The sequence below is a fragment of the Anastrepha ludens genome, chromosome X, assembly GCF_028408465.1.
Source record: "Anastrepha ludens isolate Willacy chromosome X, idAnaLude1.1, whole genome shotgun sequence".
NCBI lineage: Eukaryota > Metazoa > Arthropoda > Insecta > Diptera > Tephritidae > Anastrepha > Anastrepha ludens.
The window spans coordinates 22,869,125-23,013,303 of NC_071503.1; the positions used below are offsets into that span (position 1 = coordinate 22,869,125).

Sequence of the window (144,179 nt, forward strand, 5' to 3'; positions counted from 1 at the left end):
GCAGAAGGAATAGTTAATTAATAGTTAATTAATAGAAGGAAATCTGTGAACGACGTTTACTGAGGTTTAAAAAAATTATGGCAGCAATACGCAAAACTAATACTGCTATGTAAGATGACGTTGGTCAACACCAGCAGCGCCGTCAGAATTGGGAAGGACCTCTCCGAGCCGTTTGATACCAAACGAGGTTTCAGACAGGGTGACTCGCTGTCGTGTGACTTCTTTTATAAGAGCGTTTATTTAGGAACCAGCATTAACACCGATAACAATATCAGCCTTGAAATCCAACGTAGAATCTCTCTTGCCAACATGTGCTACTTTGGACTAAGTAGGCAACTGAGCAGTAAAGTCCTCTCTCGACGAACAAAACTAACACTCTACAAGACTCTCATCATGCCCGTCCTAACGTATGACGCAGAAGCTTGGACAACATCCGATGAAGCGACGCTTGGAGTGTTCGAGAGAACGATTCTGCGTAAGATTTTTGGACCTTTGCACGTTGGCAACGGCGAATATCGCAGACGATGGAACGATGAGCTGTATGAGCTTTACGACGACATAGACATAGCGCAGGGAATAAAGATCCAGCGGCTTCGGATACAAACGCCTCCTCTGCGTTGTAAAGATCAGGGGGAGAAGGACTTGGCTTCACTTGGTGTGTCCAATTGGCGCCGGTTAGCACGAGAAAAAAACGACTGGCGCGCTTTGTTAAGCTCGGCCAAAATCGCGTAAGCGGTTATCGCGCCAATTAAGAAGTAGAGTAAGCGAACACACGTTTATGGACACACGCTTTTTTCTGTTAGATGAATGCATATCTATGCCTAACTAACATTTTATAAGAATTATGTCTACAAACTTATTTTTTCTCCGGCATCCATTTTATTTAGTTTTTACTTTGACGTTTTTCTTTACACTCGTAAAAATAATGGTCTATTACATAGAAAACACAGGGTTGTATGGCAAAAAGTATGGATATTAACTAGGATTATTTTACAACCTCTGATTTTGGGAGAGAAATTTTGTATGGAAAATCTCGCTTTTTAAGTACGGATAGGGAATTAGTCACGAAAAAGTACAGGGTGGGCCATATAGCGTTTGCTTTTTGAACCACCTATTTTTTTGAGAATGGTAACACAAATGACATGTCAAATTTGTTCATAATTTATTTAAAGGTTTGACATTTACGAAATGGACAAAATTGGGAAATATTGAAAACCTATTTCCAAAGTGGTGAGTCTTCTTCTTCTTTTCTGATTTTCACATCGGTGGCTACGTCAATAAGCAAAATTGTCGGATTTGGGGCTCAGAAAATCCACACGTTACTGTAGAGAAGCAAATGCATCCACAACGAGTCACTGTTTGGTACGGTTTTTGGTCTGGCGGCATCATCGGGCCATTTTTTTTCGAAAATGAGCGAGGAGCCGCGGTTACAGTAAATGGCGAACGTTACCGTGACATGCTCAACGAGTTGTTTCCAAAAATTGAAGAGGATGACATGGAGGACATTTGGTTTCAACAGGACGGTGCAACTTGTCACACTGCCAAAGTTACACTCGAACTTTTGGCTACCGTTTTTGAAAACCGAATAATCAGCGGAAATTCCGATATCAATTGGCCGCCTCGAAGCTGTGATTTAAGCCCGTTGGACTATTTTTTGTGGGTAGCCGTTAAGGACAAATGCTATGCGAACCATCCAGAGACGATTGATGCTTTAAAACACGAAATCGAAGTTGCCACTCATGAAATTGGAGCCCAAGCAATCGAAAATGTGCTTAAAAATTGGGGTGATCGAATGGCCTACTGTAAAGCCAGTCGTGGCAGTCATTTGAACGATATTATTTTTCATTCATAAGTGACAATGTTCAATCTTAAAAATAAAAAAAAAGTTTGAAAAAATATTGACTCGTTTTTTTTTATAGCCGATTCAAAAAGCAAATTTTACATGGCCCACCCTATAGCTCTCTCTCAGCTGATACAGCAAATCAAAATAAAAGAACAACCGATTGTGTTGAAATTCTTTGCTAACAACATTTTTAAAAGTTAAAAAAAGTATTTTTTGTGAAAATGAGTACAACGGAGTTGTGGTTCCACGATTCATCGGGCGATGAAAGATTAGTGGAACTATCTAGAAGTAGAAAACAGTTGAGGGGCGCATCCAACCCCCTAGAAATGGCTTCCACTGAGTAAGTTTAGAATTTTCAAAATGTGTTGACGTACTTAATATTACAGAAATTTCCTTACAGATTTTTAAAGAACTTTAGATTATCTAAAGAGGCGTTTATGAACCTACTGTCCAGTACAGAAAGCCAGTTGCAGCAGTGCACCCGAGCCAAATCCATTACAAATATTTTAAAGCTAGCCACAGTTCTGCGATTTTGTGCTCAGGGATCGTACCAATTGAGTACCTATTGGTAATGAAGGTATGCTAGGACTTGCTCAACCCACTATGTACGATGATGCTGAAGATATTGAAGTGGAGTCAAATAACGGAGAAGCAGAAAACATAAGAAATTAAATTCTTAGAATATTATAGAAAAATCGAAAAAGAATTAAATAGAAACCTTTACGACACAGTTTCTGTTTTATTTTTGTTATACATTTTCTTTATTCAATTATTCGTCATTCGAAAAAAATATGTATTTCAGTTCCTCTACGTATTTCAGCCCATGCCTGCCAAGGGAAAATAAAAATGTATTTCTATAAACATCACAAAAAAAAAAACATTATTAACCTTAATCCATTTTGCTGCCGTTTTAACTGGTGGTCCAAAGCAATTCAGCTCCGTTGTAAATTCCTTCCATTTTTTTGCTGCTTGAACTTTGGTGCACATCCCATTTGCGAATTGTGGATTCTCTTCCATTAATGCAACTAGCCTTTCTAATTGCTGTTTGGTACTCACGATTTTCGACCTGCATAAAATGAACAACATTAGTATATATTTATTATTTGGTTACTCTAAAACCATAAATAATCGCAAACAACTTACATTTTAACAAGTTTTCCATCAATGCGCTACACAATCGAAAGCAAAATTGCATTCGACTCTAAATTCGGTATACAACGAAAATTTCGACAGCATTGCACCGCTCATAATACCAAATTGACATTCGATTTTCGATCTTCGACAACCAACGAATATCGAAGATCGAATCTAACTCATAATAGGGGCCTATGTTATTATTAAGAATAGTAGTGATAAGTTCAAAAACTGTAAAATAACTTTTGGTTGTGTGTTTGATAAACAAATAAAATAAAGAAAATGTTTGAATGGCCTTTACGGACGCCGAATTCCACCCCTGTTGAAAATTGTTGGACAATAGTTAAGCAAAAACTCAAATTAAAACAAATATGGACGGTCAAAAAGATATCTTTAGCTGATTTGGAGTCGATTACCTCCACAACTTGAACAGAAATTAACACAAAGTATAACTCGAAGATGTGAAGCCCTTATATATATGGTGGTGACCATACTTATACATTTAATTGAACATGTTTTGTACGATAAATATTATAAAGCCATGCAATGCAGTTTGTAAGAATCAAATTGGTCAAATAGCTTCGGAGCTATGGCGGTCAGGCTTTTATTATACAGACTATAAATGTTATACAATCATATACTTACATATACATATATAATAACATATAATGGGCCTCTTATTTCAGAAGACTTAGCAAGTGGCGAATAGATGAAGCAACTGGTACAAATGAACATATGTCGGCAATGCGGGAATAGAGCTGCTTTAAATTACATGTTTTGGTAAGGCAGTGCGTTTAATGAGCAATAGCCATACTCGCTAGCGCCGAATCTTACTGGATAACTTTGTTGTTGTTTCCGCATGCATTTTTCGTTAAGTTATTCGAGCATTTAGCTAGCGAGCGGGGAAATGGCGAATAGAGGAGGCCTAATATCATTTACTTTTCGTGATCATGTTGCATTTATTGAGCCGCAGGGTTCTTTTCTCAGCATATTCATATATAGTAGAGATATACGAGTATAGGGTTGCGTATTCTCTTCTCAAAATGTTGCACATTTTCAGGCAAAAGTACAAAAGTTCTCTCCACTATACAAAACGTAACAGGAAGAGTGGACAACTCTGATTTTAATTTATCTATGTCCATACATATTTATGTATTGTATATAATATGCATACAAGTAAAACAAACTAGTCATGCGAAAATTTCGGTAATAAAGATTTTCTCATTGTATATTTAATATATATGTACGTATATTGTATATAAAATTACATTCAAAATATAATTTCTTATTCTTTTCTCATATGCAATATGCTTTGGACTAAGTAGGCAACTGACCAGTAAAGTCCTCTCTCGACGAACAAAACTAACACTCTACACGGCTCTCATCATGCCCGTCCTAACGTATGGCGCAGAAGCTTGGACGATAACATCATCCGATGAAGCGACGCTTGGAGTGTTCGAGAGAAAGATTCTGCGTAAGATTTTTGGACCTTTGCACGTTGGCAACGGCGAATATCGCAGACGATGGAACGATGAGCCGTATGAGCTTTACGACGACATAGACATAGCGCAGCGAATAAAGATCCACCGGCTACGTTGGCTTGGTCATGTCGTCCAAATGGATACAAACGCTCCGGCTTTGAAAGTATTCGATGCGTTACCAGCTGGTGGTAGCAGAGGAAGAGCAAGGCCTCCTTTGCGTTGGAAAGATCAGGTGGAGAAGGAATTGGCTTCACTTGGTGTGTTCAATTGGCGCCGGAAAAAATCGCGTAAGCGGTTATCGCGCCAATTAAGAAGAAGAAGAAACGCAAACGGCATATCGGTTGAGATCATTGGGATCCTCGGAATGAGAACTTCCTCACTTTCGAATTTTACATTGAGTATCGTCACGTAAATCTCATTGTTCATCAATAACTTACCATCAAACACATACCGAAGCACAGTTTTGGTTGGTTTATGTTTCGAAGCATGATTACTATGGAGACAACCTCTAGGCGTAAATTGTGCAGTGGTAAGCCAGACACACAAGGAGCTTAAAAATTTCATTGGATAGTTGGTGGATTCATCTTCATTTGTTAGACCGTCTATAGATTTGTATGAATACATTGTTCCAATGATCTCAATCTGATTTATGTAGTTTAGGTCATCTACATCCTTATTCCTATCCGCTATAATTGCTCACTCACTCAACCATTCATTATTTTTGTAGTTAGTAATGATGTGTGGGAATACTTTGTTAATAACTTCATCTTTCGATGAGACAAAGTTACACAAGTTCTCAAAGAATGAAATCAATCCGTTCGATTCGACCATTACCTATAATCAGGAATTGCTCAAAGAAATCTTCAGCAAATGTATCATTAAGCAATGCAGCTCTCATCGTTGTGGTCAGCGGAAGTTTCTTCACATAGTGCCATAGATTTGATGATTTGAGGCAAGCGTTTATTTCGTCAGCAGACGTTGATTTTGGAATTACTGGCAGTGTTTGGCGGAGATCGTCAGCCAGTAAAATTATTGCGCTTCCAAAATATCTCGAATCGTTGCGTAGATCTTTCAATGTTCGGTTAAGTGCATTCGTCCGTAAATAGAAGCGTTCATCATTTTTTGGATGAACTGTATACATACGACCAAGAGCGTCAGTAGAACATGCTTCCGGATAACCAGGAACCGCATCGCCTTGCTTGCGTCGATCAAAATTCTTCGATGAAGCATTCCAAGTGCAATGGCGTGGCATCTCCGAGTTACGCAAAGTTCGTGCAAACGGATCGCTTTGGCAGATCGCAGAGAAACTGGTCAGTGTTGTCGCTGGAGATGTTTCAACACGTTGAAAAGCATTCGAAGTCGTCAAATATATTTATGGTTATCAAATGTTCAACCCTACTCCACCATAGACAGAATTACGTTAGCTGTCATTTGCGTTTTGTTATTCTATGTTTAATAATTGCAAAATTTTCAACCTTACTTAACCATAGACAAAATTACGTTTAGCAGTCATTTGCGTTTTGTTATTCCATATTAGATGTGATTTTGTTATACCACGTATTATAGTTACTTGTCACTTCACACAGGAACGCGATGGAACGGGATAGAAGGTATCCTGTGTCCGCCTCCTGGTTCTAAGCTACACCCCCACCAATTCGGTCCAGCCGTTCTTGAGTTATAAATAGTGTAACTAACACGAGATTTTCTATTATAGATTGTTCAGTTTGACTTCATTGCAGTCGTCAAGTTTAAATGTCTTTTTGAAAATAACGATGAGCTCTGATTTGTTTGGATTTAAGAGCAACTCATATTGATGGATACAAAAGGGCAACTAACATACAATTGAATATCATCGGCATAAACAAGAATATTGCAATGTTTTAGTACGTTTGGAAGATCATTGACTTATAGTACAAACAAAAGTGGGCCAAAAATAGAACCTTGGGGAACATCCTTAGTTATAGGCAAATAGCTGTATAAGTTGTGACTTGCACATATAGCTTGCTTACGACCACTAAGGTATGATTTTATTAGACTCAATACTGGCGCTGAAAAAATTTTTAAGTTTCAAGTCAAATAGTCCGTGATCAAAAGTGACGAAAGTTTTCGAATGGTCCAGAAGCGTTAAAAAAGTTACGAGGTTGTTCTCAATGTTTAGTCTGATATCAGTTCTAGTGCACATCCTTTTTGATCGGAAACCAAAGCGTTGCGGCTCAGGAAAGAGTTCTCGCTCCAGCACTTTTGACGGAAAAGGTGAAATTGCGATAGGTCTATAATCTTCTTTGGATTTTTTAATTGGAATAACCTTAGCCAACTGCCAACATTTCAATCCCATTTTGCTGTTTCCACTCTGCACATCTTCGGTTCCGATGCTTAGGATCGTTGTCTTTTTGTAAAATCCATAGTTGGCTAATTGTTGGCTAATTCTTGCATACATTTTTGCAGTTAACGGTAGTAATCCTTTCAGGTAAATTTTATTAATCAAAACTGCATTCGAATTGGAAGTAAACACAAAACAATGGACAAATCCGCTTTTGCAGGACCATTTAGTGGTATTTAAATTTATTTTTGATTTTGCCGGTCTATTAAACAGACTGTATGAATTTTTTCAATATACAAAAAACATATACTATGTTTTTGCATTAATAAATTGAGACATTGTGAATTAAAACTTTCAACCAAATCTTTTCGGTAACACATTTTGTTTGCAGTGCTTGTACAGTAGAAACTCGATATTGCCTCCTGCGATGTAATTTTATTCGTATTTAGCATCATGTCGTTAGTTCCTTCTGTTAAAACGTTCTTCAAACAAAGCTAAAGCCATCCAACTTTTTGCCTTTGTAGACGACGCGGATTCACCGATTTCAAAATAACTTACAATTTCCAGCAGCATTTGTACAAGCAAGGAACGTTATTCTCTCCTTACTGATCTTGTGCCCCGGAGCAGAGGTTTCTTTTGACCGCACAAGAATTTTATCGGGTAAGAGCTTCCAAATGAACAACGCCCTTTTAATTTTTGGAAAGTCAGAAATTTTAAGAGTTCTCTTTTTACCGGACCCGCATGCAGATCGCGTAACAAACTTCTTTATAGACTGAACTTCTGTTTTTATTACGAGTTAATGTTGTTCTATGCCCGTGAAAGTTTTTAGGTAATGAATTAATGGAAACTCCCGCTTTTAATTTGTTCAGAATGTCAGCTTTTTCTTGTAAGCGGCGTTAATTTTCGCTTTGCTATTATGAGACCACATCATGCAAAAGTTAACGTGAAACTGTCATTTCGTCAGCAAAGGAATCAGACGGTATTTGCCCTAAACTCATTCAATTCAAAAAATGTCATTACCAGACTGACTTCGACGGTACTTCTCCGAGCTTTATTTTCAAAAATACAAAGTAAAAAGAGCAAAGAGAAAGACAAAAGGCAAGTATCGTAAAAGTTTTCTAATGTAGAGAGTACTGAGTACGCAATGAAAAAAAAAATAAAAATTGTGTCGCAAGTATCGAGTATCGCAAGAATCGAGTTTCTATTGTATTTAGTTATTTGAAGATTTTAACTTGACAAAATTGTTCTAGTAACACTGTACTTAGGTAAACATAAAGTTGTAAAGAGCTGAATGAAGAGTATAAAGAGATAGCAAAGTAGAAGAGAGTTTTAGCATGCTCTCAAAAACATAACTTCTCTTTAATGGGACTGATGTGTAGTTACAAGGAACTGTGTGTCAAGTAAATATTGAGAGTATGTTGGTATATATTTGAATTAGCATCTATTCGCGTGATTATGTATGCGATGAGGTGTAGGTGTGTTGCCATTGATGTTGCCTTTAGGAACGCACTGAATCGAAGAACAAATGATCTTGTGTGCTCAATCCCAACCTGCTTTTCACAGCCCAGCGTAACAGCACCGACGTTTGGATGGCTTATTAGTTGTCTGTAAGGTTGTGTGCCCGTCCATCCGCCTGTCTATGTATCTGCCAGTCATACCTCTACTTTTTATTGTAGTTGTGTTTCATTGAATTCACGTTGGTGTTGTTGGTTTTCTTTCTGTTGTATTTTTGCTACCGCTGTGCTTCATACGTGCGCCCATGCTTGAAATCGTCTCTGCTCTAGCTACAGTAAGCAAACATTTCAAACACAAGTTGTTTGCGCTTGCATCCATGCTCAACTTCCTGATATTCAGTACGACTGTAACACAAGAATGGGGCGCACGCACGCGCTTAATTCGTCCACTTTTGTCACACATATTTACACAAATGTACATACTTAACTACAAACACACTCATAAAATTAATATGTTGCGATTTAATTAAATTTCCACATACACATGTCTTGTTTTGCACTAAAGATTGTGACGAGTTTCTTTGTGTTGTTTATTCTGCCATGTTACATTTGAAAAAACTATAATAAATAAATACAAAAAAAACCTAAATAATCTATTACCTAATTATCTATCTGCATATCTTTTTTCGAGTAAAAAATATGTGTGTGAACTAAATGGAAGTACTAAAACAAGCATAAACGTAACCACAACTCTAAACACCGACGGCAAATCACTTAATATATATATGTGCATTCTCTAGATATTAAATAACTAATTGGCTAAATAGGAATAGTGAAAGTAAATTAATTTTATGACAATGGTTTTAATCAATAAAAATGGCTATTCGTGCTTGTGAAGAATAAATATACATAAATACATTGTGAGAGATTTCTATGGCTAACTGTCGATAATTGTAGCGACTTGAAAAGATCGGTTGGATTATAATGTGCAAAAATATTTGATGCCTCATATCAACGATTAGTGGCCGATACGTGCTTGCATATTTGTATAGCAATATTCAATAATAACAACGAAATCTACATATATAAAATGTATATACTTATGTATACATAAATAACTAGATTAGAAAAAAAGTAAAGACAGGCACATAAGTCGCATGATTACATTAAAAAAGGAATGGATGCCTACACAATACCAACATATTTTCCATTAGCGTAAGTAATTCCTGTTGTTTTTTACCAACAGTAACATACATAAATATTTTACAATCCACCGAAGCTAAATAATGTTATACTCGTATACTAATATATGGTTAAATTTCACGTAATTTATGGTATATCGTATGTTTGGTAAATGAATAAGACTGTGCTGGATGATTATAGTACTGGTTTACATAGATCAGAAAAATAGGCAACTGTAAAATCTGGTCGATGATTTATTTTTCTTATAACTCTGTAACCGTATGTCGATTTGGGTCAGGCACCAAAAAATTTTGTCAATTGACTCTCTCCTTCCCTGGACTGATTTCGCCTGATACATTCCCAATTTTTGGCCGATTAATCGGCCGACGGGCAAAGAATTAGCCGATGTCGATTTCTTAGAAGGACGGCCGCGGAAGAGAGAAGGGAAGTGGTCTCCTGTACTGGCGACACGCTTAGCGCTTCTGATTCGTATTTCCAATCTTAAATCAATTTTTGACAGTTGCTTCATTTGTTTTCTTCTTTTGTGGGAGAAAGTTCTAAGTTATGTGTTGGTTTTCAATCAAACGGAAGATAACAACGATGACAAACATCGGAACGCTGCTTAGGAAATGCACGATTATTTTTGCTAGTAAAGTATTTATAACTTAAAATAGTTATGGGACATGTTTATGGGGAAAAACTTTTCTAGATACTCAAGTTAATGATTTATATATGAAGTATTAATAACAATTTTTTTATTCAACTATTAAAATTTATATATATATATGTAAATAAAAAAACATCAAATTATATATTATTTAACCAGTTTGCATTCTTCATTGAAATATTTAAGAATCTGCTTACGAACGTTCTCCGCTTTATATGTTAGCGGGTTTTAGAATATATTCGAACCAAAAGATGCTAAAGTAGTAAACGTCAAAATGTTGCTGATAACATGAAAAGAGAATTTCCAGTGTCTCCCTTCCAGATGTCTCCGTGCGTAAATCGACACATGGCAAACAAAGATAAAAAGGCACTGGAAGGATTCAATACAACTATTATGAACATTATCTACGCCCATTTTCACGGTAGATGTAGAAGGCAATGGAATGATGATCATATATAAATAATTAACTTAAAATCAACTTGAGTATCTAGAAATAAGGGGAAAAATGAGAATTCAACATAAACATGCCTCATAAGGTTTTTAAATTATACCAACTTTACTAGCAAAAATAATCCTGCATTTCCCAATCAGCTCTGTGATGTTTGTCATCGGTGATTTCTTCCGTTTGATTGAAAACCAACACAGAACTCAGAACTTTCTCCCACAAAAGAAGAAAACAAATGAAGCTGCTGTCAAAAATTGCTTTAAGATTGGAAATACGAATCAGAAGAGAAAAGCGTGTCGCCAGTACGGGAGACAAATTCCCTTCTCTCTTCCGCGTCCGTCCTTCTCCGCCGAACAAAAGGTTTCCTTACCAAATGTTTCCCTGTGTAAATGGGCACCATCTACGCTATGTAAAAGTACGGACTTTATGAGAATTTGTCTAGTGTGTCTGCTTGCCCACTGACTGTCGAGGCTGCCATTTTTGATTTCTGGGCGAATCTATACAAGGTGATAGGGCTACCTTTGTTGTTTCCAAAGCGAATCTATACAAGATTTTTTTTGTTTTAACACTTTTGTAGTTTGAATATCAAAGTTTCAATCAGAATATAAGAAAATAATCAAAGCAACAAAAATCACTTTGACATTCAAACTAACAAAACGAAAAAAGAACAAACCTTGATTAGTTTCTAAGTAGAGAGGTTAGAAATTAGAAGTCCCAACAGTAATGGTTGTTCCAATACACAGATACTCTTTGTGTGTTGCGAAGATATACTTTCTTGGTTTTGTCTTGGTTCACTGCTAGACTGACCACTACTGTTTTCTTCTCTAAACTGAAGAAATTTCTGTTACTTCGATACTTTTTTGGAGAATGGTTCAATTGAAGAAATCGCACGAGAGTGAATTGCTTTGTCTAAAAGCTCGTTTTGTTTCAAAAAACATAGCTTTCGACTATCCTTCTTAATTTTCTGCGTGTTCAATGGGTCCTTATTGGCAGCTATTCTTCATACTATGAAAAAGCGTCTTAAAATCCGTGAAAAGGCATTTGATGATTTTGCGGAGAAGTACTTCTAACCAAAAATTTTTCGAACTTGCTGAAATTTATTAGTAAATTAACATGTTAATCTTGTCCTTAGTCAGCTGCCTCTTTTAACTAGCTTCCCATACAGGTGTCAGAGTGTGTGTACATCACACATTGCAAAATTTTTTACCAACACTCATACATTTTCTAACAAACCAAACAAATTTTATAAATTTATTTGTTTCGTGGCGTTAAAATACATATGTTATTGCGAGAACTTCAATGTCACTTAGCAGTCGCTTCAACATAACTTAATTGCTCTTTTCTTTCACTAATTATACTACACAACAGTATGCGGGAGTAACGAAAGTAAGCTCGCTATATATGCTAACTACACGAAATTTAGGGTTTTTTTCGCCCAAATTTCCAATAATTGTGGTTAAGATATCATTAGAGTGGTCTTAGAAAGTGCGTTCAGGAAATATATTGTATTATTCACCGAATTCGTAGAAATCAGCATTAAGAGTGTGCCAAAATTAAATTTTTTCAGTCTTTATCAACAGTATATTATACATATGAAGACAAACAATATATTTATTATCATTCTACAAAAAGATTATGCGTGGCTTGTTCAATAATCAGCTTTAAAAATATTTTAGTATTAACATATATACATATGTATTATTTAGTTACACCCGACTACGCCTTGCCGATCTATCTGATTAAATAAAAAAATTAAAGAAGAAATTAAGCGTTTCTTATACATTTGTTTGATTCCACAATTTTGGAGTATAGTATGCAATATTATTGGTTTTTCTACTGTTTGCGCAAATATACCAGGTGTGCTATTTATATAACTGACATAACATGGGGAAAATAAGCATTGGTAGTTGAAATTGGTCTTTTTATTCAAAATATTGGTCTTATTATTCAAAATATTATCCACGATGATCAATACAATTTTGCATTCGTTTGAACCAATTTTCGAAATTTATCGGGATTTCCCAATAAATACAAGGTAATCTCGGGATCTCCGCGATTGAAAAGCACTAGAGGCTATCTGGTTTACCGACAGTAGAACATGAAAAAAATTAAATAATTTTCTATGAGAGAAGCAATTCATGTGGAGGCCCAAACCTCAAAGGGTTGACAGAACTTTTTTGATGGTAATTGTAAACGTTAATAGAATTTGGTCTTTGTAAAGTCTTGCTATGATGGTTGCGTCTTTGTTATTAATTAATTTTTTTAATGCAAGATTTATATATATAAATACATATAATATGTATTGTATATAGTTCCTCTTGCTTATTTCGTAATCTTTTCGATAATCCGGATTTCGATACTCCATATCTTTATAAATACAGTCACACAGAAAGCTTCACATACTCCTCATCTTACATTAATAATGCGTTCAGAAGATAATTAGTTTTATATAAAAAAAAAAAGAAAAATATTTATTCCGATAATAAAATTTAGAACTAAATACAATATTATTTTTAAATTACATAAAAAATTTAAATAAATGCGTTTACAGTACAGAAAAGTATACGTACTCTGTAAAAAAAGTACCATAATTTAATTATTAGTATCAAGTTGGGCCTCCCTCTGCTCTGCTATTGTCCTTAACATGATTTTGCATGAAAAAATCTAGTGTTTTTGTTGTATCGGGTGTTATTTGGTTAAATTCGTTCTTCAGAGCATACCTTAGTTCCGGCTTTTTAGTATAAGTTCTTTTGCGTATCCGGCGGTATAATTTGCCCCATAATTGTTCCATAGGGTTTATTATCGGACATTGCAGAGATAAACGGAGTTGTTTTTGCACATTATAAGGCAACCATTCCTGTACTATATGGGAGGCGTGCTTCGTTGTTGGTAATACATCCTCCACTTAGATGTGACCTCGAGCCGTTTCTTTTGATTAACCTCGCTTATAATTAATTTTTTTCTTGACACTCAGGTATTATTACAACTGTTGTTTTCGGATTCTTTGAAATTTTGAGCGGACGACTATTTCTAGGTCCCGACCAGGTCTAGATTAATAACAACTTTGCGTGAAAAAAGTTTTTTAATATTGCTTACACTGTTGTTTTAGCACGACCAAAAGTTTTAACGATACAATTTAAGGAATTTTTCTCTTTTCTTAAACTCATTATTTGCTTTCGCACTTCAACGCGAATTTCCATTTTTATTTGCACCAATAATATATTTTAGATAACCTAGATAACTTCGTTAATCGAAACACAACTGAAGACTAATAGAATCTCCACCATATTAGAACAAAGTAGAGTTTGTTCAGGCTAAGTAAATTTCGTTTTTCAGTTGATCAAGTGTAGGGCGTATATCTATATCCATACTATAAATAAATTGTTGCACGACAAATAATCTCGTACATACTTAGTATATTAGATACTTAGTATCTCGCCATAGGTGCTTGGTAAGAGGTGAAGAGGTAAGCTTTTGTATGCAGAAAGTCAGTTATTTATTTCTTTCAAAAACTTCGAAAACTGTTCAATATAAAAAGAACTTTTTGTCCGTAATATTTTCTATAGAAATATACTGCACCATGAAAATCGACGCTCTGTGAAAAGTGTTCATCGCGCGCTCAGGTCAACTTATGGTGTACAGAACCGTCCTACGTTTATGGTTTAATGGCTACGTTAATAAGCAAATTGACGTATTTGAGCTGAAGAGCAACCCGAAGCCATTCAAGAACAATCATTACATCCATTGAAAACAACCGCTTGGTTCGGCCTATAGGCTGGAGAAGCCATCGGCCCTTATTTCTTCAAAGACGAGGTTGGCGCCAGTGTAACAGTGAATGGCGAACGCTATCGACTTATAAACGACTTTTTGGTGCCGGAAATTGATGCCCGTGATCTCCGCATCATCCAACAAGACGACGCTACTTGTCATACAGTCCGTGAAACAAGGTATTGACTGCATCGTCGTTTCGGTGATTAATTTATCTCTTGTCTCGAACCAGTGGATTTGTCACCAAAATCGGGTGATATCACACCTTTGGACTTTTATTTGTGGGGTTATGTGAATTTTTCAATAAGTGCTTTGTAGATAAACCAGGCATTGGAAGCTACCATTTCTAAAGTTATTCAAGAGATTCCGACCGAAGTCCTCCAGCGAGTCATTCAAAATTTACACACTGGTAGTTGGGGCGTTCCATGAAAGTAGTACCAGTTGGTCCTTCAATTTTCTTTATACTTTGGAATTTTGTTGTGTTTGTGACTCTTTGGAAGCATGCCAAAGGGTTTTGCAAAATTTCAATTATTTTGCAAGTTATTGTTTATTGAATTTTTATGCTAAATTTTTTTCGATAATTTTTATCTTGAAATATTATATTAGTGATACAAAAAAAAGTTGTTTATAAAAATTATAGGGAAAAAGTTGAATTTTCATAATATATTTTTTAAAAAATAAAAAAAATAATTTTTAGCTAATTTGTTTAAACAATAATTTTTTATTGTTGTTTTTTTACTCGAAGTACATTGTGGAATTTTATAAAAAAAATGTTTTATCAAAGTTTGAACCCTTCTTAAAAGATACTGCAAATTATAGAGATGGGTTTTTTTTTGTTCTCGAGAAATTAATTTTTGAATTTTACACTGCATGGCTCGGCCTAGTAGCCGCGCGCGGCAGCTCCCGCAGCATGCTTTATTCTTTACCAATACAGTATAAAGAACACAGTTTTACATCATATTTTTTTTAATATTATTCCAACTTACTAAATTAACATTTTTTATTAAATAAATACCGTTTTCCACACCACCCTGGAGGTACAGTACGTCAAGTGCGTTTTTAAAAAAAATGTAAAAAAAAGGTGGTATCCCCAGTAGGCCTAATCCACCATTCCCTTTCTCTATATTATAAAATAGAATAATACATAACATAAGTTGTAAACATTTTTTCAATATAATCAAAAAAATTTTTTGTGTTCTTTTTAGAATTTTAGAATTGATAAGAATTATTATGAAATATTAAATACGGAAGATAAACTATCATTGAAGTTAGACATTTTTTTACATTTAATTTTTTCATTTTCAACTGGAATAAAAGAATGAAAACCACGTGTGCCACTGATTGTTTTGCATGTTAAAAATCGTTTACTTAAGAACTTTTTTATATCTTCAAGAGCTTCATTGGAACAAAAGTCAAATGTAATTGAATCAAATTTGTTTTTAACTATGTTAAAAAATGCTCCAGGAGTTGCTATTGGTACAGTATCAGGTCTTCGTAGACTTTCTCCCCTAACGTACCTTTTTATTGTACCACCAATTCCATCACAAGCATTTTTTCCATGAGACGTTGCAAAAAAGTGCCATTCTGCTTCTATATTAAAATCTTGAAAATGATAGACTAAATTGATAAAATTTTTTCTGTTTTTATACTGTGATGCTGCACCATCGGAGAAATAATAAATTTTTTTTATTTTGTCTGATCCATAATTCTCTTTAATAAAAGAAATTAATCTTGATTGAAAAAGATAAACGGCTTCCGTACTATGCTCAGTACTTTCTGAAATTAAAACAAAACTTTCAAATTTCAAACTATTATTATGATCTCGCTCAGGTCGATAAATCACAAAAGGATGAATAGTTGTTTGGCTGTTATTCCAATGATGACTCTGTATTGCATTTTGTATTAAAAATGTAAAATTTTCAGAAAAATCCCTAATTACAATTAATTCCCCTTCTTTCAAATTTGTTTTTGTCTGTTCATACTTTCATTCGATTTAATTCAATGTTTCAGAGATTTCACCGTGTGACAGTAAAGTTGCATATGCACGTGAAACTATTGATATTACTTATATAGAAGTGGTAATGCTGAATACTCAGTATTTCATTTCCTCATCCACATAATTTTTTAATAGATTTGAAATTGCTAAAGGACCAAATTTTCAAAAAATGGTATCATAACACGCACAGTGTTATAGTAGGTATACATTTACAAAATTCGACTTTAAGTAAATGAAAATTACCATTTTTTCAATTACCAATTTATATTTTCTGAAATAATGAACAGAAATATCTATCAAACTGAGGCGTACAAATCGATGCGCTCATATTCATGGAATTATTTAAATCAAATATGATCATATGGTTCATGTGTGAGTGTCTTGCCTTGTAATATTAAAAAAACAGAAATTGTGTTCTAGGATTTGAAGGATTCCTAATATCTACACTTCAAATAGTTGGTATTTCTTCACTTTAAAACCATAATTTTAAACAACCAGCCGGCGAATTAGACATTCGTTAAAATATTTAATTTTTTCAATTGGTGAGTAACCCGAAAGTTTTGAACAAACTCAGACGCATAAAAACACATCCGAGAGAAGCGAAATTTATGTTTAACTTATGAAAGTTTTGAAAATTTTGCAAGTAACTTGGCGCATGTCCAAGTCATTCCGCAAAGTAGCTTATTTGAAAGTTAAGCAGACGTTTAAATGCATGACCCCCACGCAATACCAAATAAGGCTTGTCACTAATTCGCGATTAACTGTGCAATCAAATATGCATGTATATATATAATTAGCGCGTACACCCTTTTTGGGTGTTTGGCCGAGCTCCTCCTCCTATTTGTGGTATGCGTCTTGATGTTTTTCCACAAATGGAGGGACCTACAGAAATACACTCGGAGGTTTGCCATTGCCTGCCAAGGGGCGACCGCTATTAGAAAAACGTTTTTCTTAATTGTGGTGTTTTCACCGAGATTCAAACCAACGTTCTCTCTGTGAATTCCGAATGAGAGTCACGCACCAACCCATTCGGCTACGGCGGCCGAATACGGCAAATATGCATACATATAATTAAAACGTTAAGAGTTTGCTCAGAACCGTACAGTTATAAATTTTAAGCGCTGAATATACCTACAACGAGAGAAGTATTCGAATAAGATATCAGCTTAGATAAATGTAGTAAGCAATAAAATGGTATAAATATGTACATGTATTATTCGCATAAATGAGTATTGCGACAGTTATTAGGAGAAATTGTTTTTTTTATATATGGAGTCATGCAGTTTAATATACTCGTTTTATTTCCTTCTGCTTCGATTTATTTCATTTCGTGGTGGTAGGATCTTTTTTCTTTGCCCTTATTTTAGAACTCTGTAACTCTCTACTGGTCTCACAAAGCACCCAACTGTCAAAAACCAGTGTAATATACAATATATCCAGATACAATATATCTAATATCAAGAGCGTGCTTAAATTATGGAGGAAACACTTCTCGAACTTAAATAGTTAAATAGTGACTTGTTAAAATATAGCCAGGGTAAAGCCCGAACCATAAGAAGGGTGATTCTGCAATATTTCCAATGTCTTGGAAAAGATACATGAAAGGAGAATCTTGTCGATTTTAAAACTGCGTTCGACAGCATGAACAGGAGTTAATCGCTCAGGCACCATATTTTATAAGAGCGTACAATTGTTGGGCTATGCCGATGATATTGACATCATCGGCCTTAACGGTTAGTTCTGTCTTTTCAAAACTGTAAGGCAAACTAAGAGGCAAAACGAATGGGTCTGGTGGTGAACGAGGACAAAACCAAGTACATCAAACAAACAGTCGACGCACTCGCGTATCAGCACCAACGTCACTGTTGACAGTTATGATTTCGAGGATGTGAGATACTCCGTTTATCTAGGAAGTAGCATTAACACCGATAACAATGTTAGCTTGGAAATCCAGCGGAGAATCTCTCTTGGCACTTTCGACTAAGTAGGCAATTGAGTAGTCCTCTCTCGACGAACAAAACTAACACTCCACAAGGCTCTCATCACGTCCTAACGAATGGCGCAGAGACTTGGAACATGACAAGATTCGATGAGGCGTCACTTGGAGTGTTTGAGAAAAAAATTCTGCGGAAGATTTTTGGACTTTTGCACGTTAGCGTAGTCGTGTATAATAGGCGATGAAACAACGAGCTGTATGAGCTTTATGAATAAAGGTCCCGCAGCTTCATTAGCTAGGTCATGTCGTCTGAGTGGATACAAACGCTTCGGCTCAGAAAATATTTGATGCGGTAACAGCAGGTGGTAGCAGAGGAATAGGAAGGCCTTCTCGACGTTGGAGAGATCAGGTGGAGAAGGATCAACCGGCGCCGGTTATCATTAGAAGAGAATGACAGGCGCGCTTTGGTAAATTCAGCCAAAATTACGTAAGCGTTAGAATGTATGTCGTCAGTATATTATTTTCTTGTTCAAATGGTAGTTAAACAGTGCTTTTGGCAGTCTCATCTACAATTTCGTTTTCTGTTTTCCGTGTAACCAATAGATGTGCAGTCGTCTGTCTACGGCCAGTCTTTCTATGGCTTCCCTGCTCGTAAGAGCTGAAATTTCATATGAGAGAGATGAAATTTCATGAGTTTATTGCCTTTCTCGCCGCTTAACTATCAACGTATATATATTTTTAGTTTAAAGTTGCTCGATGTATATATGTAAATAAGTCAGACGTATTAGAACTAGGTTTCATGTCTTTTTTCCACTCTTCTTCTTCTATTGTTGTTCGGGATCTCTTCAGTCTGTTGGAATTTCGGAGTCGTATAATCCGTATAGAAGACGCAATGCATGTTCCGGGTTCACCGTGCGCGGTGTTAACTCTTTCGCCTTTGGTATCGACTGTACACAGCTGTGATTTGCTATTTCGAGTTCAGTACCTTCCCATAGGCCTTCAAGCTTCTTCACACCTTCTTTAACCCATGTGAGAGAAGGGTCATCCTTACATTTTATAATTTTGAAGCCGTTGAACCATTCTGGTCCATAGACAGTCCGCGGCCCTTTCCAACTTCCTCTTCCCCGTGCCAGTCGTTACGCTTCAGCTTCCGTTAGATTAGTCATGCCACTAAACCGGTCACAGATTTTTGCCGCAGTCTTGTAACGCGCTTTTGCTTGCATACCCTCCTTACTTAGCTTAGCTTAAGGTCCTTTCTTGCCTGCAAAAAGAGGAAAGTGCTTCTTTTATGTAAGAATCTCTAAATCGGCTACTCAAAGTTTTATATAATTTATCAAGCTTAAAAAAATTGCATTTACTTATGTATTTAAGAAAAGAATTGCGGTGTCTATCACGGCCACCACACGGCCGCCGAGGCCGAATGGGCTGGTGCATGGCAGTCAGAATTTAGAGAGAATCTCCATGAAGCAATAAATGAAGAAAAAGTTTTTCTAATAGCAGTCGCCTCTTAGCAGTCAATGGCAAACCTCCAAGTGTATCTCTGCCATTAAAAAGCTCCTCATAAAAAATATCTGCCGTTCGGAATCGGCTTAAAAACATCAAGACATACAACACAAATAGGAAGAGGAGCTCGGCCGAAAAAGGGTGTAAGCGTATATATATTTATATACAATACATGTATCCTAATATATAGGTGCGCAACTAAGTTTTCGCTGTTTTTTCTTTTTTGATGAAAATACAACTTTATTCTGAAAAAATGGTTACAAGTGAATCATTGAAAGTATTGCCCATCGCTGGCTACTACTTTTTCCCATCTTTCTGGTAGATCTCGTATACCGTCGCGGTAAAACTGCTCATCTTTTGAAGCTATCCACAGATCAAGCCAGTTTTTGATGTCTTCATATGAATGAAACTGCTGGTCAGCTAGATCATGTGCCATCGATCGGAACAGGTGATAATCGGACGACGCAATATCTGGAGAATATATCGGGTGGGGTAGGTTTTCCCATTTCAGTGTTTCCAGGTAGGTTTTAACGGCTTTGGTAACGTGAGGCCGAGCGTTGTCGTGCTGTAAAATCACTTTTTCATGCCTCTCCGCGTATCGCGGCCACTTCTCGCGCAGTGCTCGGCTCAATCGAATCAATTGAAGTCGATAGCGACCCCCAGTGATGGCTTTGCTTGGTTTTAACAGTTCATAATAAATAACACCAACTTGGCCCCACCAAATACATAGCATAACCTTCGCAGCGTGAATACTCGGCCGGGGCGACGACGTAGAAGCATGACCGGACAGTCCCCATGACTTTCTTTTGTTTAGATTGCTGTAATGAATCCATTTTTCATCAACCGTCACGATGCGATGAAGAAAACCCTTCATTTTTTGCCGCTGGAGCAGTTGTTCACAGGCGAAAAAACGACGTTCAACATCCCTTGGTTTTAACTCATAACCCTGTTTCTGAATCACTCTCAAAGCAAGCAATCGCTTGGAAATGTATTGGTGGGTAACTCCTAATACTGAAGCAAGCTCTTTTTGCGTTTGCACGGATCCTCATTGAGCAATGCCTGTAATTCAGCGTCTTCGAAGCGCCTTCCTTCACGCGGACGGTCGTCCACATTAAAACCACCGTCTTTGAAACGACGGAACCAATATCAGTATGTTGTTTCACTTAAAGTAGCATCTCCATAAACTTTTTGTAGCTCTCGATGCGCTTCAGCCGCCGTTTTTTTTTTTCGAATGAAAGAGGAAAAACCACACTTCTCGCAAATGACGATTATTCGGCACAAAATCAGATATTTTCACAAAACCAAAAGTATATGATACCAAAACAAAATCACTAATGTGTCGAAGCAGTTTGTTTACCATGTGTCTAAGCTTGGTTTATTACGTTTAGGTTATGTTAGAATCGACTAGCACATACTGCTGGCGGCATCTATTGGCAAACAGCGGAAACTTAGTTATAATATAATTATAATATATCACGGCCACCATAAGGAATGTCCTGAAAAACTGCCTCTGCCGGAGCCATGTATATTTGCCATTAAAATTTGTTTTCCTTGTTTTTTAACATGTGTTTTAAAATGTTATATTTAATAGTAGTTTCGGCGAAGAGAAATATTTATAATCGTCTAATTTCCACGCCATCAGTGTAGTCTTATCCCTTAATAATAAATTAAAATTTTAGTTTTAATAAAGACCTATAGTCTTTGTCACTAATGTCTTTTAATGGTAACATTACTATTTATTGTTATTTGACTAGGAGGCTGCCATAGCCGAATGGGTTGGTGCGTGATTACCATTCAGAGAGAAGGTTGGTTCGAATCTCGGTGAAACCAAAATTAATAAAAACATTTTTCTAATAGCGGTCGCCCCTCGCAGGAAATGGCAAACCTCCGAGTGTATTTCTGCCATGAAAAAGCTCCTCATAAAAATATCTGCCGTTCGGAGTCGGCTTGAAACTGTAGGTCCCTCCATTTGTGCAACAACAGCAAGACGTACACCACAAATAGGAGGAGAAGCTCGGCCAAACACCCAAAAAGGGTGTGCTCGCCAATTATATATAAAGGGGGATTTTTAAGAGCTATAGGAACGTTTTTCAAAAAACCACACGTAAAATTCAGAAAAATTCATGAAATTTTTATTTAAATCGATAGTATATATAATTAATATTTGAAGATTATTTTATGCAAATGTTGACCGCGACTGCGCTTTAAATGGTACATCCGCTTAGTCCAATTTTGGCATACTCTTTCCAATGTTTCGGTCGGTATCTCACATATAAATGCTTTAATGTTGTCTTCCAATGCGTTAATTGAAGCAGGCTTGTCTGTATTGACATGAGCTTTAACATAGCACCACAAAAAGTAATCTAAAGGCGTTATATCGCACGATCTGGGTGGCCAATTGGCAGATCCCGAACGTGAAATAAAATTTTCACCGAACTCGCCTCTCAACAAGTTCATTGTTACGAGTGCTGTGTGGCATGTGGCACCGTCTTGCTGAACCCACATGTCATGCAAGTCAAGCTCTGGCATTTTGTGCAAAAAAAAGTTCGATATCATTTCACGGTAGCGCTCACCATTCACAGTTACGTTACGATTCGTAGCATCTTTGAAGAAGTACGGTCCAATGATACCTCCAGCCCATAAACCGCACCAAACTGTGATCTTTTCTGGATACATTGGCAGCTCTTGCAATTCTTCTGGCTGATCTTCACTCCAAAATCGAAAATTCCGCTTATTTACGTACCCATTGATCCAAAAATGAGCTTCATTGCTGAACACAATTTTTCGACTTTAAACTTTCTTAACAGAACACGCCTTTTTATAATAAAATTCAATGATTTGCACGCATTGTTCATTTGTAAGACGATTCATGGTTAAATTATAGACCAAACTGAAGATGTTTAACAGCGAAACAAAACACGAAACGTGAGCAGCTGTTTAAACCAACTCTTTAAAAAGATAAGAGCTAAAAAATCACCCTTTATATATATAAAAAAATAATTAAAGAAACAATTTGAATAAGCACATCAATGCATATTTAGTGGACGTGGTAATGGATCGGAAAAGAAATTGTGACGCTTGTGATGGAATTTTTTCTGATTTTGACAGCAAATTGCTTGAGACTAATCGTGACAGTATTACTGGTCCTCGTTTAACATATGTATGTAGATGGGACCACTGCACTATAACTTTACTGCATTACAAATAGCAGTAATCAGTAATATCACTACATTTTATAAAACAAAGTCGCTTTTTCTGTCCCTATGTCCTCTTGAATGCTTAAATCTTTAAAACTACGCAACGGATTTTGATGCGGTTTTTTTTAAAGATAAATTGATTGAAGAGGAAGGTTTATATCAATATAATGTGAAGAAATATATAAAGGGGGCGTGGCAATCGGTCAAAATGTGGCAAAAAAACATAATTTTTTTGTTTTCACGGCCATAAATCATAAACGAATCAAATAATTAAAATGAAACTTTCTTGAAGTTTAACTTTGAAATATTTACTTTCGTTCTGCATCAAAAAAAATAATTGATGTATTTGTTATTTAACCAAAATTGTTTAAACAAAAGCAGCTCTTTTTCCAAAAAAAGCTGTTTGTGTGTTTGTTCGCTGTCAACCGAATGAAGCAACAGGCGTTAAGCGATAATCTCACCACACCTCATTAATGTTGAATTAATCCGCTCCTTTTGAAAATTGTTGATGCCCACATCAACGTGGAGTTGTGCAATTTAATAAAGCCAACCCAATATGTTACTAAGTACATTAATAAAGGCAGTGATCAAGCCACTTTCAGCATACAATCACTAAATGAAGTGGAAATATATCAGTCTGGACGTTACATCTGCAGCTCTGAAGCTGTATGGAGGATTTTATGATTCGAAGTGCACGACCGGTCTCCCACAATTGTCCACCTTACAGTTCATTTAGAAAATGGACAAAGGGTATATTTCACTGAGAAAAATATACAGGAAGTTATTAATAACCCGCCGGATACAACATTGACAGACAGCATTCTTCAAGTTATGTGCTCAAGATGACTTCGCGAAAACATTGACATATGACAGAGTTCCAAGTTACTATACATGGAACCAGAGTTCTAAAACTTTTCAACGGCGAAAACAAGATACTGCGGTTGATGGTTTCCCCGAAGTAAAAAAAACGGATGCTCTTGGCAGAGTCTATGTGATTCATCCCAACAACAGCGAATGCTCTTATCTGAGAATGTTACTTCATATTGTAAAAGGCCCGACATCCTTTGCTCGCCTAAGAGCTTTACAAGGTGTTGTTTACAATACTTATCAAGCAGCATGCAAAGCTATGGGGCTCTTGGAAGACGATTCTCACTGGAAAAATACATTATCAGAAGCAGCTGTTTGTAGTTCAGCTACATCATTAAGATATTTATTTGCCGTCATAGTAGTGTTTTGTCAAGCAACTGATTCTGTTAGTCTATGGAATAAATTTCAAGAAAATATGGCCAGTGATATTCTGATTCGGCGACGGCAAGAGTTAAACTCTGTTGATGTACAATATGACCAAAACATATTTGACGAAGAATTATTTGAATTAAACAAAATAGTGCAATTACTTTCGGGTAAAACGATCAAGGATTTTGGGCTGCCGATGCCAGCTAATACTACAAGTCTGATTTAACTAACAGTGCCGAATACACAAGAGAAACATGATAACATAAGTTATAAGACAATACCTTGGTTTAAAGAAAGAGCTATTCTGTCACCAACTAACGAACAAGTAGATAAAGTAAATAACTTGATTATTTCAAAGGTTGATGCGCCGACGAAAATATACTACTCGGTCGATACTGTTCTCGATTTGGAAGAAGCTCTTCATTTTCCTACAGAATTTCTAAATTCTTTGAACCCGTCTGGACTCCCTCTTCACAAAATGGAGCTGAAAATAGGTTGTCCTGTTATTTTATTAAGAAACCTAAGTCCACCTAAACTTTGCAATGGCACGCGTTTGCTGGTAAAATCACTGAAAACTTTCATAATAGAGTGCACAATACTCACAGGATGTGGTACCGGAGAAGATGTATTGATTCCCCGAATCCCTCTGATACCATCAGATCTACCATTCCAATTTAAACGCTTACAATTTCCGGTAAAGACATCTTTTGCAATGACCATTAATAAATCTCAGGGTCAAACCTTCAACGTTGCAGGCTTAGATTTGAGTGTTGACTGTTTTTCACATGGCCAACTGTATGTCGCTCTTTCAAGAGTAACCTCTAGAGAAAACATGTTTGTATTGTCTAATGACAAGAAGGCTATGAACGTTGTATATAAAGACATTCTGTAATGTATTAATTGTTTAAAAATAAAATAACTATATATGTAGAAATGCAAAAAGTAAATATGTAAAAGTGTAGGGTATGAGTTTAGATATTCCAAAGATAGCAGGAAATCTTCATGCTACAAAGAAAGGGGAATTGTTTTACTCCAAATTTAACGCGTGCAAGCCACGGGCAGTAATGAATAAGCCAAAACTACTGGATCTATTTTAATCATTTTTTCAGTGAGTGACATAGGGTATATATTTTATACCCGTGAGAAACCGGGCGGGTTTGCTAGTTGTATATAAAACTGATTACTGAAAGAAATTGTAGTAAAAATATTTGATTACTCAAAGAAATTGTTGTAAAAATACTGATAATATTATAATTTGATTTCTATTTGAAATCCATTATATTATCAGTAGATGGTCGTAGTGATCAAACAATTTAAAGCTTATGCTCGTTGTCAAGATGGCATTTCCCATTAATAAATTCTCTTACTGTTTTCTGTTTGTTTCATTCAGTTTTAAGTGAGAGGGTGTTAACAATGGTAGCCACAAAGGATTTCTTTTTCCCCAAACTATTGTAGTATTTACAGGTATTTACAAATCAGTACCCAACCAGTATATTCCATGAATTATTTAAGAAAATGCGAATTTTTTTTTGTTACTCGCTATTAGATTTTCTCTAAACAAGCATTTCAAAATTTGCATCACTGAGTTTTTGCCTTCTGGACCGATTTATAATCCCAGCAAATAAAACAACCGCTCTACGGGTGCCGGTGACTATAATGGGGTATTATATATTATATTATTTGAGAAAAACTTTTTTTATAGCCTGATATTTGTTTAGACAACTTGTTGTTTCATCTTGTTCGGCCAGGTAAAAAGTATTTCCGAGTCAGTGGAACCATCAATGCTGAAATCAGCAAGACGAAAAGGGGTTTTAAGGAGTTTGTGATAATATCCAGCTACCAAAATCTCATTCATTGCCTTCGGCCATTCCTCGCTTAGAAGTTTTCCTCATTATTGATAGATGCTGATTGGTAAAATTGAGAAAATCTTCATCCGCCTCCGACTGGTCAGAACGACCTTCGTTTCATGTATGGTGTTTTCACAACATTTTATTGATCCACCTATCCAATAATAGCCTGCAGGAACCTTGACACTTTTCTAAGAGGCCACCTTAATGGTGCATAGTTCTTCAGCCATCTAAACTCCTAAAATATTGCCTTGAAATATCCAGAAGCGACCGAAAAGAAAGTCAAGAATTCCTTGAATAATTTAGTGTTCCTGATTGTTTACTGATTCTGAGGTCTTTATTGCTACTTATAGGTATATACATTAACAAATATAAATAAATAATGTATACTAAATAACATGCAAAGAGGTGCTAAAATTGGTCCGGATCGAAATTTGTATACCCGCTCACATTTTGGTTAACTTTTATTTGAGCTGCCCGTTAATTTTTGGAAATTCAAACTTTTAAATTTTAGAAATTCAATTCAATGCTTAACAAATAAAAAGTAAGAGTGGTTTTTGTCCGACCTCAGTTAAATCTATGTCTTATCTAAATGAGGTGAAGAGCAATACGTGTACCAAGTTTGGTCGATTTTTATTAAAATGTTGCTTCATCGTATTTCTGCTTTATTTTCTAAGTTTACTACTTTTACCAAATTTGGATAATTGTATAAGTAATAGAGATGTCACGTTTTTTGCTTTATAATTACCGTCATGTGAAGGTGGCCATCTATATACCGATTTCGCCCATTTTAAGCATAAACTTACATTGTATCAAAGTAAGGGTCGGTGCTGAGTTTCACAAAAACTATATGGTGGACGAAAATTTATTATTAACATACCTATAAAAAATGGGCGTGAAATCCATCCGATCTCAACAATATTCATGCCAGATCAAATAATATTAAAGTTGTTTTCTAATAGCGATCGCCACTTGGCAAGCGATGGCTAACCTCAGTGTATATTTCTGCCATAAAAAACATCTGTCGTTCGGAGGCGGAATAAAATTGTTGGTACTACCATTTGTGGAACAACATCAATACGCGCACCACAAATCGGAGGAAGAGCTCGACCAACCACCTAACAAAGGGGGTTCACGTCAATTAAATGTATATACAATATTTAACCCTTTCGCTACTGCTGGGACACTGATATCCCACAGCATTTTCACTTCACGCTGAAACTTGCAATTTTCATAGGAAACTCAACCAAAATGTCCTAATCAGTAGCTGCGAACAATACTTACAATTTACCGTTATCCGCATTCCACACTGTTTCAATCGTGTTTAGTTTTGATCAGTTGTTTGTGACCAGTCGCTAATATTGCATCAAATTTACGCGTAATTTTGGTGAAATAATACGTATTTTTATAAGCAGTGTTAATTTTTCTAAAGAAAAATATTGCCCTTTTACTGGTAAGTACAAATATATATTTTAATAAGAGTTTTGTGAAAAATATTCAGCGAAAATTAATTTTGGGATGCATGTGTCCCAGCAGGGCTTTATATGGGGACATATGTATATGTCCCAGCAGTACGTTGTACATAATGTATCACACAGCTAATTATTTTATTTTTGCAACTTCGTAGACAGCAAAAATGTCGAAATTAAATCGCGATCAAATTAGTGCATTACTTTAAGAAGATGATGATGAATCCATGGAATCAGGAACTGATTTTAGTGACGAAAGTGATGATATTTATAGTCCTGAGTTAGATAAAACCACTGGCAAGGACGATTCTTCCAGCCATTCAGAGGAGACCGGATTGAGTGACGAGAATGGTGGCATAGACGATCAACCTGCACGAGGTGAGGAAGCCTCAGGCACGGTTATTTGGAGCACACCGAATGAGTCGTTTGTTTCAAGAAAATCGGTTAGTAACCACCGCGAATGCAAAATCGCAGTAAATATTGGGCGCCACTCAACCCCCACGAAATTTTTCGCAAATTGTTTCCAAGAAGCATATCTTTGTACATTGCCCAAGCAATATGCCACTCAAGCCAGTGAAACGGGGCATCAAAATGTGGCTTCGCTGCTATTCTTTGACTGGAGACACCTATGACATGAGTATCTATTGTGGAAAAGAAGAATCTGTCCTTGAAAGGACACTCGGCGAACGAGTTGTGAATGATCTTGCAGCAACGATTTCTAACCCTGACGTGACACTTTGCTTTGATCGTTTTTTCACCACTGTTAATCTTATTAACAACATACAATATCCAGCTTTAGGAACATTCATGTCCAACCGGAAGAATGTTCCGAAAATACCAGAAAAATTGCAGCGAAGCGAAGCTATTTTCAAAGTTAATTCGGCGGGTACGAAGTCAAACTAAAACCCTTTAATTAATTTTTTAAATAACTTTCTTGATTGCAGGTAAAGTGGCAGGACGTCAAAGAGGTAATGCTGCTCAGTAACTACCACACTCTGAAATGACCACTGTTAGACGCAAAATGAAAGATGGAACTGAGGCAGAGTTTCCATGCCCTGACATCGTAAAGACGTACCGCGCAACAATGGGCGGTGTGGACTTGGCAGATCAAATGTCGGGATTGTATGATATGAACAGAAAATCAAATATATAGTGGAAAAAAGTATTTTATCGTGGCATGATGATGGCTGCTGTAAACACTTGGGTTATATATTCGGAGCTGAATAGGAAGAAACCTGCCTTATTACCAGTGCTGGTCGAGATTGCTGAGTCGCTAATTGAAAAATATATAAATGATCCCGTCGGTCTGGAAGATCATCGAATAGGTACAAATCAATGACAAATGTGGGGGATCATTTACTCATAGAGCAGTCTAAAAGACGTCGGTGCGTAGCATGCGCCAATCGAAAAGTCGAGAAAAGAACAAAAATTATTTGCCGGGCTTGTAATTTGCCATTCTGTATACAATGTTTCGCTTCATCACATTCATAAAATAAATAAAAGTACAAATCATATGTTATTACCAAAAAAATGTTTCTACTTTCTAGGTGTAGTTTGTACCCTGTTGGGACAAATATATCCCATTTTTAAATACTGTTGGGACACATATGTCCCACCTCAAAATACCGTTATCTACATAAGTTACAAGCTTCATCTAGTTTCTATGCCCATAAAGTACCAATGGGTGCCCAAAAATTCAAAAATATAGTTTGAGCAAATCCCCTGCAAAAGTCGGAGCGAAAGGGTTAAATGATGTGAAGAGAAACGCGTACGAAGTTTAGACAAGTTATACCTATTTTGCCCCAATCGATGTACGCATATACCCAAATCCGGGCGTTACACCGCCCACATTATATGAACACAATTAAAATATCCTTTTTTTAACTAGTACGCGCGGGTATAAGAATAAATGATTTCTTACAAATTTAGCTGTTAGCTTAGCTGTTGATATTTGATACAGATATATTTAAGATATACACATAGCCCATAAAGTTTGCGTATACCTTAGAAATATTTTTCAATTGATTAAAAAGACATAGCAACATATAAATATAGCAACGGGCATGTCTGCATACAGTTTTCGTTATCTTGTTGGAACCAAAAATTTTCATTATAGGCCAAGATTTTCGTTACCCTGTTTCAAATTCCTTATTAAAATGTTCAAATACTCCCATTTATCCATTGTCGATTCAGTTAATTCTAACTGACCCACACCACTTGCCGCCATGCATCCCCACACTATAACTTCACCACTGCCGTGTTTGACTGTACCAACAAGAATTTATTTCTCAAGGGCTATGCCTGATTTGTTCCAAACAATTTGACGATCTCTTATCCCAAAAATACAAAATTTACTTTCGTCTGAAAATTACTTGTTTCCAATACTCGGAGGCTTATTTATATAATTATTAGCAAATTCAATGCGTTTTCTTCTGTTCACAAGTGAAATAAACGGCTTTCTTCGAGCGACTTTGCCAGTATGTCCAGCTTTATGTAAACTTTTACGACAGTTTCCGCACTTTTTTTTTAAATGTTTCGTTAAAGTTTTCAACAATTTTTGCTGATGTTATTCGAAGGTTAACCTCTGCCACTTTGATTATGATGAGCTCTTCTCGGACCGATAGGGTTCTTGGACGCCTAGACCTGGGCTTAGATGTAATCCCGGCTTACTTGTAATCGTTTACTACGCGTTGGACAGAGGAAAACGTTCTCCCAATAGCTTTGCCAATATTTCGGAAACTATTTCCATCTTTTCACAATTTTATAATTATTTTTATTTCTGACGCACTAATTTCTTATATTTTGAAATTTCTAGACCACCGGGCCCCTTTAAGAATGTAATGAAAGAATAAATAAGTGAAATATGTTTCCCGCTATGCATTTATATTGTGTTTTTAATCAATTTAAAAATATTTGTAAGGTGTACGCAGACTTTATGAGCTATGTGTATGTAAGCAAGGATTTTTTGGGATTATGTATAAAAAAACTTTGCGCTTCTAGTGCATCCTCCGTGCATACATAAGTTTTATTTAACAACTTATTTACAAGGCGACCAAAAATTAATCATCCAATTTGGTTTTTGAATAACGTCTCTACTAAATAATTGAAATCTTTACATTACATTAACCTTTCTGTTAAGGGGAAAAAAAAAAGATTCGGCAAGTGGCTGCCACTAGTGTTGATACACATTTGTGCGAGTTTTATCGCATATTCCATAACGTTCGCAAGATTTGCGATAACTTCTCTCATGAACCCGCGACTTCAAGTAGCCCCAAAGAAAGAAGTCTTGTATGATGAAATCGAGCTACCTTACTGGACATGCCAAATCGCCAAAATAGGAGATTAAGCGACCAGGAAATTCTTCTTTCACAATATCCACTCTGTTGCCCCAACTTTTGAAACCACATGTTCACCAAGTACCGCTCATCCAATTTAGTAAAAAGTTTGTTATCATGTCCCTTTAGCGTTCGATAGTAGCAATGAAGGTATTTTCGATGTCATCCTTAAAAATGGACGACCCAGTTACTCCTCCCGCGTGAATGCCGCACCACACAGTGACTAATGGCTGCTCTGGCATCACTCGCGGATTTTCGCTGCCCCAAAAACGAAGATTTCGCTTATTGACGCAACCACTTAAGTGGAAATGCGTTTCATCGCTCATGGTGATTTTCGACATAAGCATTAAAATTCGCTATAGGGGCCGTCTGGTGATAACCAGTTGCGTAGTCCCTCGTCTGGTTGATGTTTCTTCGTTCTCGTGACGTACGACATCATTTGCAAAAATTATAACATCTTTCGATAGAGTGATTAAGTTTGCGCCAACTTAAAGCATTGTCATATTGTTCTTCCGCATGCTCCTACTTTTTTAGCTTTCAATAAATTTTTTTACCACTATTACTTGTGTCTATATCGGGGAAAATATTTTTTCTTAGCAAATCAAAATACAACCCCATATTTTCATGTTTGAAAACTTGTGTTCCGTTTAGATATTTATATTAGAAAATACGTACCTATCCCACTGCTACTTCTACTCCACTCACGTATATATGCATATATGCATCTATATGTATATCCATATCCTACATACAACGTTTCAATGCCCCTTCCTTGTCGATAATGTGGCTGCTGATGTGTAACTCTTATATTCTTTTTACCAGAATTTTTTCAGTTCTATAAAAAAATTAATTAAGATCTTATTTAGCTCTGTGTGCACTAACCCTTCTGTTATTAAGTTATTTACTCTCTTTTGTTGTTGCGAAACCAGTTTTCGTTTATTTCTATAGAAGAGAACAATAGTACAGTTGCGTACAGAAAAAGGTAAACTCTTTGAAAACTATAAATCGTCCCTCGTCTTAATAGTTTTTTATATGTACTTTTAATAGGCCTGCTTGATGATTTGGTTAAATACACTTTGTCAAATGATAATAACACTTTTTGTTGTGTATGTGCATATATGCATGTTATGTAGGTATGTATGTCCCGCAAAGTTAAAAAAAAAATTACATTAGTAATTAAATGAGGGTAAGCAAAATTTTTTGATTTTGTTGCATTATTAAGCAAAAATTTAAGGAACACATGCTTTTGACAAGAAACATAAAATCGCTCATTTGCTGTAAAGTGTCATAATTGAAAAAAAATTTTAGATAAGTATGCAGATATTATACAATATTAACACAATTGCTTCTTTTACCATGCGTAAAAAATGCGTTAACAGTATCTTATTAGTCTATTTAATCTTATTATTAAAAATATGTCTTTACTTTGTCTTTCGAACAGCTTTTTTCGAAATTTTGGGTTTTTGGATTACGACATTCTTGTAGCAAATAAGCGAAATGATTGGTCACGCAGCAAACGCTTATCGCTAGCCAATGGCAAACCTTCGAATGCATTTGTGCCATAAAAAAGCGACTCAATACACATATGTATGTAATTATGTATATACAAGAATATGTATTGTATATGCATATCGAATGGTATTATAAATTCGGATTTCAGGACTTACTATAACAATATGTAAAATAAAAGCTCATAAAACGGAAGTATCCTATAATTTTTAACGTACAGTTGTCTAATTAAAGCGTGACCGGAAAAACAAACTTAGAGTTCTGTTATAAAAAAAATGGATGTTGCTAAATAGGCGTATCCTTTTCGCAATGCACGTTGTGCAATTTGATAGTTCTGGAAGAAATTTAGAATGCGTGCGTTGTTTTTACAAAATGAGTACTGCGTATAAAAACCGATTTGAAGCATTGTTCCTAAGTACACATCCTAAAGATTCAAAAATGTAACAAGTATCTGCAGCAAAATCTTTTGGGAAGTCGAACACGTTCATAAATAAATGGGTGCAATGATATAGTGAAACTAAAAACGTTAACGACTTTCACGAACGGGGCCCAAAAAATACCTCTCCCAAGCAAGATCAGAAGATCATTGATTTGTTTGTTACAAAACTGAGCTTATTGTTGCGTGAAGTTGAAGCAGTTTTAAGGAAAAGTGGTGTTAATGTATCGAAGTACACGATTCGGGGACGTTTACTTGCAGAAGTCCTCAAATTACGGAGCACATTGAAAAAACCGCTGCTCTCATTGTCACACATTGATCGCAGACTTGCATGGGCTAAGGCAAAATGCTGATGCCAACCATATTGAAAATGTTTGGGCAATGAATGAATGAATAATTGGCGCGTACACTTCTGTTAGGTGTTTGGCCGAGCTCCTCCTCCTATTTGTGGTGTGCGTCTTGATGTTGTTCCCAAAATGGAGGGACTCCGACTCCGAACGGCAGATATTTTTATGAGGAGCTTTTTCATGGCAGAAATACACTCGTAGGTTTGCCATTGCCTGCCGAGGGGCGACCGCTATTAGAAAAATGTTTTTATTAATTTTGCTTTCACCGAGATTCGAACTAACGACCTCTCTGTGAATTCCGAATGGTAATCACGCACCAACCCATTCGGCTACGGCGGCCGCAATAGTTAAGCAAAAATTCAAAGGAAAACAAATATGGACGGTCAAACAGTTATCAGGGCAAATTCGCCTGATTTGGTGCCGATTACCTCAACCACTTTAACAGAAATTAACTCAAAGTATGACTTGAAGATGTGAAGCCATTATAGCAATTAGAAGTAACTATACATTTTATTGAATATTTTGCGTATAACAAATATAACAAGCCCACAAGATCCAGTCGTAAAATGTCTTTTTCTAATATCGGTCGACCTCGGCACACAATGACAAATCTTCGAATGTGTTTCTGCCACAAAAAACTCCTTATAAGGAACCATCTGTCGTTCCAATATATACGAGGTGTGTTCAAAAAGTATCGCGGACTTTGTGTTTTTTCAAAAATAACTTTTTTATTCATTAACATCTATTTTGTCCCCCGAAGCACTTCAAAAAATCATTTTTTTATCTTGTTCAGCTCCTCCTTCGATGCCGTCTTCATCTCATCAATCGTAGCGTAGCGTCGTCCTTTCATGGGCCTCTTCAGTTTCGGGAACAAGAAAAAGTGGTGGCTGCGGCATGATTAGTGTGTTGATTTTGGCCAAAAAGTCGCGCACAAGCAACGATGTGTGAACAGAGGCGTTATCGTGATGCAAGAACCAATTTTTGTTCTTCCACAAATCCGGGCGTTTCTGGCGGATTGCTTCGCGCAAATCGCGCATAACTTGCAGGTAATATTCCGCCCGTGCAGTCGAAGCAAACGGTAAGCAAAACTTTTACGTTCGACGGAACTTGGCGCGCTTTTTTCGGTCTTAGTTCGTGCGGCAGCTTACATTGAGATGATTGAGCTTTGATTTCCACGTCAAAACAAAAAACCCACGATTCGTCACCAGTTATGACCCTGTGGAGCAAATTTGGGTCGTCGCAGAGTCCAGAGTCCAACTTCTCATTAGCAATGTTCATGTGTTGCTGCTTTTGGTCGAAATTGAGCAGTTTTGGTACGACTTTTGCGGCGACCTGTCCCATGCCCAAATCATTGAAAAAAATCGAATGGGATGAGCCAATGGATATGTCTAGGTCCTCAGCAACTTCTCTAACGGTGATTCGACGATTGGCCAATACCATTTTCTTCACTTCATCATTTTTTTCGTCTGTTGTTGAAGTGCTCGGGCGTCCGGGCCGCTTTTCATCGTACACATCTTCTCGGCCTTCTGAGAACATTTTGTACCACCGATAAACGTTGCTTTGGTCCAAAGTAGCTTCCTCGCACTTGTTTTCGTTTTTCACACAAAATTTGATACAGGTTCTTTGATAAATCTTTGTGAATAGGTAAAAATCGAATACGAGCCCAAACACGTGCAAGCAAAGCAGCTGTCAACAATTAGCTGAACATTAAAAATGGCCGAACTCGTCGGCATGAGTGAGAGACATGAGTACCAACATATCGCCACAAAAAAATCGAAATTCGAATATACGTAACCTGCGAAAATTCAAAAATCCCGATACTTTTTGAACACACCTCGTATATTCATTTGTATGTAACGTCGTAAAGCGTGACATATGGTATATTAAACAATTGTGCATTTCTTACTCTTTATATCTGTAATGTTATTTCGATCATTAAATATTTCACCAATTTTTGACATCTCAATGGTCATCTTGTTGCTTGTGAAAATGAGAGTTTTTTTTGCGATAATTTTATAAATTTTAACTTTGGTGAAGTATTTCAAAAATAATATTATTATAAAAAATAATGTAATAATCTATATATTGTATATAAAAAAAGTCTTATGTTAGTTTCACTATTTATTCCTCTATCAAGAACGGCTGGAGCGATTTGGCTGAAAATTGTGGTGAGGTAGTTTAGAACCAGGAGACGGACATAGGGTAATTTTTATCCCATTCGATCGCATTTCCGTGTGACGACACAAGTCACTATAAAACGTGGTATAACAAAAACACATCTGATATGGAATAACAAAACTCAAATGACAGCTAAACGTAAAATTTGATAATTTTAAGTATATTTCACTACTTCGAATGTTTTTCAACGTATTGAATCATCTCCAGCCACAACATTGACCAGTTTCTTTGCGATCTGCCAAAGCGATCCATTTGCACGAACTTTGCTTTACTCGGAGATGCCACGCCATTACACTGTGGATGGTGGATGCACGTTCTACTGATGCTCTTGGTTGTATGTATACAGTTCATCCAAAAACTGGTGAGTGCTTCTATTTGCGGTTGTTGCTGGTAAATGTGCGTGCGCCAAAGTCATTTGAGTCACAACGGACTGTTAATGGTACAAATTCGTGTCGGCTCCATAAATCCCGATCTTGAGATGAATGAAGAGATACTCTTGATCGGAGACATGTGGTACCTCATGCCTGATAGTTTATTAGTCACGTTAGGAATGCCAGCGCGAAATCGTGGAATGAATGGCGCATTAGTCGAGAATTGGAACGGGAACGAGAACGAGAATAAGATTACCAGCAATAAGATTTAGTAGTTCAAACGAATATACTCCTGTTGAATTCCCAACGAAAGGAAGTTTATGATACATTAATGAAGGAAATTGATGATGGAAATGGTGGTTTATATCTCCTATATGTCCCTGGTGGAACTAGTAAGACATTCCTCATATCAGTAGTTTTAGCCACTGTTCGTGGTTGAGTGAGCGAGCAATTTTAGCGGATAGGAATAAGAATGTAGATGACCTAAACTACATAATTCAGAATGAGATCATTCGAACAACGTATTCATACAAATCTATTGACGGGCTAACAAATGAAGATGAATCCACCAGCTATCCAATGGAATTTTTAAGCTCCTTGTGTGTCTGGCTTACCACTGCACAATTTACGCCTAGAGGTTGTCTCCATAGTAATCATGCTTCGAAACATAAACCAACCAAAACTGTGCGGTGGTATGTGTTTGATGGTAAGTTATTGATGATGATTGACGTGACGATACTCAAAGGAAAATTCGAATGTGAGGCAGTTCTGTTTCCCGATGTTCCCAATCGATATGCAGCAGGGGTTTAAAATATAATACTTCAATTTCCAACCCGTCTTGCATTCGCCATGACCATTAACAAATCAGAAGGCCAATCTTTGAAAGTTTGTGGACTGAATGTGGAAAATCCATGTTCTTCCCATGGTCAATTATATTACCGTCTGCGTTGTTTGTTCTTGCGCCTGATAATAAATCAAAAAATGTCGTGTATCACAAAGTGCTTAACTGAAGAGTGCAACCAATGCACTAAAATACATGAGCAATAAAGAATCATTTATGTTGATTTTGTTATCTATATTTCCTAATAAAACATTGAAGGGCGCAACTTATGCACCAAAATACATGGGCAATAAAGAATCAGTAAAATATTTTTTTCTTTTATTTAAACTTCCTAATAAAAAATTGAACTTAATAAAATCCAAAATCTGCTTATTTATTGCCTCTAAGGCGGAACGAAGTTCGCAGCGTCAGCTAGTATATAAGTATATAAATTGTTGCGGAGAGATTCCTGTATTCTTAATGTCCACTAATGAAACTCATTGCTTCAAAATTACAATTTTTTCTCACATTTTATTTACCAAAATATTCCCTTTATATACATATTTCTTTTCAATCAAAGCCTACTTATTTTCACAGTAAATTACAACAGATAACAAGAGTTGAAAACCCTTAAAGTGTTTATAATAAAAACATATATCACAAAACCGGTAAGTTCTATGCATGTATGTGGGGGGGAACAAATGTCTTCTTTTAATCGAATACTTAGTTGGACTCCACATACCGCCGCCCTTGAACTATCTTGATAAGGAAAAATAAAATGGAAAGCTTTGAAAAAGTTTAACTGTAGAGCGAACCAATTCGCCATGCGATGTTTCCAACGTAACTACTCTTACGCGTCCATCGGTACCAGGATGGCATTTGATAACTCGTGCAAGCGTCCATTTCGCCGGAAGATTAGGATCGTTGAAAACCGCAGCCACATCACCTTCTTTAATGTTGCGTGAAGAACGAAACCACTTGGTGCGACGTTGTAAGCTGACGAGGTACTCGTCTCTCCAACGACGCCAGAAATGATGTCTCATGGCAGAAATTGCTTGCCATCGCTGACGAAGATTTCCACGGAATCCTGACCCTCAGGTTTCGGGATTGACTTAAGCGGTTCACCGACTATGAAATGTCCTGGAGTTAGAACTTCAAAGTCATCAGCAGTTTAAAAGTGGTCACAGAGTGGGCGAGAGTTTACGCAAGCTTCTATTTCGGTCAAAAGTGTGTTGAACTCTTCGTATGATAGTAGAACTTCGCCCAGTACGCGTTTTAAATGATACTTGACACGTTTGACTCCACCCTCCCAATAACCTCCCAAGGGGTGCAGCCGGTGGATTAAAGCGCCATTCGATATTAGAATCCGCAAAGAAAGAGCGAAGTTTAGTATCAGCCATGCACTGTTGAAATGCTATGCGCAACTCCTTCTCAGCTCCAACGAAATTTGTACCGTGATCTGATGTCATGACTTTACAGAAGCCTCTGCGAATTGTGAACCTTTTAAATGCACTAAGGAATGCTGATGTTGACAGGTCACCAACAAATTCGAGATGCATTGCACCAGTGCACATACGAATGAACGAGCAGACGGCCTTTGGTAGCCTTAGCTCCTCTTCCTTGCGTGAACTTGTAAGGTCCAGCGAAATCGACAGCGGTGTGTGTAAAAGAACAGGCGTAGGTTGTGCGAGTGACAGGTAGATCACCCATGACCCATCTTACCACATTGCGGTTCAAATAAGTGCATTTCACGCACTTATGGGACATATTACGGATCAAGCTACGAGCGCCGACAACCCAATAACGACGTTGCAAGACAGTTTGCATAATGCGGGGCCCAGCGTGTAAAGTGAGATTGTGTATTTCGCAGACTATTAACTTAGCCAGCGGACAATTCCTTGGCAAGATAATGGGATGCCTAACATCAGGAGCGACTTCAGCATTTTTTATTCTTCCTCCAACACGTAGAACACAAGTCTCATCCAGAAAGGGCTGCAGACACAAAAGACTACTGCGAAGCGGGATTGGTCGTAGCAAATGACTCGACGCAGCTTAGAATACGAGTAGTAGTTTGTCATCACGGGCCAATGATCAGTACAGTTAGTCATATGGGCACGAATGCTATTTCGTATGCCCAGCTCTGTAGTGTGCTCTTTAGATATTTTCTGCTTCCACAATTGTTCAGTGCTTTTGAGGAAAATAGGACCACAATTGATGACGTAATGATTCGGAGGGGGATATACCTCGAGAAGCGCAGAACTAACGTGGTTCCACCATTCGGGAGGCAGAACTTCTTGAATATCAGCGACACGGTTGGCTATAAATGTCACTCATCTGCTTGTAACCATGCCAATGTTATGGTAGAGTCAGTCCAATCGAAAAGCAGGTAGCGGAAATCAGACCAGCAGTGTATCACGCTTCGCACCAGTTCAGCAGCAAGATGCGCGGCGCATAGTTCCAGACGTGGCAACGTTGTTGGCTTAAGCGGAGCTACCTTGGTTTTTGACGCGTTGTTCGCGCGTACAAAATGGCGGCAAAAGCGCGTTCGGATGCGTCTGCGAATACGTGCAATTGCGTAAATGACCCAGCTACTTCAGTACCAAGCCAACGGTTCACCTTCAAATGTGCCGATTGCTGGAGTTCTATCCGATATTCCAACCCCTTCGTTGCAACAGACTCTGGAATGATCCCAACCTACCTTAATGCGCCATATATCTGTAACCACATTTTTGAATTTATAGTTGAGGTAGCAAGTAGGCCCCGAGGATCGAAGAGCGTCTGATAGAAACATGCGCTTGGTCAACTTAATAGGCGGTTCCCTCAAATTATTGGTAAACGTGAAGTAGTCTCCCTCTGTGTTCCAGATAAGGCCAAAAGCGTGAATGTCCTTATCGTAGACGATATAATGTGATATGTTAGTAGATGAATTGGAAATTATTGCGTTTAGTTCAGCGCAGTTCGATGCCCACTCACGAAGTTCAAGCCCCCCTTCCCTCAATATTTCGGAAATCTTTTGCTGCAACAATCGAAGTTCTTGTTTACTAGATGCACCAATCAGTAGATCATCCATGTAAAAATCCTTGAGAATGACACTAACAACCCTAGCACAACCATTCGACGAATCTCTTTCCGTCTGTTGAGGTGATCGGACAGCTAGATGAGACGCAACTTCCACTCCGTACGTTACGGGAACCATGCGAAAATTTTGGTTGGGCAGGGAGGGGTGGCTACGTTGCGATGCGTTGCAAATCGGCGTGTTTTGAGGATACGCAGAATTGGCGATATATTTCGGCGACATCTACCCGTACAGCTTAGCGGTGTGTTCTAAAGCGAAGCAAGATCGTATAAAAATCTTCTGGCAGTTGAGGTCCTACAAATGACGCGTCATTCAGCGAATGTCCGGAAGTCGATTTTGCGGACGCGTTGAATACAACCCTCAATTTGGTTGTGATACTACTTTCCTTTAAAACAGGATGATGAGGCATATAATACATTTGGTTCACAGCCTTTGACACGACTTGCATATGTTTCATGTCAATGAGTTCATTCATGAATTCATTGTAGCGTAAACGATGATCGGAGTCACAAACGAGTCTTTTTTCAAATCGTAGCAAATTCCGGATGGCAAAATTTCGCGACTCTCCCAGAGGTACATCGGGCTTCAGCGGCAATTTGACAACGAACCGTCGGTTAGGTTCCCTTCGATGCGTTGCTTCAAAGTGGTCTTCGCAGTAACGGTCCTCATGCGTAAGATACGTTTTTTGCGGTGCTTCCTCTAACTCCCACAACTTGTTCAATGCTCGATCCAATAGAACATCGCAATGTAACGACTGTAAGCGTGGCATATCAGGTTCAGATCCATTCACGCTTCCAAACAGAGTCCACCCAAAGACCGTCAGTTGAGCCATAGGAGAGCCAGATGGACCCTTACGAAGTTCTGTACAGATTAGTTGATCCATAACGTCCATACCAATCAATATATCGACCCGCCCAGGCTTCATAAAGTGTGGATCGGATAAAAACAAACCTCGGATATCCGGCCACGATGAAATAGCTATAGTCTGTGCTGGTAAGTCGCTCGTAATTTTGGACAAAATTAGCGTTTTGACAGTGACGTATTGATTTGTAGAGAAAAAAGAAAGAGAAAGTGATACTTCACCTCTAGCTCGTCATCCTCGCGCTGATAGATTTCCAGTAATGTCAAAGTGGGAAATCTTGAGAATCGGCTCTGCACGAGTGCGTTAGCATAATCGAAAAAGGGCTGGAAAAAAGAAAGTTGAGGTGTGTTTGTGGACATTGAAGGAGCTTTCGACAATGCTACCTTTGACTCTATGTGCTCTTCTATTAGAAGTCATGGAGTAGAAGAAATCATTGTCAAACGGATCCACTCTATGCTATCCAAGAGACTGCTTACCATGGATAGAGAAAGCGATGAAGAAGTCAGGGTTGAGGTTAAGAAGGGTTGCCCACAAGGTGGTGTACTCTCTCCCCTTCTCTGGTGCTTCGTGGTGGACTCTCTTCTTAATGATCTGCAGGAAATTGGACACATCCAAGCCTACGCAGACGATGTGTGCGTATTAATCTCAGGACGATCACTTGAAGCTATATGCAATAAAATGCAGGTAGCTCTAAATAAGATTAAGTATTGGTGCGAATTGCATGGTCTTTCGGTGAATCCTACAAAAAGTACCTTAGTGCTTTTCACTAGAAAACGCAATATGGAACAGGCCTTGCACATTGAAAGGGGTAACACTGCAACTGTCTTCTGAGGTTAAATATCTAGGGGTAATCCTAGATAGTAAACTCACCTGGAAGAAGCACGTCGAGCAGAAGGTCTCTCGAACACTAAAAGTCTTCTGGCAGTGTAGGAGAACCTTTGGCAAGACATGGGGTCTAAGACCGGCGATAGTAAACTGGCTGTACATCACCCTGATTAGACCCATTATTACATACGCCTCTGTAGTATGGTGGAAAGCCGCAATGGTTAATTCCAGAGTAAAACCCCTAAGCAGACTACAGAGAAATGTGTGCTTGGGTATCACAGGTGCCATGAGCACAATATCTGGTGATGCCCTTAATGCCATTCTGAACTTGCAACCTCTAGATCTTCAAATTCGAAAGGAAGCAATGAAGGCGGCGTACAGGCTTAAGTTAAACGGAGTCTTGGGAAATGAAGTAAGCACTGGTCACAGTCAGATATAACACAAGTTGTCGGAGCGGTGCACACTATTCTCGATTCCAGTGGACAATCAGGTGCCTGTCGTTAGCTTCGGTAGGAAGTATGATTTTTTGATCTCATATAGAGATCAATGGTTAAGTCCAGAGAACCTATTAACGGGATACCAGCACACTTTCTACACCGACGGATCAAAAACCAGCAATGAAAGCGGATCGGGATGGTACTTAGACGCAGACACTAAGTACTCCTATGCCACAGGACAGATGGCCACGGTATTCCTTATGGAAGTCTATGCCATCTTGAATGTGGCGTACTGGCTAATTAAGAAAAAGTGGCGGGGCAACAGTATTGGAACTTAAAGTGACAGTCAAGCTGCATTGAAAGCCCTTGCTAACCCATGCTGCTCTTCGAAGTTGGTCAGTGAATGTAAGACAAAACTGAACAGTGTTGCAAAACACAACAAAGTTAGTCTTATTTGGGTGCCTGGACATTGTGGTATTGCAGGAAACGAGTTGGCTGATAAATTCGCAAATGAAGGCTCTGCAAGTATACCACTAGGCCTTGCACCCTTTCTAGGTGTCAATTCCGCATCGATTCAACTATGGATTGACGACTTCATGAGGTCTACTCACTGAGGTCGTTAGTCTGAGTTGAACTCGTGCAGAGTAGCCAAGAGCTTTGTGAAAGAACCAAACAGGAAAACAGCGACCTTCCTCATAAAAAACTCAGCAGGAAGGACCTGATAGTACTGGTGGGTGTAATCACAGGGCACCACGTCTGTGGTCAGCATATGGCTACCATAGGGGTCGTGGACAACCCGATATGCCTATCCTGTCTTGAGAATGACGACACTGCAGAGCATTTTCTCTGTAGCTGTCCTACATTTGCCAGAATCAGACTTAGGATATTGGGTTGCGATACACTGAGTATGGACAAAGTTCATACTCTTCCTCTTCCGGATCTCATTCATCAATGAATCCAAGAGATTTGGGGAAGAGTGACTTCAAACTAATGTATCCGTTTTTACCATCCACCTTCTATCTTTCCTATCTCTATTCTTTCTACTGATTTCTATCCGGGTGTCGTACAATGGTCTACTGACTGAGTCCTTGGACTTGTCCAACCCCCAACAAATCTAATCTAATCTAACCTAATGTTAATTTCAGATGTTGATCGCGACAGGCCTAAGCGTTGCACACACGCCTCGGTCACAAAGGAAGCATGCGATCCAGAATCGAAAAGTAAACGTGCGGGCTGCCAATTACCGGAACAGTCAGGTACCTTAACAAATGCGGTGGATAACAGCACAACTATTTCTACTGGTATGGGAGGACTGGAGCTCGAGTTCAAGCATGAGAGACGCGTGGAACGTCGGCGCCTGCTGAAAGTTCAAAATTTTTGGCGCCTACCTTTGATATGGCGTCACCAGCGCACAACGGATGTCACGCGTTGCTGATGTAATTATTCACTGCGGTAACGGTCGTTGAAGGCAAAACACTGTGCAATAGGGTGTGATGACGTTGTTTACACATGCGGCAAGTAGAAGCACTGTTACAACGATCTTTATAGTGACCTGAACTTAAGCAGTTGAAGCATAAGCGACCTTGCTTCCCGAACTGTGATTTTGTGGAAAAATCTAATTCACGAAATTTTTCACAACTTTAAATTTTATGAGGTTCACTACAATATGCACACAGGTTATTTTGTTCTGATACCGCGTGGAACACATTTGTCGACTTGCTTGCTGATGCACCCTTGATTGCGTCAGCATTGTCATAGCCCTTTAATATCGGCCAACGCGCGAAGATGAGACGCCACAATTGCACGAATAACCTTATAGCGCGATGTTAATAAACCCCAAGCTTCAACGTAATTTGCGACAAATATTTTAAAACACTGATAATTTTCAACGCGTCACCCTTAAAGCAGCTTCGGAGATAGTGTAACTTTTGTCCATCCAATAAAGCAGAGTTATTGTCGACTAACGAGGAAAATGCGTCGAAAAAACCGATCCACTCTGTAAAGTCACGGGAAGATGTGGGTAACTCCATCTTTAGTAAACCTACAGTCGCGGATACAGGTGCCTTTGTGAAGCTATCTTCCGACTTAGTGCGACAATCTTTCACTCGGCTGCAGCTGTAGAGTACCAAGCTTCGGCTTGGATACGCACATTTTCTTCAATTTCACAAGTAATTTCTACAGCGTCTTAAGCAACGTTAAAACGAACCCACTGTTCAATCAATAACCGGAGGTAGCTCGCAACATTTTCTGCATCCATAGTGAATTCCTCATCAATACTTTTTGACAATATATCGTTTAATGGCATTGAAAGCGGAATCGCGCGTTTTAACAGAATTCAACATTTTTATTTTTTTATTTTAATGTAGCGAAGTTAAATGCAGGAACGGCTGCACAAACGTACACACGATTTAATGCACCAAAATATACTTTTCTTGATATTAGTCGCGCCTTTTGCTACTCGTATATGCCAAAGACAGGCGGAGTGACTTTATCCGGCTCGAAGGACCAATAATGTTGAGGTAATGAAAAGTTGCGGGGAGAATCCTGTATCCGGCTTCAAATTGTTGCGGGGTCCTGTATCCTTAATTTGCACTAATAAAACTCGTTGCTTCAAAATTACAATATTTTCTCACATTTTGTTTTCCAAAATATTCCCTTTATAAACATATTTCTTTTCAATCAAAGCCTACTTATTTTCACAGAAAGTTATAACAAATAACAAGAGTTGAAAAACCGTAAAGTGTTTACAATAAAAACATATTTCACAAATCGATTCAATGGTAAAGAAACAGAGTTGTACAATTTTCGCTTCTTTTCTCAGAATCTGCCACTCTAACCGTACAAAAATGCAAAATTTTCTACCCTATACAAAAGGTGAGTGTGAGCATTGTCTAGTTTATTTTAATTTATCTGTCTATACAAGCTCGTCAAAACAATTGTGCGAAAGCTTTAATTGCTAAAACAAAATGGAAGTAGATCACTTAATACTCTTATATTCAATATATGTACACACATATTTACATTCTGTCAAGAAAGGACCGGGAATTGTTTAATAAAACGCAAAGTAATTGTTTAACCACCAAAATTTATTTTGTCGCCTTCAAAATAGGCTCTATCCAAAGCAATACCTAAATGCCAACGATTAGTGCAGTCATCAAACCTCTATCGACTCAAACCGGCGTCCGCGGAGTGACAATTTAAGTTTTGGTAAAAGGAAAAAGTAACAGGGGGCTAAACCCAGTGATTACGTTTGTTCGATGATATTTGTCGAGTTTTTGGTCAAAAATTGTTCATAATATGTGCCTTGTGGGACGGTGCGTTATCATGGTGCAAGATCCATGCGTTTTCTTTGCACAGATTGGGCCGTTTACTACACACATTCTCTTTCAAACGTCGCATTACTTCCAAATAATATTCTTTATTTACCGTAGAGCCATTTGGAATGAATTCCGAGTGCGCAACACCATGATAATCAAAGAAAACGAGTAGCTTGACTTTCAGTTTTGACCGACTTTGACGTACTTATTGCCAGATCACGCTCAAACTCTGCGACACTATAGAGGACAGTTGTACCAACATTCCAGCAAAAAAACATTAAACAAATGTGTAGCGCGCGCTTTTTAAATGAACAATTTCCGATGTTTTTTTGACCGAATGTAGATTATGAAAACAAAAACTTGGTTTGAGTTCCCACAATAAAGTACATACAGTCTATCTAATGGAGGCGTGAACGCAATAACTTACATAAAAGCTATTTGATCAATTCGATTCTAACAAACTGCATGTTAAAATATTCGCATACGCAAAATATTCACTTCTTCGAGTCATACTTTGCACCACTTTCTTTAACATTTTCAGTTCCGATGCTTGGCATCGTTGTCTTTTTGTTAAACCCATAGTTGGCTAATTCTGATGAATTGTATTAATTGAAATTGGCAGTAAACACAAACAAAACGCATAATCAGCCTCAAGCGTGAACCTTAACTCCCAGGATAACTGGTTGTGCGCTGGGTTTGGGACCCGCCACCTGAAAATTCCCCCAATGAAAACATGTACAAAGCCTCTAATGAGAACTTCCTACACTGATGACGACCCCTGCAAACGAACTAAGGACTACGATTTGAGGGCATGCACCTGGAATGTTCGGTCCCTTAATGGGGAAGTTGCCTTTGTCCGGCTGGCTGATGTCCTCATGAGAGTAAAGGCTGATGTCACTGTCATTCAAGAGATGCGAAAGAGGCTGATCGACTTCGCCGGGGCCCAAAAAATTGTAGTCTGCAACACCAGGACAAAAGGATGCACTAAGCTACCTGCCTGTCTCCTGATCGAAAACCGCGAAACTAGATCGATCATGTTGTGACAGATGGAAGACACGCTTTTGTGTATTAGATGTACGTACGATCCGAGGACCCAACATCGACCCGGCCTTGTTGCAGCCAAACTGCTCACACGCCTCTGTGCAGCAAAAAAACGTACATCTACCTACGCAAAGAATGTTCAACATCGAAAAGCTGCAATCGCAACAGACAGCCACAAGATTCGCCAGTCGACTCTCACTCCTGCTCTCAAACCGCCCAACAAACCGGCATGCACGAGCAATGGAGCAACATTTCTCGTTCCCCACGTACCGCCGCCGAAAAAGAAATTGGATTTCGGCGAGCCCGTTGGTATGACGAGGTGTGCCAAGCTGCCGCAGAAAGAAAAGATGCTGCCTATAGAGCCACGTTACGTCGGCAACTGATTGGACCTTATCAAGACCTGAAAGTCTACATACTATCGACCAAATGTTTACAATACGCCAAGTCTTGGAAAATACCCATGAAAGCAGAATCGACACACACCATCTTTTCGTCAACTTCAAAGCTACATTCGACAGTATGAAAAGGAGTTTCCTGTATGCCGCGATGTCTGAATTCGGTATCCCCGCAAAACGAATACGGCTATGCACGGTGACGTTGCTCAACACCAGCAGCACCGTCAGAATTGGGAAGGACCTCTCCGAGCCGTTTGATACCAAACGAGGTTTCAAACAGGGTGACTCGCTGTCGTGTGACTTCTTTAACCTGATGTTGGAGAGCATCGTACGAGCCGCAGAACTTAATCGCTCAGGCACAATATTTTATAAGAGCGTACAATTGTTGGCGTATGCCGATGATATTGACATCATCGGCCTTAACAACCGCGCTGTTAGTTCTGCGTTCTCCAAACTGGATAAAGAGGCAAAGCGAAAGGGTCTGGTGGTGAACGAGGACAAAACGAAGTACCTCCTGTCATCAAACAAACAGTCGGCGCACTCGCGTATCGGCACCCACGTCACTGTTGACATTTATACTTTCGAGGTTGTAAAAAATTTCGTTTATTTAGGAACATTAACACCGATAACAATGTCAACCTGAAAATCCAACGTAGAATCTCTCTTTCCAACAAGTGCTGCGTAGGGTTAAGTCTCTCTCTAAGTACTCTCGCGACGCTTTGAGTGTTTGAGAGAAAGATTCTGCGTAAGGTTTTTGGACCTTTGCACGTTAGCAACGGCGGCAACCCAGGGAGCAGCGGTTTTTTCAGTGTGCACTGAAATTTGAGGGCTTCTGCACGTTAACGTCCTTGAATCGTGTCTTTATGTACATCAATACCACTAGTCCTTAAAACTGCTTCAACTTCTTGCAACGATAAGTTCGGTTTTGAAATCAATGAACTTCTGGTCTTGCCTTCGGGAGGGTGTTTTTGGGCCTCAATCGTGAAAGTCGTTAACGTTTTTAGATTGAGTATTCGATTGCATCCATTTAAGAGTATTTATGAACGTCTTCGACTTTTTCAATTATTTTGGTTTCAACGTAGGCTTTCTAAATTTCTCACAAATGTAAACAGTTTACACAACGTGTATTACCGAATACTGTGCATATTCAATAATATTTAATTTTTTTTTTATAGCGGAACTGTAAGTTTGAATTTAACCGGTCACGATTCTATAAGACAAACTGTATATACATACATAAGTATTTACAAATACTTTCCGTTAGTATTAGTATTTTTATGTTTTGAATCGTTCACTTGCAGAAGTTTGATGGATTTATTGAAAAACAGGAGAATGTCAAAAAATTCGATGGTGCGCGACTACCATTCGGAATTCGAAGGAAGTGGGTTCGAATTTCTATGAAATACCAAAATGAAGAAACAGTTTTTTCTAATAGTGGTCGCCCTTCGGCAGCCAATGGCTCCAATGATTTATTTATTTATTCAGTGTTGTTCATGACCTCAATTGGGTAGGTCTACTGTTCTAAACTCACTGTGAACGGTCGCCCTTTTATGTCCATGAAAAAAGCTTCCTATACAATACGCTCTGCCGTTTTAAGTTAGAATAAAACTTTAATAAAAAGTTTTAAACAGTAGATTGCCTTAAACAGTATTTCCTTCCAAATAGGAATGGGATAACGGGATTATTCTAAAGAAAAATGATTTAAACATATACACAGACGGCTCAAAACTGGACAACAAAGTAGGTGGAGGGGCTTACTCCGATAAACTCGGAGTATGCCAATCATTTCGCCTACCTAACCATTGCAGGGTATTTCAGGCGGAAGGGACTTACAGAAATAAAATCGAGAGTATTATCCACAAATGAAGTCTTCATTTACTCGGACAGTCAAGCGGCAATAAAAGCGCTTGAATCAAAAACGCACTCGTCAAAAACAGTTCTAGAATGTTTTAAATTACTAAATGGCGTATCTAAGTGCTACAAGGTGCACCTTATCTGGGTGACAGGCCGCAGGAACATTGCAGGAAACTGCAAGGCGGATGAACTTGCACGAACCGGTACAACGGTCGATCTCGAACCGGATAAGGCGCTGGTACCCATGCCTTTAGCCACTGGTAAATTACTTATAGACAGGGAAACCATCAAAAAGGTAAATACAAGCTGGCAAAACCTCACAACATGCGAACTAAGCAGACAGACATGGCCGAACTGGAAGATTTAACAGAGAAGCTATAAGAAAAATGATAGGTGTATTAACTGGTCATTGATTATTAGGCAGCCACGCTAGAAGGTTAGGACTCCCATACTTCGATTTCTGTAGAAGCTGTCTTAATACAGAAGAAGAGGAAACAATCAGACACCTTTTATGTGAGTGTGAAAGCTTAGCTATGAGAAGGCTACGCACTCTTGATACAGCATTTCCAACCGATGTAGCGGACATAGCCCATCTAAAACTAACGAAGCTCTGCTCGTTTATTAAAGCTACCGGATGGTTTCAAAAGGAACGCGTAGGGTAAGGATAAGCTCCAGTTTTATCACAATGGACCTACGAAAGGTCTAAGTGTGTCTTTATGACAACCACCCTACCTACCTACCTACCATGCCTTAAACATCCATCGAACATATGTAGTATTAATTGTAATCAAACATGTACATAATTTATGAAAAAAATGATGGACGATGATGTAGGGTATATAACTGAATGTAATAAGACTATTTTTAAAAACTCTGTCTATTGGTATGTTTGTCTTCTTAAAAACAATCATTTGCAGTGCCGATAAACTGAATTCGACACATCCTTCAAGCAGGTAAATTAGTTTTCTGAACAGATTATTGACTGCTTTTAATATTATCCAAGTGGCGTTTCGAAATATTTAATAATCGAAACAATTATAATCCAGCAGAATATTTGGAAAATCGACCAGCAGAGTTTTTGGAAAAGGGGGGATGGGATAAGAGCATACTTGAAAAGCTCATCCCTTCAGCCACATCTGCACATTATGCTCCTTATGCTTTGGATCGTTATCTTGCTCAAATTTAAAATTTGGTTTATTCTCAGTGATAAACCCCAATTTTTTAGCACTGTCGACTAAGTTGTTTTTTCAATATATTGTGTTTAAGGGGTCAGTCTACTTTGGAGACTCGAAAAAAAGGCTATATTCGTGATTTTTTTTTTTTAAAAACTATAAATGATAGTAATATAAAATTTGTTTGATTTATTAAATAAAGTCTTAAAATTCAGAAATAAATTTTTTTTTATTCAATTTTATAGTATTTTTAGTAAAAAAATAGCAGTGAAGCGTAACGTCTCAAACATGGGTTGGTGAGGCAGCTCCATCAGAACTCAAGAACGGCTTGTCTGAAACAAAAAAATCAAAATGTTTCAGATTCAGTAAGATACTGGCTACAAAATGACCCTCGGATATTAGGTTTTAATGAAGACAAAAAAAATGGCTGATAAAAATGGAAAATTTTTGATAGAACGGTTTTTTTTCGCATATTTAAAAAAAATATATAGTAAAAATTTAAAATTTCAAAACCCCCGAGCGTCAATTTGGTGCAAATTATGTCTAGAATAGGTGATCCAAATTTTATGAAAATCGGTTGATTAGTTTTTGAGATACAGTGGAGCTAGATTTTGAAAACGTTGTTTTCAGAAAAACGCGTTTAAAGTTCATCGATGCACGCTATACGCGCAGGTAGACGAAATAAGGTACTGATGTTCAGGTAAAAAAAAAATAGTTAGAGTGCTCGGATTTTCTTAAAATTTTTACACAATATTTCTGGATATATATACTTTCAAATTATGCAAAAAAAAAAAAATGAAAAATTTTAAAGTGACAAAGTAGACTAACCCCTTAAATATTTTTTGGCGTCCATTGTACTGTCAATCAACACCAAGTCGCCTCCTGCTTTTTTACTTCAAATGCACCATAACGGAAATTTTTCCAATTAAATGGAGCTGTCTGTGAAGAAGTTCACCAAAAGTGAACTAATAACATGCTGAAAGATCACAAGGCACCAGGGTATGATCGCATGACGGCCGAAATTCTGAAACAACTACCTCCTAAAGTCTATAATTTCATTACTCATTTGTTCAATGCTTCCTCAACCAGAAACATCTTCCTAGCTCAAAGGAAAGTGAAAGAAATTCAAATGGTGCTCAAGACGGGAGAACCAGTCTATGAAGTGAAATCGTATCGCCCTATCAGCCTTCTACCAATAATGGCAAAAGCATTTGAAAAGGTATTTCTTAGGCGTTTAATGGATTCTATTGAATGCATGAAAAGATAATTCCGAAACATCAGTTTGGTATTCGACATTGAGCAGGTGCATAGACTTGTCAAAAATATACAAACAGCACTCGACCAAAAACAAATCTGTTCAGCAGTCTTCCTGGACATATCACAAGCTTTCGACCAGGTATACCACCCACTAAATGTCTATTTGCTCCTCGAATCGTATCTAAACCTACGAATGTTCTTCGTAAATTACTAAAATGAAATCTCCAATTTCCAACAAATATATTATATATTAGGTGCAATCCTGTACCTAATTTTTTTACACACGATCTCTACACCACAAATAGTGTACTAACCGGCACTTTTGCCGATGACACTGCAATTATGATGACAAGAGCGGATCCCGCAGAAGTCTCTTCTATCCTCCAAATAAGCATAAATAAAATCTCCAAATGGATGCAGAGCTGGCGGCTGAAAATGAACGGAAATAAATCTCAACACGCAACCTTCACTACAAATGGAACCACCTGTGCACAAATACACTTAAACCGTATCTGAATCCCGCAATGTGAAACCGCTAAATATCTAATAATTCATTTGGATAAACGGCTTACGTGGAAAACGTATATATTTGCCAAAAGGAGAGTAATAGGACCAAATAACTCGAAATACTATATGTACTGGCTGTTAAACCGCAAATTCACCCTCTCAACGGACAACAAGCTTATCCTTTACAAAACTGTGATAAAACTAGTATGGACTTATGGAATTCAATTGTGGGGCACAGCTTCAAACTCAAACTTGGAAATCCTGCAGCGTTTTTAATCCAAGACCCTGCGCACCCTAGTCAACGTTCCGTTTGAAATATTGAATTTATTCTATTTATTCTAGAGAGGGTATTTCACAGGAAATATACCTGTAACAATACAATCAACGTCACTTTTAAATTTCATTAAATATTTGTAAAATGTCTTCTGAACTATAAGTATAGGCATAATAAAAAATAAAATTTACTAAAAAAAAAAATTCCCCGTGGGAGTTATGTTTCAATGTTGCAAAGCTGTCAAGGGGTTGCGCCATACTTTAGTCACTTTAGCGCTATCGTTGTAATGCACGTTATCTTTGTCTCGATGCAAAATATAACGTCGTTGGTTTCAATGGGTGGTTAGCAATGGTTTCTTGCGTGCTGATCTCGACGAATATTTCTGGCTTGATGCAATGCTTCATGAGAGACAAATATACCACAATCTTCGTTAAGCTCATTTGCAAGTGTTCCCAAGGAAATTCTTGGGTTTTGATCCAAATTTCGGATCATCAAGCGTTCTGCACGTCCAGTAATTTTGTTTTAGGCCCACCTGAACGCTAATCTACCCCCTTTTTCCGCTCGATTCATAACATTATAAATAAATCGAAGTAAATCATACAAAACGCAGAGAACGTTAATGTATAGAGAAGTCTCAATGACAGGAGCGCATGGAATTTTGAGGGGTACTCGTTTTGCGCACGGAGTTCACCACAGACATGTTTTCCACCAAAACTTAACAGAAATATACTCAACTGTTCAAAGGAAGAAAGAATGTTAACGCTGTAGGCTAGCTACAAGCACTCTATAGAAAACGTTTCATTACCAGGCACACAGAAAGATGGCATATGCAAATTTAAATATGTGAATTTATATGCATATGCGCATATATACATACATATATGCTGTGTATATATGAGACTTACCACAGCAAAAAATATTACGGTAAAACTTCTCAAGAAATCCCGCGCGCATTCATAGGCACAGCATTGTATGCACAATAACCTTCAAATATGTACATTAACCTTCAAATACTGAATACCAAAGGGCAGAGCACTCCTTGAAGCATTTGCATGCCTAGATATTGTCTTACTGAACAGCGGCGGGGAACATACCTTCTTCAGAAATGGCTTTGGGTCAATAATAGACATCACGTTCGTCAGCTCTAACATCTACAGAGAGTCTAAATGGAAGCTTAGTGAGTGTTATACTCAAAGTGATCACTCAGCAATAATATGCGACATAGATTTAAACGAGTGCAAACTTCAAAAACAACAATTAAGTTTGAAGCACCGAGGATGGAAAACCGGCACCTTAGATCCTGGAGTATTTAAAGAGATGTTGCCAACAAGCGAGTATACAGGATGCGCGAACGGCATGGCAACCAAAATTATGGGTGATATTTGTAGAGCCTGCGATGCGTCAATGTCTCGCAAGACGACAACAAATAAACACGTTCCTGTTTACTGGTGGAACGAGAGCGTTCTTTCCTTCAGAAAAGAATGCATTAAGGTTAGAAGAAGCTTCCAACGGGCAAGAGGTAGGCCTAACTTCCTAGAAGCCAGAGAATCGTATAAGGCTGCGCGACGTCAACTCAAGACAGCGATAAGGGAAAGCAAGCGTAAAAGCTTTCTTGAGCTCTGCGATGATGCTGAAAACAAACCTTGGGGGACAGCATACAAGGTGGTGACCAAGAAGCTGAAGTCTGCTAAGGAATCCATACCGACATGCCCGATTTTCTTGAGTGAAGTCGTAAACACACTTTTCCCCAAACAAAGGAAGTTAGTTTTTTTAACCTCGAAGCCAATCTCACATCAGTTTCCAAGAATCTCATCAGACGAGGTCCTTCAAGCAGTCAATAGAATTGAAAATAATAAGGCTCCTGGCCCAGACGGGGTGCCAAACGAAGTACTTAAACTGGCCTTTACCCAGGCAACATCGAATTTCGTACGCTTATTTAATACATGCCTCGCAGAGGGAACGTTCCCATCCATATGGAAGCGACAAAGGTTGGTTCTACTGCCCAAACCTGGCAAACCTCCCATGGAACCGTCTAGCTTCAGACCGATTTGCCTGCTCGAGAACGAGATCGATTCCGCCAGGGGAATATCGGACAACCAATTTGGCTTCAGAAAAGGAAGGTCCACCGTTGACGCGGTGAATACCGCCAAAAAAATTGCACAACAGGCAATAAGTGGTACCCGATGGCTCGAAGGTGCCAAAGAGTACTGCTTAATAGTAACATTGGATGTAAGAAATGCATTCAACACCGCAAACTGGGCCAAAATATTGGACGCACTGGACGAGATCGGAGTATCCCCCTATCTGCGAGCAATAATACGAAGCTACTTCGAAGACCGCGTACTGGATTACGACACAGCAGTAGGCAGAAAAAGTTATAAGGTTTCAGGTGGGGTCCCCTAAGGTTCAGTCCTTGGACCACTGCTTTGGAACATCATGTACGATGGTGTTTTGCGCCTCAACATACCCAATAGTGCCAACATTATCGGATTTGCGGACGATATAGCAGTAGTTATTACGGCGAAGAGACTGAGCGACATCTGCGAAAAAGCAAATCGAACCATAGCGTCCGTTAATTCATGGCTTGTGCAAAACGGCCTTCAATCGCCGAGCAAAAAACGGAGTCCGTTCTCATATCGAGCCGGAAAAAAGTAGAAGTGGGAACTATACAAGTTGGCAATCACAGCATCACGACAGTACCAGAAGTTAAATATCTGGGAATAATGATAGACAGGAGATTATCCTTTAAAACTCACCTGGAGTATACGACAAAAAAGGCATCAGTAACTGTAGCAGCCTTATCGCGAATAATGCTAAACGCCCGCGGGCCAAAACAACGGCGGCGCCAACTCCTAGCAGGCGTGGTGAAGAACCAAATACTATATGGTGCCCCTGTTTGATACATGGCTACGAAACATCCTTCCTACTTGCGCGGTATAAAGGCAGCGTATCGTTTATGTGCGCTTCGAGTCTGTTCCGCATTTAAAACGGTTTCAGAAGAAGCAGCGCTGGTTATCGCTGGAATGTATCCAATAGATATTGGCAAACGAAGCTGCAGCATTGGCTGACAGTGAAACGCAACGCATCGTAGTAAGGGAAACTAGTACCCAAACTTGGCAGCAAAAATGGAATAATACAACAAAAGGCCGCTGGACACATCGTTGCATTCCAGACTTGCGAAGCTGGATTGAAAGAAAACACGGAGAAGTGGATTTTTATCTGACGCAATTTTTAACCGGGCATGGATGCTTCAAAGCATACCTGCATCGGTTCAAACATGAATCGAATCCCACTTGCGATTACTGTGGGGCAAACGCGATAGAAGACGTTCACCACGTATTCTTCGAATGTAAGCGTTTTTATGGCTCTAGATCGAAGCTTCGGCGCATATTTGATGGAAACTACGATCCAGATACATTCGTGCAATCCATGCTACAAAGCAGGGAGAAATGGACGGCAGCATGCGATGTCATAGCAGAGACCATGAAAAAACTAAGGACCCTCGAAAGATTACGACGAATGACCGGTGACTAATTCGCCTTTCCCCCCCACGATGTAATGCTTGACGGTTGTCCCGTGGGGTGTGGAGTTTCGACGAAACAACAGGCTTGTCCTGGTTTCAAAGGGCAACTTGAGGGTAGCGCGCTACCACAACGCCCATGGAAAAAAAAAAAAAAAAAAAACCTTCAAATACTGTGTATAAAATAATTGTTTCGAGATTTTCTCTCAGTATTGAAATGTCCGACACAGGACTTTTTTATAAGCTACTTGTGTTGTTTCTGCAAGTTACTGTATGCTCATGCGCGTACTTTACGCACAGCAGCTGCGGTTGCATTTAGAAAGACATATTTACATACATATTATATATTGATGCATACATATGTATGTACGGAGCCGCGAGCTCGAATTTATCAATGAACTTTTTGATGATGAGTTTTTGTTGCCCAGTACAATATTTCAAACTGTCCGCCGCGACTATTTCTGACTGTTCAGAACGACTGCGCCTATTAATGCATTTTGTTCTTGTAGTCGCTAGGCATAGAATTTTAGCTTTGAACGACATACGCATTTAGAGGAATAAAGTGAGTGCCCTGTGTGTGCGGTTGTGTGTACATGCACATGTGTACATATCGCACTTGTTACGTTAAAGCGTAACAACTCAAAATGAAAAGGAAAAGAGTAACAACTCAAAAATTTGTTATTTTAGCGCAACTACTAAACAAATAAGAATGAAACAACCGTTATATTGTTTTTAATGATATTTTCGTGCAATTACATATTTTTCCCCTTTAATATTTACGGAAACAGTTTTTCGTCTCTACTGAAAATGTTCAGATTTTGAGTTGTTACGCTTTAACGTAACAAGTGCGACATATTAATAAGCATTGTTTTGTTCCTATTATCATTTGTTTGCATCGATGGACCACGCACTTTCCGAGCAGCGCTTCAATTCTCACGAAGAAGCCAAAAAATGACTCGATGATTGGTTTGTGGCCAAACACGGCCAATTTTTTTTGGCGCGGCATCCACAAATTACCTGAGATATGGGGAAAAATGTGTCGCTAGCGATGGCTATTATGAAGATCAAATTTGTAACCATTTTTTGTTAATAAACGTTTGAAATAGAAAAAAAGTCTCATTTCATAGATACACACCAGTAGTTGCCATAGTAGCGCACATATGTATGTATGTATGTATATTATATAAATTCACATATTTAAATTTGCATATGCTATCTTCCTGTGTGCCTGGTAATGAAGCGTTTTCTATAAAGAATTGTTTGATTTTATTAAAGGAATTCAATGTACGTACATAGGCTAGGGCATCAAGTGTGCATACGCACATACAAATATGTATGTACATGCATATGCAAAAGATAATTGTTTTAGCATTTTAATCATTCGGATATTTATGTTACTCCCTAATTATTGTATGAAATACCTATGTACATATATACATACATGTGAGGTAGGTCATGGTTGCTTCAGTGCATACATATGCGTGCAACACTATATTTAATAAAGATGCAATTGAACTTAGTTGTCCCATATACGCAAATACGTTTTTTTGAAGTTTCCATTTATTTATTTTAAATTTCAAAGTTTTATACTATCTAGAAAATGCATACATATATTATTCCCTGTAATAAGATGTAAATTGAAAAAAATTTCGTTTGCCAAAGGAACAAATAAATGCATATTGAAATGTAAATATGATAAGGTAACGCGTCGTGAGATAGGCCATTGTTGCTGCAGTGCGTATACATATGCATACATACATATGTAACACTATAAGAATTGAAGATGCATTTGAACTTTTGCACAGACATAACAAACATAATCTATGTATATATTGATATACATACATATGCATGTACATATATGTCAATATACCAAAACACTTGTATGCTCTATGAATCATCGTCTAAAATTAATTTCGAATCAAAAAATTAGTCAAAATCATTCATAAAATTTGTATAGTTTTAAATTTACTAAAACGCACACACACCTAAATTTGAGGTCGTTTTATAATGTATTTTGTTTAATTTCTTCTTATTAAATTAAATCAACAAACATTAAAGTTACTTTGATTTTAAATGTTGGTGCATATAATAAATATTCAATCATCCATTCCACTCCGTTGATCCAATCATTTAGTTTGTTTGAAAATATAAATTGAATAAATTTTCGTTTATCAAGGGGACATGCACAAGCAAATTTTTTGCAAAATGCCGTCGGCTATTCGTCAATTTGATTTTCTACATAAGCCAAAAACTGTGCAGAGCCAGTAAACTAAAGAGAGAATTCGCTGTAATCAGCTCTGTTAAAAGTTTCACCACACCCCGGCGGTGGTTAGACTTCATTTTTGACAACTCACACTATTCGTAGCTCGTGAGACTTTTCTATACATTAACGTTCTCTGCAACACATTCTAAAGAAATTGAAGAAGCAAAATGTAAAAATAGTTTGTTGACAATGTCGAAATAGTGTGTTATTTGTTTTTGTTGCTTCAGTTGTTGTTTTTTTTTCAAATAATTTGAAGTTTTTTTATCAATTCCCTTTAAATGCTGTGAATAAATCTGAATCAGTACAAAAAAGAAGTCCCAGCTAAGTAAAAAGTGCTATTTTTTGCCATTGAAGACGAAAAATTGAATATATTTTGTATGTCAAATCTCATTCTTGACATACTGTACATTGCATACATACACCCATGCATTAAAGCATCACATGAGGAATATTTTCCTAATAAGATCAATAATTATTTTTAGAGTCCGACGAGATAACCCACAAGACTCAAATAAAGCATTGCATAAATACCCATGCCTCGCATAATTTTTTATCACCATCAATTCCTAGAATTCCAAGTTGGAACACATAACTTCTTATAGAAATCATACGTAGAAATCAGTATTTCTTAAAAAAATAATTATATTATATTATACTCTTATATTGTGTAATATATAAATATAGTGAAATACTTTTCATGAAAATCTTTAAAAATATTGCTATTGGTGTCACTGTGTTTGAAACACCAAAAAAATGTTAAGCAAAATCTAAATTCAACAATCTGCTAATTGTGCGCAAGTTGTGCTAATTGTCGTGTAATCAGACATGTACGAAATGCAATCAGTCCTTTGGGAGTAAGATCGTGGAAACAGATATCAGGCGATTTTACGATGCTGAATTTCTTTCTTTGGAGAAAGAAACATTTATGACTTCAAAAACGAAATTCGAGGCGCCATTAATGAAGCTGATTCGACATAACATCAAAATGTGTTTTTGCGATTTTGTGATCTATACATAATCTTCACTTCTAATCTTGATGTCATAAGAAGTAACAAGAAACATTGTATTTTTAGTACAAATAGGATACCTATTATAAAGTTTCTCTAAATATATTGTACCTACTATAAACGAGATACAACTACAAATTTTCTCTTAGAGTTGGTTCGCTTCTAGTGAACTTCAAACCAGGACTGGTTTGCATTCATGTTCTTTTCCATATATGTAAGCAACAGGTTTTATCTACTCATCGAACCCTTTAGAAGTTAAATATTCCGCTTCATGTATTTTTCGATAGTTCAGAACTGGTTCTATGTTCTACGAGTGCGAACTTGGATTAAATTCGACATACCTACATATATTATACTTGCACTAAACTACCTGTAAACTGTTACTTAACACGTTCGCGGACACTAAAAATTTCAGGGAGCTACAAAAATAGACAGGCAATTATTATAACTGGTATATGAAAGTACTTAATGAATCAATTGTTCATTACTTTGAAGTGTATATTAATTACAAAAACTTAAAGTTACATGAAAAAAAATTTGAATGCTGTAGCATTCACGTCCGCGAACGTGCTAATTTGCGTTGATGCACTTGCCGGTAGTTTAAACGTGCAATTATGGAGATGGCAGGGTTAATTTTATTTTATATATTTTTAAAACTCAAACTTACATATATTGGCTCACAGAAGTATTTTGCATAATTACTTGTATGTACAAATTTAAATTTTTTATGCACTAAGTGTCCGAACATAATAATTTAACACAACTACGCAGTATTAGGGGGCGTCCATAAAATACGTGAGTTGTTTTTTTTCAATTTTCTGAAACTCCCTCCCTCCCTGGTGAGATGTCGTGAGATTTTATTCAACCCCCTCCCCCATCCCCCAATCTCACGTGAGATTTTTCAAAATGTGGGTTTCTTATGTAAACGCGTTGGATTGTTATTGTAAAAAGAAAAAAAATTTGCTTCGTGCTTTTATTTACGACTAGTTAAGACTAGTAATCAATATTGCTGAGAGTTATAAGTGTAATAAAATTTTAACAATACAAGACTTAAATCGTAACTACTGCGATTAAAAAAAGAATATCTACTCTAATTCAGTCCATGGAGAATCATGCGCGGTTTCAAGAGAGACTATTGGGACCAACATGTCCATATGATTTTCAGTAAAATCATGTGCTCCTTCAACTTCGTTCTAATCTAGCCACTCTAAGCCGTTGACGCTTGCGCACAGTAACTCATTAGCTCGTCTTGTGACAATCCGTGAGGGTCGTACTTTGCGGAACATACGCGCTTGCTTAGCTGGTGCAATGTGAGCTGCTCTCCTGTGCTCTGCAGCCTTGTGATAGATGCGAAGTAAATACCGCATGTACTACAGCATATTTTCTCTAAATCATCACGTATACTTGGGCAATAGAGATCAATAGGCGTGCTGATGAAGGCATTCAGCGGTTGAATCGGTACGCGTATTAGAAATGGAGCAAATGATTTTCCGTCATGTTCTTTAAAGTCCGGAATTGTCAAACGTCAACCTGAGTGATAGGGCGTTCGGCTCATAGTGGCGCGAAAACAACCGACAGGCTACACTGTACCGCAAATTCAGATTAAATTGAGCTATTTGGTATAAAACAAATATGGTGGTTTGACAGTAGTAATGTATAACGTCGAAGTATGAATGAAATTATTTTCTTTCGAACGAATTAGTGAATGATCTTAATCATACTACGATTACGCTTGAGATTAAATCTTAAGCATGTACAATTTTTTTGTTTCAATCAGAAAAAAAATTGCGTGATATTTGCCGAGACCCCCCCTCTCTCCAACGTAAGATTAGATGAGATTTGACTCGACCCCATCCCCCCCTTAAACATCTCACGTAATTTATGGACGCCCCCTTATTGGGCATTGTCTTAGGAAATGGGCTACACAGCATGCACGAAAATTGTACCGTTATAATACGTTCACATATGCATTAATCACCTATAAATCCACCAAATTAATTTACACGTTCACATATGGCAGATTACCTGCAAAACTGATAATCAGCTGCCAATACTGCTTTGAGAGTTCATAGAAATTATTTTGGTAGAATATTTCGGTGTTTTTGGTTTCTTTAATTATTACGATATTAAGAAAATACAAGGAGAAGGAATAGTTAATTTAATTGCGCCATTGGCTGCTAGTGATGAACAGTTGGAGGAAATCCGTATGCGACGTTTACTGAGGTTGCAAAAAATTATGGCAGCAATGCGCATGGGATATTCTATATTACATTTTATAATAAGTAATAGGAGGACAAAACGTTTATGGACACACGCTTTGTTTTTGTAAAATGAATCCATAATTAAGAACATTTAACAAAAATTGTATTAGAATTATGTTTACAGACCTGCTTTCTTTCCCGGCATGCATTTCATTTAGTTTTTATTTTGATGTTTCTCCTTACATTCGTAATAATAATTATAGATAACATAGAAAACACAGAGTTGTTTGTTGAAAAGTATCGTTATTATCTAGGATTATTTTATAATCTCAGATTTTGGGAGAGAAATTTTGTATGGGAAATCTCGTTTTTAATTACGGATTTTAAAGTATGTAGGTCATCTACTTATGTATATGTAAACGTATTATTAGGTGCCAGTGGCGGATCCACGGGGGGGGTTTTCGGGTAAAGAAGTTACAAACAGGGTTGATATTTTTTTCGTACTTAAACTATACATGGTTGAATTGCAAGTTGGCTCCAACACATGTTATAATATATTGTATCTTAAATAGGCGTAATTATTTATGAAGGTGTCCCACGATGTATAAAAACCGCCAATTATTCTTGTAATTTTGAATCAAAGTCCTTTACTATTTTTAGAATTTTTTTTACAAGATATCTAGAGCTATTAGCTTTTTCATCGGCTAGTCACGACATGCAGCGCGAATAATGCCATATTTTATTCACGAAATTGATTTTTAATAAAAACACCCTTCTAAAATACCCCGGACCCCCCCCTTTATGAAATCCTGGATCCGCCACTGTTAGGTGCATACAACAAAAAACGTGCGCAGCAATGAAATTCTGTGCTCACAAAAGTATTTTTCTTATTGGTTTTGAAACCGTTACTTAACGCAGTTCAGTTATAGCTCCCGAACACGCTCATGCATTTGCTGTCCAGCAGCTTATACGTGTGCGTGTCGGGTGCATGACGCTAATATCTAAAATTTTGTGACACGAAACAAGTACGTGTGTCACCCGACACGCACACATGTAAGCTGCTGAACAGCAAATGCATCAGCGTGTCCAGGAGCTATTAGTTTTCCTATTTTCGCTGAAGTGGTGGCTGCAAGTGCATATTGTAATCAATTGTAGTTGTAAATGAGTCCATTTTATTTTTAATTGTGGTACTATGAACATCGAAAATGCCAAAGAGTAAGGAATAACAGCTGAAGAAAAAATTATTTTATATTTTCATAACGAAGGCAAGTCTATGAAATACAATTGTAACATGTTTAGTCGATGTCGCCAAACGATCGAAAACGTTAGTGAAATGGTGTAAAGAACGCAGCAGTTTAGAAAATATAACGCGTGTTGGTCGGCCAAAGATGCTAACAGTGAGAGAAGAGCGCCAAATATTAAAAAAAAATCGCGAGAACTCACATTTATTAACCCCAAAAATCAATGACAAGGTAAAGACACAATATTCACGGTAGTGCAGCACGGAAAGAGCCACTCATTTCAAAAGTAAATTAGGAAAAGCGGCTTTTATTCGCCACCACATATAAAACAAAAGCATTTGAGTTTTGGAAAACCGTTATCTTTAATGATGGAAGCAAATACAAAATTTTTCGACCTGACGGACGTCGTATGGCGGTATGGCGGAAGCTAAATCAAGAGATACGAGTCAAATATATTAAATCCACTGTTAAAAACGGTGGAGGTTCCGTTATTGTGTGGGGTTGTATATCGGCTCAGGGAGTTGGAAAACTAGTATTTATAGATGGAACGATGGATAAACCTCTTTAATTGTCTATTCTCAAAGACAACTTACATTCCAGTGCAGAAAAAATGGGTATGTCAACTAACGCGTTTTTGTTTCAACACGACGACGATCCTAAACATACAGCTCATGATGTTAAAATGGGGATACTTTTTAAGACAAAACATTTGCCAACACCTTCCCAAAGTCCCGATATAAACCCCATAGAAAATCTTTGGGCCTCTCTCGAAGACAGTGCGGGAACACAAAATTTCATCAAAAGGTGACCTAAAATCTGTTTTGCTCGGGGAATCTGAAAAAAAACCTACTGAATTTTCCAAAAATAATAGTTATCATACCAAATATTGAATTAATAAAGACTAGTACATTTATACATCACCTAGTCAAAAGCAAAATACTTTTGTGAGCAATGAGTTCTGATTTTTTTACGCTTTGTTAAGCTTGCGTTAGAACATATTTTTTTTTTTAAGTTTTAATACATTATTTATGTATCATTAAGATTTATATTTAAGAACTTATAAAATAATAAACAAATACATTAAAAAAAATTCAAAAATTCAAGGGTGAAATTCCTATGGAAAATACTTTTCTGAGGCACTGTGTATTGAATTCAAACATCATTTCCTAACGCCATTAGCACCAACAACCCAATTCACCACTTATCAACGTGTCGCCATGGAAATGATTCGCCATCTGTGTTGTATAGTTTTGAAATTTGGTTCACTAGTTTCAACTTTTCCTGCAGGGATTCACGGATGCTCGCGCTACATACATACATAAAAATTTACATGCATCACGTTTTCAAACTAAAGCACATAAAACTGCTTGCATATGCGTATTTTCAATGATGCTGTTAATAGATTTGTTTCATATATCGTTTTTATGCTGAGGCGTTGAAAACTGTTAAGCCTTAACACTAGTTTCGGTGCCGCAGTGTAAATTGCAGAAGCGATTCACTATGGTATGTCCATACATACACTCATACCTACATATGTAAATACATATGTACATATATGCAGATATAGATCTCAGTCAACCAACACATTGTGCATATATAGTACATCTATTTGCATGTGGTTGGCGTTGAAGAAATCGTCTCGTGGCACGCTAAACAATGCCTATAACGGAACTGTGCTGCTATGTTATTTCTTGGGCGTTGGCACATGCTTGCTCACATACGTTCATACATATATGTATGTATAAACCTGCGTTCTCGAGGTCTGATGTTTCGTTTTCTGTTTTATAAAGAAATTTGCAAATTCATTAATTTTTTATTGAGTCGTTTTCAGTTTATATGGAGGTACGTACCTACATACATATGTAATCATTTTCATAAGCATGCTGCATAGTTATATATATGTATATGTACACTTGCCAGAAAAAGTATCCGTACACAAGGAAATGAAAGCAACATATTAAGAAATTCATTGTAAAGAAAATTAAAACATTTTATTTGTATACATTTTTTCCTAAGTGCAGCTTTAAAAATAAATTTCACAAAACAAAAACAAAAAACTTCACTTAAACGAAGCAGAAAAAATTTCCGTGCTCATGAAAATAGAGATTCCCCGCAGTATGCAGTGGCATATTCATACCCATTTTTAATTTTAAATTAGGTTGTAATTGATTTTGCTGTGACTACATTAATTTTTAGTTATTTTAAAGTTTTTATGCACAATAAATAGCTATGGCCCTCAAAACTAAGAAAATTAGTGTTCGCGAGAGAAAAATTATCCTGAACCTTTTTTTCTTTTTTTGTTTTTTGTGAAAGACAACATTAAGTCCATTGTACTGCACTCGGACTCCCTCCTAAGAAATCTGAGTAGATCTTGTGGTGCCAAGGAGCCAAAGTGGTCGCTTCTTAACATATCAGTGCCAAAGACCTCATGCCTGATTCGAGCGAAGGCGGGGCAGACGCACAGAAAGTGGTCGGCCGTCTCATCCTTCTCTTCATAAGCTGGGCAGAGTACACTATCTGAGATGCCTGCCTTTTCCACGTGCTTCGCCCACAGAAAGTGGCCCGTCATCAGTCCAACCAGCTGCCTGCAGTCCCCTCTTCTTACTGGCAGAAGGATTTGCGACAGCCGGTCGGACATGGAAGGTAACATCAGTATTCTCCATGTACATCCTCTCTCAGCCTGCCAAGCTCGCTTGTGGGTTATAGTAGCCCATTTGCTAACCGTGGTTTTGATAGCTGGAGAAGGGAGTGGCAGAATGGGCTCCGGGCCAAAGAAGTTAGCCTCAGAGCCCATCCTAGCAAAGGAGTCAGAGGTCTCGTTACCTACGATATCCATGTGTCCCGGGACCCATGTGAGCATCAGGCTATTATGTCTACCGACACAGTTCATACTGAACTTACAGTACTCAACTACTCTTGAAGTGGTTGGAGGGCTGCCTAAGGCCACGAGCGCAGCGTGGCTGTCGCTGCAGACACATATAGATCTGCCTCTACATCTGTTTTCCACAACAAAGTTCATCGCTTCTAGAACAGCATTACACCTCCATTTGAAACCCCAATGCATGCATTCCAAGAGCAAAGTGCAGTTTTGTCTCGCTGGACTCCACGTAGATCCCAGAGCCGCAACTGCGTTTCAGCCTGCAGATGGTCTTCAAGGCCTGTCCTTGAATGAAAACATCAAGTGATGGTAGACCAACCATCTAATGCCAGGCCTGAAGTAGTCGGAAAAGTTCCGGGTGCAGCAGATGGCCACTGTGCGTTGTATCCTCCATAAGGTCTTTCTGACTCCCACGAGAGAGAGTCTACTCATCCAGACCATTGATGCATAGGTGATAATAGGTCTTATCATAGCCGTGTAGATCCATAGCATCTTGCCAGGAGAAAAACCCCACTTTTTCCTAAAGACACCCCTGCACCGCCAGAAAGCTTTCAGTGCTTTGGATGCCTTTGTTTCAATGTGTGACTTCCAAATAAGTTTACTATCGAGGATTACTCAAAGATTTTTGATTTCTTCGGATAGTTGGACTGTGACTCCATTTAGCTTAGGCAGAACGAGTTCATCAAGCTTCCTCCTTCTGATAAAGAGAACAATACCAGTGTGTGTGGTGTCTGCCAATAGCCCATTAGCACAATACCAAGCGCCAATCATATCTTAGAGATGTTCATAAGCGAAGGGCCAGTTACCAAACAGGCAACGTCGTCCGCATATACGTGTGTGTAGACTCCAGCATCGTTTAAGATGCTGAGTAGAGGATCGATCACCATGCACGAGAGCAATGGAGACAACACACCACCTTGGGGACAGCCTCTATTAACCCCGGATGACACCAGCAGATCCTCCTTCGTCCGCACCGTGACGATTCTGTGAGCTAGCACTGAATGAATCCAATTCACTAGCACCCGGTCAACGCCATGCGTTCTGGCTGAGCTGCACATACTGTCGAAAGTGGCACTATAAAAAGCCCCCTCTATGTCCAAAAATTGTCCAAAGCGTAGTCCCTCCTTTCAATGGTCTGATCTAGCCTAGCAGCAAGGTGTTGCTGTGCCGCCTCGCAGGATTTTCCGCTTGATAGGCAAGCTGAAATGGAGAGAGTGGGTGAACCTTCAGCGACTTCTAACGCATATGCAGCTCCACCAGCCGTTCGAGATTTTCAGCATGAAAAAGGTCATGCTGATGGGTCTAAAGCTTTTGGGGCTGGTGTAATCATCTCTCCCAACCTTAGGGATGAAGGCGGCCCTCACCATCCTCCAAAAGCGTGGTATATAAACCAGTGCCAAGCATTCAGTGAATATTTTCTTCAGAGCTACAGTCACGGACTATATACCTTCCTTCAGCATTGCAGGATAAATGCCATCTGGTCCGGAGGACTTGTAGCCGCCGAAAGATTCGTTGGCAAATCGAATGGTGGCTTCATTCACCACAGATCTGGCAACGTACCGGTCACGCCGAGAAGGTAAAGCAGCTCTGAGAACAGCCTTTTTCGTTAACGGCTATTTCCGGCCAAACCTTATCTGATTACCTGTAAATTGAAAGTCCATCGGCAGGCTGAGTGTCTCACTTTGCTTCTCCGTGAAGGAGCCATCAGATTTTCTAAGTGACCCCAGCTTTGCGGTTGGAACCCTTTTCAGGACCGTAACCAATTTCGGCGTGTCACTTAGAGATTCAATACCGCCGGAGAATTCCCTAAAAGAAGCCTGCCGAGGGGCGACCGCTATTAGAAACATGTTTTCCTTAATTTGGGGTTTTACAGAGATTCGAACCGACGTTCTCTCTGTGAATTGCGAATGGTAATCACGCACCAATCCATTCGGCTACGGCGGCCGCCGTAGTGCACGAATTTATTTATTTATTTTTATAACAAAACAAACTTATTTTATTTTTCCGCTATTTACGAAAAAACAAATTATTTATGTAAAGTAATTTAGAAAAAAATGCAATTAAAAAAAGATGCAATAGATGCACTGTCTCAAAATTCTTTTGATACAGTAGATACTGCTTTATTATTACCGATTGTAACCTCCTGAAAATTGATGAAACTAGTTCTTCTAGATCATATTCCTGTGGAATATTTTCCAATTCCTCTTTGATATACCGTATCAAACTGTTTTTATTTATAGGACACTTTTTTGTCACTTTCTTTTTCAAATGTGACCATACTATAAATTAAAATAAAATTATGTAACAACAAAGACATGCATGTGTATGACTTGAGCTTGGGGTCATTATCTTGGTATAATTTGAATAACAATTTATTTGGATTTTCTGGACCAATGAATCTAAATTTTTGGACACTTCGTTTCAATTTTACGTAAAATGTCTAAATAGATTTCTTTTGCTATGTGCTACAAATACAGGGTGGGCCACATAGCGTTTGCGTTTTGCTAAAGGTTTGACATTTTCGAAATGGGACGCTATACGTTTGAACAAAATTGGCAAATATTTAAAACCTATTTCCAAAGTGGTGAGTCTTCTTCTTCTTCCGCGGTTACAGTAAGTGGCGAGCGTTACCATGACATGCTCAACGAGTTTTTGTTTCCAAAAATTTAAGAGGATGACATGGACGAAAATTGGGTTGATCGAATGGCCTACTGTAAAGCCAGTCGAGGCAGTCATTTGAACGATATTATTTTTCATTCGTAAATGACAATGTTCAATCTTCAAAATAAAAAAAAAATGTTTGAAAAAATATTAATTAGTTTTTTTATAGCCGATTCAAAAAGCAAATTTTACATGACACACCGTATACAACCCCATACCAAATTTCTTGTTTTTCATGGCTGTTAGCTTTCTCTAAACTCCGCTGGGTCCATCAAGGTTATATAGCGTCACAAAAAACAAAATAAAACATTACACTGAGCGCGAAGTGTGAGTTAGAGAAAATAGTTTGTCAACGTTAGCAAGCAATGGTAATGACTTTTTTCTCATTCTTCTTGATGAAAATTTGATATTCAAGAGATCTCTTCTGACTGTTTCGGGACCTAATTGTATACCCTGGCGGTCTTCTAAATCTGCGCCTATCTTTCTAAAGTTGCACCACTCTATCCTTTGTGTGAGCTTTTTTGGTCTGCCGCTGGAGTGCTTTAATTCCGATTTTCGTTTCCTCCGTGGTTTATAATGTTGTACACGATCTTTGCATTAATAGAAAACATTTCAGGCATTTTTTCGCTGATTTACCTACATACATACATATATCTTAATCATAATAAATAATTGCAAAATTTGCAATCACCAAAAATATACAAAAATACATGGTATACCGTTAAGTTTCGGGTGCTTGTGTATGTTTCTTCGAGTTGTGAAAACACTTGTGACACATTTTGTTTTTTATTCTTGTTTTAACATATTGCGTGTTCACTATTCTTGTTTACAGGATCAAATACTAAATGAAAAATACAAAAGGAAAACAAATCCAAACAATCGGTTGAAATTTCAACAGATTGATGCGTGTGTGGCGTAGTTGGCAAGCCGATCGAAAACTGACAAAAAATTTTGTCAACTTGCAATCGGTTGCGTGTGTGTGGCCAAGGCGTATCTATACTCGGTGATAGCAGTTGTACAAAAACTAAAAGTTACAAATATTTCGTTTTTGCTTTTTTTGGCACAAGTGTCAAAATAATTATTTCTAAGGCAAATTGCATTGTGAATAGTAAATAAACGTAAGCAAAGCTTTCGAGTGTCGCTTTAAATTGTTCGAAGTATGTACATATGTGTTATTATAATAGCTAAAATAATTAACAACTAGGATTATTATTTACTTTCGTTATTAAATGAAAATGGAGAGCAGGTAAAACATAATTTGCGGAGACATACATAGATATAAAAGTACATTTTGAAGACGTTTCATCTCTTAATTTCTGCGAAAAAGGTAATAATGCAAAGGGGCAAAAGTGTACCAGGAGAATATCTTAGAAGGCGTGGTGAAGCAGTACTCTCATCAATGGAGAGCGTTAGGTCTTCCAGCAAAAATAACCCAGCAATGGCTAAAAAACAATTTCCCTTGGTTCATAGCTGCAGAATATTGTCCGTCTGGAAGTTCAAATCCGTACCCATTGGACTACAGTATGTGGCCAGAATTGAAATTTGGAGGGTCTCAAACAATCTTTGGTTCGAGCAGCGACGTCAATATCCATGGAAACCGTACGTGCTGCAATAGCTGAATAACCTAATCGTTTGAAGGCGTATGTAAAAACAAATGGTGACTATTTCGAATGAAAATTAAGATTTTGTTTATTTTAATATTTATGTGCATGATTAAATAAAACTAACTTCATTAAAAAAAGTACTATGACGGACTTACCTTGTAACAGAACTTATGGTAGGTCTAAGTATATCCAAGAAACTGAAGAAGTACTTCTTCTTCTTCATTGACGCGATAACCACTTATGCGATTTTGGCCGAGCTTAACAAAGCGCGCCAGTCGTTTCATTCTCGTGCTAATCGGTGCCAGTCGGACACACCAAGTGAATCCAAGTCCCTCTCCACCCGATCTTTCCAACGCAGAGGAGGCTTTCATCTTCCTCTGCTACTACCATCTAGCACCGCATAGAATACTTTCAGAGCCGGAACGACATGACCCAGCCAAGGTAGCCGGTGGATCTTTATTCGCTACGCTATATCTGTGTTATCGTAAAGCTCATACAGCTCATTATTCCATTGCCTGCGATACTCGCCGTTGCTAACGTGCAAAGGTCCAAAAATCGCACGCAGAATCTTTCTTTCGAACACTCCAAGTAACGACTCATCGGATATTGTAATCGTCCAAGCATCTGCGATATACTACTACATACTTACATACTACTCAATTGCCTACTTAATCCAAAGTAGCACTTGTTGGCAAAAGATATTCTAAGTTGAATTTCAAGGCTAACATTATAATCGGTGTTAATGCTGGGTCCTAAATAAACTAAGCTTTTTACAACCTGGAAATCATAAATGTCAACAGTAACACTGCTGTCAATACGCGAATACGCCGACTGTTTGTTTAATGACGTTTTGTTCTCGTCCACCACCAGACCTATTCGTTTTGCCTTTTTATCCAGCGTAGATGACGTAGAGATGCGAAACTCTTTTTCTCGTGAGAGCGCTGAAAATTGTGCATTTTTTATAACATTCGTCAGTAGTGCCACACAGGAAGAAACATTTAATGGGCATTTTTTAAACAGAAATTGGGCATCTTCAGTTTCCACACCACCATCATGGTTAGTAAATATTTATTACGCGGTTGCCTCATAGGCTTATATTACTCGTATACACCTACATATAATAAAAATAAGCACAATTCATAACCGTTGTACTTAAATAAACAAAAAAATTTAAAAATTGATGCGTAAATGAAATGATTCAAAGTAGAAATACAAAAGTAATAATAAAGTAATGAACACGAGAAACATAAATAAAAATAAATAGATAAAATATTACGATTTTGTAATAAAACATGAAAAGTGGGTAACTAAAAATAAAAAGCTGAAACAACGAACAGAATATTCTTTAATCTTTATAAAATATCTTAAACTCAAATTCACTTCCGTTAGCTACGCTCTTCAACCATAAAATATTTACGTATGTATATACAAATTTACAGACATAAGCCTACACACTGTTTTCAATAAAATGACATGCATGCAAAACGTATTCATAAGTGTACAAAAGACTAATTAAAGGTAGGAGCCGAAAAGGATAAAAGAGGATTAGGAAAATTTTAAAAACTCACTTCAATTTAAATTATTACGTTTCAGTTAGCTTTAAAATAAATAATTACGAAAGCGCGGGCGTGCCTATGAGCTCATTTCAAAACTTAGAAGCATTCGCACATTATGGGATGAGGAACAGCTGATAGGCGAAATGGCGGGCTACCAGAAAAAACGCGCCGAAAATAACTGCCGAAAACAGTTCGTTTTTGCTTAATGGAGAAATTACGCGGTTGAAATATTTATAATTATTTGTCTTAAAATTAGTTTAATTGAAACGTAATAATTTAAATTCAAGGGAGTTTGTAGAGTTTCCCAAAGCTTTTTACTATATATCCTTTTCGGCTTATACTTTTAATTCGTCTTGTGTACATATCTGAATACATTTTACATACATGTAATTTTATTGAAATTTTTGTATATGTAAGTATATGTATTTGTATATATGTAAGTATTTTATGGTTGAAAAGCATAAGTAAGGAAATTGAATTTGAAATTGAAATATTTTGGAAACATGCAAACAATTACTTAATTATTTGTAAGTAATAAAAATCTAAAGGTTATCTGCCCTAACTTTATTCTTATATTAAATTTCAGTATTTTATGTGTTTATTTACACATTTTCCTGTTCATTACATTATTATTATAATAAATATTACTTTTGTATTTCAATTTTGAATCATTTCATTTATAGATAAGTTTTTGATTTTTTATCTTATTTATCTATTTTATGCTGATTCTGCTTATTTTTATTATATAGGGTCGGCCATGTAAAATTTGCTTTTTGAATCGGCTATAAAAAAAAACTAATCAATATTTTTTCAAACTTTTTTTTATTTTGAAGATTGAACATTGTGAACAAAAAATAATATCGTTCAAATGACTGCCACGACTGGCTTTTCAGTAGGCCATTCGATCAACCCAATTTTTAATCACATTTTCGATTGTTTGGGCTCCAATTTCATGAATGGCAACTTTGATTTCTTTTTTTAAAGCATCAATCGTCTCTGGATGGTTCGCATAGCATTTGTACTTAACGGCTCCCCACAAAAAATAGTCCCACGGGCTTAAATCACAGCTCCGAGGCGGCCAATTGATATCGGAATTCAAAAACGGTAGCCAAAAGTTCGAGTGTAACTTTGGCAGTGTGACAAGTTGCACCGTCCTGTTGAAACCAAATGTCGTCCATGTCATCCTCTTCAAATTTTGGAAACAACTCGTTGAGCATGTCACGGTAACGCTCGCCATTTACTGTAACCGCGGCTCCTCGCTCATTTTCGAAAAAAAATGGCCCGATGATACCGCCAGACCAAAAACCGCACCAAACAGTGACTCGTTGTGGATGCATTTGCTTCTCTACAGTAACGTGTGGATTTTCTAAGTTCCAAATCCGACAATTTTGCTTATTGACGTAGCCACCGATGTGAAAATGAGCTCCATCAGAAAAGAAGAAGAAGACTCACCACTTTAAATAGGTTTTCAATATTTCTCAATTTTGTTCAAGCATATAGCGTCCCATTTCGTAAATGTCAAACCTTTAAATAAATTATGAACACATTTGACATGTTATTTGTGCTACCATTCTCAAAAAAATAGGTGGTTCAAAAAGCAGACGCTATATGGCCCACCCTGTATGTACGTGCATGCGGGGATATAAAGCTACTGGGCAACCGCGCACTCAATACTAGCCTCAATGGCGGTGTGGAAACTAAAACTTCCCAATTTTTGTTTAAGCATTTAAATTTTTGTTGGCGCATTCAATGTTTCTTCCAGTGTGGCATTACTGACGAATTTTATAAGAAATGCACAATTTTCAGCGCTCTCACGAGAAAAAGAAATTTCGCATCTAGTCATCTATGTTATCCAGTTTGAAAAAGGCAGAATCAAGGCGTATCTATGTATATAAGGTGATAGCAGTTGTACAAAAACAAAAAGTTACATGTATTCTGTTCTTGCTTATTTGGCACAAGTGTCATAATAATTATTTCCAAGGCGAATTAGATTGTGAATAGTAAATAAACGCAAACAAAGTTTTTCGAGTATCACGTTAAATTGTTCGAAGTACATTTGAGTTATTATTTTTTTTTCCTGAGCAAGAAGTTGCAGCATTCAATAACAAAGTGTTCAATTTTATTATTAAATGGAAATGGAGAGCAGTTAAAACGAAATTTACGGAGACATATGTAGGTATAAAAGCACATTTTGAATTTTATTAATATCTTGCAGACACAAATTATACATGTGAACCATGTCATCAAAATTTTGGGTTACGTTGTGGTAATGTGCATGTAAATGCAGATAAGCAAGGGAATACTTACCTCTGCTTTCATATATGTACATATGTATGTATGTATGTAGCTAATATTTCCACCTACATATATGCAGCGCCTGCTATGAGGATTTCATAACTCCAAATTAGAAAGCTGCCGAAAAGCTAGGGAGTAAAAGGATGATATACATATTCGCGACAAATGTTATTTACATATATAAATTAAAGATTAAAAATTAAATACATTTTGTTTTCTATATTTCAATTCAAGGTGCCAATTTTATTTAAGCTTAAAGTTTACAAACTATACATGTTTTGTTCATTTCAGTTTCTTTACTTAGCTTGTACCCTTGATGTTGCTTATGACTATGAAATTGTCTGATATAATGATATACTATAACTACATATATATATAAATATGTATACAAATACTACACTAAATAAGTACGTGGCTATGAAGGAACACCTGCTAATTTACAAATTAAGAGTGGATTTCTTTGCAAATACATACATGTACATATGTATTTATAAACTTATTTTAAACTAATAACTATTTGGATATTGAATAACCATATTACTGAAATGAAGATCAGTCAGCGCCTGACATGTGTTTATTTCCTGTGTGCATGCCACAAACCACAAACCACTTCTTTATTGTTACATATTAGTACTGGCCAGACGTATCATATACTTATATATAAAACTAGTGTCATATATGTGTTAGGCCCGAGGCTTTTCAGGCCATGTGTCATGTAAACAAAACACAAATTTTTGACATTTGTGTACCAAGGTAAATAATTCAGGTTCTACTGATATCACCTTCTATAGATTCGCCTTGATGCTGCCGTTCCGCTCGTTAAAGAACTTATAGATGGGGAAAACTGTTCTCGCAAGCTTTCCCCAAATGGTCTATCATTTAGTAAGGCCTTTGGGTGTTGAGAATTCTGATCCTAAAAAGGAAAAAGTTCACAATATAGTCGAGTCAAATTAGGCCAAAACGTAAGGTGAAGCTTCTTCTTCTTCTTCTTCTTAATTGGCGCGATAACCGCTTACGCGATTTTGGCCGAGATTAACAAAGCGCGCCAGTCGTTTCTTTCTCGTGCTAACCGGCGCCAATTGGACACTCCAAGTGAAGCCAAGTCCCTCTCCACCTGATCTTTCCAACGCAGAGGAGGCCGCCCTCTTCCTCTGCTACCACCAGCTGGTACCGCATCGAATACTTTCAAAGCCGGAGCGTTTGTATCCATTCGGACGACATGACCCAGCCAACGAAGCCGCTGGATCTTTATTCGCTGCGCTATGTCTATGTCGTCGTAAAGCTCATACAGCTCATCGTTCCATCGTCTACGATATTCGCCGTTGCCAACGTGCAAAGGTCCAAAAATCTTACGCAGAATCTTTCTCTCGAACACTCCAAGCGTCGCTTCATCGGATGTTGTCATCGTCCAAGCTTCTGCGCCATACGTTAGGACGGGCATGATGAGAGTCTTGTAGAGTGTTAGTTTTGTTCGACGAGAGAGGACTTTACTGCTCGATTGCCTACTTAGTCCAAAGTAGCACTTGTTGGCAAGAGAGATTCTACGTTGGATTTCAAGGCTGACATTGTTATCGGTGTTAATGCTGGTTCCTAAATACACGAAGTCTTTTACAACCTCAAAATTATAACTGTCAACAGTGACGTGGGTGCCGATACGCGAGTGCGCCGACTGTTTGTTTGAAGACAGGAGGTACTTGGTTTTGTCCTCGTTCACCACCAAACCCATTCGCTTTGCCTCTTTATCCAGTTTGGAGAAGGCAGAACTAACAGCGCGGTTGTTAAGGCCGATGATGTCAATATCATCGGCGTACGCCAGCAATTGTACGCTCTTATAAAAAATTGTGCCTGAGCGATTAAGTTCTGCGGCTCGTACGATGCTCTCCAACATCAGGTTAAAGAAGTCACACGACAGCGAGTCACCCTGTCTGAAACCTCGTTTGGTATCAAACGGCTCGGAGAGGTCCTTCCCAATTCTGACAGCACTGCTGGTGTTGAGCAACGTCATCTTACATAGCCGTATTAGTTTTGCGGGGATACCAAATTCAGACATCGCGGCATACAGGTAACTCCTTTCCGTACTGTCGAATGCAGCTTTGAAGTCGACGAAAAGATGGTGTGTGTCGATTCTCCTTTCATGGGTCTTTTCCAAGATTTGGCGTATTGTGAATATTTGGTCTATGGTAGACTTTCCAGGTCTGAAGCCACACTGATAAGGTCCAATCAGTTGGTTGACGGTGGGCTTCAGCCTTTCACACAATACGCTCGCTAGAACCTTATAGGCGATATTTAGAAGACTAATCCCGCGGTAATTGGCACAAATTGCAGGATCGCCCTTCTTATGGATTGGGCAGAGCACACTTAAATTCCAATCGGCAGGCATGCTTTCATCCGACCATATTCTGCATAGGAGCTGATGCATGCACCTTACCAGCTCCTCGCCGCCATGTTTGAATAGCTCAGCCGGCAGTCCGTCGGCGCCCGCGGCTTTGTTGTTCTTTAGCCGTGATATTGCTATTCTCACCTCGTCATGGTCGGGTAACGGAACGACAATTCCGTCGTCAACGATTGGGGTATCGGGATCTTCACATTCTCTATGGCATGCGCAGCTGTCACCGTTTAACAGGTTCGAGAAGTGTTCCCTCCATAATTTAAGATTGCTCTGTACGTCAGTCACCAGATCACCGTCTTTGTTCTTACAGGACAACGCCCCGGTGAAGCTACTAAAATTAATAACAAGCTGAAAATGGATGAAATTCTTCAAAACATATGTAAAAATAAAATCGATACGGCGGGGGTAAAAAATTAACTCGAGGTCAAAGGTTAAAAAAATTGGGTTTTCGTGAATTTCTCGAAAACTGTCAGTTTTATCGCAAAATTAACTCAGACAAAAATTGTAGATCATTAAATTATCTACAAAAAAGGTCCGAATGATTTTTTCCCTTAATACCACCGTTTCTAAGATATAACGAAGTAAAGAGTTGCAAGTGTAATAATATGCATAAGTACGCCACGTACCTATATACATTTTTGTAGCTCTAATATAAGTAAACATACTTTTCTATCGGTGATTTTAACTGAGATTTAAAATATAAAACATACACACAAGTATAATTCTCAGAATATTAGGTATAATGAAACCCAGTCCCTTATTTTATATGCTAGTGTAACCTTGAAACGACAGCTTATCTGTTCAATTGTGTGCGTGGCTACGGTCGTATACCTCTTTGTCTGAGAATTCCCCCTAAATGAACTGCTGTTAGTCTTGATCTTCACTCCGTAGTGATAACACGTTTTTATTCTAACCTATTTTATGTTGCTTTAATTTTTATTATAAAAATGTCAGAATATTGTTTTATTTGTGCTAAACTTTTAACTAAAACTGCAACTGTTACTGGCGAACGTGGTATGATGACATTACTGGATCAACTAAAATCAAAAAACCAAATTGATTTCATCAGCTAATAAAGTTTCGCAGGTAACAACGTCGAGTTTTTTTTTTTTTTAATTTTTTATGAAAAATCGGTGTTTTGACTTCAAAGCGCTTTAAAAAATTAAAAAAAAAAAAAAAAAAAAAAAAATTCGACGTTGTTACCTGCGAAACTTTATTAGCTGATGAAATCAATTTGGTTTTTTGATTTTAGTTGATCCAGTAATGAATTCTGAGGGACACCGCAATAAAACTTTTTTATGAGACGTCCGCGAAGATTCGCTGCCACCAACTCATTTCTTCATAAAAATCAATGAAAATTTCACACAATATTCTTTAAATATGACTTTATAATGAAGTAATTTTAAAATTTTGAATAAATCAACTGTGTCGACAAAAAAAATTTCGAAAAATATGCTTGTTTTACACCGAATTAACCATACTACCCCCTTAATCAGTGCAACTATCGAACGAGCAGATGAACATTCGGAATATCTTAAAAAAACAAAAATCTGTGACACTACACGATACTTGTCGTAAAAAAATCTCGAAAATCTTCTATTGCGTCAGCTAAAAAAAGACAACGTGAAAAACAAGAAGCTAATACACCTGAAGTAGGCCCTCCTCGTACTAGATCACGTGTATCCGATTTTTGTTTTAAAAAATTATATTCATCATGTTTTGTGGTCTGGAAACGAACGAAAAGCGCGAGATGAAAAAAGAAGTGGGACGTCGTCGTCGATTTAGCCATGTAAGTACACTTCAATTCAAAGATTCAATTCTGGAAATAGCTCGAAATCATTCCGATGCTATAGCAGAACCTGTGGTAGGAATAGAGTTTGAATATGATTTAGTTGCTGCTGAAGCTCCTCCCCTCCTCTCAGTGGAGCTAAAGCCAGTCGTCCTAAAGACGAAACAGCAATAGAGCAATTTAGTTGGACGAAAACAACGATTGTTGTTGGTGAAGATGTAGACTTACTCACGAACTCCAGCCGCAAAAACAATTTTCTTCTTAAAACCAGGTAAAGCTCAAAGTCAGTCGGAAATATATTCATCCAAAAGTTTATCAACTTTTGTAAAGTGTCAAAATCACGTATTATTTTTATACGCAATAACTGGCTATGACGCAAAATCTGCATTTTACAGGAGAGGTAAAACGACTGTCTTTAAAATGTTTGAAAAGCAAGATTTAGGTCAATATACTGAAGTTTTCAAAAAAGTTGATTCAATTTCAAAAGAAGTTATCACCAGCGGAATTCGTTTTCTTCTCTGTATGTACGGAGCGCCTAAAAAACTACCTGCTTAGATAAATATCGATATGCATGTTTTGTTAAGAATACTCGAAATAAAAAACAAGTACAATTAACTTGTCTTCTTCCAACGTCTGTCGCTGCTCATCAAAATATATTACCAAGTTCAAGTATGGCTTGGTAATCAGCTAGACACAACAGGTTGGGGTTGGAGGTTGGTCGAGAACCAGAGAAAATACTAAAGACGATTTTTTGCAACTGTAAAAAAGGATGCAGTGCCAAATATGGTTGCAAAAAAGTGGGTCTGTATTGTTTTCTGGCGTGTACAAATTGTCAAGGCCGATTGTGTTCTAATGCTGAATCACCACCAGCAGAAGATACGTTCGGTTCCGACGAACTGGCATGCGATACTTCGTTGTTGACGCAATTTACTTGCAGACAGGATGAAGAAGAAGATCGAGAAGAAGAGGGAAAACAAGAAGACTAAAACATATATGACTGTAACCCGGAATAATAAATATTTTATCTACGATTTTTTAATTTTAATTCCGTTTTAAATCCGGAAAATCCATTTTTTGCTTCCGTTTTTTTATTTTTATCACAACAGACCCGTAGAATAGGCCTATTGGGGAAACCACGTAAAAAACCACTACCTCCGAGATGGCGTAGAAATGTGTGCATATTATGACACCTGCAACTCTTTACATCGGTGGTATTTAGGAAAAAAATCATTCACATCTTTTTTGTAGATAATTTTATGAGCTACAATTCTTGTTCGAGTTAATTTTGCCATAAAACTGACCGTTTTCGAGAAATTCACGAAAAACCCATTTTTTTAACCTTTGACCTAGAGTCAATTTTTTCCCCCCCGCCGGATCGATTGGGAGCTTTAAAATTTTAGTTTTACATATGTTTGAAAAATTTCATCCATTTTCTGTTATGATTTTAGTAGCTTCGAGTGCCTAAATTGATGCTATATTGCTAAAACCATGGCCAAATTTGAACATTCACCTTATGTTTTGAGCAAACCTCGTACAATCGCGATTACTGTTTAATAAAATCTCTCATTTCTATTTCTCATCTAAAAGCGTAAAGACTTATGTAATATAGTATTTTTGACTCTCGCCTACAAAACCTGTTATTAATTCAAACCAATTTTTTACCAACGGTGTCCATCCTTATAAATTATTTTATTTGCTTAAAATCATCGATTGTTATTATATGATCTTTTAAATCATCATTATTTTATGCTGTTTTGAATGAAATAACGTTTGATTTTTAACTGACCGCATTACATCTGCTATTGTCCCCAGCCAAATTAGAAATATATTTAATTTGGTGATGTTGACAAATGCAGTCTTGTAGCCAAAATGTTGTGCTGTCGTTTAAATCATTACCTCCATAATAATGTGTGTTTTAATATTTGACAAATGATGCCGTCGCCCATGCGTCCACTTTCAGATTTCGCGAAAGCAACATCACGTTTCCCCATAGAATTTTTTCATTAGTAATTTTAGAGCGTGGTTGTGCCTTTAATAGGCCGACGGACTTCCGTTGCAATCTCTTGAATAACTTTAGTAATATTGGTTTCCAATGCCTCAATCGAAACTGGTTTTTAGGCTTATATACCCCCACACATAAAATAAATTGCTCACCGAAACGACGACGCAGCAAACACATTGTTTCACGGGCTGTATGGTAAGTAGCGTCGTCTTTTTGGAACCAAATGTATCCTCTGGGTATCTTCCGAACACCCGCTGGGGAGTGAGCTAACGTGAGAAGGCGAAACATTCCAGGATAGCTGGTTGTGCGCTGGGTTTGCGACCCGCCACTTAAAAATCCCCCCAATGAAAAGATTAAAAAAGCCTCGTATGAGAACTACCTTCACTGATGACGACCCCTGCAAACGAAATAAGGAATACGATTTGAGGGCATGCACCTGGCATGTCCGGCCCCTAATGGGGAAGGTGCTCCTGCCCGGCTGGTTGATGTCCTCGTGAGAGTAAAAGCTGGCATCACTGCCATTCAAGAAATGCGATGGACGGGGCAAGGCAAGAAAAACATAGGACTTTGCGACGTCTACTACAGCTACCATGTAAAGAATAGCAAATTCGGTGTTGGATTTGTTGTGGGAGAGAGACTTCGTCGCCAAGTATTGTCGTTCACTCCGGTGAACGAGCGTCTCGCAGCAATAATCCGCACCGAAGCCCGTGTTTTTAATATCTCGCGTATTTGCGCTTACGCCCTGACGGAAAAGAAGGACGATGCGAGTACAGATTCCTTCTATGAGCGCTTGGAGCATTTCTATGAGCGCTGCCCCGCCACGACATAAAAATCGTGCTTGGCGACTTTAACAAAGGAAAAGGAGGGAATTGTTGGTCCCACCGTTGGAAAATTCAGCCTGCACTACGAAAGATCCGGTAACGGACAGAGGCTGATCGACTTCGCCGGGGCCCGAAACATGGTAGTCTGCAGCACCAGATTCCAGCACAAAAAGATGCACTAAGCTACCTGGCTGTCTCCTGATCGAAAAAAGCGAAACCAGATCGATCATGTTGTGATAGATGGAAGACACGCTTCTAGTGTATTCGATGTACGTACGATCCGAGGACCCAACATCGACTCGGATCATTACCTTGTTGCAGCCAAACTGCGCATACGCCCCTGTGTAGCAAAAAACGTACATCTACCTACGCAAAGAATGTTCGACATCGAAAAGCTGCAATTGCAACTGACATCCAGAAGATTCGCTAGTCCACTCTCACTCCTGCTCTCAAAACGCCCAACAAACCGTCATGCACGAGCAATGGAGCAACATTTCTCGTTCCATACGTACCGCCGCCGAAGAAGAAATCGGATTTCAGCGAGCCCGAAAAAACAGTTGGTACGACGAGGAATGTCATGCTGCCACAGAAAGAAAGGAGCCATGCTGCGATCGGCCGCAACGCGAGCCATGTGGGATCGCTACAGAGAGCTAAGAAAGGAAGAGAGAGGTATTATCCGACAGAGGAAACGAGAGGCCGAAATGCGTGAGGGCGAGGAGCTTGAAATGCTGGCCAATAGGAACAACGCCCGAAAATTCTACCAGAAAGTTCGGCGGCTTACAGGTTTCCAGACCGGGTCGTTCTCTTGTAAGAACAAATACGGCGATCTGGTGACTGACATACAGAGCATTCTTAAATTATGGAGGGAACACTTCTCCAACCTACTAAATAGTGACAGCTGCGCATGTCACAGAGAATGTGAAGATCCCGATACCCCAATCGGAACTGATTGGACCTTATTAGTGTGGCTTTACACCTGGAAAGTCTACCATCGACCTAATATTCACAATACGCCAAATCTTGGAAAACACCCATCAAAGGAGAATCGACATACACCATCTTTTCGTCGACTTCAAAGCTACATTCGACAGTACGAAAAGGAGTTTGCTGCATGCCGCGATGTCTGAATTTGGTATCCCCGCAAAACGAATACGGCTATGCAAGATGACGTTGGCCAACACCAGCAGCGTCATCAGAATTGGGAAGGACCTCTCCGAGCCGTTTGATACCAAACGAGGTTTCAGACAGGGTGACTCGCTGTCGTGTGACTTCTTTAACCTGATGTTGGAGGGGATCGTATAAACCGCAGAACTTAATCGCTCAGGCACAATTTTTTATAACAGCGTACAATTGTTGGCGTATGCCGATGATATCGACATCATCGGCCTTAACAACCGCGCTGTTAGTTCTGCCTTCTCCAAACTGGATAAAGAGACAAAGCGAAAGGGTCTGGTAGTGAACGATGACAAAACGAAGTACCTCCTGTCTTCACGTCACATATTTGACAAGTTGACATTTATGATTTCGAGGTTGTAAAAGCTTTCCTTTATTTAGGAACCAGCATTAACACCGATTACAATGTCAACCTGGAAATCCAACGTAGAATCTCTCTTGCCAACAAGTGCTACGTAGGACTACGTAGGAAACAGAGTAGTAAAGTCCTCTCTCAACTAACAAAACTAATACTCTACAAGTATCTCATAATGCCCGTCCTAACGTATGGCGCTGAAGCTTGGACGATGACAACATCCGACGAAGCGGCCCTTAGAGTGTTTTTTGGACCTTTGCACGTTGGCAACGGCGAATATCGCAGGCGATGGAACGATGAGCTGTATGAGCCTTACGACGACATAGACATAGCGCAGCGAATAGAGATCCAGCGGCTACGTTGGCTGCGTCATTTCGTCCGAATGGATACAAAAGCTCTGGCTCTGAAAGTATTCGATGCGGTACCAGTTGCTGGTAGTAGCTGAAGAGGAAGGCCTCCTCTGCGTTGGAAAGATCAGATGGAGAAGGACTTGACTTCACTTGGTATGTCCAACTGGCGCCGGTTAGCACGAGAAAGAAACGAGCGCTTTGCTAAACTCGGCCAAAATCGCGTACGCGCTTATCGCGCCAATTAAGAAGAAGAAGTTACAAATTACAATAAAGAATTTACAATGAATACAGATATTTTTAAAATCATAATATATATATATATATATATATATATAATTGGCGCTACACCCGTTTTGGGTGTTTGGCCGAGCTCCTCCTCCTATTTGTGGTGTGCGTCTTGATGTTGTTCCACAAATAGAGGGACCTTCAGTTTCAAGCTGTCTCCGAACGGCAGATAATTGTATGAAGAGCTTTTTCATGGCAGAAATACACTCGGCCCCATTGCCTGCCTAGGGGCGACCGCTATTAGAAAAATGTTTTTCTTAATTTTGGTGTTTCACCGAGATTCGAACCAACGTTCTCTCTGTGAATTCCGAATGGTAATCACGCACCAACCCATTCGGCTACGGCGACCGCCGTAGAACATAATATATATAACTAAGTAATACAGTACAACATATTAAAAGAGACACAGTAGCTAGAATAATAAAAAGAAAAGAAATCAGTTTATTATGCATGAACTGTAGAACATTATAAATAGGATTACATTCGGAAAAATAGGAGTACTAAATCCGACTATTTTGCATTTTGATGAATTAAAAAATATCACCCACTACCAGCACGGTACAATGACGATTACGGACTTAATGGACATTTCAGATTTTAAACTTATTCAGAAATAATATTGTACTATTAATTGTACTGTAAAATTTACTTGTAAGTATTATCTAACTGGAGTTGTAGCTGGTAAGCTAACGGTAAACTAATTACTGATAAGCACATAATACAATGTAATAATGAATTTTTTAACGTACAAAATGGGAAAACAGAAATTTTGAACAATTATTGTAAAATAAACAATAACAAAATATGTCTATCAGATCTATAAATAAAATACAAGGAAAGTGTAAAAAAAAATAAAACAAAGAAATTCTCATATCGAAATCATAAAACAAAGAGCAATATTTATTTCAGAAGAAAATATTGTTTAAAATCAAAATTGTCAGGAACATATTTCGCTACTTATGAAAATCGAACTGTTATAAATATTATTAGTTGTTTAAATATGAAAGCAAAAATTTGAAATTATTAAAAATATGAATATGTAAATAACCTCGAAATACTGGGGTTGAGTTCACTTATGCTTTCGATAAAGTTATTTTTCCTTGTTGTTGTTATTTGAGATATTCTAAAACATGCAATCCCGTTGTCACTCCCATGTTTCACATATGGGAACTTCCACAGAAAAGTCTACCTTAAACGAAAACCTAGACTATGATTAAACAAAAAACATTGCTTGATTTATTAAAGAAAACTATTTAAATATCACAAAAGTAATATTTTCAAAATTTTTCTTAATTGCGTTCTTGAGTTATCGGAACACAAATTTCATGTTCACTTGGTGATCAGTTTTTTTATTTACAAGAGAGTTTTCTCTTTGCTGTTTAAATTTCTAAGAGTAACTCTGCAATTCAACTCTAATAGCTACAATTTGGCAATAACAACAACTAGGCGTAAAACCAAGTTAAAAGAGCAGTGACGTTTCAATTAACGGTAAATTTTGCATTTACTCTTAAAAGATATTCATCAATAACGTCACGCTATACAGATGCTATTTAGTCTTATTATAACTGCGCTGGCGATTGTGGATGCAAATAATTTGGTATTTTAATAAAAGTTGATAAAGTTTACAAATTAAATTAAAAATTACGCCATTTATGCAAGGAATTTCTGTCGTATTGAGCTTCAAAGTTTCGTAACGTCACGCCATATTGTAAGTAATTTTTTCGATAGGTGATGGCTTTTTCTGAATTATAATTCAATCATGTCTTATGTAGATGGATTCTTCGAGTAACTGTAAAAAATACTCAAAGTGCTATAGGGAAAAACTAAAAACTGACCCACTGAGGCGGGAGAGAAGCCGTTTGAAAGCAAAAGAGAGGGCATCAAAGTACAGAAAAAGGTTAGAATCCAGCAAGCATGAAAGTGATGCAATAAGAAAACAAAATTGTAAAAGACAATAAGCATTTCGCCTGAGAAAGAAAAATGAATGTGCCAAAGAATATAGCCCAGAAGCCAATCAGCCCTATAAATGCAGGCAAACAATAGGAAAGGCATTAAAAAAACCAAAACTGCTTTGCTGGCCGACCCACAGAAAAGAAGGTATATTGTTGATTTGTTATACAAGAAATATGGTACATTATCATTGAAGAACGAATCTAAATCGGCAATACAAGAAAAAAAACAGTTTGTCGTAGACTTTTACTCAAGAGATGATATTAGTGTCCAAGCCGCAGGTAGAAAGGACACATTGATTGTCGATGGGGAAGTAGTGGCCAAGCGTTTTATGGTGATATCTGGTGCTGAGTCGTACGAACTCTACAAATTGTAGAAAACTACTAACTTCGTATCTGCATTTTACGAATTGCGACCAAAACATGTGCAACTATCATGCAATATACCACATAATATGAGTGTTTGTAAGCATCACGCCAATTTTGCATTTGTTTTGGAAAGCAGTGCGAATTTTATAAAATCTTTTTCATCCAACTTTGAAAAATTTCTCGAATCTGCTTGTTGCAACACTAAAAACGAAAAATGTATGATGAACAAGTACAAACCTTGTGTTCAGGATGTAAGAAATGAATTAATGCCCTTAAAATATTAGACATTGATGGAGGAATCTGTTAAATGGAAACATTGGCGCAAAGTTGAAGACCGCATTGCTTTGACATACACCGAAGGATCTTTGTCTGATCTTTTGTACGAACTAGATGCCCTTTGTTTAAACGCCACTTTTTTATTAAACGTTCCCAACAAAACTATTTCGAAAGCAAAAAAATGGCATTAGCTCCGACGATCTAATTCTTCAAATGGACTTCGCAGAGAATTATAGGTTAACTTGTCAAAATGAGGTGCAAAGCGCACATTTTAGCTACCGTCAAGTTACCATTTTCACTTGCGTTGCTTGGCTGGTTGGCGAAGTAAAATCGTACTCTATAATCAGTGACAAACTCACTCACAATAAATTCGATGTGTGCTGTTTTTTAACAAAACTTGTAGATGTAATCAAAAAAGAACATGGGCAATTTCAAAATATTTATATTTTTTCGGATGGAAGTAGCTCCCAGTTTAAAAATAAGTATATTGCGCGAAGCCTGCCAGATTTTGTTTTTGAATTTGGTTGCAAAGTTTTAGAGTGGAATTATTTTGCAACTTCTCATGGTAAACGTGCGGTCGATGGGGTAGAAGCAACGATAAAACGAAAAGTTTTGCAGGTAACAAAAACGAAAAATATAATTTTGGATACTGCAGTTTCTTTTTACCAATGTGCTCGAAATCATATATTTGGAGTTAACTTAGTTTACATTCCCACACAGCAAATAGAACAGTTTTCTGTTTTGCTAATATAATAGAAAAGTGGAATGAGTTGCCGAAAATTTCTGGAATATATAAAATTCATCATTTATCAAGCAGCGAAGACAGACAAATAAAAGCAGCCGAGACTGCGTTTTCACATAAAAGTGTTGTATAATAATAAAATTAACCTGGAATATTTAAATAAACAAAATCGTATTTTTGAAATAAAATTCATGTTTTATTTTTAAACGTCAAAAGTTATGTGCCTATTTATTTGGTTTATTTTCTCAAAACATCAAAATCACAGCGCTAACCCGAATTGAATATCTACATACACCCCTTCTATTTGAAATTTCTACAAAAAATGTAAAAATTGGTATATCAAAAAAAAAATAATTTATATAAATTTCAGTAACATAACGTCAGGTAACGTCACGCCAGAGACTTTGTGTGGTAAAAAAAAACCGAAACCATTTTTTTAACATAGAAAATTGGAATGTGAACCTTAAATATTTAAATATCCTGACAAAAAGTTTCACTCGAATAGTTCTAAATACAAAATTCGAAGAATTATGCTTTTTCAAAATTCAAGATAAGGGGGACTTCCGTGTTTTGTAACGTCACGCCAGCCTATATATTAGCTTATATTATTTAGTGTTAATAAATTTCGGTAACTTGTTTACTAAAACAAAGTCCCCTTTATTACAATGCAACTATGCATATAAAATTTTTCGAAATGTTAAGTAAAGCATTTTTTTGTTTTTGACATTTAGTCATACAAATGTCACGTCACGCCAGTTTGGAAATACCCATATATAAGAAGTTTGTTTCCTGCCACCTGGAACTTTTCGATTGGAACAAACTGTACAATCCTTATGTTCACGCTGGGGATGCAATGTAATGATCGTTGTTCATTGTCGGTAGATGACGGTACTCCACGTTTTACTGTCATTCGGAAGATCCCCACAAGATCAAGCAAAAGGTTCTCTCTAAATTGTTTGTGGGAAATGTTTTTATTAGTGTTCGGAGATGTTTTTGACAAAACGTAAGCATTAATTATTACCACTTCGAAACCCCAGAAAAACAGTTTCCTCCAACATTTTAGTGTTTTGCTGAGGCAACAGTAGGTTTATGTATACTGGTCAGTTATCATCACTCTCGAATTCAGTATCACGCACTGTTGTACTCTATTCATTTTGTTGTTTAGCCATATTCTTTACAAAATAAACTTTTCTTGTAAAAATGTAAGTTTTGGAAATGCCTTCTTCTGCTACGAGTTCGAACTGTACACTGCGCTGTGTTCGAAAAGACTAAAGCGAAGGCGTGAAGTTCTAGATCAGTGCCAAGGCGAATTTATTACAGGTGACAGCAAACACATATAAGTAAAACCCTACATGTATTTGTTGTTGCGTTTGGTGCAAGCATCATGTCAAAATCAGCAAGCAAATGTAAACATACGAATGTAAACATACCAATACATACAAACAAAGCATATCATTTTGACGTAAGCCATACCTACTGCGAAAAATTCAGCTGGGTGAATGCTGTCACCTTATTAAATCCACCTTGATCAGTGCTGTCCAAAATGAAAAATGTGAGTGTATAAGTGAGAATGAGAGAATGGGAGAAGCCCAGTAGGAAATTTAAACCAAAATAAATAAATATTGGATTGGAGTAGAAAATTTGGAACGTTATGTAACTCCTAATATATATTTGGGTTTGTAAGTCTATATTATATCTCTAATAAAATCTTTAATATGAATACTTTCGTGGCAGCTTCTTAATAAAAGTACATTCGATAAATGACTTGATGTTAAACTGTGGCGCTGCTTGGAGCAAATGAACTTTAAGTCCGAAAAAATTTTCTCACAAAAATATGTTGTGGGAAAAAGTGAAAGGCACTGATAAGATATTCTTTTCAATATTGGATATGATGATTCTTCTAAATTTTTCCAGAATTCAATATTATCTCCGTGTGGTGGAACGTTTTCGCTTTGCAAGATGATTGCCTTGTTTAGCAATATAAATATAAGCTGATCATGGAAGATAGCTCAGCTTTCATTTTTATATTTGATTGTTTAACAACTTCCTCATTTTCTACTTTAGCCAATCACCCTTTGAATTTTTCCAAAAAGTCTAACATTTTCCTTCATATAATCCCTGACTAGCTTTTTTGTCTAAAACTTGTATATTTTTGTGGGAGGAATCGAAATGCCTTTTGATATTATAATATATTATATCTATAGCCTCCTTTGAACGACTTGTAACATAAAAGGCATTGCAAGTCGCCAAAGGCATTTTCTAGCATAAAAAAGTTCTCACAGGGCATTGTATTGCATACACTAAGCGTCGCGGACAAACTTGGTGTTTATTCATTGCTGGTTTGCTAACGACTGAACGATGGAGAGTAAGAATACGTGTGATCCATGATGGAAAGAATAATGAGATGGCGCCTATCGTGGTCCCGTTACTTTGCGCTCAGCGAATTTGACAACTAGTTACGTGATTTTAGCTCCAGTATGGCCAGATTACCATTTTCGTAACTTGATTTAGCATTTTTTTTTTGTTATTTAGTCTCGGAGTTTTAGTTCTTTCTTCACGACATTTTTCTAGCTGTTCTAATTAAAATGTCATGTTTATAATTTTGTAAAATATACATTTTTTAATAATTATTTAAATAATTCACTCAGTTTTATTTAGCTTTACTTTTTTTTAACATCTGGTGGCATTGCCCGCGATTGCAGGTGTTGTTGGTGTTCTTCTGCTTTCGGCAGTCAAATCTCTCTCTCGCTACTGCAGTGTTGCCTAGCTTTGGATATAAAAACGCACTAAAATACCCATTCAAAGAAAATAACCCAACAAATTTTTATTGAATCACTTAAAGAACTTTGTATGCGTGACAAATTGTTTTTAAAATGTGCGTTTTTTTAAATAAATGTGTTATGCTTATGTACAATTTAATTTATGAGGTTTCTTTGTTGTGCGAGACTCTTTTGTTAAGGGAATGACTTTTTTGCTATATTTGAAATTATGTACTGATGTATGATAAGGTACTCTTTTTGTAAAAATGTCAGTATGGTTTCTTTAGTATTTTCTGGTATTTTCTTGTGTATTTTTACAATGAATATAACTCTTAAAGTCCTATGTCTCACTAAGGATTGATGCCCGGAAGAAACCATTACACCTCTATGGTTTTAATTCGCATTCAATAAATTCAAAGGCTTTTTAAAATGTGTAAAAAGGTTTTCAATCTTAAGAAGAGTTGAGGGGCATTTAATATTTTTGCATAACCTTAAATGGAGCCAAAAATTAAATTTGCACTTTCAAATTATCAAATTTTATAAGAGTAAAAAAATGTTCATTAGCACTAAAATCTTCTCAGAGTGACCTTTTTTAACCTTTTTTTTTTGTTTAATAATATAGTTTGTTTTTTAACTTGAAGTTTCGGTAGCTTTAAATTAAAAAAAAGAAACAAACACGAAACTTAAAAATTTTTGCATTTTGCGAAGAGCAAATGGTTGGCAATACTGCACAACTCAGCAAACGTGACGTCACGTACGCTCTGATGGGCGCAATCTTCTTTCTATCATTCTTGTTGATGTATGGGATGGACAGCACTGTTCTAGATTCATGGCTCATTAAAAATTTTCTGTCCCGTAGCTCTCATATTATATTATTTAGTCTTAAATTGAGTCGTAGCAAACCGAGTGCCACTCGACATCGGACGCGCCAGTAGGAAAAGCGATCTCTAGTCAGGGTCCGGTGGCATGCAGAGGGGTCGTTGCAGAGGCGAGACGTAACTGTTTCCTTCTTCACATTGTTCGGATTAATGGTTTGCCATAAATGCATTTATTCTTCCGAAAATCATCGGCGAACTGCCAACACATTCTTACAGTTCTTAAGGTTTCTTAGGTTAGTTTCGCTAGCTCAGCAATCTTCTTCTTTATATATAAAAATGAATGTTTGTTTGTATATCCTCGATGAACTCAAAAACTACTAGACCGATTATTATAAAAATTAGTATATACATGTATTTTTCCACGGGGAAGGTTTGTAGAATATGCTCATTGCTGCCATTTGCCACCAGGTGGCACTGCAGAGTAGCAACTTCTGCCCGTTTATCCGATTTTTTCGAAACAAACAAAATCAATAAAATGGCTAAGAATGAATTGAATATTTGTGTATTGATTTTTCTTTAAAGTTATTTTTCTTAAATTTATTTTAGTTGTTGGCGTAGCAACGCGCGCCGGGTACAGCTAGTGCATAATAAAAATGTATCAATGAAATTTTTATGCTTTTTCCGTTTAAATTTAATCAGAGCCTTCTTTGTTCATGCATTGGCATTTCATCATAGCATAATGCAATGCCAACGCTTCATAGTGATATAGTTTATAAGTAAACGAAATATAAACTTATATATGTATAAATAAGCCAAATATTCAACATTCAAGGCAGTCTAAAGTCTTTTTAAAAAATGTTATCCCTAAGGGTAAAGCATAATTTTTATACACATGTACATATGTACGTACTTAGTCTTGCCATAAATTCTATCACAAATTTTACAATGCATACGGCTAGAACAAATTCGCAGAAAAAAGTTCCATTATTTTTGCTTTTCTTCGTATGCATTGTCTACTCATAGATTATACTCAGTTTCGTGGCAAATTTCGCTTGTTAACAATGAAGTGGGGAGCTAAGAAAAATCGCATTAGTGTGATAAAAGTGCAAGTGAGATTTACGCATTGCTGGCAAAACTTAATATTTTGAGAATGGTTGTTTACCGCACGAACAATAGTTTTCACCACACGTCTGAAGTGACAGACAGAAAAAGATGTGGTCGTCTTCGCGTGGCTCGAACCAGTGCAGCCATAAAAGCCGTTCGAGAAAGAATTCACAGAAATCCCCGTAGAAAGCAGAAAATCATGTCCAGGGAAATTAATATATCTATCCGTGTCAAAACTACAGATGATCTCCACATGAGTCATATTTTGGCAATGTGCTTGAAGAAAATTAGACTGTACAAATGCAAGCAGCTTATTCAGTGGCACACGGTCAACGGTCATGAAAATATTATTTTCACTCTTGAAGAAGTTTTTAATAGCAAAACGACAAAATCTATGCTAAAACTTCTAAAGACGCAAAAAATGTTGTTCCAAGTGTTCCGCGTGACCACCATCCAGCCTCCGTAATGGTTTGGTGGGGAGTCTCTTGTAAAGACGTTTCATCTCTTAATTTCTGCGAAAAAGGTAATAATGAAAAGGGGCAAAAGTGTACCAGGAGAATATCTTAGAAGGCGTGGTGAAGCAGTACTCTCATCAATGGAGAGCGTTAGGTCTTCTAGCAAAAATAACCCAGCAATGGCTAAAAAACAATTTCCCTTGGTTCATAGCTGCAGAATATTGTCCGTCTGGAAGGTCAAATCCGTACCCATTGGACTACAGTATGTGGCCAGAATTGAAATTTGGAGGGTCTCAAACAATCTTTGGTTCGAGCAGCGACGTCAATATCCATGTGAACCGTACGTGCTGCAATAGCTGAATAACCTAATCGTTTGAAGGCGTATGTAAAAACAAATGGTGACTATTTCGAATGAAAATTAAGATTTTGTTTATTTTAATATTTATGTGCATGATTAAATAAAACTAACTTCATTAAAAAAAGTACTATGACGGACTTACCTTGTAACAGAACTTATGGTAGGTCTAAGTATATCCAAGAAACTGAAGAAGTACTTCTTCTTCTTCATTGACGCGATAACCACTTATGCGATTTTGGCCGAGCTTAACAAAGCGCGCCAGTCGTTTCATTCTCGTGCTAATCGGTGCCAGTCGGACACACCAAGTGAATCCAAGTCCCTCTCCACCCGATCTTTCCAACGCAGAGGAGGCTTTCATCTTCCTCTGCTACTACCATCTAGCACCGCATAGAATACTTTCAGAGCCGGAACGACATGACCCAGCCAAGGTAGCCGGTGGATCTTTATTCGCTACGCTATATCTGTGTTATCGTAAAGCTCATACAGCTCATTATTCCATTGCCTGCGATACTCGCCGTTGCTAACGTGCAAAGGTCCAAAAATCGCACGCAGAATCTTTCTTTCGAACACTCCAAGTAACGACTCATCGGATATTGTAATCGTCCAAGCATCTGCGATATACTACTACATACTTACATACTACTCAATTGCCTACTTAATCCAAAGTAGCACTTGTTGGCAAAAGATATTCTAAGTTGAATTTCAAGGCTAACATTATAATCGGTGTTAATGCTGGGTCCTAAATAAACTAAGCTTTTTACAACCTGGAAATCATAAATGTCAACAGTAACGCTGCTGTCAATACGCGAATACGCCGACTGTTTGTTTAATGACGTTTTGTTCTCGTCCACCACCAGACCTATTCGTTTTGCCTTTTTATCCAGCGTAGATGACGTAGAGATGCGAAACTCTTTTTCTCGTGAGAGCGCTGAAAATTGTGCATTTTTTATAACATTCGTCAGTAGTGCCACACAGGAAGAAACATTTAATGGGCATTTTTTAAACAGAAATTAGGCATCTTCAGTTTCCACACCACCATCATGGTTAGTAAATATTTATTACGCGGTTGCCTCATAGGCTTATATTACTCGTATACACCTACATATAATAAAAATAAGCACAATTCATAACCGTTGTACTTAAATAAACAAAAAAATTTAAAAATTGATGCGTAAATGAAATGATTCAAAGTAGAAATACAAAAGTAATAATAAAGTAATGAACACGAGAAACATAAATAAAAATAAATAGATAAAATATTACGATTTTGTAATAAAACATGAAAAGTGGGTAACTAAAAATAAAAAGCTGAAACAACGAACAGAATATTCTTTAATCTTTATAAAATATCTTAAACTCAAATTCACTTCCGTTAGCTACGCTCTTCAACCATAAAATATTTACGTATGTATATACAAATTTACAGACATAAGCCTACACACTGTTTTCAATAAAATGACATGTATGCAAAACGTATTCATAAGTGTACACAAGACTAATTAAAGGTAGGAGCCGAAATAAAAGAGGATTTGGAAAATTTTAAAAACTCACTTCAATTTAAATTATTACGTTTCAGTTAGCTTTAAAATAAATAATTACGAAAGCGCGGGCGTGTCCATGAGCTCATTTCAAAACTTAGCAGCATTCGCACATTAAGGGATGAGGAACAGCTGATAGGCGAAATGGCGGGCTACCAGAAAAAACGCGCCGAAAATAACTGCCGAAAACAGTTCGTTTTTGCTTAATGGAGAAATTACGCGGTTGAAATATTTATAATTATTTGTCTTAAAATTAGTTTAATTGAAACGTAATAATTTAAATTCAAGGGAGTTTGTAGAGTTTCCCAAAGCTTTTTACTATATATCCTTTTCGGCTTATACTTTTAATTCGTCTTGTGTACATATCTGAATACATTTTACATACATGTAATTTTATTGAAATTTTTGTATATGTAAGTACAATATATGTATTTGTATATATGTAAATATTTTATGGTTGAAAAGCGTAAGTAAGGAAATTGAATTTGAAATTGAAATATTTTGGAAACATGCAAACTATTACTTAATTATTTGTAAGTAATAAAAATCTAAAGGTTATCTGCCCTAACTTTATTCTTATATTAAATTTCAGTATTTTATGTGTTTATTTACACATTTTCCTGTTCATTACATTATTATTATAATAAATATTACTTTTGCATTTCAATTTTGAATCATTTCATTTATAGATAAGCTTTTGATTTTTTATCTTATTTATCTATTTTATGCTGATTCTGCTTATTTTTATTATATAGGGTCGGCCATGTAAAATTTGCTTTTTGAATCGGCTATAAAAAAAAACTAATCAATATTTTTTCAAACTTTTTTTTATTTTGAAGATTGAACATTGTGAACAAAAAATAATATCGTTCAAATGACTGCCACGACTGGCTTTTCAGTAGGCCATTCGATCAACCCAATTTTTAAGCACATTTTCGATTGTTTGGGCTCCAATTTCATGAATGGCAACTTTGATTTCTTTTTTTAAAGCATCAATCGTCTCTGGATGGTTCGCATAGCATTTGTACTTAACGGCTCCCCACAAAAAATAGTCCCACGGGCTTAAATCACAGCTCCGAGGCGGCCAATTGATATCGGAATTCAAAAACGGTAGCCAAAAGTTCGAGTGTAACTTTGGCAGTGTGACAAGTTGCACCGTCCTGTTGAAACCAAATGTCGTCCATGTCATCCTCTTCAAATTTTGGAAACAACTCGTTGAGCATGTCACGGTAACGCTCGCCATTTACTGTAACCGCGGCTCCTCGCTCATTTTCGAAAAAAAATGGCCCGATGATACCGCCAGACCAAAAACCGCACCAAACAGTGACTCGTTGTGGATGCATTTGCTTCTCTACAGTAACGTGTGGATTTTCTAAGTTCCAAATCCGACAATTTTGCTTATTGACGTAGCCACCGATGTGAAAATGAGCTCCATCAGAAAAGAAGAAGAAGACTCACCACTTTAAATAGGTTTTCAATATTTCTCAATTTTGTTCAAGCATATAGCGTCCCATTTCGTAAATGTCAAACCTTTAAATAAATTATGAACACATTTGACATGTCATTTGTGCTACCATTCTCAAAAAAATAGGTGGTTCAAAAAGCAGACGCTATATGGCCCACCCTGTATGTACGTGCATGCGGGGATATAAAGCTACTGGGCAACCGCGCACTCAATACTAGCCTCAATGGCGGTGTGGAAACTAAAACTTCCCAATTTTTGTTTAAGCATTTAAATTTTTGTTGGCGCATTCAATGTTTCTTCCAGTGTGGCATTACTGACGAATTTTATAAGAAATGCACAATTTTCAGCGCTCTCACGAGAAAAAGAAATTTCGCATCTAGTCATCTATGTTATCCAGTTTGAAAAAGGCAGAATCAAGGCGTATCTATGTATATAAGGTGATAGCAGTTGTACAAAAACAAAAAGTTACATGTATTCTGTTCTTGCTTATTTGGCACAAGTGTCATAATAATTATTTCCAAGGCGAATTAGATTGTGAATAGTAAATAAACGCAAACAAAGTTTTTCGAGTATCACGTTAAATTTGAGTTATTAATAGCAAAAATAATTAACAACTACGATTATTATTTTTTTCCTGAGCAGGAATTTGCAGCATTCAATAACAAAGTGTTCAATTTTATTATTAAATGGAAATGGAGAGCAGTTAAAACGAAATTTACGGAGACATATGTAGGTATAAAAGCACATTTTGAATTTTATTAATATCTTGCAGACACAAATTATATTATGTGAACTATCTCATCAAAATTTTGGGTTTACGTTGTGGTGATGTGCATGTAAATGCAAGTAAGCAAGGGAATACTTCCTCTGCTTCCATTTAGATAGTATTTCCACCTAGTATATGCAGCGCCAGCTATAAGGATTTCATAACACCAAATTGAAAAGCTGCCGAAAAACTAGTGAATAAAGGGATGCTATAAAAATGCTCGGCAAATGTTATTTAAATAAATTAAAGATTAAAATTCAAATAGATTGTGTTTTCTATATCAGCTGCGAAATTTTTTAATACGTTATAAAATATCGTTAAACTAATAATTTATTACATACTATGTAATTATATGAAAAAGAAAACACGTGACTATGAAGTTGTCGGATAACTATGTACATATGTATGTGAATCACATTCGTTCTGTACTACACAAAGCTAGCGTTATAATAATATAACTGCATGAGGAGAACACATATGTATGTATATAAATTGGTTTACATGCAGGCGAAAACTGTTTGGTAATTTACAAATTATCATTTTGACCAGTTTCGCCACTTTTTCTTTTTGAATGTTCCTTCTTTTTAGTTGTCTAACAAATATATTACCATTTTTCAAACCAGTTTTCAAATATTATATAAAAATTAGAGAAATTACACAAACTTTTCAGCCCAACTTCATGGTTTTTAATTAAAATTTGTAGAAAAATTTTTTTGGTACCTGCGTACCAGCTGATTAAGTTGTAGTTGCTAAATATATTTAATGAGATGAATTTTAAAATAAAAGCTGCTTTAATTGTTCTTGCATTTTAATCAGTATATTTGTGAATATTTCTGGAATAGGTAATTATATTGATTTTCATAAAGTATCTATATTTCGCTTTTAACACCAATACAAATATTAGTGTCGATACTCGACTTCTGATATATTTGTTAACAAATCGACACCTGTTTGATATTGCAACATCTCTAGGTATGATTCAATCAGTCGAGCACCTTCCTAGGATGTTTAGATATGAGCAACTCGTATGTACATATATCAAACAAGTCCATACGAATTTAGTATTAAAATTGAAAAGTACAAACATAAAATATTTCGATTTTACAAAGAAATTACCGCGTTCCCTACACCGCAACATATGTATTACCAACTCTCTTAGGTACTTTACTCTTAATTTAATTATTCACTTTTATCGGAAGATATTACTTCTTGCGTAAAATCGCAGTTATTTTCCAGCTGCTCAAAAGCCAATACAGAATACTCAAAAAAATATAAAAATATATGTACATATATAGAGGCATGAAATCATAAATGTCGAAGGGCAATTTACAGTGAGACAAGTGTCCGTTATCGATGAGCACTGAACATTCAGCAAAGGCGAAGCGCTGTGTCAAATTTTTTTACCAGACATTGATGTTGGAAGTAAATTCCAAAAATATTTATAAGTTGTTTAGGGTTTCACAGACAATGGCAAGCATTAGAAACCATCTGCTGGTCGAAGTCGGCATTGCACATGCACACCAAGCACTAAATTATTTCCAAATTCTAATTAAATTATGTAACAAGAAGCCGAAATAAAATATTATGCTTATGTAATAAATATGATACAATTTAAACCTTATCGATTTAATGAAGAGATTGACTAATTTTTGCAATACTTTCTTCAATTATGAGACGCCCTATGTTCCGGGAACTAAAAGAAAAAAAAAATAATTTCTTGAATTATATTGGGTTTTATTCAAAATTTGTAACTTTCGGCGACTTAAATTTTATTTAAATCCTAAGAAAAATAGTTAATTATAAAAGCGGTTTAATTTAATTTGAATAAAGCTACACTGCATTTTAGTACCCGCGTCCACTTGTTCTCAAGCGTATTATAATTCTGTTCACATACCGGTTATATGTAACAGCATGAAGGAATCGAGATACATGGGTATATACATTATTTATAAACAAAAGGTTCAGAGTAATCTGCAGCGTCGATTTAGCTTTTTAGTCCATCGGTCCCTTCGAGAAAAAATTTATATATGTACATATTTAAAAGAAACTTAGTGGAGCTACTACTATTTGTCCAAGGTAGTTTGCTATTGAAAGTTGGCAATACAAGTCAATAACCACGGAGGTGGTCGTGTATATATGACTGCAATTTTCCCAAAAAAAGGGTAACAAATACAGAAACATTATTCAGATTTAGTACAAATGATGAATATAAACAAAAAGAGGACGCAAGAAATTTTTTTTTAAATTGGATTGTATCAAGCCCACTTTTGAGTAACGATGACTTATAAAATTCGCCCACAATTGGTATACGTATTACTCATTACCTTCCTTACTTATTTTGTTTTACTTTTATAATATTACAATTCTGATATCAAAAGAAACCTGTACGAGAAAGGTTAAGGTGAAATAACTTTTTGAGTAGGGTTCACTCACACCTATCTAAATAGTAATTTTTATACTGGTAAGATATTACGGACCGCAAGGGAAATGCCTTTATTAACACTTTAATCCAGAAAACTTTTTGATATGGTTGCCACTTTTTAATACGATTTTTTTGTTATTTCTTTCTGCATTTTAAAACTAAACTACAAATTTGGATTCAAACGAAAGATATCAAAAGAATTTCAAATTGTTTGCTCAAACGTTCCTAATTAGGTTGATTCTGGCAACATTTTATCCCAAAAGGCCTCTTGAACTGCTCATTCTACTTTGAAATTTCCTTTAAACATACAATTCAATGAAAGTCTCATATCCAACCAGAATCAGGCATGAAAAAAACATTTTAGGAATGCTGAGTTAATGTATCGAGTAAATACACAATTGGACCATTTGAGAACGCATTGATATTGTTTGTATGAGCTCGGTTGATACCATCGGATAAAATAAATGTATTCCTGAAATGCTCACCTGCAAAAGGTCGATCAGTTCAAATATTCGCACATCAACGGTTGGATATTGGTAACGGAAAAGTGACATTTGATATGACACATCAGGATGAATTTCATTACATTATAACTTCCACAATTTATTAACAACAAAAGGAGAAATTATTAAAAAAGGATTCCCTAATATTGAAACCAATTACAAAAGTTGAGGTTGATTGAGCGAACGACCTACTCTCCCTACGAAAAAGGAAAACGTCCAATATTTAGTCTAATACACAAAGCAGAGCAGTCACATACAAGTCCGTATGACACCATTGTGGAAGAAGTCGAAGTGGTTAATTTTTGAATAGATTTTTTAATTCAATCGATCTGTCAGGACTCGCAATAAACAAATTAATAAGTCGCGTCATAGAGACAACAAGAGACAGTGGAATGAAATCGCTTGCGATCACTTTCAATAACGCTCCGTGACAGATAGCTTTTTCTCTAAATAGTAAACACTGTTTTTTTCTAATATTGGCTTAAAAAAATACAAATTAAAACTAGCGCGCACATAATTTTTGTATATCGTTCTTCATATTCGGAATTTTTTTGGCTAAATTGAGCAATGGATCTCTTGTCCTAAGTTCTTCATATTATCTTTAATTTAGTACTGACAAATATTGTAGTTATTTACATTTTTGGAAAGGAAGCTTTCCACCATAGCTAGTACAGTAAACACACTCGGCCCAATGCCTGTACTTTTTTCGGAAGAAGTAACCAGACTGAATCACAGGAAGGTTGGCGGTAAAATTGTAAATAGTACTTAGTAAAATATACGTATGCAAAAAACCGTTCCTCTCTTAGGAAGAAAGTTTTGAAAGTCCAATTTTAAATGATTATTTAGGGAATTCTGGTTATTTGAAAAACTCTAATATTTTATTATAATTAAGTGCCTAAATATGGAAGTTTTATATGTATCAAGCCACAACCAACATACAAGGTAGACTGACTAGTTTACCTTAGCATATCATGCAAACTGTTTATACAAGATTGTTCCCATAGGAAAAGAGCCTTTTGTAGGCTGAACAGATCCGAAACATCCGACCTAGACAGACCTTAGGGCACTATAATAATAACAGATACCCAATAGCTATCCCCGGTGGAGGCCACGCGTCAATAACATCTTTTAGCATATAGAAAACATTACATCTATTTCAAATACAAAAAAATCAGCTCCAATTTCATTATATTTTCTAATAGTACCTATTCGGATTTGCAATTTCTTGCTTCCCGACGGGCAGCTGCAGTGGCCGCTGCAGCAACTATTCTACCGCCACCGTCTCTATTATCTACAACAGTTACAACCGTTGCGAATTCCATCAATTCTACATCCGATAATGGCGCTAGCATTACAAGTGAATGCAATGTGGCGTCACATGGCGGTGCGAATGAGTGCAACGGAAGTGAGACCAACAACATGCACATATCACTGGACGTCGCAAATGCGGCCGCAGCCGCACACCATCATTCTCATCATCACACCCATGGAGTTGTGCCGCCCCCACCAGCGCAGTCACACGATTTCCATCCAGCTTATAGAATTCCCAGCTACATGGAGCATTTATATTCACTCCAACATACGAGTCCCCCGACATCGTTTCATGGTAAGCAACATTTTAAATTCCAGATACGAATGTGATCCATGAGGGTATTCTTATTTTTACCTTATAAATTAAAACATAAATACATAGTTCATTTGTGTGAGGTCAAGGTTTACGTAGTTTTTTCATAATAAAAAACTGCTTGGCTATAAGTTATACTCAAGTTATAAAAATTAAATAAAATTGGATGCCCATGCCCACGCACTTTCAACAAAAGTAAAGGAAATGCTGTATACCATTTTTAGTCAGAAGTTATTGACATTGTTTTATCCCGTTAAGCTGATGCTACCAGATATAGGTATACCTATTAGACCAAATTTTCTTACTAAAAAATGCATGCCTATTGTACGAAAAGTTAAAAAATGTTCTATTAAGTGTAATAAGTATTCCATTTAGGAATTCCATAAAAGGATACAAATGCTTGGCCTTTTTGATCAAACTTAAGAAAAAGTTTTTTCTAATAGCGGTAATAACCTCCGAGTGTATTTCTGCCATAAAAAGCTCTTCATAAAAATATTGCCGTTCGGAGTCGGCTTGAAACTGTAGGTCCCTCCAATTGTAGACAACATCAACACGCACGCCACAAATAGGAGGAGGAGCTCGGCCAAACACCAAAAATAGGTGTACTCGCCATATATATATATATATATAGGTATATATACTTCACAGAAATAAGTATATGTGCAATGATATTTTCAAATGATTATGCGGTTTTGAAATAGTGCGGTTTTTTTTAAATTAAAAAATGCATTTCGACCTATCGGGAATTGTACATATAAACAAGATTCTAAACCAGCTAAGCAAAAACTCATCACAGATTACATCAAAAATGCTAACCCTACATGTATGGAACCGCCTGCATCACCATCCAGATCGGATGTGTACATTTCCTCAAGTGACGGATGGGATTTTACGCCAAATCCTAAACGAATGCACAACATGCGGGTACTGTCTGATTCTATTTCTGACGATGTAAATTTATTTTTCGATTCTGACGTTTCTTAAACAAAGATATAATGTTCAAAAATACAATATTTTGTTTATGCGATTTTATTTAATTATTTCAGATTCATGCGGTCTATGGAACGTATCTATAGTTATAATATGGGACTAGTACCCTTTTTTATGCGATCTTATTACGTTATTTCAGATTTATGCGGTTCTTAGCACTTTTGAGACGTATCTATAGTTTTACTATAGAACTGGTAGCTTTTTTTATGCTGTTTCTTGCGGAACGTATGTACCGCATAAAAACAGAATCTACTGTATATAGTTAGGGAAAATAGGAATAAAAAATTATATATTACAACAAAAATTCAGCTTGACTAAACTTATTAAATTAAAAAAGAAATTAAAATAACTTCATATCAAATAAGTATATGTGCATTGGCCTTTCTTTACACTTTTTTTCAAAGTTTCTATAACTTTCGATTTTCCAATAATTAATATGTTTTCCATTTTGAGAAAGGACATAATTTATACGTTTAGGCATAGAGTCCGCCAAGTTTTGAAAAGTGGAATCACCTATCTTTTCCCACTCTTCCACTAAAGCACCTTTCAGGTCTTTGATTGCCTCAAACTGCCGAAATTTTTTATAAATACGAGTCGATAATATTCCCCAGAGGTCCTCAATTGGGTTTAAATCGGGACTTAGTGTTGGCCAATCAAAATTGAAATTTTTCTTGATGATAGGAACACCTTGGTTAAACGAGCCGTATGGATTGGGGCGTTGTCTTGCTGGAAAACCCAGTCGTTTCCGTATTTGCTTCCCGCAAACTCAAGGAGAACATCCTCTTATATTCTGCCTTGGTTCTTGTCGGAATAAAACAAATTAGAGACTTTCCACCATGTCCGAAAGCGGCCGAAATATCAAAGACCCACCACAGTGGTTCCGCTTATGGCGAGTTTGCCGTGGTTGCCTAAGGTCCCGCCAATATTTCTGGCAACCGTCTGGACTATCTAGGTTAGGTTAGGTTAGGTTGAAGCGGTTGTCTTGTGGGACACACTCAGGCTCATAGCCCATTGTGATGCCGCGTTAAAAAATTGTCTGCCTAGAATAGCAAATCTCCGTCTGGTTAGAGCAGGACAATGGCACAGAAGGTGTAAGATTGTCTCTTCCTCCTCCTCATCAAGACAACTTCTACAGAAGTCGTGTGCGTGCACACCCATCCTTTGGGCGTGCCTACCTATTAGGCAATGCCCCGTTATGACTGAAATCAGTGTGCTAAGACTGTGTTTATTTTGGCTTACCAAAGATTCTGTGCGTTTAGCACTAAGAGTCGGCCACAGTTGATGGGCGGTTTTGCAGGTGGCTTCATTACGCCATCTTTCGTTTACTTTCCTTACGATTTCTTCAAGGATAAGTAGCTTATATGTTTGTAAGGGAATGCCTATGTCATTGTCTATGTACTCATCGGTCAACTTGGTGCCGAGTCTCGCTAGTTCATCGGCTCTACAGTTACCCTCAATATTGCGATGGCCAGGAACCCATATTATCCCTAGGCGAAATGACTCAGCCATCTCGTTATGAGATGTGCGGCATTTCATGGCTACTTTGGAGGTTGTCGACTGTTTTGTGAGGGATTTTATAGCCGCCTGGCTATAGGTCAATGAAAATGTAGATGTCATTTCCGGATATCGCATCACACTGTACCAGTGTCGCGGCTTTCGTTATTGCCATCAGTTCGGCCTGAAAGACACTACAGTAGTCGGGGAGCCGAAAACTGAAGGAGATCCCCAGATGCTCGGAATATACACCTCCGCCAACCCTGCCTTCGAGCTTTGAGCCATCTGTGTATACATGGATAGACTCACCCTGTCTCACCCGTTCCCACCCTTCCCTTGAGGGTAGGAGGGTCGTGAACGATGTAATGGCAAGTGTGGGCGGGAGTGCATAGTCCACCAATCCGGGATTCTCCGAAGTGCCAGCCAGGATTTTGCCGTGACCGTAGCTCTTATTTGACCACTTACTTAGAGTGTTCAGCCTTATTGCCGTGCTGCGCGCGATGTTTTTTGCCTGCAGATCTACCGGCAGGAAGCTTAATGTCGCATATAATGCTTTCGATGGTGTGGTTGACATCGCGCCAGTTATGAGAACAGATGCTAGTCTCTGAACCTTGTCAAGTTTTTTGATGTTCACCCCGTTCTCAAGGTCATTCCACCATATTACAATACCATAGTAGAGAATAGGCCTAACAACCGCTGTGTACAGCCAGTGTATCATTCTGGGTTCCAATCCCCATCTCTTTCCAATTACCCTTCCGCAGGAGTACAACGCTATCATAGATTTGCGTACTCTATCTGCGACTGCGAGCCCCCAATTTAGCTCCTATCCAGTACAAGTCCTAGATATTTCGCCTTTTCTGTCACTCTAAGTGGCTTCCCTCCTAGGAATATGTGTTTAAGAGCAGGTGTTTTATGTTTTCTGCTAAATAGTATCAGATCCATTTTTTCCAGATTTACTTCAAGTCCTCGACTTTTACACCAAAGTGATAGTCTGTTGAGGGATCTTTGTTGAAGATCGCATAAAGTTGGAAGGTGCTTCCTGAGATTACTATAACAATATCATCGGCATATGAGATTATTTTCCCGCCCATTTTTTCAAGTTCTTGAAGAAGATTATTGACAGTTAAGTTGCACAGAAGTGAGAGATTACCCCACCTTTGGGTGTACCCCTGATCGGGAATTTCTTGGTGGATGTGTCACCCAAATTTGCGATTATGGTCGCCCAGTTAGCATTCGTTCTATAAACGAGACTAGTGCCCTGTTTACACCCATTTCCGTTAGCGAAGTTGTAATAGCCTCCGAATATATATTATTGAAGGCACCCTCGATGTCTAGAAAGGCAGCGAGGGTGTATGCCTTATAGTGAAGTGATTTCTCATCTCAACCGTGTCAACTAGCGCGTGGAGCGCAGTTTCCACTGATTTGATTTTGCTGTATGCGTGTTGGGACGGTGATAGCTTATTGCAAATTTCTCCTTTGATATGCATATCTAGTAAACGCTCTAGGGCTTTTAACAGAAAGGATGATAGGCTAATCGGCCTACAGTCCTTCGGTATCGTATGTGTGGTTTCCCCTCCCTTGGGAATGAATATCGCTTATACTTCCGCCCATTTTTTGGGGATATAATTGAGTCGTATCGCCGCCTTGAAGATTAAGACGAGTATAGGTGCGATCATATCTCTTGTATGTTTCAGATAAGCGGGGATGATTCCGTCTGGACCTGGCGATTTGTAAGGTCTGAAGCTGCCAATGGCAAAGTTTATGTTATCCTCCGTTATGAAATCTGTTGGGGGATTCCCGTTGTCAACTATAGGTTGAGTTCTACTGTCTTCGTTGCAGAGACAACCTGGACCATCTAAGTAGAATTTTTTTTTCGTCCGAAAATACAACATTTCGGAATTCGTTAGTCCAAAGTTTATATTTTCCGGCAAATGCTAAACGAGCCTTAATGTGGCTTGCTAATACTCTTGGTACCGGCTCCCGCAAACAATATTTAAGTGTTCCGTCCTCGACCAAAATTTGATGTATTCGTCTATCGGTGGCCTTAAGACTTAAATGGTGTTCGATTTCCTTGTAAGACATTTCTTTTTGAGCAGCCAGACGACGAATATCTCGTTTGCATCTGCTGTCAATGTTAGTCTGCCTGCCACTTCGTTTGAGTTGACCATATGTTTCTGGATTTTTAAGAAAGTCGCTGATGGTATTCCTATGGCGATTTACCCTAGCAGCAATTTCATGAATACATTTGCTACTTTCGCTTAGCCATTTAATCAGACCACGCTCAACATTTTTTTATAACTTTCTCTCTATGCTTGTCAAATCAGTACTGATCTCTGATTGCACATATATTTATATTATATGAAAACCAAATATCGCCACACAAATTTGTAATAACTGTACTAAGAATAATGACTAAAGAAGAATTTTGCAAGTGAATAGTTAAGTTGGACTGCAAATACAGACCCAAACAAAAATGTACCGTTACTATCAAGAAAGATATCGGTATAAAAAACTTTGCACATAGGTATACTTATTTCTGTGAGGTAGTCATTGTTCCATATTTTCATATTATAAAAAAAAAATTCGTTCTGTTCTGCAAGTGTGTGTCCATCTCACTGGGTTTTAGAATTCCATTGTGCATCAAAATAATCGTTTCTTAACAGTGGTCGCCCCTCCGCAAGTAATAGCAAATATATGTAGTAACCTCCGAGTAACCTCTGTTATGAAAAATGTTTTCATAAAAACCATCTGTTGCTCGGAGGCGGAATACAACCGATGCAACACTAAGACGCACAGCGAAAATTGCTAAAGAAGCTTAGCCATCTTTCAGCAAAGTATGCGCCACAATACCATTTTAATTATCATTTACATTTCACCATTTATTAGTGTATATTAACATTACCTTGCGCAGATCCATACACAGGCTGCGCTTCATCGTTTCATTTAACAGGGCTTAGTCTCAACTCTGGCGATTATTTAGGCGCGCGTTCACTGGGTGAGCTGCATCCGGCTACGGCTGCAGCAGCGGCAGCAGCTGCTAACTCACTAACAAGCACCGACTTTCATTTCAGCGCCGATGGGTCGCGATTAAATAGTCCGCGACCTGGTAGTGTACGCGCTAGTATGAGTCGGAAACGTGCTCTTTCCTCTTCACCATATTCGGATTCCTTCGATATAAATTCAATGATACGATTTTCACCGAACTCGTTAGCCACCATTATGAACGGTTCTCGCTCCAGCAGTACAGCGAGTGGTTCCTATGGCCATTTGTCAGCAGGCACAATTAGTCCAGTGCCACATTTGCAACAGCTTCAGGCACATTTGCTCCGAGCGAGTGCGGGCCTTTTGCATCCCCTACCTTCCCACCAAGCCGCGGCCGCCAGTATGTTCGCTATGGGCCATATGCATCCACTCCAATCGGCTGCAGCTGCGGCGGCTGCTGTAGCAGCAACTGTCACCAATAGTGGTGTTGGTAGTACGAGTAACACTGGAGGAATCACACCCCTTAATACTAAAAATAGCACACCGGCTAATAATAACATTGTTAGCACTACCATTCCGAACAGCATTACGACCGAACAATTGTTTAATAGAAAAATGGTAAGTTCATATTTATATGCAAATGTTTTTCTAAAAAATGTATGCACGCTTTACACTTTTTATATGTACTCGTAAATCGTTGTGAATGAATGTATGTGTATATGTATTAAACAGCATTACGAAGACAAAGAATCAGTCAAAAGTAAACCTGAGCAACCGATATACATATCTAGAGGGGTCGCACAAGTTGAAGCGGACAGTGCATCAGCGAATGTGCTATTGCGCCGGCAACAACGTTTTAAAAATTTAACGCCGAATGTCAATAACGTCCATTGCAATACAACAACGCCACACGGCGAATATGACTGCCCTATCGTAGACACAACGGATATAAAAGACGAACCAGGTGATTTTATTGAGACCAATTGTCATTGGCGGGATTGCGGGATCGAGTTCATCACTCAGGAGGATCTAGTAAAGCACATTAACAACGATCACGTTCAAACCAATAAAAAAGCTTTTGTTTGTCGATGGATTGAATGCTCGCGCGGTGAAAAACCTTTTAAAGCACAATATATGCTCGTCGTGCATATGCGTCGCCATACGGGAGAAAAGCCACATAAATGCACGGTAGGTTTTAATATAATGCCTATTATAATATTTTTAAGATGTATCTAAATACACAGCTGCTAAGCCGATTGCGCTAGTGTGTTCACTGCCATAGAAAAAACACGCCTACTTTTTATATGTTAAGACGAAATTTCGTCTGTTTTACAAGGTATAGGTTAGGTTGAACTGTTTGGCTTGTAGTCACGCATAGACCGGTTCGGTCTATGGCGAGTCGGCGAGTTATAAGTAATAGTTCGAGCAAAAGTTTCGACTTTTTAGCGAAATTCAACAAAAACACCCACCTTGATAAAAGGAAAGTTTATGTTTAACATGGTTGAAATTAATCAATAACCACGACCACCTCGCATGTAACTGTAATTTCCAAAAAAAAGGAAAAAGGTGATATCTCTGTTATAAATACACCAAAACTACTCACATTTGGTGCAAATGATGAATTCAAAAAAATTAATACGATGCAACAGGCTTTTGAAAAATTGGCGGTGCCACAGCTTCTTTGGGTAAATGCGTGTATCTCAATAACGACTTAATAAAATTTTATAAAAATGGACGCGGGTATATACTGGCTCATCTATAATTTTAAACTTGAAATTGCTTTAAGTGAGAAATGAATGTGGGTTTTTTAATTAGTAATTTAAGATTTTCTTGCACTTTCGGAAGGTGATTTTTTATTATTTCCGAATGTTGTTTAAACACAAATTGACAGGTTCCTTAAATTGCACAATATTTTAATTGACACTTCAAAAATCAGTAGTTCAAATTTTAAGCGTTTGATGAGCCGCTTTATGAAGTTCGGTCCGGACCAAATTTAGCACTTCCAGTTTTTAGATAGATTTCAGTATATACAGAACAAAAATTCGATTGTAATAATCTAATGCATGCCTCACTGACACAGACATTTTTTTTTAATAATATTATTTATAAGTGGTGGGGAACACTGTAAATATACGTTGTTGAGGAAGGATCATGTAGCCCCTAAAATCAAGGAGTTGAGATTCACTCTCCTTATATTTTTCTGCAGTAAGTAGTTGTGCAGTAGCAATTTATCAACCCATCAATATTTCTAACATATACATATTTATAATAAATGCAATATATTTAATTTTCGGTTCTCAAACTGTTCTTAAACATTTAGCAAAATTGGTTGCACTCTCCTTCAAAATGAAGTTTTTGGATTGCTCTCATGGAAACAATAGCGGTAGTAGGTTTATAGGCATTTAAAAGTGTTAAGTGATGCCGTTGAGATCAGGGATTATATATGTATACCTATATGTATCATATAAGGTGCATAACCGTAAGCATTTTTGCGGATTTACTTCAAAAAATTGCATCCAACATACCAATGAAAACCTGACTGCCTTGTTCTTCTTTTTTTCTATTATTTTCTATACGAGTATTTTGCTGTCATAAAGGAATTGTACCCTTTACCCAAACCCACCTAAACTTAACTTACAGTTTTTAATATTTATTCGAATATTTATTTATTTTAGAAGAGGTAACTGCAAATACTGTTCCTTTTGAAATGGGCCGTTGTGCGAAGGTTTTTTGAAAAACAGAAAAAGTTAATATCAAACCGACAGAAAAGACTGCGAGCATTGCCCCCTGCAGCCGGTGATTTCAGGAGGAGGTGCGATCCTCGTCCGATAATAGTCCTTTAGATATACAAAACCACTGATAGGTAGGTAAGATGGCAAGAGTATCCCGGCACACTTCAAGTAGCACTTACGTGCCGTTTAGGACCACACCCACAGATGCACTAAAAATTATGCTTAATATTTTACTAATAGAGCAATTCGGTAAGCAAACAGCTGCCAAAGCAGCTCTCAGACTAAGAGAAATCGGCTTACTCAGAACGAACCAAAGAGGACACTCTTCAATTTTAGAAAATATCCTCTGCATTCCTGGCACAACGGATTTCTGTAAGACCAAGGACATCAATTTAAATAAATCCTTTGTCACAGTATTTCTTTCCAAAGAGGAATGGGAGAACGGGCTTATTGTTAAGAAAAATGATTTAAACATATACACAGATGGCTCAAAACTGGACAAAAAAGTAGGTGGAGGGGTTTACTCCGATAAACTCGGAGTATGCCAATCATTTCGCCTACCTGACCATTGCAGTGTAGTTCAGGCGGAATTCACTGCCATAAAAGAGGGACTTACAGAAATAAAAACGAGAGTATTATCCACAAATGAAGTCTTCATTTACTCGGACAGTCAAGCGGCAATAAAAGCGCTTGAATCAAAAACGCACTCGTCAAAAACAGTTCTAGAATGTTTTAAATTACTAAATGACGTATCTAAGTGCTACAAGGTGCACCTTATCTGGGTGACAGGCCGCAGGAACATTGCAGGAAACTGCAAGGCGGATGAACTTGCACGAATCGGTACAACGGTCGATCTCGAACCGGATAAGGCGCTGGTACCCATGCCTTTAGCCACTGGTAAATTACTTATAGAGAGGGAAACCATCAAAAAGGTAAATACAAGCTGGCAAAACCTCACAACATGCGAACTAAGCAGACAGACATGGCCGAACTGGAAGATTTAACAGAGAAGCTATAAGAAAAATGATAGGTGTATTAACTGGTCATTGATTATTAGGCAGCCACGCTAGAAGGTTAGGACTCCCATACTTCGATTTCTGTAGAAGCTGTCTTAATACAGAAGAAGAGGAAACAGTCAGACACCTTTTATGTGAGTGTGAAAGCTTAGCTATGAGAAGGCTACGCACTCTTGATACAGCATTTCCAACCGATGTAGCGGACATAGCCCATCTAAAACTAACGAAGCTCTGCTCGTTTATTAAAGCTACCGGATGGTTTCAAAAGGAACGCGTAGGGTAAGGATAAGCTCCAGTTTTATCACAATGGACCTACGAAAGGTCTAAGTATGTCTTTATGATAACCACCCTACCTAACTACCTACCTACTGGCCGTTTTGATACCATAATGTGGACTACTACATGTGCAAAGAAAAATTTTGGGAAGAGGATACAAAACCAATACTTTTATCAAATTTTATTAAGAGTGCAGTTGAGCTTGTGAATGTTAATAACACTGTTCTTTCCTACTGAAATTCATAATATAACGGCATCTATTGTAAGGCTTCTGAAAATGTGGTTATGTAGGGAAAACCTGAGCGGCGTATATTGAGTGGATTATAACGCCTCCATACGTCAGAGTGCTCCATACGGTCTCAAATCTAACTTCAATGGATTTGTGCATGGTTCCCATTCGGTAAGACTTGGGTTCGAATCCTACTTTGGGCACCAAACAAAAAATTACAGGAAATGTTTTCTTTAACAGCGGTTGGGGAGTATCTTTCTGCCACGAAAAAGCTCCTGATGCTCAGGACGAGCGCAGCGCATTTTCACAGATTAACAGGCAAGTTTTCTAACCCAGGCGTCTTTGGCCATCAAATCGTGAGTGGTTAAAAAGAGTGAGTGCAATCACCCTACGGTACAGGATGGTTTATGTGGTGGTTTCTTTTTTAAAATTCAAAAACAACAATTCTTTCTGGACCTTGGAGGTAGTTTCTTGTTCGATATTCGCCTTAAGGGCTTAAATCGGTAATGGATTTTTCGCAAAACATCGACTTTTCAGGGGAATCCCCAAAAACAGTCTAACGGCGTCAAATCGTAACTCCGAGGTGGCCAATTGACAACACCGAGACAACTGATAACACGATTAATAGTTTATTATGCCTCCGTAGCGTTCAACGTCGACGGAAATGGTGTTTCTGGGTTTGCTCGACTTTGAAAAAAAATTTGCAACATTTCCCATCTTTGTCCAAGCATAAAACCATTAATTTCGATCTGTGTATGTACGATACTGACTTTTTTCATGACTTCCAGGGGCAAAGAGTTATCATTTGTGAAATAATATGTATCGAAAAAAAAAACACTTTTAGATTGTCAATAAGCTGACTCTTTAATGAGCAAATGCGAAAAACGGATGTCACCCTAATTTTTGTTATCCTTCCAAGCCCAATGTTTTGTATTGGCACCCACACCAGAAAACTGGGTGGGTAGTGTCCTCTATGATTATGCGATAAACTGAGATCTGTGATATTAAATAGATATTTGGTCGTTGCCTTTGCCCCTAAATTAAGTTAATTTGAAAGTAGGTTCGATCCAAACACATGTAAATAGCAATCGTCCCTCGTCCAACCCTAGCAATTAAATACAGGGTGTTCGGTGAGAGAAATTGATTGCTCTTTCATTGATTAAAAAAAAATTGTTTAGTGCAATTATTCCACTGCTTGATAATACACAACAAACAAGCTGTCAGTTTGGGACTGTGACCTTTAGATGACCAGTAATGTCAATTTTGCTTATTTACACGAGATTTCGAATTAATTTGACGATACAAATCTCCACTTGTGGCAAAACGTGAGCATCGAATATTTTAACGTGAACAAAATCTACGGCGAGCAGTTGCACTCGAATCATTGGCCTTCAAATACGTTTCGATTGCGGACGCCCGTTGTTCACCCGTCCACTATGACATAACTCGCAATGAATAACAAAGCTAACACTCATACGCTCAACGGTTAGGGAGAAGCTTTAAATGTAGAACCTAATTCTGCCACCGGACACCCTGTATCAAGATGCCAATCACAAATACGCCCAAGTCTCTTTAGTCTGTCACCCTCTATCACGTTCATAATTACAAAAATGTATTAAATTTTAGTTTACACAAATTTTTTGTATTCTGGTAATAGTTCGAAGGTTGCTGCAAGGCGTATTCTCGTCTCGAAAACCTCAAAACCCATTTGCGCTCACATACAGGGGAAAAGCCATACACATGTGAATACCCAGGCTGCAGCAAAGCCTTCAGCAATGCGAGTGATCGGGCTAAGCACCAAAATCGTACCCACAGTAATGAGGTAAGTTACCTTAATGAAGTTTCAGCTTCTATTTATTTTCACATAATCACAATAGTTTTTATATCTTCGGCTGAACTCATAATTTTTTTATCTTATAGAAACCATATATATGCAAGGCGCCAGGCTGCACAAAGCGCTATACCGACCCTAGTTCACTGCGGAAACACGTAAAAACCGTGCATGGTGCCGATTTTTATGCAAGCAAAAAGCATAAGGGATCCTCGCCCGATGATGGTAAAAACGACTTAGATGGGCATAATCTTGAGAGCAATATTCAAGGTACTAACAGCGCGAAACCTTCGATGCATTCACAGCTTCATGGTCAGAACCATCCTCAAATTGATTCTAGTCCGCACAGCGATGATATGCATTCTGGCAAAGCAAATAGCATATCAAGTCCAAGTATCAAATCGGAATCGGATGCAAATTCTCCAGAGCACAGCCCAAATGGCACGGATGGACATCAGTTATTAGTACAAGAGCAACAGTTGAAATTGGCTGGTAATATAAGTGACAACGAAAATGCCGGATCTAGTTTCGGAACTCAAGAATTCCAATTGGGCAACGCTGCGACACTAGATGGAGGCTGGGATTATGATGATGATTTGGAGGTAGCAGATTTACCATATGTTTTGCGTGCTATGGTAAGCATCGGGAATGGAGTTAGCAGCGGCATTGGTAGTTGTGGTAGTGGAAATAGTGGGGTTTGTGGTGGCGTTGGTGCCAGCGGTATATTTAGTGGGGCTCTGCCGCGTCACCGACTTCGGGGACGAATACAAGCGAAAGGTATACATTTGGGGGCAGCGATGCTTTCGAATATTCCTGAATCGCGTCGAAACGGTGGAATCGGTATCGGCGAATTAAATCAGAGGATTAACAATTTAAAAATGGAGCCTACCATTTCACCGGTATCTCCCCCAAACATAGAATACATTACCAAAATGTCACCACCAGGTAATCATATCAGTGATATGCAAACACGTATACAGCCTCAACAATTCTTGCGACGCGATAGTCAAAATTCCAACGCTAGCACATACTATTGTAGCATGCAAAGTAGACGCAGCAGCCAATCATCTCAGGTGTCTTCTATATATACGATGCGACCTTCATATAATACAGGTTCCTTTTATGATCCAATTTCGCCTGGATGCTCTCGTCGTTCCAGTCAACTTTCGAACGTTACTTCCGGTATGTTAGGTGGTTGTGGCGGTAATTTCAAAGTTAATGGCGATGGTTACGCCAATACTAATATTAATAGCAATGCAAATGCCAACAGCTCTAAAAAATCCTTATTATTAAGCAATCTTGTCAATGCAGTGACAAGTGCTAACAGCGTGAACAGTACTAGTTTGCCACCACCGCCATCCTCCCACTTGATATCATCTCATTTAGAGCGCTTGCAATATGTTAATAATCAACACAAAGCTTTACTTCGTGACCGCGGCCGTAGCTCCATACCAAACCTTCCATTTTCCCATCCAGTAGAGCAAAAAAACAACTCGAATGTAGAAAATTCATGTGAAACAATTCAACCTTTACAAGAACTCTCAAGGCGACGCCAATCGGAGCCAGTACACGTAGAACGCGATCGGTACACATCGTTTCCATCAGCTTCAACGCGGATTCCCTATCCGAACCCTGACACTACTCTGCGCATTGCTCAGCGTATAGAAATAGAAGGTTGTCAAGCCAAATTAAAACTCAATAATTGTAGTGCGCGTTGTGGAGGTGATTCCATGGCTGAATCACATGAGCCCCATCCAAACGAAAGAGTAAACTTGGATGAAGTTGAAGAGGACGAACTTATCGAGGATAAATTGGTATTGCCAGATGAAATGCTTATGTATTTGAATAAAGTTGTGGATAAATCGATTCCCACTCAACAACAGGAATCTTGTACTCCGAAGCAACCGCAACAAAACGTACAAACAAGGTCCCTAGAAGCAACACCACTGCCAAAAGTAAATAACGAACCGACACCTTTCGATGATAGCCACAATCAAACATTTTCAACCCAAGTAATAGGTGATGTTTCAAATGCGACACGCCCATTACTATCGTCCATAATATACCCATACACGTTAGGGCACATGATGTCATCTCAGTCTGTTTATGCATTGTCGGAAACGGGCACTCCCCATTCAAATTTTAACTATGAATCAAGCAGACCGCAAGCATCAATTTCTACTTACGATTATTATCAGTCCCAGTCACAAGCAGTCGCACCTCAGGATATGGACTATGACTGCAGACATCATAACTTGACAAGTGGCGCTTATTTGGTATGCGATGAACAGCCATGTGATCATGACCTGGGAACACGCTATTCCCAAGCCGAAAATTTCGATCTACGATCTAGTGCGCGAAACGCTGACTTACAACAGCAGCAGCACCAGTCACAACAGCAACAGCTCTTTCAGCAGAAACAACAGCAATTAACTGCAACTATTTGTGTTGATTCATCAATGACAAGTTTACCTGAACTCAAATCAGGCAATGTATCGAAAGCTCCCAGTCAACAAGTTGCCACACCGGTTTCTTTAGCCACGCAAAATAATACTATCTTCAAAGTGCCATTAACAGCAGCACAAAATTTGCAGCAGCAACGACTACAATCGCAAAAACCAATTGCGTCGATATTGAGCGGGCCAGTTAAAATGTTACCTGTTGCTGAAGTACAATGCGGTGATATAAGTCAGTCTCAAATGTCGCCCGCAATCGAAGCGCACCAATCAGGCCCTGCAATAAAGTCCATAATACCAGAAAAAATCACAACAACGCAAACGGCAGTAACCACTACAACCATGAGTGTGCAATCAATACCAACCAATCAGGGTCAGTTGATACCAGCAGGCGGGCTCTTCTTAAGTAACACACTAAACACAGCAACAGCAATTGCGGCATCCATTATGGAATTTGGGGGTGCTAGTACAAATGACGGACGCAATGTAATGCAGGTGACAACTGATGTACCCATTACTAATAGTAGCATGCGCCTTGATACATACCAACGGACACTTGAATATGTGCAGAATTGCCAAAGCTGGTTAGAGGCGAATAATTCTGCTAGTGGTAATCAGGGAAATAAAAGACGCCATTACGACCAAAACGTCCAACAACCCGTTAGTAGCTCAACGCATCCCAGCTCCAATATGATCATAAATGATATGACAACGTCATTGAGTTCACTACTGGAAGAAAACCGATATTTTCAACTCTTACAATAAATGCATCTATGATTGCAAACTAGAAAGTATTACCTATTTTGTATTATAATCTAAATTTTAATCATAAATGCATGTCTAGCATATGTTTACGGGGTGCTTTGGTACCGACTATAAACGCTTTAATTCTACATCTGTAGTCGATTTCTAGGCGAAAGAGACGTAAAAGTTGGGATCAAACTCGAACATTTTTATTTTTATCTTGCTTGACGATGAAGGTGTGTCAAAGAAATGCTATATCTTTTGATTTTCAAGTCTTATGCTCAAGAAAGTAGTTCCAGATTTACAACGAAAAGCGTTATATGAATGTTGGACGTTATCTAGTAGATAATTGTATTGTTTTTCGAATATATTTTTACCTTCGTGAGCATAGGACTTCTAAATCAAAAGATGTAGTCTTCTATAGACACACCGCCTATTCCTAGGGCGTTGGAGTTGGACCCGACTATTAGGTATCTTTCGTCATGAAATTAATCACAGAATAAAACCTTAAATTCTTTAAAGTTTGTAAAAATATACCTAGTATATATATCGCATATACATACATATGGTACATACGTCATCGTATGTAGATAACATAACTAATGGTAAGTTAAAGGAACTTAATAGCTTCATATCACTTAAACCATTCAAGAGTATTGGATGAATCACTGATGTGCCGATGTGCGATGGTATCACATTGAGATGGTATCGCATTGTGATGGTATCGCATTGTGATGGTATCACATTGTGATGGGATCACATTGTGATGGGATCACATTGTGATGGGATCACATTGTGATGGTATTTAACAGCAGAAGTGGTTGCTCTGCATGACAATCTCACGTACCGAAATGAAAGGGCTCATAGTGAATTTAGAACCTTAGTAGTTCTTTTTCCAAACACTCAACTGATGAGTCTTACACAACGATCTCCTGTATATGAAACTGTAAAACTGTAATGTAGTCCATAATCATACCGCTGTCGGAGTAGTAAAAAGGATAGGTTCGATTATCGAGAAAATTCGGTTTTATTTTGTACTAGAATCTAAAATTTTCATAGTTTACTGTTTACAAATGTGATACAGAAACTTCAATTTAATTTAATCCCCAGCAACAACGCGGGCCTGGGAAATTTTAAATGGTTTCTGGTACAAGAAATGTACCTGAGCATCTTGCCGTACGTATCTGGCACACAAAGTGATCAATGGAGAATTCTACTAAAAAGGCAATCATTAGCCCGGTATACAAGTATATCCGAACCGTTCCAGTAACGTCGGGGAAGCGCTGTGGGGTACTGACCTTGTTAGTTGGGTACTCTTCTTACCTTACCATTATTTTTCGCTAAATTCTTTATTTCTTCATGCCTTGTTTAAACTAAAGTATTTTATAATGTATTAGAAAATATTGTGATTCTTAATTTGTTTGTAACAATTTCATTAAACAAATTGTTTTACAATAAATGTTATTTATTACTTACTAATTGGTCATGCCTAGTGTCGTCCGTACGTCCGTTTCACATTGCATATTTATTGAATTTCATATTCATATTTATTGAATTTCCGAATACGCTGTAGAGATTGACTTTTAACTCATATCTCTAAAACTGTTTTTCATCGTGTACCTTAATGTACATGCACATGAGTGCCATCCTGTTTGTGCTTGGCACACGATCAATGAATCACTATTTCGTACATGTCATTCATAAATGTCATTCAGTCTTATTTTCTCAACTCCATATTATCACTACTAACACAATTATTCCACAAAATTTTCACTATTCTACGCAAAAAGTCTTATTGTTATCAAAAAACACCAAAATATGAATCAAATCGTAGAAATTAGGAACTATCACTTTGAATTCAATTCACACAATTTTTGATACTCAATGCGGAGCTCATTTTTATTTTGAAGAAGCGCAAAAGAATAACAAACGTTAACTATGACCAATTTTGTTTAAACTTTTCTATTATTTACAAAACACTGTGCTTACAGGAAGTAGTAAATTTCTCTTTTCGAAAATTTTGGAAAAACACTTTTTGTAACTTAAAAATGAACACTTCGAATATAAACCGTTTTGGAATTTACAATTATAAAATTCTTGGTAATAACTTGACTCCGAGTTTTCTGCTGCGTAAATATTTTGCAAAAGTTGATGTTTCGAATTCGTTGATGATTCGATTTTTATTAATAACTTGAATTTGACACCACATAGTATTGACACCACCAAGTATTTTGAAATGTATTTCTCTTCACGTTACCAATAAACATATATTTATTTTGAATAGGAACCAAATCTTTATGCTACGATTTTCAGTAATAACTTAACTGGAGCAAACAGTGGTTAAGGTAAAAGTATGTTATTATTATCACGTCATATATTTTGAATATGAACCAAACTCGATTTTCAGTAATAACTGGACTGGCGGGAAATTTTACATTCAATACCCATACAAACCTTGCCCTTTTAACCATAAATATTGGACTAATATGTACGTTATATATGTATGACGCTGTTGAAAGGAAAAACTAGAAAAAATTCAAGCAAAACATCATCTTGAAAATTTCAAATATATATCAAAGAATTGATGGTTAAGTTCACAAGAAAATGAAAAAAAACTTCGATTTACAGCTATCAAATGTCAAAAGAGAAATATCGTCAGCCTGGCAGTTTTTCAAAACACCCCTTATGCTATCTATTATATTTGGGAAAAAGGATTGATCGGGCGGTAAACAAATATTCTCGAAATATTCAGTTTCTTCAGCAATTTGTAAATCTTACTTGCACTTTATAATAACACCTCTTATTGGAAAACCCTTTATTATAATTACCACTTGCGTAAACGTGTTGACTAATTGTTTGAAATTTTTTGGGTAACACGTCAGATAGTTCATAATGTTATAAATCGAGCGCAAAAATAATGTACCCTCATTAGAACAAAAGCGTGCAGGTGGGTCTTAAACTAAAATTACTGGACGTGCAGAACGCTTGATTATCCAAAAATTGGATCTAAACCCAAGAATTTCCTTGAGAACACTTGCAAAGGAGCTTAACGAGGAATGTGGTATTGCTTATCATAAAGCAGTGCGTCAAGCCATACTGCACCACAAATATTCATCGAGATCAGCACGCAAGAAATTATTGCTGTCTGCACAAAATATAGAAAAAAGCCTATCTTTTGCTTTGAATTACATTTCCGAACCAGAAAATTATTGGGACGGCGTTATATTTTGCGACGAGAATTACAACCATGGACCTACGAGAGTATGGCGCAAGCCCTTGACAGCTTTACAAAATCGAAATATATTTCCCACGGTTAATTTTGGAAAAAATTCCGTTATAGTTTAGGGATGAATTTCAAGTAAAGGAGTAGGAGACTTGGTGTTTATTGACGGCACAATGGACGCCAAACAATATTTAATTATATTGAAAAATTAGTCGGCAGTGCTAAAATATTTGGGTTTATCACTGAGAATAAGCCAAATTTTACCAAGATAACGTTCCAAAGCATAATGTGCAGATGTGGCTTATCTACAATTGCGGTAAAGTTATAAATACACCAGCCCAGATTTTCGACATAAGCGTGATTGAAAATTTGTGGGCCGTTTTTGCAGAAAAGAATCGCTAAAACACATCCAAAGAATGCAGCAGCATTAAAAACTGCAAGAATGGAGGAATGGCAGAATAATAAAAAAAGGTTCCTAAAAACAGTTTATTCACAGTGTGTAAAGAGTGTGTTATTTATTTTTGTTACTTTCATTGTTGTTTTTCCAAAGAATTTGAAGTTTTTATTAATAATTCCCTTTAAATGCTGTGAGTAAATATGAATCAATACAAAAAAGAAATCAAAGATAAACAAAGAGTGTTATTTTGTTGTATTGAAATCGAAAAATTGAATTTATTTTCAGTGTCAAAACTCATTTTTGACAAAATGTATGTATATAAAAAGATAGTACTGCGTAAAGAAGAAGACGCAAGACTAACAAAAGTAGAGCCTGAAGACAGATGCATATGCCAACTAATATTTTACAATTAACACAAATGAATACGTAAAACTCCGGTGCAGTTGTTAATTTACTTTCTCTATCATTTTGAGTTTTATGTTATTAGTAAAAGCAAACAAATCAAATATTGATTATTAGCATAGTGTAATGACACAAAGTGTGGCATGAAAAGAAACTGAAATTTCATACATACATATATGCTTACATCAAGCTGGCTAGCACACTAGTTATTATGAGTAAAAAATCCAATAATGAAAATAAAGTGTAATAAAACAAATTTCGTTGTTCTTGAACGAAAAGAAAAATGTATGTATGTAGAAAATAGTCCTAACTTTTAATTTTTATGCAGTAGGTTGGGTGGTGAAAATCTCAAAAATATAAGAAATTATAATAACTTTCGCTCCTTGCAAAACAAAGGTAAAAAATGTCGTTGCAAATTGTTGTATAAATCGAAAATACCTTTTAATTTTATTGTCTAACAATCCTCAAAGTACGGGTACAATATGTGCATACATACGCAATATGAATCATTAACTGACCTTCCCCTGCTGCTAGCTCCAATATTCCGTGTAAGTGTAAGAGGTATTACAAATTCTTCAGAATTCTTCTTAACAGTATTTTAAAATGGTCCTTAAAACCCTATAAAAAAGATTTTCACCTTGACAAAGTTTGCCAACTACAAAGTTAATCACCCATTTTGTTTTTGAATAGCTTTGTACGAAATGAAACAAATTATTTTGAGCGATGAAAATCTATATTTTGACTTTTACGCAATCCATTGCTTGCCTGTTTCTATACTGATGCTGTCTAGTTCGCAAGTGTCAAATACCATTGACGTACGACGCCATTTACAAAAATTATATATCTTCCGATGGGATGATTAATTCTGCGCCACTAGGTCTCCTCTTTTCGCCAAGCGTTAGCAAGTGGCGAATAGATGAAGCAACTGGTATAAATGAACATATATTGGCAACGCGGAAATGTCAATCTAAACCTCATTACTTCCATTAATATGTATGTGTTTAACAGATATTGAGACGAATAAATAAACATAAATAAACAACCAATATTATCAAGGATGTCGTGTTCTTGCCTTCCGGTCAAAGGCTATTTAGCTGCACGACAACATTTTACTAAGAAATTTTTCAGAAAATAGCTTTTCACTCGGAATCAGTAATGCGAATCTCCCGAATTACGAAATTGTAGGAGAATTTCGTGATCAAGTCGGAAATACAGGTTGTTCGAGTCTCGGTCAGTCCGACACTATTCCAATGTATCATGTTATTACTTCCATTTATATGTGGTTAACAGATATAGAGGCGAAGAAATAAACATAAATAAATAACCAATATTATCTAGGATGTCATGTTCTTAACTTTCGGTCAAAGGCTATTTAGCTGCACGACAACATTTTACCAAGGATTTTTTCAGAAAATTGCGTTTCACTAGGTAGGTAGGTGAAATGGTTGAAGTGCACCTGGCACTCCTCAAGTAGTACTAATGATACCATTACGAGACCTCCAACAGCCAGATATCTACAGTCAACCAGAGCTGTTAATGTATTGAAGAGATTGATGGGATTCAGGTTGGCGCACTGCCGCAGGCTGTCCAAGAGAGGAGCACCCAGTGACTTTAATCGTTTAGCTGCCAAACCCGGACATTTACAGAGAAAATGCTCAATGGTCTCTTTCTCTGAAAGGTCGCCACAGCTTCTGCAATGGGGGTTAAATGGTAACCCTAGCTTTTCCGCGAGTGTGTCGATCATCCAGTGACCGGTAAACACAGCTACTAGTTTGGAAATTGAATGGCGAGGAGTCCAAAGAATTTTCTGAGTTCTTCGTATATCGTATTGGGGCCAAAGGGTTTTCGAAATAGCACATGAAGAAATGGAGCTCTATCTTTTTTGCGCTTTTCTGAGAAATAATTTGTGCAGTTCCCCTTTAACAACTGTCAAGGGGATGCCGATGACCGGGTAGGAGGTCACTGAGGCCAGTCCAGTCCCCTGCCTGGCAAGCTCATCAGCAATTTCATTTCCCTCTATGTTCCTATGTCCTGGAACCCAGATCAGATCACCCAAGTGATTTTATCTCCTCTTCACAGGAGTTTACTAGTTTTGATCTGCACCATGGCGTCGTCAGAGCCTTAATCGTGGCTTGACTATCGGAGAAAATGTTAATATCTCCCTCGCTCCCGCGTTCCCTAAGCATTTTTCATGCCTGCAAGATCGCAAAGACTTCTGCTTGAAAAACACTAGCGGTGTTCGGCAGTTTAAAGGAGATTGATAAATTGACTGATTTAGAGAAAACCCCTGCTCCGACTCCCGATTCCATCTTGGAACCGTCAGTGAAGACAGAGGTGCAAGCTTCGGTGCGGATTTTCCCCTCGATCCAATCCTGCCTATTTGGAAAGACTGCTCTAGCATGATCCTCAAACTCTAGTTTGCGGATAAAGAGATCTGTTCGAAGTTCTGAGAAATACGGTGTTAACTGCCCGAAAATGCTTCCATGCTGATTGCACTTTGAGCTGCGATGGAAATGACGGAAAAGTCGATGGGAAGTAAGTGCAAAAGGATATTAAGGGCAGCACTGGGGCAAGTTTTACATGCTCCGGTGATGCCAATGCATGCAGTCCTTTGCACCCTCCCCAGTTTAGTGATATTATAGCCCTTCCGAAGAGCTTCCCACCAAACCAGGCATCCGTATGTTAAAATTGGCAAAACCACTGCGTTGTACATCCACAGCACGACCTGTGGCTTGAGTCCCCATTTTTTACCGAACATAGATTTGCAGGAGTAGAACGCTATACTGGCCTTCTTTACCCGATTTTCAATGTGTGGCTTTCAATGGAGTTTGGAGTCAAGTATCACTCCAAGATACCTAACTTCCGATGAGAGCTGGAAAACGTGGTTGTTTAATTTGGGAAGTCGAAAGGCTGGAGGTTTATATTTTCTGGTAAATAGCTCTAGCTCCGTTTTGTCAGAATTGACTCGGAGGCCACAAGTGGCAGCCCAGCGACTGAGTACTGCCAAAGACCTTTCCAAAATCTCAGCCATGACTGAGGGAAACGGTCCCGATACTACCTTAACCCCACCCTTATTTAGCATTATCAGAACTTCGTCAATTACAACTAGCCAAAGTAGGGGCGAAAGGACACCACCCTGCGGCGTCCCCCGTGAACGAATCTAGTGACTCTTTCCCCTCTTGCGACCGCATTCATTTCCCTGCAACCAAGCATGGACGAGATCAACAGACAGATAAGTCTTTCCACCTCTAGTCTATCTAACGCACCTTCTATACCTATGAAGGCCGCCCAAGTGAATTGTTTGCCTTCCAGAGATTTTTCCACAGTCCCTACGACCTCGTGTAAGGCTGATTCCGAGGATTTCCCTTTCAGGTAAGCGTGTTGCGCTGGAGATAATTTGGATTCGATGTACTCTCGGATATGCTAATCAATCAATCTTTCAAACACATTTAGAATAAATGAGGTAAGACTTAAAGTCCTTGGCCGAGTCGTGACCCCTCCCCCCTGCCTTGGGTATGAAAACAACCCTCGCTTCCTTCCAGTTGGATGGGAACGTGATTAAGAACGATACACGCCAAGTAGATTTCTTGCAGGGCAGGAACCACCGAGGTACGTGTTTTCTGACATCACAGGCAAGATACCGTCAGAACCAAGAGACAGAATAGATTCCAGAGAAACATCGAGTAGCTCTACCTGTCGACTAGTGTCGACAATGTCACGTGGGGTAATAGAATTTTCCGGAAAGTGATTATTCACCAGGATAGTCAAAGATTCTTCTGCAGATTCAGCCCACTCCCCGTCCTCTCTTTTTACAAGAGTTCTGCTGGAGTGGTCTCTCGAAAGGCTCTTGCTTAGCCTGACAGAATCCTTCACGGATTCAATGGACTCGCAGTACTATTTCCAGGAGTTGCGTTTCGCATTTTGAAAGGCTTTTTTGTATGCATTCAAAATTACTCGGTAATTTTTAAAGTTTTTAGTTTGGTAGCATACGTTAAAAACCCTCCTAACCTTCGTTTCACTCGGAATGAGTAATGCGAATCTCCCGAATTACGAAATTGTAGGAGAATTTCGTCGTCAAGTCGGAAATACAGGTTGTTCGAGTCTCGGTCAGTGCGACAATATAGCAATGTATCATGTTTGATGTATAAATGTTGCCTTTTTTGCAAATGTTAAGCATTCGATCATTTCGAATTTTGATATTTCATGCGCGGAATTTTGTGAAAAATCGCAAATTTCACATAACATATATTATATGACCGTTTACAGCACGTATTTCGAGTGAGCAGTACATAAATATATACAGTATGTTAATCAGGCAAATAAGTTGGCAAGGGATATAAAATTTGGTGTGGAAAATGTTGGCAAACATTAAGGTCGGTAATATTTCACAATTTTATCATATTTCAAGATTTTGAAATAAACAGCGAGCTACTTGCACAAGCCAACATAAATTAAATAATACACAGTTATATTCGACATACAATACATGTATTTATTTTACTTATATTCGTTCTATATATAATAAACGTATGACTTATAGTGCTTATACTTATGCATAACTACATCCATGTTCACACCTATCAATCGTAACAAAATTTTTTGCAGTCATAATGGCAAATCACAAGCGACTTAAAAAAACAACAAAACAGTAATAGTACATTATTATAGAAATAAAATATGGGCAGATAAAAAGAGCATATTTAATGAGAAGGTTGACATTCTGACTCGTCGATAATTTTTTTACGATTTGCAGTATAATTTGATATAGTCATTCGAATACAGTTATCCAAATGTATATCTGTAAGCCGATTGCGGTATTTATTTTTAATAAATTTCATATTGGAAAAAGAAGATTCACACAAATAAGTTGAACTGAATAACGCTTTCACTTTCAACGCAACACGACATAAAACTGAATACTTATCTTTACTTACTAAAGTCCATATACATTTTGTATTTGAACCTAAAGATTTTAAAGTCAAGTCACTTTGAAAAGCAATCAGTTCCATTTCTGTCACAGCAATGTCTTCGCCAAAGTTGTTCATAACACAAGTTGCAAACTGTTGTATATCAATGTCCATGAAGGGTGAAACAACAAATTGCGTCACTAAAGCAATTTTGCTGAAATCCTTGAAACGATTTTTGAAGTTTTCCTTCAAGTTAGAAACTATTTCCATATGATATTTACTGTCATAGGGCTCTAATAATATAGATTTTTGGATATCTTTTCGGAAAGAATAGGAAAATGCTTAGTATCGCGGTTTTTTAGGTTTTGTTCCCAAAATTCAAGTTTTGTAATAAATGCATTTATATCAGAAATCATTTCCGCTAATTCCTTATCCCTGCCTTGAAGCTGCAAGTTAAGCTCATTTAATTTCTCTGTAATGTCCACAAGAAAACCAAAATCTCTGAGCCAAGTCGAATTTTCCAGTTCAGGAATCGGTTCTTCGCGTTCTTTGAAAAATTTGAGTATAGCACGTTTGAGCACTCGTCCTCTGCTTAACCATCGCACTTCAGAGTGAAGAAGTAGCTCTTCGTATTGACAGTCAATTTCATCAGCCAAGGTTTTAAATAATCTTCTTTGTAACGCTTGAGCTCTAATCTTGTTCACAATTTTCACCACCAGTTTCATAACGCTGTTCAAGTTTAGAAAATTTCCACATAATGCTTGCTGAAGTATAATACAGTGGTAACTAAGAAATTGTGGAAAACTTTCATCCTTATGACATAGCGCCACGAGCCCTTATCACAACCCACCATAGCTGGAGCACCGTCAGTTGTCAGGCCAACCATTTTTGATATTGGCATTTTCTCAGAAGAGATGAGATGTTTTAAATGAGAAAACATCTCTAGCCCAGTAGTATGTCCTTTGAGTGGAATAAACTTCAAAAGATCTTCTTTAATCGTAAAATCACTAAAAGCCATCCTGACAAATATGGCCATCTGTGAGGTGTCAACTACATCTGTTGATTCATCCAGTTGCAGTGAAAAATAAATACAGTTATCTAAGTCACTTCTTAACTGTAAAAAAATATCATTGCTCATTACTTCTACTCGCCTCATCACTGTATTATCAGAAAGTTGCATAGATTTTATAGCAGACACTGTTTCGTCTTTATTTCTAAAGTTGGCGAATAAAGAATCTGCAGCTTCCAAAAATGCTTGTTTTATGATTTCCCCGTCTTCATAAGGTTTTTTATTTTGTGCAATTATCTGGGAAACACGATAAGATGCTTCAGTTCCAGCCTTATTTTTGTCGATTGTTTTCAAAAATATTGACTGTTGTCCAATTAACTGGATTTTTAAATGGTTCAGTTTTTCTTTTCTGGTGGCAGAATTTAACGGGAATGCCTTCTCAAAATTCGAATGTACAGTTTTATGATGCCTCTCAATATTTCCTTTTTTAGGAACTGACACAGATGTATTACATAACAAACAAACACTTTTGCCTTTAACTTCTGTGAAGAAGTATTGTTCTTCCCATTCCGAATGGAAATGGTATGTCTTCGCCTTCTTCCTACTGCTTGCCATAATGTTTCGAACTCTAACCCAACCGCTGCACGCAGAACGTTGATAATGCCGTTCAGTATTAAACTGAGCGCAATGTCGACGTGCATTGCGTATATATAAAGCCAAAAAATTCTCGAACACGCTAATCGGTTCCAGCCGATCCTAGAACGGAGACGCGATTCGCGTCGTGTTTGTCGGCGCGAAATCGCTTACCGCAGTGTTGCCGCTGTTTATCTATTTATTATGAAAATTTCTGAAATTTGCTAATACTGGTGTGATTCTCAGACTTTTCGATTTTATGCAACGTGAGCAGCGCGAGCTACCAGAATTGCCTTTGCGAGCTACCGGTAGCTCGCGATCGACGGGTTGGCGACCATTGCCCTAAATCAACAAATACATGGGTGGTATAAATGTACAAGCATGTATTTTTCATTTATTGATTTATTTATTGCTAAGCCACAAATCATCAGAATTTTTAATGCTGGGATCGTACATTGTTTGTTGTACACCAATTTGTGTGCGTGTGTGTGGATAGCATGTGTGTATGCTTATTCGATTTATGGTGGCTTATAGTGATAAAAAATGTGAATACCTTAACTACGTTCATCGATTTATAACATAATTTACGGCGGCCGCCCTAACCGAATGGATTGGTACGTGACTACCATAAGGAACTCAGAGAGAACGTAGGTTCGAATCTCGGTGAAATACCAAAATTAAGAAAAAGGTTTTCTAATAGCAGTCGGCCTTCGGCAGGTAATGGCTAGTCTTCGAGTGTATTTGGTGTCTGGTGGAGGAGGAGCTCAGCCAAGCACCGAAAAAAGGATATGTTTATATTAAGTACGTTTTACGTATGTACAAGGAGAAGTCCAAAATAAATACGACAAATGCATAAAAATGTTTTTGATGGCGCCATCTTTTTAATGAGTTGATGCGTTGGAAGTTACATCCCTAGCTTATTTCCAATGAAAGCTTGTTGACATTCGGTTCAGTGGAAACGAAGTTATTGCGTCTAAAGTGTCAGCATGTTTGTGTTATCGGTATGATAATGAGTTTCGAACAAAGAACTAATTTCAAATTTTGTTTTAAAATCGGTAAAACGTTTACCGACACATTTGAATTGATGAAAAAAGTTTATGGCCATGATTTTTTATATCTCTTGCCAGAGTTCATGAGTGGCTAACACGTTTCAGAGATGGTTGTGAGGACATAAATGACAATGAACATATCGACCGTCCAAAATCAGTAATCACCGAAAACTCCATCGAATTTATTCGTAAATTTATAAAAATTAACCAAAATTATCGTTAAAATTCATGGAATCGAAGTTAAATATATCTAAATCATCGATTTATCGCATTTTAACTGATAGTTTCGGCTTACGAAAGGTCTGTGCACGTTTCATTCCACATAAGTTAACTGAGGACCAAAAATTGCTTAGAATTCAACATTCGACTGATGTTTTGCGTCCATAGAGGCCATCCAAAAGGCTTGTACCAACATCCTGAAGGATATTCCGGTCAATGACCTGAAATACTCTTTCGAAAAGCTTTTAGATCGCGCAAAACAATGTATCGAGGCTAGAGGGGTCTATTTTGAATAAATACATTCGAAGTTATCAGAACAAAGCTCCTGTTGTTTCTATTTTAGCTTAGTCTTGTTTATTTTGTTGTGCGGACCAGGGAGGTGGAATCTTCTAAAGATATGTAGGAGCCGGCTCCGACATGTGGTAGCAGGCTGCCAGTACTCCCATTTTGAAAATTTCTCGTAAAAATTGCATGGGTTTGCATCTACTTCATTTAGGAGGCTAGCAATGCCTCCTCAGTGCTAGACGTTTGGCTTTGTATTCTGCCCAGAGTTGTTCCCCCTCTGGTCTATTTCTTCCACGTTGATGCTTTCTCCGCAGTTTGTGGCATTCACTTCTCAAATACGCGATGTCGTCGTTCCACCAATAATTAGGTACTCTCCCATTTCCTCGGCATTTACGGGGCTTGCAGCATCGCACGCGACTGATAGTTGGCGTATTATGCAGTTGGCTTGCTGGTTTTCTGTACTTCTAGTTTCCTCTATTTTCTCTATTAAGTAAAAGAGCATTTCTTCATGTACGCATTAAAATCGCCTACAACTACAAAGGTGCTTTCCTCGGATGGTTCTGGTCAATTGATCAACCGATTGCTCAAAGTCATTCATGCTGCAGTTTGGAGAAATATAGCACCTAGAAAAGAAAATGCCCTTTATTTTGGCGATTATGAATCCGTTGATTTCTGGGGCCGGGTCTCAAAAGAGAAGTTACCGCAGTTCATTATGGCTGCGTTGCCATTTGATGCGTTATCAATTTTTTCCTCATTTAGCTTTTGGTTAAGGAGATCTTGTGCAGCTTCGCAGTGATTGAGGTTTAATTGCAGACACTTAATCATTTCAGGGTATATTTTTAATCGCTTTCTTATTGTATAAATCCAAAATTTGGTGCTGCCCAGAACATGCTCTGTTTCGCTAAACCTCTTGATTTTACACACAGAACAGCTTGGATTTGCAGTACATGTTTTCGCGATATGTCCTTCAGTCCCGCATCTTAAGCACATTTTACCTCTGTCTGTGTGCTTGGTGGGCAGTACCAGAGTCGCTATTTGCGTGTTATCTCGAAGTACCCGCATGGACATTAACTTTGTCCATGAATGTTAATCCATGAATTTATGGGAATTATTCCTTCACTGCTTGTATGACGCCATTTTGGTAGCCTTTTGTTCCAGATTTTCTTCGTGGTCTCTTGACTGTGTTATTGCATTCCACAAGTCTCCAGTCATTTGTCACAACTTGGCTCCCCATATGCTGTTCGATTGTTGTCTCTTCAGTTTCTGGCACTTTGTTAGCTATAGAAGTAGGCTGCCTATTCACCCTACTACCTTGCTTGCCCAATGCAGCTTGCTGAGCTTTTCCCTTTTTGGCATTTTTCCCCTGCCTGACACGAGGCATGCAATCTGTCTGCACTCCCTTCGTGGCCTGCATTAACGCTATTGGTGCTTCAGCGTCCTTATTTATTGACGCCTCATTGTGTAGCTGTATTTTATTTGCCAGGTGTTGTTGTTGTTGTAGCAGTATCTTCGCCCTGTCCGTGTAGTGTAATTACCGGTCGTCTTCGTCTAGCTCATCTAACGGTAGGCCCAGGAAACTAGCTGTTTCAACGGGTTGGGTCCAGAGGGAGAGAGGTGTTAGATGAGTGGGTTTGATGGGGCATGTGAAAAGGTGGTTAGTGTCGTGCGGGGTGCCTTCACATGCTGGACATATGTTTAGTATGTCGGGGTCGATTCTGGATAGGTAGGAGTTTAACCTGCTACAGTATCCAGAACGTAATTGTGCCAAGGTTACACGGGACTCTCGGGGAAACTGGAGCTCTTCGTCTGCAGCTTAAGAAGGTGGTAAGGGTCTCCCGATGAATGTCGCTAATGGCCTGTCTGTACACTGTCTGATCCTGGAGTGGTCTGTCTTTTTTGTCCTGGATCTCGTCCACGTAGTTGAGGTAGTGTCTCCTGATGTGCCTGGGAGGTGGCTCAGGTTCGAGCAGGTGTCTGCATGGGGGAGGCCTGCGGTGACACCCTAGCAGAAACTGCTTGCCGAGCATTTTGTTGTGCTCCTTAACAGGGAGCATGTGAGCCTCGTCATGCAGGTGTTGAATTGGGGACATCAGGAGACATCCTGTCGTGGTCCTAATGGCAGTATTTTGGCAGGTCTGGAGCTTCGTCCACTGCGTATCACTGGTCCCAGGCGACCAGACAGGCGCGGCATAGTTGAAAACCGGTCGGCCTATTGCTTTGAAAGTCGACAGCAACATTTCTTTGTCTTTGCCCCAAGTGCTGCCGGCGAGCGACTTGAGAACCTTTTTGCGATTCTGTACTCTCGTTGCAATAGCGGTTATGTGCGCTGAGAAGGAGAGCAAGCTGTGGATTTAGTGGGAGAGAGTTTTGAGTTTCTCGCAGTGAAGAAGCGAGAAAGGCGGGCGAGGTAGTCGTTTACTTTGGAGCATAGGCCATCAAGGTCATTGCCCGACGCCATTATCGTGCAGTCGTCGGCGTATGAGACCAGTGAGACTCCCTCTGGTGGCTGGGGGAGTTTCGAAATATTGAAATTAATATAGAAATTAATCATTACTTCAGTCATATGGACTTTGCTGATGAATTTAACATGCGAATGTCTAACACGCTTCAGGCCTAGTTGGTATTACCAACCTATGATCTCCTTCACTGGTGGAGTTAAATAATGTTTTTATTCTTAACATTATTTTTATTTGTATTTCAAACTATTTGGTATGAGAAGTTGATACAGTTTTAGCATAATATCTTTCAGTGGTAGATAGGACAAATTTTACGATTTGAATGGAACTTTTCATTATGTCCCAATATTAGCACGCCTGCTAACTTCGTCAGCTAATATGTTAAATGAGTATATTTTTATAAACATACCCCCAGGTTGGAATACAGTTCTCATTTTCTTGATGTATAAAACAAAAAAGTGTAAAGGGTGGAAATATTTAAAAATATCACGAATATATACGGCTTTATTTACTTCCCCATCTCCATAATTCAAACACTCAATCCCACATCAAACTGAATTTCCATAAACTTAAAGTTTCACAATTTCGCACCTCCAGTTCTTATTACCATAATGATCCATATTATTCATAATACAAAATCTTAAAAAACTCGCTTTCATGCTCCTAGCATTTTGTGTAAAGTAACACTCGCTCACGATGAAAAAAATTCAGAAAATTCAGAAGGTATGACACGGTTAATGGCTATCAGCGAATTTGAAAGAATCAACTGATGGGCTGAGGTAACCTGGGTCATGGCAACAGTTTGATTACGAAAAAATTGATTTTGCTTTGGTCATATAAGAAACAACCAACTTTTGTTACTTCGTTGCCGCCTGAACAACAACTGATTGGACGAGTGTGTGAATACATGTGAAATGAGCGGGCAGAATTCCACTATCGAGTACCCAGTGGCGTAGCAGCCGAAGTTACTAATGTATGATAAATTACCAGAATTGGCCTTCAGCTATTGTGAGAAAGGAAATTAATTAAGTGCGTTGTTGGAATGAGTAATCGTACCCCAGTTTTGATATATTCAGTTGTTCAGTGCATCCTGATTCGGGTTTGTTATAAAAACAGAATAATAAATTCAATAAGCAATGAAAGTTGTTGCTAACACCCGCGCCGCATATATGAATGTAGGACATATACGTATGTATTTTAGTAAACATAATTAAGATATCTATTATTATCAATAAGCTAAAGCCGCGTGTACATTCAAGCGAAGTATTGTTTTCCATGAAAATTAAATATTATAAGAAATCTCCAAAAGTGCCTTGGCAAGTACATAAATGTCAGCATTGAGTAGATATGTAGGTACATGTAACGCCATGTATCAAAACTAATTTGCCGATAAAAGATATTAAATTAAGTAGATTTCTACAAAATTATGCGATACAAATAAGGAATATTATATTTTAGCTTAAGTTACTTTCAATATTTAATGAAACGTGTCTTCCCTCTTATACAATACAAGTAATTACAATACATTACAAATAAATGATATCATCCATATGAAAGGAAAATAAAAATATTAATTGAACCAATAAATCAAATATTATATTCAGCAGATTTCGAACTATTTCTTTCAGCAATTCAAAGAAGTCATGATTTGTTCGGAAAATGTTTATTGCAATAGTCCATATTGGTATAGGTAGGTAGGTAGGTAAGATGGCAAGAGTACCCCAGGTACGCTACAAGTAGCACTTACGTGCCGTTTTGATACCATAAAGTGGACCACTACCTGTGAAAGGATTAAGGGGGGAGATAAACCGTCTACAGCCATCCAGTGCTGTTGATGTAGCGGAGGAGAGAAAAGGGATCTAGGCTGGAGAATTTCATCAAGTCATCCCCAAAGGGGACGCTGAGGAATCTCAAGCGCCTAGCCGCCAAAGCCGGACATCTGCAGAGAAAGTGTTCCACAGTCTCTTTCTCTGTAGGATCCCCACAGCTTCTGCAATGGGGGTTGTACGGAATTCCAAGCTTCTCCGCGTGAGTGCCGATCACCCAGTGGCCAGTGATCACCGCAATGAGTTTGGAAATTGAATGGCGCGGGGTTCCCATCACCTTAAGCGTTCTGTTTATATCGTATTGAGGCCATAGTGCTTTTGAAATGGCACACGATGAGACAGACCACCATCTGTCCGAGGCGTTTAAGTTCCTCCTTACAGGAGTTCACAAGAAGAGAGCTGCAATATGGCGACGACAGTGACTTGATTGCAGCTTGGCTATCGGAACAAATATTAATGTCTCCCTCCCAACAGCGATCCCGAAGCATTTTGCATGCCTGCAGGATCGCGAAGACCTCTTCTTGAAAGACGCTGCTTGTCTCCGGCAGTTTATAGGAGACCGAAATGCTGGCTGATTTGGAGTAGACCCCCGCTCCCACTCCAGACTCCATTTTGGATCCGTCAGTAAAAACAGAGGCATCTATATCCGCCACAACTCTCCCCTCTTTCCAATCTTGCCTGCTCGGAAAGATAGCCCTAGCACTACCCTCAAAGCACAGTTTGCGGATGGAGAGGTCGGTGCGAATATCAGAGAAGGAAGGGGAGATCTGCTTCAAGATGTTGCTATGCCCTACAGGGAGTTGTCTCCAAAGGCCAAACTCCTTCTAATAGCACTCTGAGCAGCAATGGAATTAACCTGCAGATCCACAGGAATTAAGTGGAGAATAACGTTGAGCGCAGCGGTGGGACATGTTCTACAGGCACCAGTGATGCCCACACATGCAGTTCTCTGCACTCTCTCTAATTTAGTGAAGTTGTAGCCCTTCTGAAGAGCTAACCACCAAACTAGGCAACCGTATGTCAAAATTGGCAGAACCACTAAGTTGTACATCCAAAGTACGACACGTGGCTTGAGGCCCCATTTTTTGCCGAACATAGATTTACAGGCGTAGAAGGCTATATTAGCCTTCTTAACTCGATTTTCTATGTGCAGCTTCCGGTGGAGCTTGGGGTCAAGTAAAGCGTTTTTCAGTAAGAGCGCGTTAACTTTTTTTTTGAATAAAACACAAACGGTTTGACTTTTTTAACTAATTTTTTTTTTATTATCGAGTTTGAACATATACATTTAAGTATGAAATTCGATTTCTTTTGCATGACCACCGCGTGCACGTTTTACGAAGTCCAATCGTTGAACCCAATTTTCGACCACTCTTTTGCATAAATCAGCCGAAATTCCAGCAATTTCGCGTTCAATATTGGCTCTGAGCTCACAAATCGTCGCCGGCTTGTTACTGTAGACCAATGATTTCACATAACCCCAAAGAAAATAGTCTAGAGGCGTCAAATCACACGAGCGCGGCGGCCATTCGATCGGCCCATTTCTGGAAATAATGCGCTCATCGAACTTACTCTTCAATAAATCAATTGTAGCGTGTGCTGTGTGGCTTGTGGCCCCGTCCTGTTGAAACCATATGTCGTCTAAGTCCATACCATTCAATTGCGGCCAAAAATAATCGTTTATCATGTCGCGGTATCGATTTCCATTCACAGTAACGTGGCGATCGTTCTCGTCAACGAAAAAATATGGGCCAATTACGCCGCCGGCATGTAAACCGCACCAAACAGTAACTCTTTGTGGGTACATTGGTTTTTCGGCAATCTCTCTTGGATTATCTTTCGCCCAAATGCGGCAATTCTGCTTATTGACGAATCCACTGAGGTGAAAATGTGCGTCCTCACTGAAGATGAAGTGCGCGATATGCATTTTGATTTGAACGCCCGTTTTCATAATAAGCCTAAATAACTTTAACGCGTTGCTCAAGTGTGTAGCGTTCCATGATGAAATGTATACTAATGAAGTTTACAAATGACAAGCGAAAAATAAAAAATATTGCGTCGTTCGCCCTCCCTATCGGAGAAAAGTTGAAGCGCACCTATTGAAAAACGCCTTATTACACCAAGATACTTGACTTCCGATGAAAGTGTAAGACACTGGTTGTTAAGTCTAGGAAGCTTAAAAGGTGGAGGCTTGTATTTTCTGGTGAATAGCATCAACTCCGTTTTGTCAGAGTTGACTCTGAGACCGCTACTGGCGGCCCATCTGCTGAGTGTAGCCAGTGCACCTTCCAAAATTTCAGCCATTACTGATGGGAAGGGACCTGAGACCATCAGGACCAAGTCTTCGGCATATGCTACCGCCTTTCGCAGTGGTCACCGGGGCATCATTGCCAGGGGTCACCTTGGCGGCCTTACCTTGCCCAGCACACTCTCCGTTAACTCCTTAACTTCTTCTTTTGTTTTTATATTTTTAGATTCCATTAGCTTTTTGGTCCCACGAGTAGGCACGGAAGGGGTGGTCCGCCACGGCAGAGCCGGCATGCCGTGGTAAGGCACTTAATACAACCGACCTGGCCTGGGCGTCGGAGGGGACCGTTAAAGACTGGTTATTTAGACACTACCAGCCATGCAGCTCTCGGCACGGGTACCTCGACACCTTAGCTTAAAGTGCTGACAAGGTTATGCCGCCTTGTCACCGGTCGACAGAGCCTCGTTAGCGAAAACAGGGAGTACCAAGTCCAGGGCATCAGGTCCTGGACAGTGGGTAGAGGTTGCCATTTGGATAGGAGCCCCATATTGGTATATTGAAAGGACTTATATTGGGAACATTAGAAAAATGTATATACATTCATATTTAATACAATAAAATTGAACTGGATTTCCCAATATGTATTTTAAATTACCTCCCACTCCTTTTAAAAAATTAAAATTGATTCATCTTTTAAAACTACGTTGCCATGACTTATTTTTTCATTGTGTTTACATGGACCAAAGTAGTTCAGTACATTTTCTATCCCCATGGTCACAATAACTTCACACTTAATAAACCCCATGTTTGTTGTAGTTCTGAGTAATTAATAAAACTCACGCCACCACCTTTTTGGTTTACAAAGTTCTTCTTGTTTTATTTAATAGCGTTACAAAATTCTTCTTGTTTGATTTAATAGGGTTACAAAGTTCTTCTTGTTTGATTTAAAAGCGTTACAAAGCTCTTCTTGTTTGATTTAATAGCGTTACAAAGTTCTTCGGTAAAAAATAAAAAAATGGCAAAGCCTCGAGTTTTCTCTGTTCGCTTCAAGTGTAACTATATATATATAAAAATGAAAATCATCGCAAGAGGCAGAGTTACCAGCGGTCTTGAATTGCTTGAATCGACATCGACGCGAACTCTATGCGATTATCTCTGAATCAACTGGAATTCTAACAATATTGCAACTTATTACTTTAACACGTTTCCTTGTTAATTAAAGTTGAATCTTAAGTCATAAAATAATATTAATAATGAAAGCAGCTGACAAAAAAAAAATTTAATATATAATAGATGATAAATACATATATCTATGATAGTCCCATTTTTATACAAAGAATCTTCAAACGGGTTCTTGGTAGCGGCTTCGTCATAATATCAGCTGTGTTTTGATCAGTGGAACCTCGTTCAATTCCCAGTCGTCCTTTGTAAATTTTATCCCGGATGAAAAAGTGTTTCATTGCTATATGCTTCGTTCTGCGGTGGAACTCTGGATTCTGTGCAAGTCTCACTGCTGCATTGTTGTCAAATTGAACAATAGGAACATGTTTTAGTTTTACAATTGCACGAAAAAGTCTACTTAACCAAATTGCTTCTTTGGCTGCCTTGCTTGCTGCTATAATTTCTGCTTCCGTCGTGGAGCTCGCTACCCCTGTCTGCCGTTGACTTAGCCAGGAAATTGCTCCTCCTGCGTATTTGGCGATGACTTCAGAAGTTGAGCGACCTGTTCTCAAACATCCCCCAAAATCTGCATCGCTGTAAACTTCCAGAATACCTTTTTTCTTGTTTCGTTGATAAACTAGGCCCAAATCTAAAGTCCCTGCTATGTATCGAAAAATTCTCTTGACTCGGACGATATCTTCAGAGGAGCGGTTCTCCAGGGATCTGGATACAAATCCTACGTTGTATGCCAGATCAGGTCTGAACTAAGCATGAGATACATTAGATTTCCGACTGCCTGTCGGTAGGGAAACTTGTCTGACTTATGATCATCTTTCCCTGGTCCCCCAGTTTCTGAGTTCTTGAGAATTGGAGTAGAGATCGGCTTGCATTCTGAAAAATTAAACTTCTCTAAAATTTTTCTTGCATAAGAATTTTGACAAATTTTAATGAAGTTTTCCTCTTGTTGAACTTCTAATCCTAAGAAGTAGTCAGCTTTCTTTGAAGTAATTTTAAATTCCGATTCCAATTCTTTTATGAAAAACTCCAGGTTTGGTGGATCTGTAGCTGCAACTAAGCCGCAAGTATGAGTTTATTGCCATCTTTCTCTTGAATGTATAGACATGGATCTGCACCACTAACCTGAAATCCTAATATAGTTTTTTCAGGAATCCCCCAATACGCTTGTTCCAACATCTTGGCGCTTGCTTCAGACCATAAAGGCTTATTTTGAGCTTGCAGACTTGGTTGGTTCCATCTCCGTATCCTTGGGGCTGTTCCATAAAAACAGTTTCTTCAAGTTCTCCACATAAAAACGCTGTAGAGACGTCGAACTGTTTGCTGCAATGCTCAAAATTGATCCAATCGTTCCTAATTTTGCCATGTTGTTGACTGAATCCCTTGACGACGAGTCTTGTTGATTGTGCCATCAGGATTCTTTTTCAAACAAAAAGCTCACTTTCATGGAATCGCCTTTGCACCTGAAGGAAGTTCTGACATGACCCAAGTCTGATTCTTATTTAAAGAGGCGATTTCCTGATCCATGGCCTTTTTCCACTCATTGTTGTCCTCACTTTGCAAAGCATCTTCAAATGTTTCAGGATCTTCAGTGCTGTTGGCAAACTGCTCTACTGTTAAAACATAATCTTTGAGCTGTTTCGGTTTCGAAATCGTTGACCTATCACTCAATTTTCTTTCTGTTGGTAATTTTGAGATTTCTTCTTCTTCTGAATAGGACTCATTTCCAGTTTTTCTTCTTCGCTGCTCAGATCTTCTTCAGAACCACATGTCTCCTTAGTCGTCAATAATAAACTTCTTCTTTCTTCAATGTAGTCCTCACCATCGTTCTCGACATCTCTCATTGGTAGTTTGACTTCTTCTTCACATTCTTTTGGCTTCTCTTGAAATTGGACGTCTCTTGACAAAATTACCTTGTGTTCTTCCAGAACGTAGATTCTGTATCGCTCGTCCTGATCGTATCCTACAAGGAATCCGTTCACTGCTTTCTTGCCCATCTTTTTTCTCTTCTCAACTGGAATGTGAGCATAGCAGGAAGATCCGATAATGCGCAAGTGCTTCAGCCTTGGTTTCTTGTTCATCCACAGTTCATAAGGACTAAGACCATGTGCAGACGATTTTCCCGTTCTGTTGAGAATATAAACTGCTGACGTCACCAATTCTGCCCATATTGCATTCGGAAAAACGATCTCAGGATTTGAGTACTTGAAAGTTCTCGCCATCTCGACGATAGTACGGTTTTCACGCTCACTGCCGCCATTTTGCTCAGGCGTGTACGGCGCTGTCAGTCTCTGCGTGATTCCGTTTTCTGCTAGGATGCCCTTGACTTCTTCACAATCGAACTCTCCTCCAATGTCACTGAGTAGCTCTTCAATGCTGTGTCCGAGTGTCTTTGCATGTGCTAAAAACTATTTTAACATAACTTTAACATCTGATTTATGGTTAATTACGAAGCCATAACGAAACTTTGTGTAGCTATCTTTGAACACAACTAGAAATCGGTTTTTACTAAAGGATTCGCAAAATGAGCCTACAATGTCTGTTGAAACAAGTTTTCCTGGTTTCATTGCTTTTACTCTAGTGCCGAATGGTAGGCGATGTGCTGTACCAAAAATACAGGGCTCACATATGTCTCTTACCATCTTCACGTTGACTCCCAGTTCCCTCTTCAGTAGCTCTCTTACGTGCCGCTTGTCCTGATGACCCCACCGCTCGAAATATGTGTGCCCTTAGGGAGCACATTAAAAAAATACAAATAAGGTTTTCGCCCCATTCTTTATTTGGTAAAATCCAAAAGAACAATCTCATACATTATTTTAAAGTACTTATATTTATAGTTCCTTATTGCTGATGCATAATTATTTTCTACTACGGCGTCGCCAACGTTCTCACATATCAGAATACTTATTGCCAAAATGTTATCGCAATACTTGCTAAGTGTCGTTGCACTCATATTGAGTTACTTCGACAATGCATTGCGATGATACTTTGATGAGTAGGGTAAATTTATGCTGACCAATTAACTTCGACTTTGTCGATTGAATGGTCAGGTGATATGTTTTCGGCGGAATGGTTGAGTGACGTAACTCCCCCTTCCCTTGATCGAAAACTCTCCTGGGTTTTTGTTATGATATTTAGTTCAGTTGATTTTTGCTTTTTTGAGAAATATATGGAAAATGCAAATAACGCAATTATAATTGCTAGAATGAATGAAATTATTATCCAAGTGTTAGTTTGGTGGATTTTTTGTTTGAAATGTGAGTGCTTCTCTTTTTTCCGTGTTTTTTATTTGTTTTATAATTAATTCTTCAAGCGTTGGTTCTGCCTGTGTAGTGTTTATATTTGATTCTAAGTAATGTATTACATAGTGTTGCGTAAATGATTTATTCCAATTTTTGTATGTTACGTTTGCTATACATATTTCACAATCGTTAAATATAATGAGCTTATTTCCTTCTAAGTACAGTTTTCTTTCATTACAAGTGCTTCGCATCTCAATTCCTTTTATATTCTTTGCCAGTATAAGGCCTTTCTTAATTTCTATAATTTCTTCTTTATTATTGCGTATTTTCTTGCAGTTTCTTATTATAACACATGTATTCAAAAATTTTAAGTATCCTATATACAAGTTTTTTGAATATACATATTTGGTATTATTAATATCTAATATGTGCTCGTTTTTGAATTGTAGTTCTACGAAATTTTTATTAGGGCATGGAGTTACAAACGAGTGTTTTGCTATGGTTGTATTAGTAGGAATTTTAATAGAAAATATTATATTACCTGCAGAGACCGCAACTCCTAGCTCGATATCGATGTTGTACTTGTCTTTTTCCTCGTTAGTTAGGATGTTGCTGGACATTAGGTTGAGTCTGACAGAGGCTAAATTATTTTGAATATGCTCTATACTGTCGCTAAGAATTTTCACTTTGAGAAGAATGTCTAAATGTAGCAACTGCCTGTGCAAGTATTGATTGGTATGTTGTACTGAGCATATTCGGAGCGATATCTGTTTTCTGTCTGATTCTATAGCTTTTTTAACACACTTTTATTAGCTCGGGTTGTATGTATGTAATATATGTATGTATGTAACGGAATCTTTGAGCTTAATTTTCACTGGCTTCTAAAAATCTGATCGATTTGGAATTTTGCACACCTATCAAGGGCCGATGACAATGCAATAATTTGAAAAAAGTTTTCCATTATCCTTATTAGGATTGCCAGTATTAATATTTTCTTTTTTTACCTGTGGACAAAAAGTAAGGTGAATTTGGTTGTAACATGAAAAATTCTTTATTTATTCTTGTAAATCAATTTCATCCCCTTCAAAATAATCCCCTCTCGATGAAATACACTTATGCCAACGATTTTTCCAATCCCCGAAACATGCCAAATAGTCCATTTCCGGTATAGTCATCAGCACCTTCTTCGATTCAGCTTTTATCTCCTCAATCAACTCGAAACGCGTTCCCCGGAGTGGTCTCTTGAGTTTTGGGAATAGCCAGAAGTCACACGGAGCCAAATCAGGCGAATACGGTGGTTGCGGAACGATATGCGTGGAATTTTTGGCGAAATAGTCACGAAGAACGAGTGCAGTGTGAGACGGTGCATTATCGTGATGCAAAAACCAAGACACACTTTTATTAGCTCGGGTTGTATGTATGTATGTATGTAACGGAATCTTTGAGCTTAATTTTTACTGGCTTCTAAAAATCTGATCGACTTGGAACACACAACATAGATGACTAGATGGGAAACTCTTTTTCTTGTGAGAGCGCTGAAAAATGTGCATTTTTTATAACATTTGCCAATATTGCCACACCGGTAGAAACATGAATTGGGTATTTTTTTAAACAAAAATTGGGAATTTTTAGTTTCCACACCACCATTGAGGTTAGTATTTAGTGTGCGGTTGTGTAATAGTATATTATTCGTAAACACCTACATACCTATACTAAAAATAAAAAATAGTTTAAAAAAAAACTAAAAAACACGCTTTTATTGCTAATCGAACTAAAAAGTAGAAAATAAAAAATAGTTTAAAAAAACAAAAAAACACGCTTTTATTGCTAATCGAACTAAAAAGTAGAAAATAAATTTTAATGACAAAGGGACCTATAATGAAGTAATAGCAAATCGAACGATCAGCCATAGTCAACTACCTCAGAACAGAATTATAACAAAAATTAAGACACAAATAGAGTAATTCAAATTAGAGTTAAAAGCGTGGGATGCATTTTGCTTCACTTTCATAACCCTCTGTACATAGGTAGTTGCCAATAGAATGATTGTAATATTTACTATATCAAGCATCCCACGCTTTTAACTCTAATTTGAATTACTCTATTTGTATCTTAATTTTTGTTATAATTCTGTTCTGAGGTAGTTGACAATGACTGATCGTTCGATTTGCTATTACTTCATTATAGGTCACTTTTTCATTAAAATTTATTTTCTACTTTTTAGTTCGATTAGCAATAAAAGCGTGTTTTTTAGTTTTTTTAAACTATTTTTTATTAATATTTTGAAAAGTTTTGTTAAAATGGTCATTAATTATTATATTCCTATTTAGGGTGCTTATAGCCATGTGGTTGTTTGTATCCACTAGTTTAAGGTGCTCCATTTCATCGTAGTTCCTATTATATTGATTTCTTTTTTTTTTTTTTTTGTCGGGACAACTAGCAAGTGCAGCACTCAGACATTAATTGAGTCCATTGTGCTACACTTGGATTCCCATTTAATTTTCTTTAAATCTACCCGATCTCCGAAGAAATCTGAGTAGATCTTGTGGTGCATAGGAGCCAAGATAGTCGCTTCTTAACACATCAGTGCCAAAGACCTCAAACCTGATTCGAGCGAAGGCGGGGCAGACACACAGGAAGTGGTCCGCCGTCTCATCCTCCTCTTCACAAGCTGGGCAGAGCACACTGTCTGAGATGCCCAACCTTTCCATGTGCTTTGCCCACAGAAAGTAGCCCGTCATCAGTCCAATCAACCGTCTGCACTCCCCTCTGCTTAATGACACAAGGGTTTGCGACAGTCGATCGGACATGACAAGTAACATCAGTTTTGTCCATCTGCAGCCTCTCTCAGCCTGCCAAGCTTGCTTGTGGGTGGTAGTTACCCATTTGCTAACCGTGGCCGTGATGGCCGCAGAAGGGAGTGGCAAAGCGGGCTCTGGGCCAAAGAAGTTGGCCTCAGAGCCCATCCTAGCTAAGGAGTCAGAGGTCTCGTTACCCGCGATACCCACGTGTCCCGGGACCCATGTTAGTATCAGGCTATTATGTCTACCGACATAGTTCAGCCTGGATTTACAAGACTTCACTACCTCTGATGTGGTTGGAGGGCTGTCTAAGGCCATAAGCGCAACTTGGCTGTCGCTGCAGACACATATAGATCTGCCTCTCCATCGTTTTGCCACAACAAAGTTCTTCGCTTCTTGAACTGCATACACCTCCGCTTGAAACACAGAAGCATGCATTCCAAGAGCAAAGTGCAGTTTTGTCCCGCTGGATTCCACGTAGACCCCAGAGCCGGAGCCATGCTCGGTCCTGGATCCATCCGTAAAAATGCGAAAACAGCATACAATCTGGGGCAGCAGCAAGTGCAATGGACGGGGCTCTCGACTATTCGAATTTATCGCGTCCTCCTGCCTAGACATACATAACAAGGGCTCACAGCCAACGTTTGTAACAGCTAGAAGGCAGGAGGTGATTGATCTAACTCTATCAAACTCAAAACTTGGGTGGTCAATCAAGAACTGGAGAGTCCTTGCCGAAGATTCGTGCTCGGACCACAGGTACATTGAGTTTCGGTGTGGCGAGGAGGCACAAATGCCATTGCCCTCTAGAAACCCAAGAAAAACAGACTGGCAGAAGTTTAGGGAGGCGTTGCGGGACCTTGACGTTGCGCCACCAAGACTTCGAAAAGAACAGGCCATTGAGGCGGCAAACACTGTTTTAGCATTTTCTGAGTCTCCCCACAACTGAGCCTCTGGTAGCACTACACTGTATCTCTTTTCAACTACGACTCTTGATGGCATGGAGTCAAGGGGCATGTAGAGAATCGTTGGATCGATGTCCATGCTTCTCTGTGTTCCAATGCCGGACAAGGGCCGTACCAGTTCCCACTGTGTTTCAGTCTGCAGATGTCCTTCAAGGCCTCTCTTTGGATGAAAGCATCAAGTGGTGGTAAACCAATCAGAGCATCTAGTGCCGGGCCTGAAGTAGTCGGAAAAGCTCCGGTGCAACAGATGACCACAGTGCGTTGTAGTCTCGATAAGGTCCTCATGACTCCCACTAGAGAGAGTCTACTCATCCAGACCACTGATGTATAGGTGATAACGGGTCTTATCATAGCCGTGTATATCCATAGGACCTTGCTAGGAGAGAGACCCCACGTTTTCCCAAAGACACATTTGCACTGCCAGAAAGCTGTCAGTGCTTTGGATGCCTTTGTTTCAACGTGTGATTTCCATAGGAGCTTACTATCGAGGATTACTCCAAGATATTTAATTTCCTTGGATAGCTGGATTGTGACTCCTTTTAGCTTTGGCAGAACGAGTCCATCAAGCTTCCTCTTTCTGGTAAAGAGGACAATACCAGTCTTGGCGGGATTTGCCGAAAGCCCATTCGCACAGCACCAAGTGTCAGTCCGATCCAGAGTTTTCTGCACTTTCCTGCAGAATTTCATAAGCGAAGGGCCTGTTACCAAACAAGCAACATCGTCCGCATATGCTTGTGCGTAGACACTCGAATCGTTTAAGGTGATGAGTAGAGGATCGATTACCATGCACCAGAGCAATGGAGACAGCTCACCGCCTTGGGGGCAGCCTCTATTAACCCCAGATGACACCAGCAGATCTTCCTCTGCTCGCACCGAAACGATTCTTTGGGCCAGCATCGAACGAATCCAATTTACTAGCACCCGGTTTACGCCGTGCCTACTAGCAGAGATACACATACTATCAAAAGTAGCATTATCAAACGCCCCCTCTATATCTATAAAGATGTCCATAGCGTAGTCCCTCCTGTCGATGGCCAGCTCTACCCTAGCAACAAGGTTTTGCAGTGCCGACTCGCAGGATTTTCCACTCTGATAGGCATGCTGAAATAGAAACAGAGGGTGAGCCTTCAGCGACTTCTGACGCATGCGCAGTTCCACCAGTCGTTCGAGACTTTTCAGCATGAAAGAGGTCATGCTGATGGGTCTAAAGCTTTTGGGGCTGGTATAGTCGTCTTTTCCAACCTTTGGGATGAAAGCGACCCTCACCATCCTCCAAGAGCGTGGTATGTAAGCCAGTGCCAGGCATGTCGAGAAGATTTTCTTCAGGGCTGCTGTCACGAACTCTGCACCCTCCTTCAGCATGGCAGGATATATGCCATCTGGTCCGGGCGACTTGTAGCCGCCAATAGATTTGATGGCAAATCGAATGGCGGCCTCATTCACCACAGATCTGTCAACGAACCAGTCATGCCGAGAAGGTGTAACAGCTCTGACAACTGCCTCTATCAATAAGGGCTGTTGCCGACTGATGCTTATCTGATTACCAGGAAAGTGAGATTCCATCAGCAAGCTGAGTGTCTCACTTTTCCGCTCCGTGAAGGGGCCATCAGATTTCCTAAGTGACCCCAGCTTTGCAATTGGGTCCCCTTTCAGGATCCTAACCAATTTCGCCGTGTCACTCAGAGATTCAATACCGCTGCAGAATTCCCTAAATGAGGCTCTTTTCGATTCCCGAATAAGCCTCTTGTAGTTCTTCTGAACATCACGATATCGCTCCCAGTCCTCTGCAAGGTTAGTCTTGAGGGCCCGGTTTAGGAGCTTTCTCGACTCACACCTCAACATCTGGAGCTCTCGATTCCACCAAGGAACGGTAGTCCGGCTAGGGAGAGGTCGAGTTGGACAGGCTGACTCAAAATATTCGGTTAGGGCAGCGTTGAGTTTCTCAACAGCCGCCTCAATGGCCTATTCTTTTCGAAGTCTTGGTGGCGCAACGTCAAGGTCCCGCAATGGCTCCCTAAACTTCTGCCAGTCTGTTTTTCTTGGGTTTCTAGAGGGCAATGGCATTTGTGCCTCCTCGCCACACCGAAACTCAATGTACCTGTGGTCCGAGCACGAATCTTCGGCAAGGACTCTCCAGTTCTTGATTGACCACCCAAGTTTTGAGTTTGATAGAGTTAGATCAATCACCTCCTGCCTTCTAGCTGTTACAAACGTTGGCTGTGAGCAATTGTTATGTATGTCTAGGCAGGAGGACGCGATAATTTCGAATAGTCGAGAGCCCCGTCCATTGCACTTGTTGCTGCCCCAGATTGTATGCTGGGCATTAGCATCGCAACATAGGATGAGGCCCAGACTGCGCCGCTCACAGAACCTCACGAGACTAGTGGCCTACCCGGGTGGTGGCCCTTCCAGAGCATCGTAAGGAAAATAAGCAGATGCAATCACAAACTTCGACCATCCGCGTCTACCTCTGTAACACAGCTCAGCCGCTACCAGGTCTTGGCAACAGAACTGCTCGAGACCCGTTGCAGTGAGATGGGATGATACTATAAGACCGGTCCTAGGTCTACTATAACTCCTGTCATATAATAACGTGACCCCTTTCAGCGCACTTAAGACACAGAGACGGTCCCTAAAGACCCAGGGCTCTTGCACTGCTGTTATGTGGGGTAATGTGTGCAGCTGGGAAAGCCTTCTACTTAGTAGTGCAGTAGCGGCTTTGGAATGCTGCAAGTTATTTTGCGTCACCGTCAAGGGACGATAGCTACAGGAATCGTCCGAGCCAATCATTTGGGAAAGACATGGAAGCTGACCGTCCCAAAGAAGAGACTCAGACGGTTCCCGTACCGTGAGCCCATGACATCAACACTGGCCTCGTCCACTCGCACCACAAGAGCAGCCCCTTCCTTCCCTTCCCGGTTTTTGTTCTTGGTGTACGAGATGACTCGACAAAGCCTCGTGTTGATGCCCGGATTCTGGGCACGTATACAGGATAGGACATCCGCCGTAGACAGGTCTGGATCCGGAATCCAGCAGATGGCCTTCCTGAGGGGTACACTCTCCTCGCTGTAGACTGCGAAGCGAGTGGTCCCCATGGGGGGCACGTTATTGACCACGGTCCTGATCCACTCGAAGTTGGCCAGAGACGCGCACGTCACCTTTGTGGTGCCGTCCTTTGTCTCCTAGCCCTTCGCGTTGGCTTCCGGACCGGAGGCAATAACCTGACGCATCAGCTGACTTTTGCAGTATTTGATTTCTGCATCCGTCAGCTGATGGTCAGGCCCCAGTTTTCCAGTCACAGCCACAGGTCGTGGGCCAGCAGCTTTCTCGCTATAGGAAGGCTTGGCCGCACCCTTGGATGTGCTTGGGCGAAGGTCCAGCTCTCGTTCCTCCACTGACGAAGATTTCGCCGGGCAGACAACTGTGCTGGACATTTTGTCGAGGCGCCGATAGGGACGTGGCTCATCAGAACCTTTTCCCACATTGATTGGCGCCAAGACCGCGCTCGTACCTTGGGGGGTCGTGGCTCGGCCATTGGTGGCAACCGCAGGGCAGGGTGGTGTGC

General features: G+C 38.2%; 2 protein-coding genes across 3 annotated transcripts; both read left to right on the forward strand.

Annotated features, from left to right (window-relative positions):
- The first annotated feature begins 8,626 nt into the window (after positions 1-8,626).
- Positions 8,627-113,832, forward strand: LOC128869558 (transcriptional activator cubitus interruptus). Of its 2 annotated transcripts, none has more exons than XM_054112135.1 (6): positions 8,627-9,447; positions 98,611-99,014; positions 104,428-105,116; positions 105,231-105,686; positions 110,409-110,573; positions 110,672-113,832. In XM_054112135.1, exons 1-6 carry the CDS (start codon positions 9,410-9,412, stop codon positions 113,801-113,803), a joined length of 4,884 nt encoding a protein of 1,627 aa, XP_053968110.1. In that variant the 5' UTR covers positions 8,627-9,409; the 3' UTR covers positions 113,804-113,832. The 2 variants fall into 2 exon arrangements, with proteins under 2 accessions (XP_053968110.1, XP_053968111.1); XM_054112136.1 differs by lacking the exon at positions 8,627-9,447 and adding an exon at positions 61,418-61,700.
- LOC128869559 (uncharacterized) lies at positions 27,211-29,198 on the forward strand. The gene is made up of 2 exons (XM_054112137.1): positions 27,211-28,364; positions 28,423-29,198. The coding sequence occupies exons 1-2, from the start codon at positions 28,037-28,039 to the stop codon at positions 28,461-28,463; spliced, it is 369 nt and encodes a 122-aa protein (XP_053968112.1). The 5' UTR covers positions 27,211-28,036; the 3' UTR covers positions 28,464-29,198.
- Positions 113,833-144,179: the final 30,347 nt, after the last annotated feature.

Coding starts and splice junctions, on each gene's coding strand:
- LOC128869558 (XM_054112135.1), top strand. CDS start 9,410: ATGGATGCCTACACAATACCAACATATTTTCCATTAGC. Junction 99,015..104,427: donor TCCCCCGACATCGTTTCATG/GTAAGCAACATT, acceptor TACCTTGCGCAG/ATCCATACACAGGCTGCGCT. Junction 105,687..110,408: donor AAAAGCCACATAAATGCACG/GTAGGTTTTAAT, acceptor TTCTGGTAATAG/TTCGAAGGTTGCTGCAAGGC.
- LOC128869559 (XM_054112137.1), top strand. CDS start 28,037: ATGCCACTCAAGCCAGTGAAACGGGGCATCAAAATGTGGCTTCGCTGC. Junction 28,365..28,422: donor TTTCAAAGTTAATTCGGCGG/GTACGAAGTCAA, acceptor TCTTGATTGCAG/GTAAAGTGGCAGGACGTCAA.